This window comes from Crinia signifera, chromosome 4, assembly GCF_055691185.1.
Source record: "Crinia signifera chromosome 4, ASM5569118v1, whole genome shotgun sequence".
Lineage (NCBI taxonomy): Eukaryota > Metazoa > Chordata > Amphibia > Anura > Myobatrachidae > Crinia > Crinia signifera.
Window position 1 is genome coordinate 272651485 of NC_139220.1, and position 144179 is coordinate 272795663.

Here is a 144179-nt window from a genome sequence, read left to right on the forward strand (position 1 = left end):
TGCTGCTGAAAAAATGCCCCTGACTCCTCTGTCTGCGGCAGGTTAAACATCGTGAGAGGTTCTGCAGCTATTCCGCAGAGCATCAGAAATCATTCAGCCGTAGTCACTTCACCGTCACCTCTGACTGACTACGGTAACTGCTTAACGCTGACTGGCTACGCTGGCCCTGGGAACACTACGCTGAATCTGACAGGGACACTGACTACACGGGCCGCGGGAACACTATGCTACTTCTGACTGACTACGCTGATTCTGACTGACTATGCTAGCTAAGCTGGCCGCACAAACACTACGCTGATTCTGACAGGGACGCTACGCTAACTACGCAACGGGCGCCGTGCTATTACACAAGTACCTATCTTTTTTCTCATGCTTAACTTTCCTCTATCTTTTTCTTATCTAATTTCTGTCGTGTTACAGCTTGTAAAGCCCTTCTGCTTGGCTAGCGGGAGTCTTACATTTTTCACCCACCTTACGGGCTTAATTTGGTAGTGTGACATCATAGAATGGTTTTCAAGATGTCTACACCAGTCCTCAGGACCCCACACAGGTCTCATTTTCCAGGACTCCCAACAGGTGCACTCATTACTCACTGACATATTTTAAAAGATCCACAGGTGGAGCTAATTATTTCACTTGTGATTCTGTGAGGAGTCCTACAAAACATGCACTGTGCGGGGTCCTGAGGACCGACTTTGAGAACCGGTGCTCTACACAATAGGACTGATGCACAGTTAAATGCAATGTACTGTACCTGTAATTGCTCCCTCAAGCCATGCACATAACTATATGGGATATCTCTTTCTTACTGTGTAGTACACATCTCTGAGGCAGGGGTATTTTACCAGCTAAGGGGGCCTTGTGTGTAGCAGGCCTCCTCCTATACCAGCACAAGTTATCTCAGCGATGCTTGTTAAAGTATGTATGGCACAATCTCCCCTTACTCCAATGATTTATTTGCAATGACTGGTTCATGCAAAGAAAAATAAAAAAGACTCTGCCAAAGTTTTATTGCTATTGGATCTTGCACCTTCTTCCGAATTTAAAGACTAAAATACATGCTCTGACAATCATATGGGTGCAGGGTGTATGGGACAGGGATACTCCCGGGGCTGGTGCAAGGTTTTTCAGCACCCTAGGCAAAACTTCAGCTTACTACTCCCACTATCCCCACAAACCAATACTGATTTTCTAGAACCTCAGTTGAAAGTGTGAAGGTCGCATCTTAAAAGTTCAATACTTGAGTAGAGTTGGCCCTGCCTACACCCATCACAAATAATGCATGCCACTGCTCTGATGCCAGCATCCCTATATGGCTATATGCCTGTATGCTTGGTTTGATATCCAACACCATTATCAGTATGCACACTCACCAACACCATCCTTAATGTCTAAAATCAGGAATATTTAGACATACAGATAGAGCCATCCTCATCTAGCCCTTTATTAGGATTAATTGAGCCAGAGCTGTCGGACTTAATCCTATGCTAATCCCCTACTGAATTGTTCTATGTATTGTATTGCAGCTAAGAACAATAGACCTTGGCTCATCATTGCTCTCCAGAGAAGGCTAGTTGAAGAAGACTCCATCTGTAAGCACATTAGTGCATAGCCAGTGGCGTAACTATAGCTCCGCAGCTCCCGCGGTCGCGGGGGGGGGGGGGGGGGGCGCTGTACATGTGGGGCGCCGAGGGGCTGCGGTGCTATAGTAATGCCCCCACCCCCCATCCCCCGCAGGCTTACCTGTCTGCGCGTCCCGGCTTCCCTCCTGGCTTCAAACAATTCTATGGAGACGGACCACGATAAAATGGCCGCCCCCTAAAGCATACAGTTCTCTGAAACTGTCTGCAGTATGAGGGCGGCCATTTTATCGTGGTCCGTCTGCATAGAATTAATTGAAGCCAGGAGGGGAGCCGGGACGCGCAGACAGGTAAGCCTGCGGCGATGAGGATGAGGAGGAGGAGGAGGAGGAGGGGGGCGCGGGCGGCCGGGGCCATTAACGGCAGGGGGGGGCGCCCCAAACCAAGCTATGCCACTGTGCATAGCCCACAATTCCAATAACATGCCCTCTGTAAAGTTTGCATATTTGCAAACACCTTGTTACTGTATAGTGGGGGGAGAGGGGGTAGAGTTACCGCCTCGTGTGGGGGGCGCAAGAGATATGGGGTGCTTCGCCAAGCTGCAGTGTGGGTAGGGGGTAGTCAACCTCCTATATAATGCAAAGAAGAAAATGGGGGGTACACTGCGCTAAAATATTGGGGTGTAATAAACAATGTGTGCCAATCGAATGTAAAAATATTAGTATTTATTTTAAAAAAACATGAATAAGAACATGGGGTGTGACATAGAATAAAAATATGAACCAGATGAAATAAGTGTCCAGTTGATACGGTACCGTATTTTTGTAGCCACTGGTAGATATGTCCGTTCCTATATTGTCTCCTTGTGAATAGCTGGGTTGTATGGTAAACAAATGTCCAAAAAACACCCGCGGTAGGAGTAAGTGTGGAGTGTTAATCTCCTCTTAGAATGGATGTCCTCCGTTCGGGTCTTTCCCCTGGATGGGTCCTTTGTAGGGTTCCCAATGAGTATCCGTGATGTTATAGGATATTTGCAAACAGGAGACTGGTCCGGATCAAGGCAATTGAAAGTGGCAAGGGTCCAAAACTGGATAAGAACACCCTCTTGATTCACCAACGCGTTTCGCCAAGAATTGGCTTTATCAAGGTGACACCTTGTACCCCCCCTTTTCTACCTTGTTACTGTATACCTGTGAGCTGCAAGTGGAGATGAATATAACTCAACATTGACTAGAGATGCATACAGTAAGCTTGCCTCAAAAGCATGTTCACTGTGAATACATTATCAAAACTGGCATGCCAGCAACTCTACATCCTCAAAAGTGGGCTTAATTGATAATTAATATTGATAATATTGATATTAATTGATATTTGGATGTAAATCCCATGGTCTGCATACAAATACCATGTTTTAGGGTATGCACAATGTTAGTTGCTGATGTATTGGACCCAGGTGTCCGAATCCTATGGCCAGTCTGAGTAAGTTTCAGCTTATACAGACGGGCCAGCATCTGAAATCCTCATGAATTGCGGCAGATGGTCATCTATTAGTGATCCAAGGCTGCCTCCTTCAGGCACCCAAACACTGCAGCGACTTCTCCCCTTGGAGAAGTCGCCAGCAGTCCCCCCCTTGAGCCACCCAGGAGGCAGGATTGATTGTGTAATCATAGAAAAAAAACACCAAATTGAAGGTGAACTGCATGGGGGCATGTGTATGGTTCCTTTAGATGCATCACACAGATCTCGAAATGCTGACATGTGTCAAGCCTCATATATACACCTCCTAATGCATTGTAGCTGCGCAATTCATTTCAAACATGAATCAGACCCAATGTGTCTAGTAACAGATGATACAGTATGATTTATAATAGGCACCAGCACATCTGTAAGTATATTCATCATTTTACTATATAGAACTCTGGGAATTAGATACAAGGACCATTTATTACATTAAACAACATGGCAAAACAATAGATGCAGTTCTGTTATTGGATGATTAATGTATCTCAGCAACTGTGGTGGACCAATGAGAGGGAGTTCTGCTAGAGAGAGAGTTGGCAGAAGATGTGTGATAAATAACTACAGGATTGCCATCCCCTTCAACTAAACAACAATGGTTTCTGAGGAGCGTCTGGTAAATATATCATAGGGCAATCACTAGCATGGCCGACAATGGGTTACATTTCCTTCCTATTTTTGGCAGAGCATATATTTGTAGAGCAACAGTGCTTGGGATTTGGCTTTTTAATATATGCTGCCTTGAGGGTTGTAATAAGTGAGGGAGAGGGCGGTAGAATACCTGAACCATCAAAACAACACAAATAGTCTTGGAAAAAAACAATCATCAAATGGCCCGCAGAAGAGATGTTTAACTAGTGTTAACATCAGATTGTGTCTTTTTTCCTATCATGAAAACGCTGCCTGCAGAGAGGAAAAACAGCATCACAAACTGTCCATGATTTTATTTTAAACGGGAACCAATTTCTAAATGTCAGAATTTTCAAGATACACTAGATGTCCTTTATATAGTATATAAAGCAAATAGATGGAAATCACAGATGTTCTGGAGAGCATCCATAGCCATACAAAAGGAAATGGTTAACATTACTCAAAGTTACAACTGATCTACATAAAGGGTCTGATTCAGCAAGGCTCGCTACGCAGCGGTTGTTTGCTGCTTAGGGAGCCAATACATGCTGCCACGACCGACCGAATGAACACATCCCCTCGCATGTCGCCAATCGTTCAATGATTGCTCTCCCCTTCGGAAATCAAAGTCTGTCCAAATTACTTTTATTTCCTTTTGTGTCCGCCAATGAGGGGGCGGGTGCTGACGTCATGTGACATCAACCACCTGCCCCTGGCAGGCATCAAACCACCTGCATTCCAGGGAAACGCCCAGCATTTTTAAAGGGACCGTCTGTAAAAAGCTGGCCGTCCGTTCCCCTGCTGCTGCCACCTGCCTGCCTCCAGCCCTCGCTTCCCGCAGAAAACGGCCCGGTGACTATGTAACTCGTCTAAGCCGTTCTGTGCTGGGGTTTGGCCGTGCACAGAAATGCACATGTGCAAACTCCGACAATTGGGGCTGAGGCCGAATTCAGATCGCACCGAGCGATTTTTAATCGCCCACAAAATCTGTATGTTTTTGTTACTTTAGGACAGAGCCTAGGTGCATCCACATAAACAGTACTGTATATGGCGTTTACATCATCATCATCATGCAGTAGGTTCTAGCAAGCTGTTTATTTTAACATGTTTATTTACAGTACTGCTGAACTATGGTCCACGCCATACATGTCTACATTTCCGCAAGCTGCAGGAGACTCACAATTTTCAGGCAAAGCACGGAAGAGTGGCAGAATCTCCCACAACTCACCCACTTCCTGTCCTGAGATTCCTGTTCGTACAGAGAGGGCTTAGCTAAATTATGCAGATTCACATAGTTAAGTCCCACCCCTTTCCCACAGACTAGCAAATCAAGGCATTGTGTCACAACAGGGGTATTGCTTAGCGATGGGACAGCAGTTTCCTGCTCTACTGGAATTCATAGAACATCCGGCAGCAGCTGCACATCATGCAGCACCAATCAGGGCCGGCGCCACCACTAGGCAAATCTAGGCATTTGCCTAGGGCGCCGGCCACTGGAGGGCGGTATTTCGTCCCCCCTTGCCGCCCGTATACCTGTCCTGCGGCGTATATGTGCGGAAAAGCTGGCGGCAGCGGGGGGGGTCCATGCAGTCAATAAGAAATAACGAGCGCTATCCGCCGGGCTATGCGGAAGCGCTTCTGTTTTGGAAACACTGGCCGCACGCTGATTGGCTGAGATTCAGACAATCAGCGTGCGCCGTGCGGCCAGTGTTTCCAAAACAGAAGCGCTTCCGCATAGCCCGGCGGATAGCGCTCGTTATTTCTTATTGACTGCAGGGACCCACCGCTGCCGCCGCCAGCTTTATAGCGCCGCAGGACAGGTACCCGTGCGGCAGACACTGGGTCGCCCCCACCCCGACTTGCCTGGGGCACCAATACAATAGAGCAGTGGTCAGGGAACTCGGTCCTCATTACCCCACACAGTGCATGTTTTGCTGGTAACCCAGCAGGTGCACATGTGTACTAATTACTCACAGACACATTTTATAAGGTCTGCAGGTGGAGTTAATTATTTCACTTGTGAATCTGTGTGGAGACCTGCAAAACATGCACTGCGTGGGGTAATGAGGATGCGTTTAAACCAACTGGGACCTTTGGTACTTATGTATTACCTGGGCTCCCATGTTAAATGCACCCCATTTTTTCATAACCCTACCATCTAACTACGCATGGAGTTGACTTTATATAAAGGTGGCGAGCGCAGCGAGCCACTGTGCCCGAAGCGTGGCGAGCGCAGCGAGCCCCGCGAGGGGACGCGGTCTCATAAGAAAAACGGGAGCCCAGATATTACATAAGTACCGGACCTTTTATTTACTATATTTTATACGAAAATTCTCTATATCATTATAAATTGTGAGTAAAACATTTTAATATTTTTAGTTTATTTATTTGTCTGCCTTGCTCTTTAGCCACTTTGGATTTTTTAACCTTCTTACAGTGATTGGATTATCTGTGTAGTGCCATGTGCCACTGATTAGCTCATTAAGCAGGTATAAATTCTTAGTTTTGAGCTGCTTCACTACACCTTTGAAAAAGCTGCTAGAGGTAGTAAAACGCGTGAGGGCCCAGTTATTGCACACTCATCTCATTGGAAATTTTGGTCAACCATACTTCAGTCTGAACCAGCCCCTGACCTGTCTTTTCTGCCGAATTGGAATGTAAAGGGTCCCAGAGGCAAACTACAGACTCCCTTTTTCATTAGAGAACTACTAATGTGTATGTGCAATATCTTTGCTATTATTAGTGTTTTTATTACATTTTCATAAATCGTGTTTGTAAAGATAATCCAAACGCTTTTAATTGGTTTATAGCGCTGCTCTCCTGTTTTGTTTCATCCCTTGTACTTTACAGGATTAGCTGTCCTGTCCTGAGCAGCAGCTTGGTTACACAGCCTGCCTTAAGCGTCGCCCCATTCCTCTTTTGAGGTATTTTTCCACCCTGGTGCAAACCCAAAACAACAATCTGTAACTTTATGAACAAATCAGATACATTACAAGAACCAGGAAGAAACAGGTAACAAATTGCAGTATATAATACCAATGGACTGTCAATACTGTAGTTCTATAAACAACAGAAAATAAATTTATCTCACCAGTGCTCCTGCCTGGTTCTTACCTTCCTCTACTTCATCTTCAGTCTCCTCGACAATTTCCACACCTAATTCAGAACTGATGCTGATTTTAGTTCCACCAGCTATACCCCTATTTATGCTGTATTTTATCAACACACCCTGTACGTTACCTTGTAATTTGTTTTTTGTTTGCTATGTACGGCGCTGCGGACACTTTGTGGCACCTTATAAATAAACATACTAATACTACTACTACTTTTCTTCTTGAAAATCCCAATAAAAATATTTTGTTTTTGTTTTCTTTTAAATTGTATTGTACCATTTACAGTACCATGATTGTTCTTTATTGGTCTGGCCCTTACAGTCATTGTAGCCCTGTCAACACCAATGGATTTTTATCTTTGTCATTGGGAACAGCTCCATGACAAACTGCAGTTCCCTGGGGTGTATCGTGGTAAGCTTCTTCATTAATCTCTATTAACCACAAATGTACCACTGATGTCTTTCAACCGTCTTAACCATTATTCAACCTTCTACTGTACTCCAGAATTAGACAGTTGGGTTAACTAGAACTATATGCAGTTCTACTATATCATTGCCTTATTTAATGGAAGATGTAGGGGCTTATTTATATAATAAACTGCGAGATGCAGGCTGTTCGCAAATACTGGCGAGTATGCCCATGTTTTTAAAGTGGCAATCATTTACAAGGCAAAGCCAGGCTGATGCTATAATGTGCATCCTATAATGTGAATCCTGACTGCATCCTATAATATGTGTGCAACTGTGAAAATGCTGCATCAAACTACTGCATATTATCGTAACTCCAGAATAATAATGGAGAACAAATATTTGGAGGCTAAAATGGTGAAAGAACAAAAAACACTAAATGTAAATCGTTTAAGGGGAAACATAAGCTTGCCAATATGCCATTTACAACACGGAGTGGCAAGGAATGGCCTATGTTCATTAACTCAATGATCTAAGCCCTCCTATTCCTCCCCTGCTAGAACATTTAAGAGAGTTAAGCTGTCGTCAAAAACACAGCAAACAATTGTGCCTTCTAAAGACATGGTAGCACAAATCCCAAAGGAGAGTCCAAGGGTGTTGGTGGTTGCAATGCCTGACCTTCCCACCACTGTACAGGCTCCTTCCACCATTTGCAGCATGCCCTCTGCATATGCTGGAAGTATCACCCACAGTCCAGTTCCTGATTTGTTGAACACCAGGAGGAAATTGATGTACTGTAGCTGGCACTGAGGGGGAAGTTGACGAGGAGGAGGATGCTGCTGATGGTGATGTGGTTTGCTTAAATGAGGCACCAGGCGAGACAGTTGTTGTCTGTGGGATGCAAAAGGCCATCGCCATGCCTGGGCAGATGACCAAAAAATCCACCTCTTTGGTCTGGAATTATTTTTATCCAGATCCCGGCAACAATTGTCTTGCCATATGTAGCTTATGTAACATTGCAATAAGCACGGATAAGGCCATTGGCCACCTGGGGACATCCTCGCTTATGCATCACCTGAAGTTCATTCATTGTAAGTCACTGTTCTGTTCAGAAACTGTGGCTAGGACCATAAGCAGTCCAATGACACCTAAATCCCTTAATCCTGTTGTATCCAAGCGCCTGAAAACCACACCAGAAAGTCAATCCTCATCAATTTCCTCCTCGATCCGGATCAGAGTTAGTCCTGCAGGCCAAATCACCAACATGACGGACTCCTCTTCTATCTGGAAATCCTCTGGAGGATCTTGCAGCACTATGCCTACTGTTGCCACTGCTGCTGTTGCTGCAGGGAGTCGCTCATCATCCCAAAGGGGAAGACGGAACACCGCTACATCTTTCACTAAGCAATTGACGTCCAACAGTCGTTTTCAATAAGGATGACAGTGGTCATCCTGTGGCAAAGCGGATAACTGCGGCCTTGACAGCTATTGTACGTTGGATTTAGACGTGCGTCCGGTGTCCACCATCAGTGGAGTGGGATTTAGACGATTGATGTGTCCCCGGTATCAAATCCCATCTATTATCCACTTCACTAGACAGGTAATACGCAGGATGTGCAGAGACATCCGAAAAAGTGTCCTCAGTGTCCTAAACAATGCGGTTGTGCCAACTGTCCACTTAACCACGGATGTGTGGAAGGTGGTTAAGGGCAAACTAAGGATTAAGTGACTGTGACAGTCCACTGGGCATCATTTTCAGCAGAAACAGCAGCAGCATCTCCAAAACAGGCTACGCTGTGTATAACTGGTTCCATTAATAAGCACAACGCTGACAATCTCTTAGAGAAACTGAGGGAAATCATCACGCAGTAGCTTACCCCACTTAGTCTCTTCTGGGGATTTGTGGTGTCGGTCTATGAAAGTAATATTGTAAAACCGACTGGAGCATGCAGGAGATGCTTGCGGTGTCCTGCAAAATTGCAGAAATTTTTGCCATTCTGCCACTGCCTGCCGAAGACTGGAGCACCATCAAAAACTCCTGAACCTGCCCTGCCATCACCTCAAACAAGAGATTGTGATGCACTAAAACTCCACCCTCTATATGCTGCAGAGGACGGAAGAGCAGCAAAAGGATGCACCTGACTCAAGCGCAGTGGAAGCTGATTTCTGTGTTGTGCAAGGTTCTCCAGCTGTTTGAACTTGCCACACATGAAGTCAGTTCCGACACTGCCAGCTTGAGTCAGGTCATTCCCCTGATCAGGCTGGTGCAGAAGCAGCTGGAGAAAGTAAATGAGGAGCTAAATCTCTGTGATTCTGCAAAGCATACGCTTTGCCAGGATACGAGGGTGGTCAGTCTATTAAAATCTACATTCTGACCACCCACTCGATCCTCAGCTTAAATCATATGTTGTGTCTCTGTTTCCAGCGGACACAAGTCTACAGCGATGCATATCTACTGTCACTGCATACGATACTGCTACTATTGAAAAGATGGTGGAGTATTACTTTGGTGACAGCATCCAAGTAGACATGTCAGACAGTCCATACCTGTACTGACAGGAAAAAAAGCAGTTTTGAGGTACAAACTGGCTCTATTTTACCTGAGTTGTCTCCCCTCCAGTGTGTACTCCGAAAGAGTTTTTACTGCAGCCGGGAACCTGGTCAGAGAGCGGAGTAGGAGGTTGCATCCACAAAATGTGGAGAAGATGATGTTTATCAAAATTTATTATCAGTTCTTCAACGAACACCAGCAATTGCCTCCAGAGACTAAAGAGGGACCTGTAATGGTGGATTCTAGCAGTGACGAATTGATATTCTGTGAGGATGAGGATGCACATACTGAAGGGGATGAGGAATCGGAGGATAAGGAACACGTTTCATGAAACACTAAAAGTGGCTGGTGCACATCCCTGCTTCTCAATCACTTTTATTTTTACGATCACATGTACCCTTCTGGATTGTATAATACAGTGGTTCCCAATCTTTTTTGAATCACGGCACCCTAAGGGTATCAACATTTTTTCACGGCACCCCTAGACCGCACAAAAATGTATTAGATCGGGTTTATATGCTATTATATGCTATTCCCAGGGTCAGTTATGTGTCAAAGACAGGATTTGCTTCTGTGTGTACATATTTTATTATTGGCCATCACCAACACTGGTTTTTCACATAAATAATTAACCATAATTAATTTGAATTGATGCTGAACCACCACCCCAGGGCACCCCTGCAAGTGTTCCAAGGCACCCCAGGGAGCCACGGCACACAGTTTGGGAACCACTGGTATAATAAATAAATAATTTTTCTCTGTGTGGCTTCTCTATATGTTTTCTACCCATATCTTTATATGGCAGGCTTATCTTTCTCACCAAATGCAGTACATCTAACTTCCCTGTGCTATATGCCCTACATCAATGGTAGGCAACTGGTGGACCAGGGTCAATCTCCGGACTGCAAAGGACAGAGATGCGGACCGCCTAGAAACTCCTGAATCTAGCAGCGGCTGCAGCAGTCTCAGGGATGCATTGCAGCCAGGGCCGCCGACAGGGGGGTGCTGTGGGTACAGCTGTCCCGGGCCCCAGGCTCTGGGGGGCCCAGGCAGCTGCCCACAACAGCGCATCCCCCCCCCCCGTGCCCACACTGGCACTGACTGCTGCTGTAACGGCCGCAGCCCCTCATTTAACAGCGGCGGTTCGACAATGATGATTCAGCCATGAGCCCACTGCCCGGCACCCGCCGCAGATCCGGCTCCACAGGACGCCGCGGCCGGGACACTGTGCTCGGGAGCCCGGCCCCACTCCACAGTGAAGCCCACTGCGTGGCGTGACATGATGACATCACGCCGCCGTGCGGGCAGAAGAGGAGCTGGAGCCTGGCCTCCCCTGTCACGCAGAGGTGCTGCTGAAGCTCCAGCCTGCGGCCTGCCTGCAGATGTTCGAGAAGAGCACAGCACAGGTAATAGAATAAATAAAAAAATAGCTGTCACTATAATCATTGGAGGGAGGGGTTGCCTGAGCAAGGGGGGAGCATTATGCCTGAGCATTATGTGTGTATATGTATATATACAGTGTGTGTGCGTGCGCGAGGGCAACGCCGCAGCTGGTAGGGGGGGGGGGGGGGGCAGACTGATCAGTCCCGGGCCCCAAGATTCCTAGTGGCGGCCCTGATTGCAGCTGGTGGGTAGGTGACATCACCACACACCTGCGCGCCGCTAGTGAGGAGCTTAGTTGGCGCCATGTGGTGAGGCTGCCTCAGCACTGGTGAGAAGTCTGTGTGGCAACAGGAAGGCCCAGCGGGAGCAGCGGTGTCAGGAGAGCACAGTGACAGCAAGAGCTGTCCCCGCTGGCAGAAGGGAGCAGCGGGGATCATGACAGCCAAATCCCTGTATGATTTAAAATATGATCAGAGTATTTGTTTTTTTAAATAGCTGCTATGAAGTGGGAGGGGAATGGGGAGGGGGTTCTCTACAAAGTAGCACTGTAGTTCATCTCAGGTGAATGGGATGAAGTTCTGTGTCCCCTCAATTTATATATTACAGATATTTGATTTTGAGGACCTCGATATTATTTCAAAATATTCGGACTCCATTAAAAATTACTTGCCTACCCCTGCCCTACACTATCTCCCCTTTCAGAATTCAATTCAAGCTTCTCACACTCACTTACATCATCCATTCCTCTCCCATTACATCTCTGACGTTAACTCCCTTTACACTCCTACCCATTCTCCTTGGTCCACTAATATACGCCGCTTCTCCTGGCAAGAGGTTACTTCATCCCACTCCCACCACCCAAGACTTTCCCACGCTGCTCCAATGCTGGAATTCTTTGCCTTTCCCTATCAGACTCTGCACCTCTCTACAAAACTTTGAACAAGCTTAATTCTAGCACTTGTGTCACCCGTCTGTCTGCCCCTACCTTTAAGAATGTAAGTGCCCACAAGGAGGGTCCTCTTCCCTCATATGCCCTTCCTTTATTTTCCTAAACCATCTCAATACTCCCTTCAATGACATCAAATCCCTCGGTTTTACAACAACCTTATACTTAGTAGTATTATCTGCTGGTGCAAAAATGTGTATATACCCTGTACCTAGTCTATACTGTCTTGAACTGTAAAGGTACATACACATGGTGAGATTTTGGCTATATAGTCAAAATTGTATGAAAAGTTAGTCTTTGTCAAAAACTTAGTGTTTCCCCTGCTTGCGATACCAATGCATATCCCCATGCGGTCGGTATCTAAAGGAGAAATAAACTGTGCTGGCAAGGCAATTCTAACTATGTCGCTTGTAATGTATTTGGCCATAGGCCAACTAGCACAGAGCCAAACTCATCCATAGCCAGATTTGCACCGTGTGTATGCCCATTAAGTCACCGTTTTATTGTTTTGTTTACTTGTTTATGAACTCTGTAACTGGGTGCTGGGCATCCCTTGTGGCGCTATAAAAATAAATGATGATGATAATAATACAGATGTAGCCCCTCTCAACTATCTTCCTTAGGTCTTGGCTCACCATGGCTATCCTACTGTTCTCAGCAGCAATACAATACATAGAACAATACAGTAGGGGATTAGCAGAGTGATCCTATTACACAGTTAATCCTATTAAAGGGCTAGATGAAGAGGGCTCCACCTGTATGCATAAACAAACTAGTTTATTATTGTTGACTATCACAAAGCAAATTCTGCAGCTTTATACATTGCTTTCAAATAGCTTCAGCTGTATACATTGCATGCCGCACGCGCACACACACACACAAACACACACACACACAAAACTATAGAAATTCTCCTTTCTCTAATGGGGAGAGAATGTAGTTATCTCTTTGCTGCACTGTCCACACAGATAGTAATGAAATATATGGCCCAGGCATGAAAGTGAATCAAGTTGTATGTGTAAAATGTGTTTTGTATAGAGATATGATTGAGTTCACAATCTTATTACATGAGTTTAACAGAAAACTTGAGTCATATTTATGTTGAGCTGCAGGATCCCATGCCCTCCTCCATGTAACACTGTCTGCGACTGCTTCTCTTTATTTTATACGACTCATGAACAATACTGACACTGTCATAGACAGCCCCGTCCTCATTAATAAAGTAACTCAGTCTCCACCACGTTAAGATAGAGAGAAGGATAAGGGCTGGGTATGACAAAGTATGTTGACAGGAACTATGCCGACATTCAGCCTGTCTCAAAGTTCAATATAACTGTCTACATTTTTAAAATGTTGTCACATGACATGTCAGCATCCAATAATGTTGCATTTGCAATGTCAAAGTCGACTTTTTAGATTTTTCTATATTGGAGGTTCTTCAAAGCTGATCATTGTTGTGCAAATTCGCAAAGTCATCAAATACCAAACGACTGCGTACAGATGGTTTCACGCATGCGCATGGCCAAATAGAGACAAAATTCAGTGATTACTTTTCCGCAATGCCCTTGCAACTTGACTGACAGGAAGTCGGTTTTTGGGGGTGGTAACTGGACATTTTCTGGGAGTGTCAGAAAAAATGCAGGCGTGCTCAGGCATTTTCAGGGAGGGTGTGTGACAATTGGGTTGTGGAAGGATCAGAGTTACGCACAATTGCCCAGATTGGAAAAAAATATTCGATGGTGATGGTGTCTGAACGGCGGCCATCTAATTGCAGACCTCTAAAAATTTGCACAGCAGTGGCATACCCTCCAACATGACCCTTTCCATTAGGTACAAAATGCTCTGTTCCTTATACTTCCCTGCCAGTGGCAGTTACAGAGGTGGGACTCCAGCACAGTCCAATATTCAAGGAGGGAGGGTCACATCAACTGCCAGTGAGTCCAGGACAGTGATGTTTGAGGTGGCAGTAGGTGTGGCTCCCCTTTTTGAATATTGGACAGTGCTGCAGCCTTACCTCTGTAACTGCCACTGGCAGGGAAGTCCAGGAACAGAGCATTTTGTACCTAATGGAAAGGGTCATGTTGGAGGGTATGCAGTGGTGATCACATCTGAATCAGGCTCATTATCTGTCTGCATTTTAAACCTGTCAATATCTTGAATGTCAACTATTAGAAAAATTTTAACATATTTATGTCAACATTTTGATTGACATCTTTATAAGAATCAACATGGAGCCCAAACGTAGGGCCTAATTTAGACTAGACTGCTAATTAGAGAATGTGCAAATGGAGCGATTATCGAAAAACTGCGCATGAATACCGTATGCATAGCGCATGCGCAAGGGGAAATAGCGACTGAAAATGCCTATGGATTGTAGACGCAAAGGAGTCACAAAATAATAGGCAGGAAGCCGACGTTTGGGGGTGGAAATGTGGCATTTTCTGTGAGTGGTTGGAAAAACACAGGTGTGACCAGGCATTTTTCAAGAGGGTCTGTGACATCAGTGATTACCACTTCCACCCTGTCTTAGCTGGAGATTAGTGAAAGCCTCACAACTCCTCACATTTGCACATATGACAAAAACTGTTTGATGGTTCATGAATTGCATATGTATTTGAGAGTGGGATAAGTGATCTATTCACAAGTCTCTCACAATTTAACAAGGGGCATCTTCTCTTTCTGTCTGGGCAGCCGCTTACTGCTCGCAGTTCAATGCAAATTCTCACATTAGTTATCAAGTCTTAATTAGGCCCTTAGGAGTAGATGTATGAAGCAGTGATAAGGGAGGAGAAGTGAGCTAAAGGAGAAGTGGCCCATGGCAACCAATCAGGACTGAAGTAACATCTATAATTTGCATAATATTAAATTATACAGAGCAGCTTCGTACATCTACCTCTTAGTTATGGTTGCCTACCTGACCCTCTCCTTCAGGGAGAAAATGCCCTGTTCCTGGACTTCCCTGGTAATGTATGATTGCCCTTAGTCCTAAGTACATGTCAGATGATAAATACAGTACATGGATTTCAAAGTATGTGCAAATTACTCCATACAATACTGTATATATCGGATGACAAAAACATTTGCAATTCGAGAAATCCTACAATGCACATTTTCTTATATAGCATTAAAATCTCTTCGCCGCTCAAAAAAATCCCATATCTATTAAGTGTGCAGGAAAACTAAATAACATAGTATTTTCTAACTACCAAAACAACATAACATCCTGTCAGGGCACACTGTGCATTTTCCATCTCAGGCTCCCGTAACATTGTATTAAACTAGTGCTCCGTTTTCTTGTGTTGCAGTTCAGTAGTTCATTTCTAAACACAGGTGCAATTTAATGTAGTGGGCCAGCCATATAAACTAAGACAAGGGTGATTTCTCTCCATGTGCGGATCGTACCGGATGAAGAGGAGTGTAAATTTGTTGAGCAATAATAGCTCATGGAATGCACTGTGGGAGTACTTTAAAGCAACTGCTTCAGTCTCTGATTGCAGTTCTGAGTGCTTGGAAAATGAGACTTTATACAGGGGGAAAAAAATCCACTTCCACACAGCTGCAGCGCCTCAACATCGGAGTGCCAAATGCATACATAGTACCGGTACGCCATAGAGGTGTTAATGCGATCATGGATTAGAACGGTTTCCTAGAGATGAGCAAATTGATTCGGCCAATTTAGAAATGAAAATTTCATAGATTTGTCATTAGTAGATTCATTCATGAACCATCCCAATTTGCTCAAAATTCAGTGATTAATTAACACATACGGGAGAATGAGGCAAATTACAAGGATGGATCCTAAAGAAGGTACTTAGTAAAAGTAAACAAATACAAAGAGAACAATGACTAATGCTGCTTTCCCACTGCCAAGCCGTTTAAAGAACCGGTATTTTTAAACGGTATTTAAAACGGTATTAGCTTGCACCTTGCAGTAGATTACCGTTTTAAATACCGTTTAAGTACCATTCACATCGCAGTAAACCGTTTAATCCCCTCGTGTCCCCTGGTACCTGTCCTGCCCCCCTCCCCCCCGTACCTGCCAGCTGGTGCCCTCTCTCCCCCCCCCCTGCCCTGGTACCCTGCTCCCATCCTGCCCTGGTACCTTCGCTCCACCCCTGCCCTGGTACCCCCCTCCCCCCTGCCCTGGTACCTTGCTCCCCCCCCTCCCCTGGTACCTTGCAGCTGGTACCTTGCATCCGGGCAGCTGGGCAGCATGGTAGGCAGGGTAGGCAGCGGGCATTCAAGGGCTCCTAGTCGGCAGGTCCCAGACTGATTGCTGAAAGCATCATGCAGGAGGAGGCTGGTGCACAGACAGCAGGGGTACTGGGGATCCGGGCAGCGCGGTCCGTACTCAGGAGGAGGAAGCAGAGGAAGGTCCATTAGGAGATTGTCATTTCATCGGCGGGGGTCCCTGCCGCGAATGTGAAATAGTGGAGCCGATTATTAAATATGCGCATATTTAATTTGCGGCTCATTAGATATGCACATATGTAATTTTCGATGAAATTCGATGAAATGACAATCTCCTAATGGACCTTCCTCCGTTTCCTCCTCCTAAACACGGACTGCGCTGCCCGGATCCCCAGTGCCCCCACTGTCTGTGCACCAGCCTCCTCCTGCATGATGCTTTCAGCAATCAGTCTGGGACCTGCCGACTAGGAGCCCTTGAATGCCCCCTGCCTACCATGCTGCCCGGATGCAAGGTACCAGCTGCAAGGTACAAGGGGAGGGGGGGGGCAAGGTACCAGGGCAGGGGGGGGAGGGGGGTACCAGGGCAGGGGGGGGTACAAGTGCAGGGGGGGAAGCGAGGGTACCAGCTGGCAGGTATGGGGGGGAGGGGGGGCAGGACAGGTACCAGGGGAGGGGGAAGACTAGTGTAGGATCTTAAATACCGTTTCAGAGCCATTCTCACTGCTTAAAAAACGGCTCTGAAACGTGTAGGACTCTGCTTTGGAAACGGGTTGAAATACCGGTTAACTTTAACCGGTAAATCAACTGTGGCGCTTTCCTACTGCAGCCTTAAATGTTTAGAAAGGGGGAAAAAAAACAGCAATATACCGTTTAAGACCTGCAGTGAGAAAGCGGCATAATAGTGCACAGTAGTTAAATAATATTCACAATCTTGGGCTGAAATTTACAGACTGATTCAGACCCATTTGTAGGGCTGCAGAATGATTATCAAACAAGTCCATGTTTAGTAGTGCACATGCGCAAAGCCGTACAAACAACATGATTGACAGCCGGCCTGCATTAGGGGGCAACAACCGACCATTAAGTGGAAAAAGCTGGGAGATCCTGGCTGTTGATAGTGAGGGCCTCTGACCAGTGACGTGCGGTGAGGTCATTGCCTGGGGAGGCACTGACCTCCCTGCACTGCATCCCCCTCCCCCACCGTGGCCAGGACCAGACACCGTGCTACATCAGCAGCTGCTGCCGGGAACTAGAGCAGGTATGCAGCGTCCGGGCACAGGCATCAGGAGGTACATGCAGCATTCTCATGCACAGCTCCTCTCTCCCCAGTAATCCCCCCTCCGGCGAATTCATCTGTCCTCTCCTCGGCGGTGGCCGCGGCCAGTCCTCTCCACGGTGGTGGCAGCGGCTTTCTCCCAGCAGCGCCAGACTCCCCGCTGGCCGCGCTGCTGCATCTTCGCCAGGTGAGCCCTGCATGTGTGTGAGTGGACAGCGGATACAGCACTGGATCTGCTAGCCCAATGACATCTGGGGGCGTGCGTTCATACTGGTGCCCCTGTCATTGCGGCACCAGTATAAGTGCCGCTTCCCCATTCATTTTCATGGGCTTTTACAGACCATTACTGCACCCTGCCCCTTGCCCGCCCCTACCCACCCCCCGCTTCCCGGAGTTTTAATGTTAACAGCAGGAGGCACCTCTCCCACTGCCTCCGACCCACACATGCTGCAGCGTAAGAGGGTGGGAGGCAGCGGAAGAGGTAGAAATGATGAAAATAATAAAAGAAGATTAAAAAATATCTTCTTTTTGTTATAATCATCATTATGACAGGTGAGGCACTGCACGTCCCTGCCTCTGATGCCAGCTCTGGTTCCTAACTCCACAGGTTGATCGCAGCGCCAAGTAAGTCTATGGCTACTGAGGCTGCTACAAACTGGGATTGGGAAATCCATTTGATGGTGAGAGATGGTGAATGGATTTTCCCCTTTTTCCCCTTTTTCAAATGGCTGCATTCGCATTCACTGGATTTTACTCTGGCGGGGCAGCGGAGTGCTGATCGTTGGACTCCAAAGAATCACAGCCCAGTGATCTGGTCTAAAATGGGCCTTAAGTCAGATGATGGACTAAAGCCTCTCACATTAGTGCGCCCCTGCATCAGATCATGAGAAAGATCTGTGAAAGAACAGTGCAATTCTAGAACACAGCAAACGGAATTCACTCTGCTAGCGTTCCTACAGCGGTGTGAATGCACTGTGTACGCAACTATGATCCATAGGGAATGTATTGTCCTGCAAACAGGTTGCACCCGCGGTTAGTTACATTGCATACAAGCTGCACCATACATCTGTATTTATGTTTCTATTCTCTATTCTTTTCTGGAGTACCTGGATCTGGCTTGTGACACAAGCACTGGTGTAACTATAAGGGGTGTAAGGTGTCCGGTACACACAGGCACCTGGGTCCACAACTGCACACCCTGCACCCATTTAATCATACTCGCCACTTCATCGGTCCAGTGCTGGCAACACAAAGGCAAAAGTCACTTTGAAAATGGCTGCTGCGGCCATTTCCAGTGATTTGCAAATGCACAGTAGAGGTGTCTTTGGGAAGGCAGTGTTAACACCATGTTCCCAGAGACCTGCGCATGCACAGTAGACTCTGGCACAATGAGAGTTGGGAGGTATGCCTTTGTCTTTCCACTCTTTAACAGCTGCAGGCGTCACACATCAGCAATATCTGCGGAATAGCTACTTTCATAAAGTCACCTATTGGCCATAGTAATTTGGCCACTCAGTGTATAAAGTGTATATAGAAAGGGACATTGATCTTTATCTAATAGAAAAAGGAAAAAGACCAGTACTTTCCATAATAAAGTGCAAAAAAGATTAACATTTTGGGCCTAATTCACATTGGCTTAGAAATTCGCTACTTACAGAGAGCAGAAACGTTTTTTTCCATTGGTGTCCGACGAAGAGGGGACGGGCTCTGATGTCTTGGGATGTCAGCCTATCAGGCATCGACCCACCGGCTTTCCCAGGGGAACCCTAATAAAACGCCCCTCTGTCCCTGCAACTAATGGCCCAGTGAGTGTGTAACTCACCAAAGCCATTCGGTGGCGAATTTAGATTGCTACGAGTGATCCTGAATCGGCCCCTTAATGTATAACACAGACTCGTTTTCCATAAATGATGTTAGAAAGTGCAGATCTTTCTTCCTCCCTCTCTCTCTCAGTAATGCACATGGGGAGCATACTCTAGTCCATCTGGTCCAATCCCACAAAAGAGCTATTGTACTGTCTGTAGCACAAATTGCTGAAAGGTTTATGCTTGATAAAGTTATGATAGAAAGGTGCCAGACCACACTAGCATCACAGCATGTGTGTGTATGCGGGGCTGAAAGCATAGCCAGGCCCAATTACTTTTCAGGGGGCATTGCCTAATTTTGGGAGGCCTGGCCATACACCCGAAAGCATACCTCCCAACTTTCCCAATTCCGCGGGACAGGCACATTTTTGGGGACGTTCCCATGTCCAGCAATGTCCCGAGGCAGAGGGGGGGGGGGGGCAGTTGGGAGTCCCCTCTGTCACCAATTGTGCAGCAACAAAAATAAGCCTGTATTCCTGCAGGCAGAGGGGCTGGGGGTGTGGCTAGAAACTCACAGAGCTTCTGGTCATGCCCCAGAGCGGCAAAATGGGGGTGAAACCTCATGGAATGGCGCAATTTGCAGACCGCGCCCCCTTACAACCATGCCACGCCCCCCAAATTTTAGGCACACACATATGTCCCCCCACCAGGCTTACAAAAGTTGAGAGCTATGGTAATGAAATACAGAAATAAAAGTACTTTAAGCCCCTCTCTGGCCACACTACAGCCCAGCTTAAGTTAATGCAATGGCAGTGGCGTAACTAGGGCTCTGCAGCCCAAGCAGTTGTGTGTGGGGGGGGGGGGGACCAGCAACATGTGGGAGCAGTGTTAAAGGTGCAGCAGTACCTGTGGGAGCAATTTACCAGCTCTGCACCCTTGCTAAGATGAGGTGCGCTGTCACTGCTGGGCTTCTGGCTGTTGCAGCCTGCGCCTGTCTTTGACAGGCAGCGGGCCAGCTTCATGACGATCTCCCTCTCCTCTCCCATTGCCACACTTCACTTGATTTTTATAGACTTTGGCAGACTTTACAATCAACGTAAATCCTCACTGTAAAGCACATTGCAGTGAGGCTTTAGATTGATTATAAAGTCTGCCCCAGTCTGAGTGCTGAAAGAAGCACACAAACTTCCCTGCTGTGTCCGGACACCTGCTCCTGGACATGGAGCCTGCCTGTCACCCACCATTGACATCAGGAGGACCTGGCACTCTGACTTAAGGATGGTCATTGACCATCAATGATTTGAAATCATTGATGGTTTATGGCCGATGTCGAATACTTTTGCCATGGTGGGGGAGAACCAGATGGTTTCCCTACATTGATGGCAAAGGAGAACTGATGTTTCCATTTTTTTCAAGGTACCAGGACATGGAGCATAGCTCCACCCCCCAACACCTGGAAGTTTTGATTGGCCCACGGCCCATTCAGTCACATATAATGGATGACCATCGAAAGCTAAAACTATCAATGGTTATCCATCAAATAGTTTACTACTATCGATGACTGGGTGCAGAATCGCCATCGATGGCAACCATCAATGGCGTCTACACCGATGTCCATCCCTACTCTGAATCCTATCCTGTGTCAGGTCTGAAACTCCTCTAAGTTGTACAGTGGGGGAACAGGCACATGAGGAATAACTGTGATGGGCGCACAGGAGGGATAATTGTGATGGGGCACAGGAAGGATATGTATGAACAAATATTTATAATTAATGTATGGAAGCGGGGGCCCAATTTTTTGTTGTGGCAGGGGGGCCAAAGTTTTTAGTTACGGCACTTTGCCATGGATTAGAACACATTTTTTGTTCTGTTACAGACAGAGAGCTAGCAGCCTATTCTAGACACATAATTATAAATTACTTACACAAAGGCCTCCCTTAAGGTCATCCTGCAAGAAAAGAGATAACAAGAAGTATTTTATACCTTCTCTATATCATGTGAGATGAGTCCTCAAGGAATTTATGTGAGGCAGTGTTTACATGTGTTCAGATTTGTTCACATACTGTATTAGAATAACTCTATAAATGCAGTATAATGTATGGCGCACTATAGCACAATGTTATCAGTCCTTTTGTGTTTGTTAATAGGACTATTTATGAAGCTTAAAAACATTTTTCCCCAATACATTTGGCATATTTTAATACTTGAGTAATTTAAGAAATGCCTCAACAAGTGGCAGAACTATAAATTTAGCTCCCCCATGCCCAAAAAGTTTCTGCCACCCCCCTCCCCCTTGTAATGCCCTTACACATTACGCCACACACCATAATGCCACATACAATAAACGCCACACTGTAATGCAGCTTATACTATACGCCACACGCCGTCATTCAATTTACACTATACCCCACACAGTGTGAGTTCTTTTGTTTCTGTGCAGGGTAAATGCTGGCTGCATTATTTTTACACTGCAATTTAGATTTGTTTCAACACACCCCGCCCAAATCTAACTCTCTATGCACATGTTACATCTGCCCCACCTGCAGTGCATATGGTTTTGCCCATTTTGAGAACAAATTTGTACCGCGATCAGATCTGAATAAGGGCCCAGATGCATCAAGCTTCAAAAAGTGATCAAGTGGAGAGTGATAAACAACCAGCCAATCAGCTCATAACTGTCACGTTACAGGCTGGGTTTGAAAAATTACAGGTAGGAGCTGATTGGCTGGCTGTTTATCACTCTCCTTCACTTTATCATTTTTAAAGCTTTATACCTCTGGCCTTGTACTGTAAGGTTTTATTCGGAACCCTTTTTATAGTTATTTAGTGAAGTTAAAGTAATGAGAAATATAAGGCGATGGACCATTAGAAAAGCAAAGTTTAATGTCCTATTGATTCTGCGAATGCTTAGGTAAACAATTTACTTTTACAACAGAAACACTGCTAGATCACAGGATTGGTTAATTACAGTGCAAATAAAATGTGTAATACCCACATTAAGCAGAGATTTTTAGCTAGAGCACCATTTTAATAAATAAGCCACTAAATGTTGCTGAATATTTTCAAACATGTTGAATGTTTAACTCTTTGAGCGCCAACATCTCTGTGAGATATGTTGAAAGTATTAGCTAAAAATGCCGGCGTCGCTCACATTTGTTATATAAATTAAAAAAAAGAATTTCATATATAAGGTCAACATTACAGATCATTATGATGAATAAAAATGTTTGCTTGGCAATTTTCTCATCTGTTTTGACAAATTCACTTGGCACTTTCAATATTACATTTATACTATATTTATAGTGCCCATTGTACAGTAATAGGAGTATGATAATACAGAGAGTACCTGGATAGCACAGGAACTATCTAGAGCAGCTGCTGAGAAACCAGCTGTGACATCAAAGAAGCTACACATTCTTGTGGGATAACATGCGATTTTGCAAACCAAATGTCCGTGAGTTGCAAGGTTTATATATGTACTGGACAAAGCTGGGTTAACGTTAACAAATGGCATAGTTAAAAACATGAGATTTGTTTGACTTTTTGAGATTTTCAAAGACGCACATAAAATCAGAAAACCTCACTTAATAAATTTAAAATAATAAAAGAGTGAAATTCTCTGTAAAACTCCTCCTCTCTGACAGCCAGTTAGGAACATCTCATCACAAACTGACAGTGAACAGATTTTGTTGCTGCCAACCTCAGCCTTGTATGGCATGCATTTAGCATTCTGTCGTTGGGGATCCCAGCATTCACAGTACTGACACTGGCATCCCGACTACTACCAGGAGATCAGCCCTTGAATCCCGACATCAATGAGGAGTGTTGGGATGCCGAGCCTAAGTACAGTATGTGGGGTGTGTGAGAGGTGGGCCAGGGGGGCTAGGTTTAAACATTAAGGGGAGTACTTAGGGCTAGGCTCCAGGAGGTGTGGGTTAGGCTGCGGGGAGGGATGGCTTAGGTTAGGCTCTTAGAAAGGAGGGTTAGGCATAGGCTGCAGGGCCTGGGGGGGGGGGGGGGTAGGGTTAAATTATAGCAGCGAGAGATAAGGTTAGTAGCAGGGCTATTTTTGTGCAGGCTCCAGCAGGAACTGTGGCCCTTATTCTAGTTCACTCTTTCTGACAAAATATTTCTTAGATGGACAAAACCATGTGCACTGCAGGTGAGGCAGGTGTTACTTGTGCAGAGATAATTAGATTTGGGTGGGGTTTTACTTCTGCCTCACCTGCAGTGCACATGGTTTTGTCCATCTAAGAAATATTTTGTCAGAAAGAGTGAGCTAGAATAAGGGCCACAGTTCCTGCTAGAGCCTGCACAAAAATAGCCCTGGTTAGTAGTGTGTGGGGACATTTAGGGTTAGGCAGTGGGGCGAGAGGGTTAGGGCTAGGTGGTCAGGAGGACGGTGCTGTAAGTATACTTATTTGGCCCCTATTGGGATTCCCACCAACGGGATGCGGGTATTCTGAATGCTGACATCTCATTGTCAGTCATCAATATGTATTGTACAACTTGGTATCACAACCAGTGGTGGCTTCAGAGGGGGGGCTGCAGTAAGGTCCAAAATTTAAATAGGGGAAGCATAGCATAGCAACTGCCAGTGAGTCAGTTTGGAATGGCAGTTGGTGCAGCTCCTCCTCTGGAGCCTACCCTGACTCGCAGTGCTATTTTTCAGAAGGAAGCAGCAAGAACTTTGTTCCTGAACCTATATGACATCATCAGGAACTGGCAAAAAATAATTACTGTACAGTATGATGCAATCCTGATTGCGCTCAATACAATACAAATAAATAGGAATAATTACGTATCCTTTGCTATGTATGGCCAAAAGGTAGAGTGTATCACATCAGGTTTCTCGTGGATGATTCATACATAAAAAACAAGTAAACAAGGACATTTATGGTGTAGTATTTCTATATAAAGTTCATATTAGGGCTATCTTCCCAAAGATGATGTATGGAGTCCTCTTATATGAGATGGTGGTTCCACTCTTTATGGGTTCAGCCTTCTTGCAGGCTGAAATAAATGGTGCTTACAATAAGCTTACATTCATAGTGATGGTAATAAACATATCAAGGTATCTTTAAATGCTGACTTGTATGCTTACATTAGCCTCACGATGGATCCTCATGTAAAGGTTTCTTTTAGCGAAACAACATCCAGGCAGATGATAAAAAATAGTTGTGTTTATTTTAGGAAAAAGTATAAAAACAAGTGCTAAAAGGAGGGGCATGTATACTGTAGTTACAAGTACAGTCTTCTCCTGAATAAAAAAAACACCAACGCGTTTCAAGGTGTCATATAAGAGGACTTCATGCATCACCCTTGGGAAGATAGCCCTAATTTGAACTTTATATAGAAATACTACACCATAAATGTCCTTGTTTACTTGTTTTTTTTTTATGTATGAATCATCCACGAGAAACCTGATGTGATACACTCTACCTTTTGGCCATACACAGCAAGAGGATGACCACTTAAAGGAAATTTAGTTACCTGTTCGCAGTTATCTCTATCAAAACGTGCATGAAAATAATTCAGCTCATCTAAAAAAGAGACATCTGAGGTCACTGAGTTAGAAACCCCTGTCTTATAGTCGCTAACGACCTGGATATCCTGCCACATGCGTCGTGAGTCATATTTTAAAAAAAGCTTGGTATTTGTGTATTATTACGGCGCTGGCAAAATCGTCCCCAAATTCGGCCAATTTTCTGTGATTTTCGGCCGATTTGCATGCTATTCCATCCTTGCAGACCCAAAATATCCAAGTTAGCCCGAAGCGTGGCGAGCGGACATGGTACGCTTCCCCCCAATCTGTTCATACCCCCACTATCCACGTCAGCGAGGAGTTGATTCTATAAAGAGTGGCGAGCGCACCGAGCCCGAAGCGTGGCGAGCGGATGCGGAAAACGATCCCGAAGCGTGGCGAGAGCAGCGAGCCCTGCGAGGGGTCACAGATTACTTGACGTGTATTCCGCTGCGCTCGCCACACTTCGGGATCGTTTCCCCTGCGGGGCTCCCAGGCCTCGCCACGCTTTGGGCTCAGTGGCTCGCTGCGCTCGCCATGCTTTATAAAATCTACTCCATGCCGATGTGGATAGTGGGGGTATGAACAGGTCGGGAGGAGGCGTACCGCGTCCGTTCGCCAGGCTTCGGGAAATCGCATAAAATTGGCCGAAAATCGGGTGAAATTCGGCCACTAAATCGCATTGCGGATCGAATCGGCCGCAAATCGGCCGCTAAATCGTATGCGATATTGTATGCGATTTAGATTAAATCATAATACACAAGTATCAAAAGCTCCTCTATTTTCAGCTTACAGTATAACAATGCTTTGCATTTACAATCCCCCTCTTGCCTCACAGCACTGAGGTCATGGGTTCAATTCCCACCATGGCCCTAACTGTGAGGAGTTTGTATATTTTCCCCGTGCCTGCGTGGATTTCCTCCGGGTACTTCAGTTTCCTCCCACATTGCTAAAATATACTGGTTGGTTATTTGGCTCCTAACAAAATTAACCTTAGAATGTCTGTGTGTGCTTGGTTATGTGGTAGGGAATATAGATTGCAAGCTCCACTGGGGCAGGGACTGATGTGAATGTCCAAATATTCTCTGTACAGCGCTGCTGAATATGTGTGCGCTATATAAGAAACTGTTAATAAATAATAAAATAATACATGTAGTGTAATACTGTCCAGGAAGTGGGGAAAGGGGATTTACAGGAAACTGGAACCCCCCCCCCCACACACACACACACACACACACACTTACACACTCCCCTGCCTCTAAACACATTTATAAGGATTCTCTATAATCTACTCTTTGTAGTAACAGTATATAAACTGCCTATGTATGCTGAGTATTATGGTATGTTTGAATTACAGCTTGTGTTAAAGTAACAGTTTATATTCTATTATTTGACTGACAAGCAATGTTCTGTTACACCAGTGTTCTGCTTCTGATCTACATCTAAAGTTATAAAAATATTTGATTAGATTAAATTCCATGTTAGTTTTGCTAATTAAGGACACCTCGAGACAGTAGAGTTCTGCTTGCACGGATCAATATCAAAGCATAATTACAATTATAAACCTCAGCTGTGCAGTGTTTTTGTTGTAAAAGTAAATTGTTTACAGAAGCATTCGCAGAATCAATAGGACATTAAACTTTGTTTTTCTAACTAATGGTCCATCACCTTATATTTCTCATTAGACTTTAACATCACTAAATAATTATAAAATGGTTCCAGGGTTCAGAATAAAACCTTCCAGACTTTTAATTTACAATTATTACAGAGTAGTAGTCGTAGCACTTTGTACATAATGTTCTGGTAATGTAATGGAAGATGTGCATACAGTACTGTGTACTGTGGCTAAGTATATTTAACTCCTATGGGAGCTGTCCAGGGTTCTTAGTTGTATGAGAGCAAGAGCTTGTGCCCTTTTCATCCAAAGAGTAGTTTTAACCACTTCGGTTGTATGCCTGGAAATGTCTTGGGCTGAGCTGCGCTGCCTGTGCGGACTTGCCCGATTGATTACCAGACATGCCACTGATTGATAGGTGTGCGCTAGTGGTGCCTCAAGCTGTGCACCACTGGCGCACCACCATTAGGGGAACACCCCCTGTCCCTCCCTCCTCTCAGATTGTCACCTCTGGCTTTCGTACGCCGGTGCACAATGCTGCTGCTGCCGCTGCCATTCGCAGCAGTGAGCAGGCAGCAGGCCCCGCTCAGCGGCTCGAAGGGACTCAGAAGTTTGGGCACCTGAGTCCCCCTGAACCGCCCGAACATCCCTTAGCCCAGCGCCTGTCACTGATGTGCTGTCTGTGAATGGCGGCAGGAGAAACCCAGCAATCCAGGTTGAGGAGTCAGGACTGCACTGGTTGGAGAGCGACAGGGGAGCTGCCCCTAAGTGCTGTTGTGGGTATTTCTGGGGTAGGACCAACCTGCCCATGGTAGGTTTGTCATGCCCCAGAAAAACCCACCACTCATGGGGTGAAATACTTATTTAATACCTATTTCTGCCCATGCAGTTTGGTCTTTGTTAAAAGTCAAATCTGTATTGTCGAAAATGGGCGCTAAAGTGCCGAAATCTGTGGCCGTTATCAACAAAAAACGTGTTTTTCAACCATCAAAAAATTTCCAACCGTCAGATTGAAAAGGTTGAACGTAATAGTGCTGAATTTTTCTATTATATGTTTGTATAAAAGGTTATGATAAAACAGATCTACTACCTGTTAAGGCTAATTTATTGAATATGAGAAAATATATGCAGAAAGAACAGTAGTTTACATTAATTGGGAACACCTTCATGCAAACTTGGAATTTAACAGTTTATTTACAGGAATACGTCAAATTAGATCCTATAGTAGTGTACTGAAGCCGGCATACAAGCTTGTTGAGAGGCTCAACCATCCTTCACACCTCTTTTACCTGTGGGTACCTTCTCTCATCTTCCCATAATAGGAGTCATTAGCAGGGGGATGATGAGATAGGAGGGTAGCCTTGGTCACTAGTCTGTCCCCAATTTATACATGCTCCCCCTGTACATGTCTGACTTGGGGCACACTTTGTAAAGTTATTACAGATGGAACCTTCCTCAGCTAGCCTTCTCTGGTGAGCCATGGCTCACCAAGGCTTATTAACATCTACTGTTGTCAGCTGCCATACAATACAGTAGGGAATTAGCAGAGAATTAAGTCTGACAGCTCTGGTTAACTTAAGCCTATTAAAGGGACAGATGAAGATGGCTCCATCTGTATAAAGGTTTTGAATTGTTATAATTGTCATGGCAAATTTAAAACAATTCTGCATTTCTAGTATTTTAACATAGTATAATAGTCATTTATAGCATTATACAAGTGCTGGGTCTGAATTTCACCTGCACACCATCTGTTCCACCCTTAGTGGTACTCATTGGTTTAGGTATGGGCCTTCTTTTTAGCATGTGAATCATTATAGGAAAGCAAATACAGTCTCACTTTCATCCTATCTCCTGGCTACTACACAGCCTTAGCAGTAAATGATTCATCATGTCTGCAGAAAGAAGCAGTATTCAGTTACAGCACAATAAAAGAAAATTGCTGATAGCCCAACAAGATTTTATAAAATTTGGGACCCATCGTGATTTATACCAACGGTACACTGTCACCACCACCTGCTGGATCCTGGTACTTTCTCCTTTTTAGAGTCCAATATTCCATGTATTAAATGAAACTGTCAGATTCGAAAGCTTGTTACAACTGTGAGTTTTAAGTGAATGCTGTGTGGGCTGCTTTATATAAAGTGACTTAATTAAAGACTTAAAAAATATACCTAAAATATGTATTGATCTGTATATGTTGTCATGTTCCTTGCCCTTCCATCCTTACTTAGAAAATAGCCTTGTATACATACATTTATTATATATTACAAAGGGTGTATTAGTTAAAGTGCAGTCAATCCCTTGCAGTGGCAAACGCAGGATTTTTAGAGGGGGTTTCCAAATGTAATCCAAAATCTCCCACTATGCAGCACATTGGAGTTAGTACGGGAGTCTGGGGGAGTGGTAACAGCTAAAAATTTGTTTTATTACACATAGGATACTGTACGAAATCCAGCAATAACATTTAACAGTACCGATGGTCTATAGGATAGGCTGTTTCAAACCTTTAAATAATATAAGTGGTCAGGAAATGTTTAAACATGTCATAAATAACAACACAAACATAATAGAACCAGTACTGCACTTTCTAAGTTAACAATCTCCCACTTCATGGTAAGGCTCCTGTCTCTTTCTCCTGGCAGCTACTCTCTGGTCCTTTGAGATGTTTAAGGGCTCAGATCCACACATACGGTAAACGTGGTAGAAGAAGCTGGTACAGCTCTATTGATTACAGTATATTATATACCAGCTATTGTCATAATTTAATGCACTTGTCAAGAGGAGGGGGATTTCTGGGCAACCAGAAACTCCCCCTACGTTTGCCTATGCCTTGTAGTGTAAATAAAACAGTTGCCCAAATAAAATCTGTTTGCATGCTTTACTTCTATTTCTACTGGTTCTGATTTATAATTTCTACAGTGTCTAGATCAGGAATGGTCAAACTATTTCCCTCAAGCTGTTGTGAAACTACAAGTCCCAACATGCCTTGCCACAGTTTTGGGAATGCTAAAACTATGGCAAGGCATGCTGGGATGTGTAGTTTCACAACAGCTGGAGGGGCACAGTTTGGCCATGCCTGGTCAAAAAGTCAACATGGTAAAAAGGTAGACATGAAAAGAGTCAACATGCAATATGTCGACAATCAAAAGGTTGACGTGAGTTTTTCACATTTTTTTCTTTTAAATTTTGGGCATTTTTTTCATACTATCCAAGTGGATTACAATTGAAAACCAGGCCCAAACTTGGTGAGCAAAACAATCCAAGATAGGGTACGCCTTACACTAATTGGGGTCCATGTTGATAGGAGTCTACTTTGACACCAAAAAAAATTGAAAAAAGTTTGAAAAACTCATGTCAACCTTTTCCAAGTCAACCTTTTGACTATGAAGATCTATTGCATGCTGATTGCTTTTATGTCGACCATTTGACCATGTTGGGTTACAGTATTGACTGCCTATCTAGAGTCTGTTTATCTAATAATCCACACCCACTTGTACTGTGCTGTATATTGTATTACTTAATTGCATAATGGTGCCGTTATTTGGAATACTAATTGTTTACCAACATTAAATGGCTAACAAAATGCAAGTGGGTGTGAGAACTTCATTTACATACACATTTGCATAAATGAACCACTTGTGTGCTATGAATGAGTGGGACCGGTCCTGCACATATACTGAACCTACAAAGTGCTATAAGTCCTGTACCATTGTTAATAAGGCTACTTGGGGCTCAAATGAAGCCAAATATTATTTCTCCATTCCCCACCAATATTTTCTGTCAGTATGGTCCAGGAATAGAGGCAGTAGAATAATGAGGTAAACAGTTCAGTGCATGATGATAACACAGAAAAATAATTTTAAAGGAAGGAGATTGGGGAGCACTGAGGTCATGGGTTTCATTCCCACCATGGCCCTAACTGTGCAGAGTTTGTATATCCCTAGAATGTCTGTGTGAGTGTACATGTGGTATGGACTATAGATTGTAAGCTCCACTGGGGCAGGGACTGATGTGAATGTTCAACTATTCTCTGTACAGTGCTGTGGAATATGTGTGCGCTATATAAATCTCTCATAATAAATAATACCAAGAGGGAGTAGAGAAGACCCGCACAGCAGTAGTCACACCACTCACAACAGGCCCTACAGTATTTAACCCTTAACCCGGCCCCAGCAATGCTACTATGTGGCATTCCCAACATCTCTCCAAGTGGCTCTTACAAGGAGAGGTATATGGGTAATAATGCTCTAGAAGATGTTATCAACTGCAATTTGTTTCTCTGTATTTTCTTGCTGCTTTTATAATACCACCAGCTGCATCTCCTTAATGATCTGTCATTGTGTTACTAAGGACAAAAGACTTTTATATCTTCATGCTTTTGATATGAGCGGTAGCTTTCATTCTGCTAATAAACAATATCATATCAAATTACAGTTGTTAATAATTATAAATTAATTGCAGCTACTATGTTCTAAGGAAAGTATGTGTACAATAATAGCATCCTTTCCCAATGCATAATTCCTTATCTTTATTCGGTAGCCACCACTGAACATCATGCAAAAAGGTTAAAATTTGTGAAAACTGTAAGCAAGGGATCAAGGCCCTGATTCAGACACATTCGCAAGGCTAATACTCGCAGCCTAGCGAACAGATAAGCGTCACCCGCCGAATGCCCCCCCCCCCACCGAATCTCCTCACTAGCATGCGAGACAATGTGCACTCAAACACATCCTCTCACATGCAGCCGAAGGGGAGAGAAATCATTCGATGGTCACTGACCATCGAATGATTTTTCTCCCCTTCGGTAATAAAAGTTATTTCCACCACTGATCTCAAAATATGGGGCGGGTGTTGACCTCATGTGGCATCACAAGGGTGGTGCGGGCCGCACCCGGGTGTCACCTGCTGAGAGGTGCCTGTCAGAGTAGGAGCTGACAGTGCAGCCACAACACTACCGTGTTCTGAACCCCGGAATGCTGAATGTGGGGGTTTGGCCAATGAGGCCACTCCTATAAGGGCATGCCCATCCATGAAGCCACACCCTCACAGGAGACTCCCCTTTTCTCTCTGCACAGAGCACATACATTGTGTTGCTGGGTGTTGACTAGAGATGAGCAGTTTGGATTCCAGGGAATCCGAACCTCTCCGAACACAGGCCGTCCGCAAGCTGCGCTCACGAGATTCCAGCTTTGTTCCAAAACCTGAGCGTGGCCCAACAGTGTAGTCTCACGTCGTATTCTCGTGAGACATCAAGTCTTTAAAGGCTCAGTGTCTTGTAATTTCTGTGCCATTTGTCCCACACTTCCGAGCAGCACACAGGTCTGCTGTGGGGTTAGTGCTGGGTTTGTGCTGGGTATGTGCTGGGTTGTGTCTGTGACAGCAATCATCATTGCTAACACTAATCAGTATAGTAGGCAGGCTGTGTCAGTCAGTGTACTCAAGTTAGGCAGGCTGTATCAGTCAGTGTGTCAGTGCACAGTGGGCAGAGGCTGTCAGTCAGTGTAGTGTGTAGGTGTATGCAGGCAGGCTGTGTCAGTCAGCTTTTCTCTTCATTTTTACATTGTTTGTGGTGTCTGGTGTGCTGCACTGCACTGCACCCCAATACAACATAAATTTGCTCTTTATTGTTTGTGTTCACTGCACCCCACTGCATAGAGAGAGATACTGTCAGAAGTTCTGTGTGTGATTGTTCTGCCTCCACGCAGTGTTGAACAAGCCCTGTCCTTAACAAAAAACATAAACAAAAAAATGTATTTTGCTCTTTATTGTTTGTGTGCACTGCACCCCAATACACCACAGTAAAATACTGTCAGAAGTTCAGTGTGTGATTGTTCTGCTTCCATGGAAAAGCTGCGTCCTCAAAAAATATATATACATAGAACTTGGCCTAAATTAAATGAAGACAACATTGTGAGCTGTAAAGTGGTCAAAATTGTCTGGAAAGGACTGGAAATGAATGTTATTGAGGTTAATATTATTAGGGACAAAAGAAATGCAAAAAATTATGTGATTTGGGTGTTTTTTGACCATTTTTGAAAAAATCCAAATCCAAAGCCTTTCACCGCCGCTTGACAAATCCAAATCCCGGCGACGAATCCAAATCCAAATCTTCGGCTCCGGCGCCCATCTCTAGCAATTACTTATCAAACTCATGGAGTGTCTTATCAAACGCATGGAGAATGTTATGTCTTATGGGAGCGGTATTGGAATATAGCAGGCAGAATGCAGGAGTGATTGCATACTCAGACACTCAATTGTATACATTAAAGGACAAACTCTGATGGGAATTCTGCGCATACAGTAGCATGTGACTGGTGCATGTTCCAATGGTTGTGATTAAAAATGCACAAAGTGGGCATCCTAGTCCCTGAACAATCCGATACATACTGTAGATGTACACCATGAAAGGGCTCATACTAGTATTAGAATAAAGTTGCAAATGTAACCACGGCAAATGATGCATACACGCACGTGACTGCATCCTACTCAACAGCAGGCCCAATGTATAATGGCACAAAAATATGCAATGTTCCACATATACATAACATAACCCATAAATCCTTTTCCGAATGGCTCTAGCTGGTCTCTTGCATAGTGAGTCACATTCGGAAATTACATTTATTTTATAGTCATTTTTATCATCATAGTGTTTACTTGAAATCGGTTTGATTGGCTATTTTTTAGTAACTTTCAGGTCATATATAAAAGAACATGCGGCCACTGGACCAATGGCTTACAGTTCCCTCTTTCATCTGTCTATGCAGATCCGCTAAGAAATATATCAAAAGCAAATTGTTTTCCTATTCCTAGGGCAGGCACCTTGCTGAGCCCTTAATGATTATATCTCGGAGCAAATTAAACACTTCATGAATTGTTGACACTTGCAGCCTCCCAGAATTTTTTACTGAAACATTTAAACAGAAGCTATTTAACCTCTCAGTTGCTCACTCAGTTCACACCAAATTTAAAGAGATATTATCAGAAAATTAACATTTTCCTTATACAGCATCTTATTAAAAATGAATTGCCAGCAAAAACAAACTATTTCAAGAGTATGGCTTTGTAGTGTTTTTAAATCACTTTATAGATACCCAACAATCCATCAGTGTACTTATGATGCAGGTCGTCTAATCTTACCAAAGGATACTGATGGTAGCCACTGGCCTTGTACCTCCCAGAAACTGCGCCATCACCTCCCCATTTCCAGGAACGCTGCACCGTCATGCCCACATTCTGCCAACCAACACCACAGCATGTCATTCATGCCGCGGCTTAGGGAATCTGCCAGTGGACTTGCAGATGTAGGGCTGCACATGTGCAGTACAGATCCTGCGCATGCTCCTTCCGCCCACCATCGGAGATGAGTGCTAACACCTGTGAATCATGCGCTTAATTCATTCCTCAGTCAATTTAGGGGGGCAATCAATCCAGGATTCTGGCTATTGGAATGTTCTGGCCCGTTCTTGCCCATTTCGCCCAGCTCAACAGTATATCAACAGGCAGAATTCAATGTTCAACCTGTCCACTGTTGAAAAGGGGATTGTCGTGAACCGGCCATGAATTCGACAATCCACGGCCTGTCGGAAATTGCGGAAGGGATTGAATACCGCCCTTAATCTGGTTGTCAAGCATGAATAACCCTTAAACCTGGACTGGCAAAATGGTGTTGATTTAGTCCCAGTGGCAGAAGATGTCATGTTTGCATTTTATAAAAAAAAAATGGCAGCCCTGCTTTCTGTTGTGTAGGAGTCTGCGGCGGCGGTTGCTTGCTTGCTCGCTCATACAGTTCTTGTTTGTGGAAAGAATCATTGTCGCTAAGCCTGTAGCAGTCTGACCAAGGAGCCTTTCAAAAACAGATTTACAAAAAATAAACAAGCTAAATAAAATCCGTAGACCTAGCGTTCATCAAAACAAATAGCTAATGGCTTTGTACCTTTCATGAGTTTATGGCAGCAAGATAAAGGTTGAGCTCCCTTTATACACTTCCCAAGATTTCCCTGTAAATTTAAGACATGCTTCAGGCCGTTATTTGGTTGAATAAATGTTGTCATTTGCTTGTCATCTTCACAGCTTTTCCCGAAGATTAGTGTATGATTTTATTGCTCCGAAAGAACTTGCTGTTCTGCGCGCACGTGAACGTTATTTCTTATTCCTGTTTTTTTCTTTCTGTTCGTTCATAAGAAGCTTGTAATCGAGTGGATTAAAAACATAATTGGAAACTAGGTAAAGATAAGAATGTGATGAACTATACAGATGCCCTGCACCGCAGCACACAAAGCACAGCGTTCAAGCATAACTCCGTCCTCAGTTAATAACTGCTGAGAGGACTGGAAGGTACATCTTCAGGCGGGAATTGATTTAAAATAGAAAAATCACGCCAGTCCTGATATTAATCATGGAGCAGCAAAGTGCTTTTATCCTGTAAAATACTTGCTGATTGAAACTGACCTAAAACTTTATACGATGTTGGATTCATCAGTGTCTGCTAAGGTATATAGCCTCATATTTACCCAGAAGTCTTCTGCCATAAAAAACCTCTTTAAGTTGTGTCGGAATGTTTTTGAGATGTTGAAGGTGCAAGGATTTAAGAGAAAAATACACCATACATCTATAAATAGGGTTTATGTTTGCATTATTGTTCTTTAAATGATCACTAAGATACTTGCACAAGCAAATTATACAGTACTTTCTAACTGCGATCGGTTCTGTTCCAGGGAGGAGCTGTAGGTGGCAGTTGATAGGATTGATACCATACTATTTGCATCACTAGGCCCACAATGATTTTGCCAATTATTGCTCAATGAAGAGAAGGTGTGGCCCAAATTATTCAAATCACTTCATGCTCATCCCTGTTTGAAGTTTCCTCCTCACCCACTCATCCTTACTTGGTTGTTTGCCATTTGCTTGCTGCTACAGTTTTGTGTTTTGTGTTTTTCCTTTTATTTTGCAGTTGATTCGCTGTTGGTGGAAAAGCATTTTGTTTCACCATTGAGGGGACATAGATGCAGGGTTGTAACAGAGGGTCAGTTTGCCCTATGCAGTAGAGCTCTTCATCTTCACAGACTGCATGGTGCCTACCAAGAGCATCCATTGGATGCTCCTGGCTGCACCGTAGTAGCACTAGTGGATGCAGGCTGCCGTTCCTTGGCTCCTGGACCACATGCAGGTGATGTGAGGCAGTGCTGGTGCTGACCCCAGGACCATGTGCCCAGTGCACCTACCTTCCTGGCCATGCCTGGATGTCATATGTTCTTGAGGAGTGTCCAATCCGGTGGAGACAGTGGAAAGGTTGCTTCTTCACAGTTCAGCCAGAGTTTGAAGCCATGGTCCCTCACTGTAAGCTGATATCACACTAGTATGTGCTAATTGTCTGCAATGCTTTCTCAGCAACCCATTAGTGTGATTTATTTCTTTACTCAATAAAAATGAAAGTGAACTTTATTACAAATGTATTTATTTTAATGGAATTTTAGATGGAAATATTATTTATATCGGTTTAGCTAGGCATGATTTGAGCCCAATAACAGATAAGCAGGTTATGAAGATCAAGAACCAGGGATGGTAGGTTTTGAAGAAACGTGTTATATGAATGAGCTCTTAAGTTTGGTGATGTTGGCAGAAAGACTGACTCTGTGGGGAGTGAGTTCCAGAATTGGTAAAATGTAAAGTAAATCCAGCAGAATATGCATTCCATATGGAAAGTGAGCATCAGTAAAGTGCAATGGTGAGTCATATTAAATTGTCATATTCAAATAGTGAAAATTACTGTAGTGCTCCAATAGCAACAGTGCTGTAAAAAAAATATATCTTTGCCTATATTAAAAATGTACCTTCATACAACACATGGGTCCTTGGAGATTTAAAAAAAGGCAAAAATAGAGAGAAAAAAATAGAATCATAACATCTTGCATATATTTCTTAAAACCTTACATCTCGCTTAAAATATCCACAGAACAACAATGACATAGCATCTGTGTCGGAACCAAGTCCAAACATAATACACCCACTGCAAAGATATAGTACTTCAGGTTCAACAATAAAATATGTTAAATTTCAACCAAATTAGATAGATATCAGAATTAAGATAGTAGCAATACAATATCTCCAATTTATGGAGTCAGGAATTGTATAGAGCAGGGGTTCCCATACTTTTTGAATGACGGCACCCTGAAGCACCAGAAATTTTTCGCGGCACCCCTAGGCTAAAGGTTTATCATTAAGAAAGTCAGAAACAAATATTAAATTAAACAAATTGTGTTTTATATCTCATCCTTAGGATCAGTTATGTAGTAGTAAACAGGACTTCTGTTTGTCCACAATTTGACTATTATATTGGACATAAATGACTTGAATTGGTCCTGGACCACCAACCCAAGGCACCCCTGCAAGTCTCCCAAGGGACACCAGGGTGCCACGTCACACAGTTTGGGAACTACTGGAATAGAGTGTTTCTAAACACATCTCTTCTGTACATGAGACTTCATCAAGGGGATGAAGGATATGTCAACTAGCAGATATTACTAGGGGTCTTATATTGTATGACCCTAAAACGAAGTTCACTTCACTTCCTGTGACTTCAGCAGAGTCAAAACAAACTACAGTATATACAGTAGCTCTAAAATAGTATATATAAATAGAATTATTATTTAAAAGCAATATGATCATTAGGTGATATTGTAAGTCCAGTCCAAATGAATGCCATTTCTTTTAGCATTTGAACAAGTAAAAGTAATCATTGGACAACATCTGCACAAGCTACTTTACCGTACTGGAGACTGGTGAGAATACCACAATATTTTATAATATTAGACAATCTGATATCGTATTCGAGGTTGCTGCCATAGACGAAAGAAATGATCCAACTTTTAGTATTGGATTCATCATAAGAATGTTCAAAAGTTTTATAAAGGAAGTCCTGATTACATTTTCATTAACACTGTAAGATGGTCCCTTGTGTTAAATCATAGAGAGGTCCTGAAAATGTGATCAGGATACTAAAATAAATGTTGTCTCCCCATCGTAAGATAGTTTTTAAAATAACAAGATTGACAGGGTTCCCTTCTCTTCCCCGCTGACCCCTGGTCCTTAACTTGTCACATCGGAGTATAGGAGCCATTGGAGGTTGTGGCGGTGCCACATTTCAAATTACAGTACCTTTTTTCAGTTATTATATAGATTGCACAACATTATAATTACACGATAAAGTCATACTAAATGTAAGCATATTATCAGTACAACATTAATAAATGTAAACAATATAATATTAGTAAATAGAAGATTATTAACACATTAAGATGTGTAGAGACTCCTTGCAATTTAAAGTCCCACAAACCTAATTTCAAGTGGATCATTAGATTTTTATCTATATATTTTCCTCTTTGTTGTAATTATAAAGCTTCAAGTCATCTAGAAAAGACCTAACAGCTTCTGCTACAGTCTACCGTGTTCTCAGTTGATGTAAATTGTCAATGTTCTTGTTTTTTCTAGTGCCCCTGCTGGCCGGTTTAGAGAAGCACAATGAACCTTATAGCATGTTCAATAGTGCACCACAGGTACTGTTTAGTGGATTGGTTTTGCCCAGTGGTGTCCAATATAGAATAATGGAGCAATGAACTTTCTAGTAAGAAAGGCCCCAAGCTTCCACGAGCGGTGATGGGCAGGATTGGCGGCAGGGACCAGCGGTGCCAGTGGGTAAGGATCTGAGTGCCAGGTGTGGGTAGGGGCATCGAGTGGGGAAAAATATACAACGGTTGTGTGATCAGTGCGCTACTATCTGCAGCTGGTACTGAGACTTGTCAGGTCTCGTGGTAGGTAAAGAGAAAAAAGAAAAGTGTACCAGCGCTGGCTGAAAAATAGATATATATATATAAATGATATATAGAACGGTATCCTTTACAAAATTTATTTGTCAATAAAAAATGCTAAAATAGCTGTACCATTAATAGATTAGGTATGCTTTTGTATAAAACAGGAGGTTACAATAAAAATGGCATAATAGGACATTCAATAAGCATCACAAATAATGTATTACACTCAATGCCCGTATAATACATTATTTATGATGCTTATTGAATGTCCTATTATGCCATTTTTATTGTAACCTCCTGTTTTATACAAAAGCATACCTAATCTATTAATGGTACAGCTATTTTAGCATTTTTTATTGACAAATAAATTTTGTAAAGGATACCGTTCTATATATCATTTATATATATATCTATTTTTCAGCCAGCTGGTACACTTTTCTTTTTGCATCGAGTGGGGGGCCCTGCAGCTTCCAAATGGTGGTGCACCTGTGGCACCTGTGGTGCACCGCTGTAGACAACACTGGCACACACCTGCCCATCAGTGGCATTCTAGGAAATTTTCCGGTAGAGCCTACTCCGGCAGTGCAGCTCAGGCCAAGAAGATTTCCAGGCTTACCACTGAAGCGGTTAAGAAACTAGAGATGAGGTAAATGGTAAAGGTCTAATAAAATGTTCTTATTTCCATGATGTTGGTAACACAATAAGTTCTGTCTTTTACCATTTACCCTTTTTTTCCCCATGTGAGTCACCAGGTGTAATAGACAGTTATTTTAGGCTTTATTGAACTTCCTGGTGCTGGCTAGCATGCAGGTAAACAATATATAATAGTCCTTACAGTCAGTGTAAAACATGCTGGGCTGTATGCAGAATAACAGAGAATATCTGATCTTGGGGCCGATCTCCTGTGCTGTAGGGTGTTTGGGAAACAAACTGTATTTGTTTGAGAACATTTTATGCAACCGCGTTCCGTATAATTTCACGACATTTAAAACACGGTCAAAATATGGTCAAACTGCTGACACATAAAATGTTGACATGTGAAAAAGTCAACATGTGTTTTTTGGTGTGGCTATGTTGACTATGTGGCTGCGTCTCCACATATAACTCGATGTGCTCAGAAAGCTTTAGGCACGGTGCCTCGCTGTGCTCATCACACTATTAGAATCTAACTCTACGCTCACTTGGATCATGAAGTAAGAACAAATCAGTTTCAAAGAAAACATTCTGAAACACTTATGTTAACTTTTTAACATATCGACATTTTAAATGTCTGAATTTTGACCATGCCGGCTGTTTAACCATGTCGGCATAATGAATGACAGCATTTTGACTGTCTGCCAAAGGTTGTCAGTATTTTGAATGTCGGGGGTAAATTGACTGCATCGCGTGCAACCTGCGCCAAAACTGGCCTAGTACAGTTAATTTTGGTCAATCATATTTAATTGTCACTGCTTTGTAATTTGCCATTTCCAGGGCGAATAGGTTTACTACAACCATTGTTTTTTTGTCTGTCATTATTATTATTATTATTATTATTATTATTATCATTTTATTTGTTTTTGCTTACAATATACTACTACTACAAGTTATTATTTTCTACGTGGAGAATGAGCAGTATACTGATAGTGAATTTTCCATCTTTTTAGCTCTATGTCGTTCTAAATAAATGCAACTTGTCTTTTATCCTTATTTTGTAATCCTATACCTACAACGATACTGCTTCTTTTGCCCTTTTTTGGGGGGGATGTTATTGATGAAACTAATAAAGATCACCATAATGCTGATAGATAGCACAATACTAGCCCATTTGCCTGTCTATTCAAAATTACCTGCACCTTAAAAGTACTTCTATAAATAATGTCTGACATATATTACAAGTTGAAAAAAAAAATCAAGGTTAACACACAGGCAAATTAGACTTTTAAATTTCCGTGTGCCAATTTCGCACTACAAATCCCCTTTGTGACATCTCGCATACACTATCTTCCCCATCAACTGTTAGAATTCCAAAGGAATACGCACAGGTCTGAGGCTCATGCAACCTTGCTAAGTCAATTCATTTTCCTGCCCGTCAGCTGAAGCAAAATTAAATTAAACCTCTGGTATTCATTTTTTTTTTTCCTCTCAAAACCAAGGATTTCAAAAGCCTGCGGAGAGGCCGCACTTACGTATTTTCAAAAGCTCAGTGAACATTTGTGAGATTCTTTATATAAAAGGTTTCATGGTGACTTGTGGGATACCTGTCCTATCTTCAAAGGAACCATCTGGTTTTTGGACATACTTTGTGACTTGAGGCTGCCATTACAACTCCCAGTGGCCAACCAACGGAATTTTCAAGTAGCAAAGGATTCTGGGGAATTGGCAATGTGACTAGAATCTCGGCTTGTGCAGTGCTGAGGCATGAGAGTTTCTGGCATCCAGTTATGTTGCAATCTGTTGTGTTTAAAATACATAGCTAACACACAAAAGTGAGGCAGTCCAACTTTTAGGAGAGTGGTTTCAGGCAGGCGAATGAACAGATAATTTTTTTAAAACGGTCCGCCCATCCCAAGAGACAATGCAATCTTTTCACGGACACAAAGCTTGGCTGCAAATGTAATTATGGTAATTTCACGGAAGAGCCAAATTTAAAAAACTGGTCCAAAAAATGTTCACCTCATTCTGAATTTGGCTGCAAAATCGAACTTGTTTAGCCACTATCATTTATTTATAAGTCTCGCCAAAGCCCAGCTCACACACTACACACTCAGCAGAACAATTGACCATCGACCAACGGATATAATATGCAACAGTGTCTCCCTTCAGTTTTGCCGAGATACGTATGTGAGCAGCAGAACAGGGGGTGCCCACATATACATGTACACGCTAATGCACGTACTCGTTAATAAGTGGTCTTGCTATAAAATATTATTGACAGCAACAAATCTGTTGGAGAAAGTGTGCTATATAAATAAAACCTACTCTTACTTACCTGTGCAAAAAAATGGAAAAATGGAAATATTTACAATTTCCGTAGGAGGCATCTGAAGTTGAAGATTCCTACTAACGGCATCTCAGATCTGAGTGCTACAACAATAGATTCAAGAATTGGATCACCATTGGGACTGTAGGCCGCAGCATCGGTCATCTGAGTGAATTTAAAGCTAAGCTCTACTTCAGAGGCCAACAAATCTGCATTGCAATGCATTGGCTTCAGCATGCCCAGAAAAAAGTAAACTGTAAACAGAAATAAATCGCCCCATTTACTTTAACTGTAAGATGCCACCCTGTCCCCGAACCTGCCTCCAAATGGCAGCAGAATGTCCGCATATTTTTCACTGCAACCATTGCTGTGAAAACCAAACTACACATTCATAGTATGCAGATAAAAAAAACATAAGATGCGCATAAACATCCCGTTTACATATTCTAGAATGGGTACGTACACATAGCATACATACACACACACACACACACACACACAGCATGCACTTTTCTACAGATGCACAGCATACATACACACAGTATCTACATACACATCATATACACACATCATGTACACACACAAAGCATACATACAATACACACAGCATGTACACACGGCATACATACACACAGCATGTACACACACATATAGAAAACATATACACAGCTTGTACACACACTGCATATACACACACATACACACCAGCATAATAAGTAAAGCCCCCAGCATATAACACACCCACCTGCCTGTTGCTGCAGAGAACAGTTCTTAAATTCCGCAGCGAGCTCTCACACAGCCACATGTAGACCTGCCTGGAAGGAACTGCACACTAGCTCCCCCTAAATGTAGCTAGACCAGCACTGCATCTATTCACTGACTGAAGAAAGGGACAGGGGGCACGGCCAGCCGCTTTCACAGATCTGGCCATGCACCATGCAGAAACAATAATGGGGGCGTGGCCTCACGGGAGCACCACGAGCATAGGCCATGCCCCCTGACCGGAAGGCCATGGCCCCTTATGTCGAGCACGCACCTTCGGCATGTGCAAGCATCCCTCCTCCACTGCCACTAATGTTGGAATGAGCTGGAATGGGTTTGTAGTCCATTTGTAAAAAACTCAGAGATCGTAATACATTGGGGTGAATAAGAAATTGTACCACAGATTATCGGTCAGGTCAAATTCAATGAAACGTATTATTTTTGAGCTTCTCTTGTACTTGTCTGAATAATCCAAAGCAAGTGAGTGCGTACAGGCCAGCAAATGATATTCCACTTCATTTTTTCAAGTCACATGTGTGCAGACTGAAGAAGGAATAAATAATAGCTTCTGAGAGCACCTCCTGTCACTTCTCCTCACTGTCCACATACATGCTCAGGAGAGACTTTAGGCCTCTAATCAGACTGCTCTGTTTATTCTCATTTCTCTGCCACATTGTACAATGCCTGAACTCTGAACCTGCCGTCGATAAGGTTACAGCAAAGATATGTATTCCTCTCAGGGACAGAGTCACGGTGGCAGGATGACTTACAGCGATGTCTGTGACTGACAGAACTGCAGCGCTGCTTAGAAGGGACCATGACTCATACGTCAGCTTAGTTTATGTATGGTAGCCCTCACTTCACCCCAGTCTCTCTCTCTGACCCAGTTCAGCACCCCAGGGTAATATTAATGCAGGTGAGCAGTGTTGCTGTTTATTTCTTGAGGAGTAAAAAGATTTACCTGGTGTATAAAGTCACATATGATTTCTATGCCATTCCAAAATATATATATATATATTACATTGTGGTAAAATGTTGTAATCTCTAACAGCAGAAGCTTGTGTGCTGTATTGTTTGTTACAACCGTTATGACTGGAAGAATGCGCCAAAGGATGTTGCAAGCAGTCCTTATGCAAAGATACCAGTCATATGGTATACAATAATTGTTGAAATGGGGTATGCAATCTCTCCCACTATTCGCAGGGACATGTCAATATACAGTATGTCAAAAAAATAACTGTATAAGGAACCATAACGAGGGGTGTGCAAGTGATAGAGCTACACGGCTCTGTGTGCGGCAGCATTGCTACCACAGAGTAATAATGCCCCTTATGCATTATGCCACACAGTAGTAGCACCCCTTACACATTAAGCCTACGCAGTAGTATAATCCTTACAATTTTTTTCCACAGTAGTTATGGCCCTGGACAGAACTACTGTTCGATTATATTCCTGGGAATCCCATTGGTGGCGTTGCCGCTCCTGGTATTAAAACCCAAATTGTGTTGATATACAGAACATTTTGTAATGAATGGAAACGTTTTACATTTTTTCCTCCTTAAACAGGGTAGGTGTGATCGTCAAGAAAGATCTGTGACTACATACAATTAATTTAAAAAAAAAAAAAACTACTAAATGAATCAGTTTGTTTGTTCAGCAAAACTTCTCAAGTTGTTCCTATTATCAAAGATTAAATGAACTGGCAATTTTCTGAATTTAAATTCTTATCTTTAAAGGCACACTAATTGTAATTTCCCCCCTTTGTATTTGTTTATTGTACGTACAATATTAAGATATGACAGCTTGATAATAATCATACTGCAGAATTAGCCTAACTTTATCACAGTGTTATTATGTCTTCTTATTGTGTGTTTTGCTCCAAGAAAGAATTAGGCACGTTTCATGAAACACAATGGCAATCTACTGTAAAAGTGTGACTAATACCCCCTTTCCATTGGCGCTAAAACCAGGGTCAAGGCTCAGTAAAAATGGCTTCCTTTTAAAAAAAAGTAGAGTGACCCAGAAAACCTTCAAGGGTAACTGCCATGGTTAGTCCTGGGAAGGACCCTGATAAATGTTCAGTGTAAGGGGCAGATGTATCAAGCTTCAAAAAGTGATAAAATGGAGAGTGATAGGCCACCAGCCAATCAGCTCTTACCTGTCATGTTACAGGCCGGGTTTGAAAAATGACAAGTAGGAGCTGATTGGTTGGTTGTTTATCACTCTTGCTCAAATGGTCTGTGGGGGACCCAAGGGATAACCCATTACTAATCTGGGCAGAAGTGAACCCCTTAATCCTCAGGGGCCCCGTTGCAATGCACCTGCTTCACCAATGGTAGTTCCACCTCTGGCGGTGGCTGCAACTGATGGATTAAAACCAGCATTTGAAAAAAATAAGATTTACTTAGTATACACTCTTACTGCAGTTGTGAATATATTATGCAAATTACAAGTTATGTCTTAAATTATCCACGAGCCTGATTCAGAGATGTCCACTAATGCCTCAGCCAGCAGCTGTGAATATGTATGCAGTGTGGGGTTTATTTACCAAGATGGGATTTCTATTGAACATGAGATGTTGTTATGGGCAACCAATCAGATTCTATCTATTATATCTGTAGTTGCTAAATTAATAAGAAGTAGATTCTGATTGGTTTCTATCTTAGTAAATCAGGTCAGCTTGATTTGTAGTGAGCAGGCCAGTGGGGGCATCACTAAACTACCACTTGGCGATTGTGTATGCAGGGGGCTTATTCGTTGCCTCTACGCCTGTGTTGGAATCACAGTGTGCATATACGCTAATGGTCTCGCAATGATGTAGTGAGGAGTTATTTTTAAAAGTGATTGACAATCAGGCACCGATAATGTGGGGACTACTACAACTAAGGTGAACCGCAAATGTTTTGGGAGCATGAAACTACAATTGGAAACCTGTATACAGCCAAAATAGCTCCAGCATTCAAAGATCTATTGGCCAGTCTGTGCGGCCATAGGTTTACTCTTAAGGCCGATGTTTGAATAATGTGCGACTGATGGTGCGTCTTTGTACGCAAGCAGTGATTCTCACACAACGACAGTGGGTATTTTAGTACATACAGTACAGTATATCTGTGACTGCAAGGGCATGATATACTATAAGCTTCAAATAGTGATAAAGTGAAGAGTGTTAATCAACCAGCAAATCAGCGCCTCACTGTCATTTTAAATCAAATCTGTAACATGGCAGTTGGGGGCGGATTGGCTGGTTGTTTATCTTTCTCCACTTTATCGCTTTTTGAAGCTTGGTGCATTTGGCCAAGAGAGGGAAATTTCCTAAGATGTGCATTCTACGTCACATGTGATGATGCTATGGGTAACCAATCAGATCCTGTCAACTATCTTCTAGAGGGTGCTAAATAAACAAGAAGTAGATTCTGATTGGTTGCCCATAGCAACATCACATGTGAAGTAGTACAATACACATCTTAGTAAATTTCCCCCAGAGTCTTTAAGATCTAATGGGGTAATTAGGTAAAACGTTGTGAAATATTATGGCACTACAGTATATAAATAATAATACTACTGAGCTGTATAGATAGTGATACACTTTGAGCATGTAACAACAGGTATGGCTCAGCACATTAATCGTTTCCAGGTATGTTTTATCCTGACAAGGTATTCCTAAGCATATTATAACTGACACAAGATTGTATATAACAAACCTATTTATTGAGACCTGGTGATATTGTAAGTGCCTCTGGAGCCTGTTCTGCTATCTGGTTATTGAACCAGAGCTAAACCTGAAAGCTGCTGTACAGGGTCTGCATACAGTTATAATTCAGTGAGCATATAACAAGCATACAGTTTTGTGATTTCAGGACGGGGAGCATTAAAGATATCATGAAAATATTAGATAATAGAAAAAAACAAGGTGCGACTAGGGGTTAATTTACTTAAGCTTCTAAAATGAAAAGAAGTGATGTTTCCCGTAGCAACCAATCTGATTCTGGGCGGGATGCTCTATTGCAAAAATGCGGTAAAAGCCCTGTTATCAGGGTTTTCACCACATTTTGATATACAGTAAAACCAGAAAGCTGGCGATACACCATAGAAGCCTATGGGCTTCTTAACTTGACCCAGCACCGCCCTGCACAGACCCCCGCTGCCCAGCACTGACCCCCCCGGACCCCCGCTGACCCCCCCTCACCTGTGTCCGGGCAGCACAGTGTTGTGCTGCCCGGACAAGTGACCTCCTCCCTGCACTGTACATGCTCTTCCGGGTGCAGGAAGGAGGAGGCGGAGCTCCACCGGCTGCTTTGCAACAGGCAGCTGTTATCGCAAGAGCATATGCAATTAGTATTATTGCGGTAGGCGGCGGAGGGGGCGGTAACTGGTCGCAGAGGATAGTGCATCTGATTGGTTTCTATGTCCAACATCATCTCTTTTCATTTTTGGAAGTTTTAGTAAATTTACCCCCTAGTAGTCCCCCTACCAGAGCTAGTTTCTAAACTTGAATATAATACAAATATAAAAAATAATAGTAACAACTATCTATATTATATGCACTTGACTAAAACGATCACAACCACCAGTATTCAAAGTTAGTAGGATTAATATAAACAAATTAGACAGATTTTATTTAATGTATAGAAGAATACCCCCCCCCCCCCAAAAAAAAAAAAATATATATATATATTTTTTTAATATTTACCCCATGTAATTTTGTTTGTCTCTCTGTCTTTTATATCTTGGCTGCTTTCCTTTCTCTCTTGCAAGCGTTTTGCTGTTACATGGATTCATAATATCTCTTGTCAGTGCGATAGAAAGATAGCGCCAGCTTGATGTGTTACTTCTAAATAGAAGCCAGCAACTAATACTCCATATGTCACAGTGTCAAACTAGTGCAAGTAAACTTTTTCTCTCGCTTCCTGCTAGACAAGACCAAATTGAACACAGAGCTATGTGCGCATTCCTGGATATTTGTCAAGCATTGCAAAGCTGGCAGACTCATTGATCCTTGGCTGAGTGGGTGGCTGGGATAGGGGAAACTGCTGACACAAACCTGTAGTCCATTCTAGCTGCAATCTGTCCTATTCCCCCCTAGGACTCAGCTAAGGGGCTTGGATCAGCATCAAATGTATATTTGCTAAATGCCACTGGTAGTTCTTGAGACTCCTACAGCTTCATAACTTGGTTACATTTCTATAAGCAGCGCTATCCGGTCACAGACATATTACACACAGGTAGAATATATATTATGTTTAATCTTCACTCTAATGATTCAACCAGGAGACTCCTGAAAACTGTGTGGCCCTAACAACCGACCCAGAAAGGTGGGCAAGTCTCTCACATGCACTGTACACCCCCTCCCACATCACCCTAGTCCGGGTGATGTGGGAGCAATGGCAGCTCTCCAGCAATGGCAGCTCTCCAACAAGGGAACGGGACTAAAATGACGCAAATTGCAGAATTTCATGTCAACTACTGTACTGTATTTATTATTTATTAACAGTTTCTTGTATAGAGCAGCAAAATCTGTTGCGCTTTACAATTGGACACACAGATAAAACTGGGTGATAACAAATAGTAATAGTGGTAGAAAGGCCCTTTGCCCTGCTCGCAAGCTCACAATCCATAAGGAAATAGACATTGACATATAAGGATAGGTGCTATCTATTGCATAATTGGTTAAGTGAGCAGATCGGGAATGTAAATGTGGCTGTCTGAAGAAGTGAGTTTTCAGGGAACACTTGAAGGTTTCGAGACTAGAGTAGAATCTTATTTTGTGTGGTGGGGCATTCCACACAGTAGGGGCAGCCCAAAGGAAGACCTGCAATCCTGCATGGGATTGAGTAATGTAGATGAGAGATGTACTGTAGACCTTGAGAAGAGCGGAGAGGTTGGGTTGGGAGATATTTTGAAATTAGTGTAGATATGTACATTGGTGTAGTTTGGTTTATGGCCTTATTTGTGAGTAAAAAGTATTTTATATTGAATATGGTAGAATACAGGTAACCAGTGGCGTAACTATAGTCCCGCAGCCCCCGCGGTGGCGGGGAGGCGCTAAGAAGGTGTGGGTGCGGGGGTCTGCGGGACTATAGTTACCTGCTGCTGTCCGCCCGCCGGCGCTTCTGGGTGCGGGGAGCCGGGCGGCTGGCTACTCCTGTGCCGGGTTTCCCGGCTAGCTGTCAGTGACAGTGTGGCCGGGCCGCTCCCCTTGCTGCTGCCGGACGCCGGGTAGGTGAGACGCGGCTCCTACTTCTAAAAATGCTCCCAACATTGGCTGCCCGGCTGCCAGCGACGCGCACCCCGCCCACTGGTACCTCCTGCCGCTGGCGCTTCTGTCTGGTCCCGGGCCGGCTCCGGCTGCTAACAGAAAGTGACACACAGAAAATGGCTGCCCCCATACCTCAAAAGCTGTCTGCATTATGGGGGCAGCCATTTTCTGAGTGTCACTTTTTATTAGCCGGAGCCGGGAGAGCCGGGGACCCGTCAGAAGCGCCAGCGCTAGGAGGTTCCGTACCGGCCTGCGGGGGGTGGGGGTAGAGCTTGTTAACTCTCTTTGGGGGGGGGGGGGCGTTGCCTAAATATTTGGCAGGGGGGCAAAAAATTAGTAGTTATGCCACTGCAGGTAACCAATGGCGGGACTGACAGAGTGGATCTGCAGCCGATAAATGTTTAGCAATGAAGATTAGCCTTGCAGGTGTATTCAGATTGGATTGCACTGGTGAGAGTCTCTTCTTGGTAAGACCAGTTAGATGACTATCGAATTAGTCAATGTGGAAGATAATAAACATGGATTAGAGTTTTTGCTATATCTTGGGTAAGGTATGGTCGCATTTTGAATATGTTTTTTAGAAGCATGTAACATGATTTTAAGGTAGATTTAATGTGAGGAGAAAAGGACAGTTCTGAGTTGAGTATAACATTTAGACAGCGAGATTAGTGGGTAGGAGTTGAATTCCCAACAGTGATAGAGCTATCAGGTTGATAACTTCTATTGGCCGGTGGAAATATAATTAACTCTGTACTGTATTCATCGTATAAAAATAATTTGATCTATGCATGTGCAAAATCTCTGAAGCGCAGCCAGCAGGGGAGGGACTGGGGCGGGATCAGATGCAAACATTGGAATAACATTGAATGTTTAACTTTCAGTGGTGGCAAACATCAGAATGCTGCAATTGAAGGGTAAAAACTAACATCAAATAAAAAACAGTTATGGTTTCAAACTAGATTATATCAGACAGTATGTGACCCATAAAAGTGTACCATTTATACCTAGTGATGGGCTCAATTTAGGAAACATACTATTTTGGTTTGACAGAAATTGCAGGTAGACCAGGGGAAATCATGACAGAGACGAGCAAGATTTTCACTGGTGACTTTCCACTCTTTTGTCCCCCTGGAGAGCCGTGTCGGGTAGGTCAATGTTTTGGTGGGGGTTTATTTGGTACTTGTGTAATATCTGGGCACCCGATTTTTTCATTGCATGCCACTACATAAGGAGACACATTGGGACCCGATTTTCTGGCTTTTTAGACGTTCCTTGTACAATGTAAAAATCGGTCGCATCGCATGCCATTACAATGGCATGCGATGCGATGCAACCGACTCGATTTTTACATTGTACCCAATGTTAAATGGCCCCCCAGACCCGATTTTTAATTGTATACCCACCATCATGGTTAATTATTAGGTAAAATGCCCCCCATTGTTAATGCAACATCACGATAAACGCAAACCCGAAGCGTGGCAAGCGCAGCGAGCCCGCGAGGGGCTGCGGTATGCGTTCTCCGACCTTTTCATACCCCCACTATCCACGTCGGCGTGGAGTTGATTTTATATAGTTTGGCGAGTGCAGTGAGCCACCGAGCCCAAAGCGCAGCGCGCCCCGCGAGGGGACACGGAATACATGTGAAGTAATGCGCGTTCGCTCGCCACGCTTCGGGCTCGGTGGCTCGCTGCGCTCGCCACACTATATATAATCTACTCCACGCTGACGTGGATAGTGGCGGTATGAAAAGGTCGGAGGATGCGTACCACCGCCCCTCGCTGCCTCGCTGCGCTCGCCACGCTTCGGGTTGGCGTTGATCGTGAGGTTGCGTTAACAATGGGGGGGCATTTGACATAGTCATTACCCATCAGGGTGGGTGTACAATCAAAAATCGGGTCGGGGGGGGGGGGGGGCATTTAACATAGGAATCAGGCATCTGGGTGCCTGTACAATTAAAAACCAGGACCAATCGCTTTGCGTTGTACAATGACATAAGATTAAAAATTTGGGTGCCCAGGTAATACACAAGTACCGTTTATTTTGCCTTTTGAATTATTTTAAAACCTTGTAAATTTGTATCACATCCGAGAAGGGACTCTGTGCTGGGGCTGGAGTGAAATGGAAGCTGGGTTCTATTACCATAATTTTGGAACACATAATAGGAAACTTCTAGGTTAACTGATGAAGGCGGCCTCCCAAAGGCATGGCTGCAAGGAATACATGAACTTGTGGAAAATCACCGGAGGACTGGAACATGGATAACAGGTAAGTAGACTGAAGAATATAACACTGAAGCAGGAGAATACAATGTTGAAAATAGGAATCGGTCCTGACCTATGTTTACCATCGATGGTGGAGCATACACCGAAGAACACTGCAGGTGAGTATATGGTACAGGCAGATACCAATACACAGACACAGGTAAGGTCCACTGATGATGACTGCAACTGATGTTTAGCACAGAATATAATGAACAATGGTATAATAATGATAATCAAGAAACTGGTGAAGACACAATATAGGCTTGGTTAGGACCAAGGATATTCCAGATTGGATACCGGAGTAAGTCAGGCTGCAGCAGAATGGAATGCTGCATGTGCTGTAGAAAGCAGGAATCACTCAGGAGCAACTGGGAACACTGTTACTATAAGGACATCACTGCACTGACTGTTTGTCTAGCTAAGCTCCAGCATATTTATAGGGAGTGGCTGCATCGGATTGGTAGTTGCAGGATGATGTCAGAATAGCTTGTCTTGGATTGGATGAGAGACTTCCTGTAGATATAACCAATATGGCTGCACCCATGCTGAGAATGGAGGGAAGTTTGGCGTGCATGTGGACCAGGCCTGAGGCCTGTAACCAGAGTGGGAACATAGCACTGGAGAATGCTGTTATGAAGGCCACAGACTTCATTAGCAGCACCAGCTGGGATAACATCCGGCGCCGGCCAGCCACCGGTACACCACAGCATGACTGGATAGTCTGGTTCTTAGGCATTGGATCGTGATGATGTGTTTCTAGGATGACATACAGCTTTTTAACAATCTAGAATACTGGATATGGCACATTTCAGAAATAGGACTAATCACATAACTTTAATGATTAAAATACAAAAATAACAAACTAATTATAAATGTCAGTAGGCTGACAGATAGAAATCTATCTGATGATAGATGTACAGTTCAAAACCCGTGAAGTAAAAAAATGGCAATTATTAGTCTGGCAATATAATTTTTGTTCTTTTTTTGTTTGTTGTAGAGACAAATTAAATCACACCATAAACACAGAATGTATCTGTCATTGAATATAATTAGGTTGGACATACTGTTACTAATTTGTTTTACTTTGTCCTTGTGTTTACATTATATGGAACATAGAATTTTGGATTATGCATTTTTTCTTTTTTAATGATTATGCTTAAAATGAGGTCTTTGGGGCCAGAATACACAGAAACGCCTGTGGATTCATTTACTTTGACACATTTGTTTGCATGTCTTTTATAGAATAACATCATTTGGATTTTTTATTTGAAAAGAAATCAATTTGTGTATAAAATATATATATTTTTTAAAGCAAATAGAACTTTTTGAAATGATTCTGTTAGAAGGTGAAATATAAAGAAAATAGGTGGAAAGACCTACACATTCTCTGAAGGAACACAGACACATTCTTATATAATCTATATACAGTATATGTCTAGTGTCTGTGAGCCTTCAAAACACTGCCATCTGCTGGCATGGAGTGAAACTACATCTCTTTCTCACACATGCATAAACAAAGAAGTTAGCAGATTAGCTTTCAGAGTTTTGCCTCGAGGCAGCTTACTATTGACTCAATATTTAAACATATATGTAGTGTCGGACTGGGGCACCACGAGCATACCAATGAAGCAGAGAAGGATATACTTCCAGGGTAAAAGTTTATTTTGATTCTTCATTGAATAGTCACAGATGTTGCAGTAGTAAGGAAACGAACTAACGCGTTTTGTCTAGACAGACTTCATCAGGGAAACAGTTAAAATCTTATAGCACATCTTAGATATCGTGATGTTCTAGGTAAGTATAAGAGAAATCCTTGTCTTTGATGGAGACAGAGGTTTTCCTATCCCCAAATGTCAATCAGAGATTAATTAAACATTCTGATAAAAGTTTATCAGTAAAAAAATATATATTAAAAAATATATATAAAAAAAAAAAACCACAAAGGTTTATAGCAAGTCTCCTTAAGCTATTCTGTATTTTATGTATTTTTATATATTTTTATCTTATGTACTGTAGACCAATTTTAAAGGTGACAATCAATACGTCCTGGATTGGTAACAGCGATTAAGGTCTCTTTATGGGACCTCTGACTCCTACTCCTGAGTCAGAGATCCCATAGAGAGAAAACAGAAAAAAATGTGGGTGGCAACCGAAAAGTATAAGCTTTAAGGAGATCATTTAATATGAGAAATAATGGGTTAAAATGCAATAAACAACAGGCAAGTGGTGAAGGAGAAGAACAAAGGAAGAAGAAATGGGAGCAAATTCAAAGAGATTAAGGGGTAAATTTACTAACATGGGAGTTCTATTGAAGATGGGATTTAACTTCTTATATATTTAGCACCTTCTAAAAGATAATCAAATATAATGGAAACTGATTGGTTGATTCTGCTGTGGGCAACATCCCATCTTCAATAGTACTCCATCTAAGGGGGGTATTCAATCTGAGGGTCACGGCAATCGAGCTTGCTCGACCGTCGTGACCCAGTCCCGTTCTCGATCAGCTCAACCGAGAACATGCAGGCGGGATTCAATTTCCCGCCTGCAACGGGACGAGAAGGGGGCGTGGTCGCGAGTTGCGTCCGGGAAGAGGCGTGCTGCAGCTGGCCGCTCATCACTTCCCGACCGTCAATGCTGTCGGGGAAGACAGGAGATGCTCGCCGGCGATTGAATACCCCCCCAAGTATACATACCCCTGGCATTAAGCCTGTAATTTTTAGTTAAGTCATAGTTGTGATGAGACCTTTTTTTGTTATGAAAGATATATGTATATACTGTAGTAGTACAACAAGTGTGTGTAGAGCACCCAATGTGTAATTGTAATCTGTCCACACATTATTAAAACAATAGTAATCTGTGCCCCCTTTAATCAAATAATATTATTATTAATAATATAAAACTTTTGAACATTCACATCAGTCCACAGAACCTGCCCTGTGAATGGCCCGCCCCCCCATCGAACGCTGTGTACATTCGCACGGCCTGCAAATCTATGGGGAAACTCCCACATCTTTCGATGGTCGCCTACCATCGAAATATGTGGTGCGTGCATGCATTTGACATTCGGCGCCCATGTCACCTGCCGATTACCATAGGAATGCTTAGCATTTTCATGGGAATGCCCACGAAAAGGTGGGCATTCCCAAGGGTGAGTTCCTTGGCCCGCAGAACCATGCCCCCGGCCCACCGCTTGCAATGTTGGGTGCATGCACCCAGCGAACAATCTTTTTCGCTGTGGCTGCACACACCTGGCATATGAACAAGTGCAGAAATGCAAATGCGCATGCACATACGCCATACCCTCCAACATGACCCATTCCATCCTGGACTTCCCTGCCAGTGGCAGTTACAGATGTGAGCCTGCAGCACAGTCCAATAGTCAAAAAGGGGAGCCACACCTACTGCCACCCCAAAAACTACTGATTAAAAATCAAACTATTTCCATTCTAAAAACTCAACCAGACCATGATTTATTACCATGGGCCTGATTCTGGTTCACTCGCAAATTCTCTCTCTAATGGACCATGTACACTGCAGGTGGGGCAGACGTAACATGTGCAGAGAGAATTAGATTTGGGTGGGGTTTGTACTTCAAACTGAGATCTAAATTGCATTGTAAAAATAAAGCAGACAGTATTTACTCAGCACAGAAAGAAATAACACCCAAATCTAACTCTCTCTGCCCCTCCTGCAATGCACATGGTTTTATCCATTAGAGAGAGAATTTGCTTTTGCGAGTGAACCAGAATCAGGCCCCATGTGTAAATCATCAACCTGCTTTAACTATGTGATCTGTTAGGCATTAGTTTTATTTGTTTATTAACTTCTTTGGAATTAACTGTATGAACTAATGTGAAAATGGTTTCAGTCACGGATGTGAAGTGTGGCGGTACTGAACCATAGACGGTGTTTGCTATAAAGTTCTCCCGGGGATCAATTTGGCAGTGGCGGAACTGCAGTGAACTTTAGAGAGTGTTTAAAAGACAACTTTTAATTTAAACACACGGATCTTGTATCAGTGCAGACGACAGCAACTCGGAAGCATGTGGCCATAATTACAGACTGCTGATTTAAGGCTTGTTTTGTTTGGAAGCAAAGGCATTCCTTCTGCATGGAAGCTAATGTGTCTCAGCACAATTTGCCTGAACACTATGCATTGGAGATTTACAGTCTTGCACTGATTTGATTTATAGCTTATTGCCAATGAGAACAATTTCCCTGTTCCATCCATCTGGAAAGTAAAGATGACTTAGTTGCCCCCATGCTAGCCAGTCGCACAGGACACACAATGGGAGAGGACAGGCCAGCATGATGCATGGCAGCACCGCTCAATCACAATACGGCAAGTAGATTGAAGAGGGCACAACACAGTCAGTTATTTGCCTCCCTGCAGATGTAAATCATATAAAGCTCACTTTTTATTTTGAGACGTATTATCTTCTGACAAGACAATTTCAGGGAAAATGTATCTGTCCTTCCTAGGAAATCCACAAGGACATTAATATCCACAGCATTAAGGGGCCAGGGAAATAGGCAAAGGGACACGTAGTGGGTAGAGCAGCTGTCTCTGCTCCTAGGAGAGTTGCTGGCAGGTGTTATATGCATACGGTTCTAATGTCTTCTTCAGGGATTTCATCACTCACCTATAGTACTCCTCCCGGGGACAGATCAGTATACTGTAAGATCTCTCCCTCAGAATGATTTAGCATCAGAAGGCAGCCATTAGCTGTAAATATATATATATATATATATATATATATATATATATATATATATATATATATTGAGTCTTTTAATACAGACTGTTTTTCACCTGATAACCGCCTCTTGAGTGCTGCCTCTTTGGATCTGTATCTACTACTTCGTCCGGGCACCGGGGCCATTACCTTTGAGTACTTCACTGAGTGCCGGCTGATTTGGACTACTATATATATATATATATATATATATATATATATATATATATATATATATATAGCAAACAGCAGGGATCCGGCTCTCCGTTTAGGTTGCTCTGCGCCGGGCAGTGGTGTGCGGTGGGGTGAGGCAGGTGAGGCACAGCCTACCTGTCATACTAACGTATATGCTGGAGTTTTGTATTCATCAAGTATGTCAAAAATACAAAGAACATATAAGAAAAAATATTGTTTTTATTATTCTAATCATTTTTATAGTCAAACCTTTGGAGTAAAAAGTTTATGGCAGGTGAGGCAGTGCCTCACCTGGCTACCTTTTCTGCACATCTCTTATCAAAACTCATCGAATCTCCAGCAGTATATACTGCTGCACATGTGAACAATGCCGGAATGTACCCCAGGGCTCATATATTGTGTGCAAATCTGGCTCTGGTACTTGTCAGGGACTCCTTCGGTATTTACCTCACTGCACATCCCTGGCGCCGGGTGCCCATACAAAGTAGTGTAGATAGCAGCGTTGGATGGTATAGCACTTACGGGCATTGAAACGTTGTAATAACCCACGTTTGTGGCCTGAATTATTACTTTGAAAACCAGACGCCAGGAGTGCTATACCATCCAACGGTGCTATATATATATCCTGATGAAGAACCGCCATTAAAAGGTTCGAAACGTTGAAAAAACACTGCCTGTGTTTGATTATTTTGGGTGAGTGCCGCCGTATGGACGTCTATATATATATATATATATATATATATATATATATATATATATATATATATATATATACACATCTTTGCTCCCAGACTGGTTACACTGACCACTCTAATCTACCTTTGGGTACAAACTAGAAATTGTCTGGAGAATATCCCCCAGCCGAGAAATTCATTATTCTGGCGTAAGGAGCAATTATTTTTTACTGTGGTAACATAGGCCACACCCTACTTTTATGAGCACCACCCGCTATCGCTGATTGCGAGAAAATATTGTCTCCTTCATTAAGATTCATATAGGAACAATTCCTTCTACTTCTGAGGTTACATATGCCACACCCTAGAGCACCACCCACCATCTCTGATATATTAAGAATATTGTCTTCTTCATTAATATCCATATAGATTCCTTCTACCCCTGATGAAGTCCATGTTTGGACGAAACACGTAGGGTTTCTCTTATAAAATTTAGTCACATGGGTGTGGGTTCAAAATTCTGTGAAACGTTTATATTTGCTGAAAAATGTAATAAATTATTATTTTATATATATATATATATATATATATATATAAAATATATATAAAATATATATAAAATATATATTAGAGGATAAAATCCAAACAGCTTATTTATTCTTAAGCTTGTTAATAGCAGCAATATTTTCAAAATTGTTCCATTGACATATATGACGTACAAAGGCATTAAGTCAGTGATGACTGGAAAATCCAGAATGCTGTAACACGTAATGTACATTTTGAAGGCAGATGTGTTAAACTCTAAATAATGTCCTTTGTATTTCCATGTTGCACCTTGATGGAGAAATGTATCTGCAGGTGCACCCTCTCACTATAATAAGGATTAGAAGAACAGTGTGAACCACCCGTGCCACTATGCTACCCAGATCATTTTGAAATCTTCCATAAAATCATTTCATTGACACATAAGGGATTTTCCGTGTTAATAATTCATTAATTTAATAGTACATTTTAGTGTTCTTTAAAAACATTATTTCTCATAAAATAGGTAATTAAATAGTGTGCTCTCTCTTAATTGTTTTTTTGGTGTCTGAATTCCAGTTATCTGGGAACTGCAAGGATTTACAGGGAAAATTCCACTAAAATATATTGATATTGATAATTTTTATATTGTATATTAATTTTTAATTGATTAAGTTGCTCCTGATTTATTTGAGATTTTTTGAGCCTGTGTAACTGCCTATTGGACCTACTCCCCCAATATGCTTGCATTTTAGGTCAACACTCCCCCATTACTAACTATGGACCTTATTCAGGTCTGTTCGCTCTATGTTTTCTAAATGCGCATGTTGTGCAGATGGTTCACCCATCTTTGTGGCTGGTGGGCACGCGGGGGGAGCACGGGGCGGCAGGCTGGGAGGCTCGCCCATTGGAATGCCCAGCATTTCATGGGCGTTCCCATGGAAATGCTGGGTGTTCCCATGGCAATCCCCCGGTGACGCTCTTAGCAACCTTAGATATGCATGTGCCTTCCACATCATTCCATGGTCGGCGACAGCATCAACGCTGTACACACCTAAGCATTTATCTGGCCAATCTGTCTGGTGGCAACAAAAATCTAGTAATGTTTGGGAGAAAAAGACATTCAACCTATTGTTCACAAATCCTAGAAAGCAAGCAATCCAGTTTTTCAACGTTTTCAACTTATGGGAGCACATGGTTGACTGTCATTTTTTCCCATACATTACCAGATTTTTGTACACAGAAGAACTGTGTATTACTGCCCAGATTAAGCCTTTGGGCGGCTACTTCAGATAGGGTCCCCCTCCCACTTGTCATTACTGGCCGAAAAAATGCATGGGAGAATATTACACTGTCAAAACACAAAGTAATGGCAGTATAAACTTGGTCAATGCGTAACTGTGTGTGGGGGGATTAATGTATATACACCAGATGAAAAGCCTGTGTTTTTCCCTGTCTCCTTACTCTGTAGGAGACCTCACAGGCTCAGCTCTGCCTCAGATTAAAAACCCTCTCATGACGAGGCCGCTGCTGCTGCTGTCCTCCATGGGCCTGAAATGCATGTGATGAGCTCCACCAATCAGAGGTCAGCACAAGCTTCTCAGCCTTTGACCTCTTGTGCAGTCTCATGGGACTTTGTCAACTCCCAGTAATACAATGCACACTAGTGCAGTCAGTGTGCCTTAGCTCCCGATGCTCAATACCATTAATCATAGTCACATTGGCAGATATGTGAAGCTGCAGTACTTTTTTTAAATTCATGATGATCACAGCCCTAGATAGAGGGGGGCCTAGGAGTACTGACCCCCCCTGAGCCCCCCGTAATCAGTTCCTGATATTGCTGCACTGTATTTGTGTGTTAATACCCTCTTGTTTATCTGTATATCGCTGCACTGTATCTGTGTTATTGTTCTGCGTGTTTAGCTGTGTATGTGTGTGTGTGTTATTGTTCTACATGATTATCAGTGTATCACTGCACTGTGTTTGTGCGCTATGGTTCTGGGTGTTTATCTATGTATCACTGCACTGTATCTGTGTGATATGGTTCTGCGTGTTTATCTGTGTATTGCTGCACTGTATCAGTGTGTTACTGCCCTGTGTTTTTATCTGTGTATTGCTGCACTGTATCTGTGTTACTGCCCTGTGTGTAATCTGTGTATCACTGCATTGTGTTACTGTCTTTGAATTGTTGCACTGTATCTGTGTATTACAGCCCTATGTGTTATCTGTGTATTGCTGCACTGTGTTACTGTCTTTGTATTATTGCACTGTATCTGTGTGTTACTGCCCTGTGTGCTATCTGTGCATCTCTGCACTGTATTTTTTTTTATTTTTTATTTTTATTTCATATAAAAAATTACAAAAATTATACACAAATATAATCCCTTACATCACATTGACATAACATACATACATACATACATACATACTGTATACCTTAGACATACTCACATTACCAAGTCACAATATAGTACCAGTGTTTTAATCACAGTTATCAGATCGCAAACTCTCTCTGCACTGTGTTACTGTCTTTGTATTATTGCACTGTATCTGTGTATTACTGCCCTGTGTGCTATCTGTGCATCTCTGCACTGTATTTTTTTTTATTTTTTATTTTTATTTCATATAAAAAATTACAAAAATTATACACAAATATAATCCCTTACATCACATTGACATAACATACATACATACATACTGTATACCTTAGACATACTCACATTACCAAGTCACAATATAGTACCAGTGTTTTAATCACAGTTATCAGATCGCAAACTCTCTCTGCACTGTGTTACTGTCTTTGTATTATTGCACTGTATCTGTGTGTTACTGCCCTGTGTGCTATCTGTGTATCTCTGCACTGTGTTACTGTCTTTGTATTATTGCACTGTATCTGTGTGTTACTGCCCTGTGTGCTATCTGTTTATCTCTGCACTGTGTTACTGTCTTTGTATTATTGCACTGTATCTGTGTGTCACTGCCCTGTGTGCTATCTGTGTATCGCTGCACTGTGTTACTGTCTTTGTATTATTGCACTGTAACTGTGTGTTACTGCCCTGTGTGCTATCTGTGTATTGCTGCACTGTATCTGTGTGTTACTGCCCTGTGTGCCATCTGTGTATCTCTGCACTGTGTTACTGTCTTTGTATTATTGCACTGTATCTGTGTGTTACTGCCCTGTGTGCTATCTGTGTATTGCTGCACTGTGTTACTGCCTTTGTATTGTTGCACTATATGTGTAAGTTATCTCACTGTATCTCTGTGTTAGAGCATTTGAGTTCATGTATCTGCAGTGTGCGTCATAGGGGGAAATCAGTTACTCACGTTGTCTGGTTGAATGAATAGTCTGGTAACTATGCAGTTGTATGATTGTAACATTTCCTATATAGGCTTGTCCCCTGCTCTAGATCTTCCGTAGATTCCTTTTATTTAAAGATCAGCAGTACCATATAGCTACATTTCAGATATATTATCATAAAAGCAATGTCTGTACTATCAACAGCTGAAAACATGACATATATTGGATATTGCATTATAAAAATGAATAGGCAAAAATAATACATTAGGGTTTTTAATACAATGAAAACGTCGACAAACTTGTTTTCCCGACTCCTTTGTTTCCTGTTGCAGCAATAACTGAATTTATTATTAGAATGGTTATTTTAAATATTATTTCCATTATTATTACGAACAATGATTTTATACTGTATGTGGGCTCATCAGGGTACGATGCATTAAAAGCACTTGCTAGGAACACTGAGAATATGTCTACATATGGGACCTACAGACTGGACGTCATGCTGCTAATGTTTTCTAGGTTATACTAATCTAATGACTCTGCGCTCTTGTTATGAAGTCCGCACGACGGTTAGCAGCTTCTGTCAAGCTTGGTTATATCAGCATAATGCATATTATTCCTAATACCAAGAACAATACTTGCAGAGAAAGCTTTTAGCTTGAATCATATTATAATAAATTGTACTGTACGCTGTGTCTCCATTAATTGTCTTCAATCCTAAGGTAACATTGTTTCCGATTAATGCAACATGAGCTCTTGTTTGCACTTAAAGCATTTCAAAGATGTATCTGCCTCATTGTTTGGAGGATTAAACGTGCCGTCCTAATGCAGTATCTGTCAGAATAGGCAATTGTTCTGGTACTATAGTCTTCTGCTCATTAATACAATTGCACTAAGCTGAGATGATCACTAACCTTTTTAAAGGAGCTATTTCTCAAATTAAATTAAAAAAAGAAATACGTAACAAACTTACTTGCCAGTAATTAGAGAAAGTATGGCTAAAATAAGCAGCTCTTTTACAAGTACAGAAATATATCTATTATTATAAGAAGTATGCAAGTTGGGCAATACAGATGGTGTAATGGTTAGCATTACTGCCTCTCAGCACTGAGGTCATGGGTTAGATTCCAACCATGCCCCTAACTGCGCAGAGTTTGTATATTCTCCCCGTACTTGCGTAGGTTTCCTCCAGGTACCCCAGTTTCCTCCCACATTCCAAAAATATACAGGTAGGTTATTGGCTCCTAACAAAAATTAACCCTAGAATGTATGTGTGTGCGTGTACATGTGGTAGGGAATATAGATTGTAAGCTCCACTGGGGCAGGGACTGATGTGAATGTTAAAATATTCTCTGTAAAGCGCTGCGGAATCTGTGTACGCTATATAAGAAACTGTTAATAAATAATAAATAAACAGCCAGTTAGGTACAGTTAAACAGTGACAGATATGCAAACACATACAGGTATACTGTATGTGTTTACATAGTGGAAGTGCCCTTCCACTTCTACTAGCATATAAAGCTATTAACTATACAGCCCCAGCATATATTCATACCTCCCAACTTTTAACATGAAGAAATAGGGACACTCGCGCGGCGAAGCTTGCAGCAGGGCCCTCTAACCTCCAAGTCTGTCTGTTGTTACCCAGTTTGTTTTATCACTGTCTACTATTGTAAAGCGCAACAGAATCTGCTGCGCTATATAAGAAACTGTAAATAAATAATAATAATAAATAAATAATAAATAGATGTATCCTGAGGGATATAGACACAGGGAACACATATCTGCTGAGCTGCACAGCGCCTAGGCAGCCATCAGCAGCGCCACTGGTCATTGCAGCAGCCAGGTAGGTAACAATATAAGCAGGAACAGTATATCTCTCCACTTTATCATCAATCATGTGCCCTTTGGGTGGAAATAAAGTGGAGACATTGCCTAAAGCAACTAATCAGCTTCAATTATTTACAGATGGAACCCCTCTCATTCAGGCAGGGGCTGGCGGAAGATTCGCCAGCCGCCAGCCTCCACCAGCCACCGGAAGGGGATGCACACACACGAGACGCATGCGCATCCCCTTGAAATGAAGCTCCCCCCAGGTCCCCGCCGCCTCATCGCCGCCCCACACCTCCCCACTCCCCCCATAACCCTGCCCATCTCCCTGAAGCAGAGACGGGCAGGGTTCCCATCCCCCGCCGATGGGAAACTTATATGCGCGTCCCAGTCATATGCAGTGTATGCTCGCCAGTGGGGGTGGTCTGGCGAGCCCCAGCACTGGATGAGCGGTGCTATATCTGTATCTAACATTAGCTATGTGCAACCAACCAATCAATCTGTGACATGGAAGTTAGGAGCTGATTGGTTGGTTGTTTATTACTCTCCATTTTATCACTTTTGAAGCTTAGTGCATCTGGCCCTGGATGTGCCCTAGTAATTAGGTGAGTGGGGTTGGACAAGCAATTGTGTATGGGGGAGACCATGGCCTCTGTGACACTGTAGACATATTCGTACACAGCCATTCACACAGCGGGACCATTGATTCACAAGGCGGAATTTCACTCTAGCAAGATGGCATCTTAATTGCATGCTATGTAAGGTAGCATAATCATACAGTGTTAGGGGTGTGGTTTGCCTAAATGACAAGCTTAGAGCAGGTTGAGTGGTATACCTGGGCCAGTTACTCTGCCCTCCAGACTCAAACACACATCCCTGCCTTTTCCTGATGGTAGATGCTTGGAGATCGAGGGAATAAACTATATTTATCTTTCACTTTGACTTTAGATTGTCTGAAGGCGTCCATGAACAGATTTGGCAATTCTAGGTGTCTGAACACATATACAATTGGCTAAAAGTTTACGGAACACTCATTAGTCTAGAACTTTTAGGTATTCTGACAACAGAACAAACCCCCTCCACTGGTCTAGTTCTCCATTATTATCACTGCTCAATACAGGACTCCCCTGTTCTTTGTTCTGGGCCATTATTCATCTTGCTCCAAATTGTATGCTAAAAGGATATTGCAGGATTTTTAGATGTTTATTTGCACATTTGGGGGTTTATTTACTAAGATGAGAGTTTTATTTCGGATGGGGATGTTGCCATGGGCAACCAATAAGAATCTATCATCTTCTAGAAGGTGCTAAATAAATAAGATTTTGATTGGTTGCCCGTAGCAACATCCCATGTCAAATAGAACTCACATCTTAATAAATAAACCCTTTGGTGATAGAACATTGTTCATCAACATTGCCAATTATCATGCCACCTCTATGGGGTGTGAGAAAAAGTTATGAATGATTGTAATAGGAAAGTGACACCACTCCGACCATTCTAATGGCAAATCGGCGTCATTGACAATAGCCGAGTCTCCCCATATTTCATTTTTTTTTTATTATGGTTTTCTATGTCCACCATCATTTAATGGTTTTCCGAATAACATTATTGATCTAAAATGCCTGCATTGCTAATTTATCAATTTCTAATGCAAATTAGCCAAAGACATTCTTCCTTTTAATTGTATTACGAATGTTCCAGATCACTATTGTTTTCTAAATGGCTTACCCACCAATGCTCACCGATGACATAATAGATTTTCCACGTACTAAAGCTTCACTTTCATTCCTTCTATGCTATATTGAATTCACCCTGACGGATAATACCGCTTTCCCTATGATAACATATTCAGGACTTGGCACATTTTCCTCCATGCTGTGTGCCAGCTAATTAATACAGTTCCTGTTTGGCTGATAAAGTAGATACTTTTTTTTTCTCTTCTTATAACCTTTATAGCATATGACAGTTTGTTTTATCCCCAAAAGATCAATTCTTGAGTAGTGTTCTTTTATTTTTAATATATTTCCTTTTTTTTTTAAAAGAAAAGCGAGACAAAACATTAAGTGATTAAGTTATTTTATTTTCTAGGTTGCACACATTTTGTTTCTAGCCTTTGTACATATGCAGTCATTTGCTTTTCTCTACATATTCTTCATGTGCATTTATCCGTAGCTTCTGGATAGATCTCACAGAGAAATTGCTGTTCCCTCTGCTCTAATGATGACAAGTGGAGCATACCTGAATTTCAGTCCCTAAATCACAGTTAGACCTGTAATTAAATTTGGAAAAAAATGGCCGTGAAGCAGAACCTTGTTGTATTTGTAGTTAGTATGTAATATATATATATATATATATATATATATATATATATATATATATATATATATATATATATATATATATATAGATACAGTGGCATATTTATAATGTGTGCAGTGTGTGCCGTGCACATGGGCCCCTGAATCCCAGGGGGCACACACTGCACCCATTTGTATAATACTTTACCCCCCCCCCCCCCGACCCCCCCCCCCCCCCTGGAGTCCCACAATGGAAAAAATAGCCACATCACCACCATTACTGGCCCACAAACTGCACAGGAGAATATTAAACTGTCAAAGCACAGAGTAAATGCAGTATAAACTTGGTCAATGGATATCTACAAGGGAATGTATGTATATATATATATATATATATATATATATATATCTGTATCTATCTATCTATCTATCTATCTATCTATATCATATGAAAAACTTGTGTTTGTCCCACTGTAATTTATTCTGTAGGATACCTCACAGACTCAGCGCTGCCTCTGATTAAAAACCCTCCCATGATGAGGCTGCTGCTGATGTCTTCAATGGGCCTGAGAAGTATGTGATGAGCTCCAGCAATCAGAGCTCAGCACAAGCCTCTCAGCCTCTTGTGCAAAGTCTCATGGAACTTAGTCAACTCCCAGTAATGCACTGCACACTTGAGCAGTCAGTGTGCCTCGACTCCTGATGCTCAGCATTAATCATTGTCACACTGGCAGATAGGTAAAGCTGCAGCACTACCCCACTCCCATGCACAAAACCTTTAGCTAAAAAAACAAAAACAAATTTAAAATACATGCGGACCACAGGGGGCCCTAGATAGGGGTACTTACCCCCTGAGAACCCCATCCCCTTAATCCAGCCCTGTTCTGCACTCACTACTACCGGCAGATTGGAGGGGTCTGGATGGAGGAGGGTGCACATGGGCCTTCTTTCATAAAACTAAATAGATCAGCATATGGATAGACACCTCTCCCTCAAATGAATGGCCTGGCAAACAAACAGCAAAAATGTTTAAACATAAACAGAAAATAAGTATTCGCTCAAAAGAGACTTGATGAATGTTTTAAAGAATCCAACTCCTTTCCTAAGCTAATATATATATATATACACTGCTCAAAAAAATAAATGGAACACTTAAAAAACACAATTTAACTCAAGTCAATCACACTTCTGTGAAATCAAACTGTCCACTGAGGAAGCAAAACTGACTGACAATCAGTTTTGCATGCTGTTGTGCAAATGGAATAGACAACAGGTGGAAATGATAAGCAATTAGCAAGACACCCCCAATAAAGGAGTTGTTCTGCAGGTGGTGACCACAGACCACTTCTCAGATTCTATGCTTTATGGCTGATGTTTTGGTCACTTTTGAAAGCTGGCGGTGCTTTCACTCTAGTGGTAGCATGAGACTGAGTCTACAACCCACACAAGTGGCTCATGTAGTGTAGCTCATCCAGGATGGCACATCAATGCGTGCTGTGGCAATACGGTTTGCTGTGTCTGTCAGCGTAGTGTCCAGAAAATGGAGGTGCTACCAGGAGACAGGCCAGTACATCAGGAGACGTGGAGGAGGCCAAAAGAGGGCAAAAACCCAGCAGAAGGACCAATACCTCCACCTTTGTGAAAGGAGGAACAGGAGGAGCACTGCCAGAGCACTGCAAAATGACCTCCAGCAGGCCACAAATGTGCATGTGTCTACTCAAATGTCAGAAACAGAAACAGACTCCATGAGGATGGTATGACGGCCCTATGTCCACAGGTGGGGGTTGTGCTTACAGCCCAACACCATGCAGGACGTTTGGCATTTGCCAGAGAACACCAAGATTGGCAATTTCGCCACACACTGAGCACATGTGACAGATGTGACAGAGTCTTGAGACTCCAAGGAGAACATTCTGCTGCCTGCAACATCCTCCAGCATGACCAGTTTGGCAGTGGATCAGTAATGGCGTGGGGTGGCATTTCTTTGGGGGACCTCCATGTGCTCACCAGTGGTGGCCTGACTGCCATTAGGTACCGAGATGAGATCCTCAGACCCCTTGTGAGACCATATGCTGGTGCAGTTGGCCCTTGGTTCCTCCTAATGCAAAACAATGCTAGACCTCATGTGGCTGGAGTGTGTCAGCAGTTCCTGCAAGACGAATGCATTGATGCTATGGACTGGCCCGCCCGTTCCCCAGACCTGAATCCAATTGGCACATCTGGGACATCATGTGTCGCTCCATCTAGCCACGCCACGTTGCACCACAGAGTGTCCAGGAGTTGGCGGATGCTTTAGTCCAGGTCTGGGAGGAGATCATCACTCATCACGCATTATAGGGAGGTCATACAGGCACGTGGAGGCCACAGACACTACTGAGCCTCATTTTGACTTGTTTTAAGTACATTACATCAAAGTTGGATCAGCCTGTAGTGTGTATTTCCGCTTTAGTTTTGAGGGTGACTCCAAATCCAGACCTGCATGGGTTAATAAATTTGATTTCCTTTGATAATTTTTGTGTGATTTTGTTGTCAGCACATTCAACTATGTAAAGAGCAAAGTATTTAATAAGAATATTTCATTCACTCAGATCTAGGATGTGTTATGTTAGTGTTCCCTTTATTTATTTTTTTGAGCAGTTTATATTTCATTCCAGTATAGATGCAGTGTGTGCCCCCATATTTAATGAATTACCTATCCAGAGTCTCACATCAGAGCTATTTTCCTGGTGATTCACACATGTGTAGTAAAGATTTGTCTCTGGCAACATGTCAGGCACCCTTTTTTGGGGACCCACGCATACACATTAGAGATTAGTCATGGGGAACATTGGTTTCAGGAACCTGAGCATGAACAGAGTCTTCTGAGCCACAGAGAAGAAGGGGCCCATAGAGAATAGTCTGGGCATGGGTTATCTCCTATTTTTATCATGTATTGTATAAAGCGCCACAAGGAATCTTCGCCACCCAGTTACACAGTTCAAAAACAAGTAAACAAAACAAGAAAATGGTAAACTTACTGGTATATAAACATTTCTGCATAAGCAAACAATACAAGAAGAAAAGGTATTAGATGCCATCGAAAGAAGTATGGAAAATGGTATAGGTAAAAGAAGGAAGGGCACATAAGGGAAGATGGTCCTGCTCGTGAACTCTAAGTACCGGTTGTTCTTTGGGAAGGAAGTGCCTGGCTAAATACAGTACGTGCCCACTTTATTGTCCCAATGAAAAGGCAGTTGGGTCCCAAAGTATAATCTCATTTGATCGTGTTAAAGAGCAGTTTAATTCTGCTCTAGTTGCATTCAGTTTAGTCATGAGGGGGAAAACTTGTGTCTTTTTTCTAGAGTTTTAAGTTGTTGAAAACGAAAAAGTTCCTGACCTTCCTTCTCCTGTTTCAGACTTAGGGAAAATTGGTGCCACCATAATGCAAGATTCAAGGGACATTGCAGTACGGTGGGCTGGGCAGGGGGACAGAACTTCTTGGTTAGCAGGAAAATGCTACCTGGCAGCAATCTTTATCTGCCTCCAAGCCTTCAGCCAAACAGTGAATAGCTGTCCACCACCCCCATAGAGGGAGAACAGAACGGTGGGGAGCAAAGCAAGCCACCAAGCCTGCAGCATAGTGATCACAGTGAGAGCGCACGCGGCATCTTTGTGCTTGCCTCCCTGTCGGAGCACCGACATTCGGGATTCCGATGTTGGGATACTGACCGTCGGTATCTTGATTGTCAGACCACCATACCACACTAATTTGCCCTACAATTTTGTTAAGAGGGCCCTTTGGTAATTGCAGTTCTTTAATACAGGGGATCCCAAACGCACCCATTTTTCAAGCCAAAATAATTTGGATTTAATAAAAAAAAACAAAAAGTTGCACTAAATCTTGCTGATAAATTGCCCGTTGTCTAACTTCCTGCTCACTGTTTAAATATTTGTCAACATCCAGTAGTATTTTGTTACTATGGTCATCCTTCCTTCTCCTTTTTATTTTTAGTCTTGCAATACATTCTCCTAGTTCATGACTTCAGCTTGTACATATACATATAAATGCCTTACACTAAAACTGGAAAGTGTAGTAGCTGGGTCGTTGTTTAAGTCTCTAGCCTATGTCAGTGTTATTTTAATTGGCTGTAATAAGGCCGGTGTAGTAAACTCTAAGAAGGGGTTAGATATGATAGCCCACAGCAGGAATGTAATTAAAGGGATCTTATATTAATCCAAGAAGGCTAACAGAAAGGACGTTGATTTATGAGCAATATCGCTGACATTTCCAGGAGTCATAAAGCCATTAAAATGAAGATCTTAAAACTATTAAGTTAGGAAGGCAGCTATAATTGGACTGAAATTCTCTGAGTCTGTGGGGCATTTGGTGCTATGGTGTTAGATTAACCCCATCTATTCTGGAGTATAATATATGTAACCAGTGATTTGTTTTTCTATGAAAAAGAGTGCTGGTAAACTACCCGGTTTGTAGAAGTTGCAGGGCCAGATGCACTAAGCTTCAAAAAGTGATAAAATGGAGAGTGATAAACAACCAACCAATCAGCTCATGCCTGACATTTCCATAGTCTGTAACATGGAGGGTAGGAGCTGATTGGCTGGCTGTTTATCACTCTTCAAACGACTGATTAGAGAAACAGTGGGAGTCTCTGTACACATTTTCTTAAAGGGGCGATCATTGAAAATAAATGGTTTTACCTTGTAAATGATTACTCCTTTAATACAAATTAGAGTTCAGCCAGCAGTCCGCATGGAACATAGATTTCATTACATCTGGCGGTACTTGTGTATTATCACGGCGCCCATCGCTTCGCATACCATAAGGCATACGATGGTATGCGATGCGATGCGATATCGCGCAATGTTGTACAATGTCAAACAATTTTAAAATTGTATGACATTGTATATGGCATACAATGCCATACAATGCGATGGGATGCGATTAAAAATTGTATAAGCACCCTAATGGGTGCTTAAAATGTTAAATGCACACTAATGGGTGATTACAATGTTAAATGCACCCCCACGCCACCCCCCACTATAAACGTGAACCCTAAGCGTGGCGAGCGCAGCGAGCCGACGAGGGGCGCGGAACGCATCCTACGACCTTTTTATACCCCCACTATCCACGTTGGCGTGGAGTTGATTTTATAAAGTGTGGCAAGCCCGAATTGTGGCGAGCGCAGCGAGCCCTGCGAGGGGACGCGCATAACTTCACAGGTATACGCGTCCGCTCCCCACGCTTCGGGCTCAGCGGCTCTCTCGCCACACTATATAAAATCAACTCCACGCCGATGTGGATAGTGGTGGTATGAAAAGGTCATAGGACGCGTACCGCCGCTCCTCGCGGGCTCGCTGCGCTCGTCACGCTTCGGGTTCACGTTTATAGTGGGGGGTGGCGTGGGGGTGCATTTAACATTGTAAGCACCCATTAGGGTGCTTATACAATTTTACATCGTATATGGGGCAAAATCGCATCGCATCACATGCCATCGGGTGTATGGCATGCGATGCGATCAAAAATCAGGCGACTAATTATCGTGGGCGCCGTGCTAGTACACAAGTACCCATCTGGCCTATTAAAACATGATGTTAGGTTACGTATATTGTACTTTAATGTTATTAGTGGTCTGTCTGGGGCTGTCACACAGGAATGTTGACCAGAAAGTTGCTACATTATAGAAAAGAGAAATCGTGTAAGTTTAGCATAAGTAGGTGCTTCATGGCTTTGGAAAGCACCTAATGAGCTCAGTTTTCAGGGAAAGCATGTACAGTAGGATTTGAGGCTTGAGGAATAACTTGATGTGTGAAGGAAAGGGAATCCTAGCATTGGGAGTAGGTTATGAGTGAGGATAAGATAAGTAGATCTTGGCAGTGGCTGTTTTTACCTATGGGCTGTAGGTAGGGTTGCCACCTTGCTCATCATCGATTCCTGGAGATTCCCCTCTAGTAAGTATTGCCCGCGCCGAAGGTCACACGGCTGCTGGTTGCAGTACTGACACCTGAATACTGTGAGCCTGCCGGCAACAGCTCGGGCTATTGGCTGTCATTAGCACTCACCCTGTTTCTTCCATGGCTTCATGTTCAGGTGTAGCGGGTGAGATGGGCGTGCAGGAACCGGAGGTGTCACAAACAGCAATGACATGTGTGTACGGGCGCGGGGGGGCTCATACTGCGCCGGGAGTGAAGCGGGAGGTAACCGCAGCCAGCGGGGGACACGCCTCATGGGGTTACATGAGCACTTAATCCTGAATGCGCTGCAGCAGCACAAAGGCATGGGCAGCAGCGGCACGGGCAGCAGCGGCACGGGCAGCAGCAGCACTGCCGCTGCCGCACTGGGGAGAGAGATAGTGAATGGAGGCTTTTTCAAACACCCGAATTATGGGAGAATCCCGGAATCTGGGAAACTGAAAAAACCTCCTTGAGGGTTGCCGCGAGATCCGGGAGATTCCCGGAAATCTGGGAGAGGTGGCAACCCTAGCTGTAGGGCTGCAGCCCCTGCAGGTAAAATCTGCCACTGTTCCCTGCCTAAGTGAACCCAGATGCCGTCTGTGAGACCGCACTGGCTTCACTATGACTGGCAGTGACTTCCTATTGGAAGCCCGACCTGCCTGTCCCACAAGGCAGTCCCATTGGGAGGCGTTCCCTTTTTTCAGGATGCCTCTATATGGGTTGCTGTTTGGCAGCCCATAAAAACCGAGTTCAGCACATGCACAGTACGAGGACGATACTGGGCATGCGCCAGATCTGTAATATGCCGCTGGGGGCTGCTGCAAAAGCAGCCCATAGAGTCTGGGGCTGGCGCATGTGCAGCACCGAAGAAGCTACCGCACATGCGTCGGCCCCGAAGCGGGGACTGGGTTTGATTATTGGGACAGGGACCCTGGGCCCGTGATCCGCGGCAGCAGTGGCAGGGATGAGCACAGCGGTGGTGGCAGCAGAGATGGGGCCCAAATCACGGGAGACCCCTTCCACCGCAGAGGTAAGAGCCGTCGCTGGATCATGGGGTTTTATTTGGACATATTTTGGGAAAAGGGCAGGTTTATCCTGATTTAATCATATGAGACAAAAAAAGAAAAAGTCACAGACAATTAAAGCCATAAGTGACTGTGAGCAGAGTAGACGGGGGCATTCTCTTACAGTACCACAGCTATTATAATTTGCAGCAAAAGTAAATAAACCATGAACATAAATCCTATCTTTTCCAGCTCTGTCTAGACAAAAAGCTTACCGTACACCAGAGATGCCGCCTGGCCAAATACATGTGCCCCCCGCTGCTGCTGATTCCCCTTGGTACCATGCAAAGGGATTTGTAACAAAAGCCCATCCTCTCACATGTCTCTGATGCAGGGGAAATCTTTTGATGGCGATCAACCATCGGATGATTCTCCTGGCTTCACAAATAAAAGTCAGTCTGAACTTACTTTTATTTGTGTTGCCTGCTGGAAGACGGGGAGGGCAGCTGAGGTCTTGTGATGCCAGTCGCCCGCTCCCGGCAGGCATCAGCCCATCTGTGTAGCCAAGGGAACGTCCAGCATTCTCATGGGGATACCCATAAAACACTGGGCGTTTCCATGGGCAACCTTGGGCCCCCCGCCATCCGTCCCCAGCCTGACTTGATGTATGCAAATGGTTCGGGGACTGTGCTATTCCCGAAGCCATTTGCAAAGGAGGCCTGCACATGCGCATAATAGACCATGCGCATGCACAGAGCCACAAACATTGGAACCGGCCCGAATTCACCCTGTTCCGAGGCAATCAGAATGAGGGCCAAAGTTTCCATCAAGTATGAGAAGGACCTACTGTCCAAATCACCAAACAAGTCAGTCTAGATCTCACATCAAGCAGTAATGGTGTATCTATCAGCAAAGCAAGCCAGTACTTTGCACCTCAGGCAGTAGAACACTTCCTGTTAAGGCTGAGAGGCTTTTGACACATCCATGCAGGTGTAAGCACAGATTAGCTTTCTCTGTCGCTAAGGCCCTAAAGACCTAGGGCCTTATTCAGGTTTAATCGCTCGGATGCCAATTTGCATGGGGACCGATGTTTTGCGTATGCGCAGCAGCAATTCTGTGCATGTGTATATGCTTGTTGCTTGCAAACTCGGGAAAAGTCTTTTTGGCAAGTGCACGCTCCCAGCCTTGCTGAGGGGCGTGGGGTGCCAGCCTGGGCCATTAGCATGTGTGAATGCCCAGCGTTTCATGGGCGTTCCCATAAAAAAGCTTGACGTACACATGCAGTTGACATCCGGTTATGTCAGCTGACCACCCCCCGCATGTGCGTCACAAATGCTAATGCATTTGTGACGCACATGCGGGGGGTGGTCAGCTGACATAACCGGATGTCAACTGCCCGCCCACTTCCCTGGAAAAGATGGGGGAGGTTCCCACTGGCATGCAAAAGGATGTTTATATAATACATCCGTTTGCAACCTTTGCGATCGAATCCCGCTTGCGAATGGGTGGCGCCGGCTAATCATTCGCAAGGCGGGGTTAGGGTGACTCACAAGGATGCGAATTTGCATCCAAGGGAGTCAACCAGAATAAGGCCCCTACACTGGGGCTCATGGATAAAGTCCTCCCCCACTCTACATCTATTACTCCTGGAATCTTTACCCGGCTTTTGCAGAAGCTTAAATACACAGGGGCAAATTTAGGATTCAGGCCGCCCTTAGGCACAACATTTTTGGCTGCTCTGGAGGCTTCTCAATTACCAAAGAAACATTTCCCTCACCCACCCACCACCACAATTTACTGACGTATTCCACCTACACTCTTATCAGTTAAAATAAAATAAAAAACTAGTAATGGCTTAAACAAACAAACAAACAAAAAAAAACGAATCACCTGACCTCCTCTGACAACCGGCCTAGCAAGGCTCTCATGCAAGTGAGCATACTGTGCCGTAGGCCACTTCTGTGTACAGCACAATATCATTTGGTTTCATAGAATCTCACATTGATATTTTGTACAGAATCAAATGCATATAGACAAACATAACTAAGCTTGAGCTCATGTAATCCTGTAATAAAAGCACTGTGCATTGACGGAAATATCTAACAATAAACAAATTAGAAGAGCGTGGCAGATGGTGGGACAACTTTTTTTTTCCAATTGCAATACACAGGACACACAGGTTACATGATGTTTCTAATAAGAAACAAGATGTTATAATTTCAGCTCTAAAAACTTTCAGCTTGGCTTGATAGAAGCAGAGTAAGATCATGTACCGTTAAACATCTCGTTTTGACAGGTTAATGCCAAGGTTTGCTGCCAGGCATACTAACAGATCCACATTGCTTTCCCGGATACTTCATGTAGGAATGCATGAATGCTCAGGAGATTTAAACTCATATTTGTAGGCAAGAAGAAAATAAATCAGGTTGTCTGCTGCAGTTAAAGTCATGATTTTGCCCAATAGCCCAGGTATAAACAAACCACGATTTTCATGCAGGTACAAAATTGGAGCCTGGATCTGCAGGCAATTAATGTGCGGCACAACCTCTGCTATTTTCTTACCTGCTTTCAGTGGGGGCTCGTACCTTCTTAGGGGAGAGGGGCTGCCTCTGGTTGCGGCCACCACGGGGGTACCGCAATGCAGGCACCCCCCACCCCTGTCGCCGTCGCCTCTCCTCCCGGTCAATGAAGCCGGTGCTATGATAACAGGCGCCAGGACTGGCGCATACGCAGTACAAACATCTGTACTGTGCATGTTGCCAGCTTCTATGGGCTGCTTAGGCAACAGCCCATAGAAGGGAATCATGGTCCCAGAGCCTGTATAATACAGATGACAGGCACCGGGAACGGCGCGTGCGCTGTACCGATGTAGGTAATGCGCATGCGCAATAAAGGAATTTGCTCGGCAGCCTGCAGAAATTTGTCCCGGAGGGAGGAAACACCTCCCAATGGGACTGCCTTTGTGACTGGCAGGTCGTACATCCAATAGGAAGTCACTACCAGTCATAATGAAGCCAGTGCAGTCTCACAGACTGCAACTGGCTTCCCTACAGTGGCATATTTTACCTGGATGAGCTGCAGCCCATAGGTAAAAACCGCCACTGCCTGCTTTTCAACCAATGTCATTTTCTGTTCATTAACTTAATTTAACAGTTGTTCTGAACTGAAAATGATGAGAGTTCTTTTAAACTGCAATACATGGCATGTGACTGTATGTGCGAAACAAACAGAGAACCAGAAGGCAGCAATGTTCGTCAGGACCAGCCCATGCAGCGATCAGCTGTTCAGGCATTTGCCAAGTGCCATATAGGCAGTCCAGCCATGAATCCAATCCTACTGTACCATTCAAGCATTCTATAGATGTCTATGGTCTCCATGTGTTTGTGTAATTTTTCACTGAGTGTTACAGACTATGAAGGCAGGACCATAACTTGGAGTCTGAAGGCATTGCTGTTGAATTGGGTGCTGCTGCCTGTGGGCTCCATAGTAATTTCCACACGGCACCTACATGTGGATTGTCGGGTGCCTGGAATGGAGCTGCTGCAGAGCCACCAGACAGGACTGTGGAGCTGCATAGAGCTCCTGCAGGATGCCTCATGCAATGCACTTGCACTGCTTCCCAAAACCGTTGGTCATGCCACCTATGTGTGACATCATGACATCACAGGTTTTGGGATTTGTACCCTATAGTAGTGGCGTATGATGGTGCAATGTACAGTACATACAGCATTATGACAGATAAATACTTTACTGTAGTCCTCTCTTTCAAAGTGCATGGTAACACAAAGTAAATGGCTGCTGCAGCAGTGCATGTACAGTAGATGGTCACTCTCAAGATATGCAGCCACAAATTACACCTACTGGGGCAGATGTATTAAGCCTTGAGAAGAGATAATCTAGAGATGAAGTGGAGATAAGGTGGATATTAAGCACCAGCCAATGAAATGTGTTTGAAAATGACTGGTGCTTTCTGCAGGGCTGGCGCTTTCACTAGGCAGCTGTAGGCATTTGCCTAGGGCGCCGGCCGCTGGAGGACGGCAGATTGGAGCAGGTCCCCCCCCTGGATGGAGGTGAGTGGCGCCGGCAGGAGTGTCCCCCCACCCACCAGAGCGTCTAGGCGGCCGCAGCCGCATCACCCATTCCCCCTCCCCGCTCCTGGAGTTACTTAGTGGCACTGGCCGCATCACTGGCACCTACAGCCCCTGGCAACCCCCCGTCCCCTGGAACAACACGGCTGCCTGCCGCCGCAATAGCCGTTCCCCTGCCCCCCGTCCCCCCTCGTGCATTGCCCGAACTGCAGTGCCCCCCGGGGGAGCACCAGAGCGCCCCCCCCCCCCCCTTCTGCCTGGGGTGCTGCGGTGCCTTGCACCTGCCCTGGCTTTATCTCCTTTTGCCTTATCTCCAATTTAACTACAGTTTATCTTTTCTCCAGGCTTAATACATCTGCCCACAGTATGTAAGCGGAGCGGTGTAAAAAAGGGTGCATTGAACAAAACTGCGGCCTTCATGGTCTAACCGGTACTTGTGTAATAGCCCATTATGTAGTTAGTGTAGTGGCCCTGTCAGAATCAGCGTAGTGTTCCTGCGGCCAGCGTAGTTAGCGTCCCTGTCAGAAGTAGCGTAGTGTTCCTGCGGCCAGCGTAGTCAGCGTCCCTGTCAGATATGTGTTCCTGAAACACCCCCACTATCCACCCCAGCACAAAGTGTGGTGAACACAGCGAGCCCCGCATGGGGATGCGTTCTGAGTTCCCCCGACCTGTATAGTAATCTGCGGGCGCTCGCCACACTACAGGCTCGGTGGCTCGCTGCGATCGCCACACTTTATAGCATGAGATCCACACCAACGTGAATAGTGGCGGTATGAACAGGTCGAGGGGACACGTTATGCGTCCCCTTGCGGGGTTCGCAGTGCCCACCACGCTTCGGGCTGGCGTTGATACTGGTTATTGGAGGCGGCTGGGACCCGGTGCTGCCCATGAATGAACGACAGCAGGGGATCCATGCTGCAGCCACAACATGGCTGTCTCATTAACAAGGACGTCCCTCATCTGTACATGTTAAGGCAAGGGAGGGGGCCATTAACTATGCACAGGAGCGCGCATCATTGCCTCTTGCTTTCACGAATCACAAAGCAGGGTCAAATTTGAGTCTGTGTTTCATGTATTTCTCTTCCTTATATTCATATTTTGATATCCTTTTCTATATACTTTTATATTCTTTGTTAGCACACATATAGGGTAATTCAGATTTGCTTGGTAAACTGCGTTTATTCGGAGCCTAGCATTCAGGTTAACACCACCCCGGTAAACGCACGCCCCCCTGCTGCCCAACTCCCCTAGATATGCTACGAGCGGATGTGTCCGCTTACACATATGCTCACAAGCACCTGCACAAAGGAAAAATTGGTACTTGTGTACTAGCACGGCGCCCACGATATTTGGTCGCACAACAAATAATCGCATCGCATGGCATACACCTGATGAGATGCAATGCGATTTAAAATTGTATAAGCCCACTATACAATGTTTAATTGTATAAGCACCCTAATGGGGGCTTAAAATGTTAAATGCACCCCCACGCCACCCCAACTATGAACATGAACCCACAGCGTGGCGAACGCAGCGAGCCCGCGAGGGGCGGCGGTATGCGTCCTACGACCTTTTCATACCCCCACTATCCACGTCAGCGCGGAGTTGATTTTTTATAGTGTGGCGAGCGCAGCGAGCCACCGAGCCCGAAGCGTGGCGAGTGCAGCGAGCCCCGCGAGGGGACGGAAATTACTTTACATGTATTCCGCGTCCGCTCGCCACACTTCAGGCTCGGTGGCTCGCTGTGCTCGCCACACTATATAAAGTCAAATTGGCGCCTACGTGGATAGTGGGGGTATGAAAAATTTGTAGCACTCGCCACGCTTCGGGTTCATGTTCATACTGGGGGTGGCGTGGGGATGCATTTAACATTGTAAGCCCCCATTAGGGTGCTTATACAATTTTAAATCGCATACCATTGTATATGCGATATAATGGCATACAATGCCATACAATTCGATGGTAAACAATTTAAAAGTGTATAACATCACATCGCATCGCATACCATCACATGCCTTATGGTCTGCGATGCGATGGGCGCTGTGCTATTACACAAGTACCTAAACATCCTTTGCTGGTTGCATCGACAGAGGGGCCAAATTCACCCCTCTACGAGCAGGTCTGAATCTGCCCATAATGTACTGTAGCACAAACATTACTTGTCAATATTCAGCCCACAAAAGAGGTTTACAAATGTATCACAATGTTCTTTTTATATATAAAATGATGTATTTTGTTCTAGTGAAAGTACTGTACAAATGTAATAAACTGTCAATTCAACTAATGTACATTACATTGCAGCACAATCAAGTACTATATATTTAATATCAAGGGTGAGATTTAATAGGATGAGAGATTCAGAAAGTGAGAGATTTGGTAAGAAATCTCCAGTTTTTTTTAAAGCGGCAATCATTTACACTGCAAAACCAGTTTTATTTTGCAGTGTAAATGATTGTCGCTTTAAAAAAACTGGAGATTTCTCACCAAATCTCTCACTTTCTGAATCTCTCATCCGATTAAATCTCACCCCAAGTATCTATTTAATGCTGTTATAATATGTGTATACGTATTACATGGAAAACGTGTGGAAATTTATGACAGAAGTGGAAAAAATCTTAGATATAATAAGAATAAGGCAATGGAGTCATCTGCCGCCGGGCTCCTGCTCCCAAGGGGGCACCTCTCCTGCCCTGCGAGTTTGAATCAGTTAATTGAACGCTTTCAATTTTACTTGTGTGGCTGACTTCCCCGCCTAACATCATTTTTACAATTCTCGCCCTGTATTAGAAGAACCCCTGACCTGTGTTACTGGAAACACCTTAATGATTGAGCTATTGGAGGGGCACCAATATTTATCTTGCCTCCGGGCAACTTGGACGAACTTACGCCACTGTTTAGATCCATAGGGTTTGATCCTATTAGGTGCGGATGATTCGCACTCACGAATCATCACGGCCCTGGGCGCACTTTACGGTGGACTGAATTCGCTTAAAAGTGCTCACACTTCCTTAGGGGTGCGAGCAAATTTAAGCGAATTTGACCCATCAAAGCGTGTGAGATTGGCTTAAATCGGGTGCTGTTTTTAGACTTTAAAAGGCACCTGAAGGACACCTCGCACCCTTCTGCGCTAATAAGATCTACCCAGTAGTTTACAGCACTTTGCATTGCTTTGCACACATATAATTAAGAACTTTATATGTTTCCAGAAAAAAACAGAGGCAGACCCCCCTCCCCCCCCTTCTTCAAGGTGAAATATTCAAATTTAGTTTTCATTTTGCTATTAAGTTCTGCAAAGTCCATATGATTCATAAATGCTTTTAAATATGCTCTATATTCACACTAAGTAGTTTATTTTATTATGTTCTCCTCACAGCGAAATCCTGTTTTATTGATTCTGCTGCTTAGTCTAATAAATAATTGTAATTGCCCTACTATCCATAAAACGCACCCCCTTATGCCCAGATGCTCCCATCACCCTTTGCAACAAATTAGACATTTGCAAAATAATTCATTTTGCAAAAGGCCAAATCAATGCTGCTTAATCAGTGGGCTGAAACATTGCAACATTTGTTCCAAAACTTTTTGCAGGGGCACAATTGGGTCTATGCAGAGTTGGACCCCTATTTCTATTAAAAAAAAGCAGGAAACCTTCTGTATTGGTGGAGGAGGCTATCCCGTGTGATATATTGAAATTACATAGACAGGAGTCATGGTATGAGTTGAAAGACAAAATCCATACTGTATGAACAGGACTGCCTTTAATAAGTGCAGTACAGGCGACAGGTCCACTATAAACTGACACAACATTCATAATATGCAATAGTTTTAAATACAAATAAAGATCTAGGGGCGAGATGTACTAAGCCTTGAAAAGTGATAAAATGAAGAGTGATAAACAACCAGCCAATCAGCTCCTACCTGTCATTTTTCAAATCCAGCCTGTGACATGGCTGGCAGGAGCTCATTGGTTGGTGGTTTATCACTCTCCATTTTATCACTTTTCAAGCTTAGTACATCTGGCTGTAAAACTTCAAATCAAACAAGATTTTATGCGCCCACACTGTAGCTCCTGGTTCAGAGATGTACAGAAATGCCTTTGCATCTGCAAATGTGTACCAGGCAACTGTGAAGAAATATGCAAAATGCCGCAGCCCCCTGGATTTGCTTTGAATGCCCACTGGGGGTTAGTCATGTCCCAGTGGCTTCATACGAATATGCGGCGATGGTCAAAGATCTGTCTATGATAGTACAATAGACAGTTAGACAAATCTTACCTGTTGTATTATCATATTATAATATAGTCAATGGCTGCTTCATTTCACCCTGTGATATTGATTTGTCACCCATAGCATTCTATTCAATCCCGATTCGATCCTGATTCTATTCTAATCTAATCGAGATCGAATCGCAAGAAAAATCGCACCATGTGTAGCCACTATTAGATTTCTGTCTATTAGATATACTGTAGCTGTTTGTTCATACTACAGGTTGAGTATCCCTTATCCGAAATGCTCGGGACCACGAGCATTCCGGATAAGGGAAAATTCTGGTTTTTGGAATATTTTATTTTTTTGCCATATTTACCTGCCCCTGGTGGGTCCCCGATGGTCCCTCGGCATCCATGGAGTCCTCCGGCGTCCACGGCAGGCCACCAGCACCGTCTCCGGCGTCTCCAGCGGTCCCAGGAGTGCTTTGCGCAAGTTCCCAGACGCGCCGGTGACGTCACCGGCGCTCGCACACTCGCGCAAAGCACTCCTAGGACCGCTGGAGACGCCGGAGAGGATGCTGAAGGCCTGCCCTGGACGCCGGAGGACTTGGTAAGTATAAAAAGAGGGTTAGGGGGGGGGGGGAAATAAAAAAAAAATTGAATTATTCCAAAAAACCACGGTTTTTGGAATAATTCGGATACGGGATGCCCGGATACGGGATACCCGACCTGTATTTATAAATGTAGAGATGAACTCCTGTACATTTAAGTAAAATTAGACACAAGTCAGATCCTGGCGTGGAACAGACATACTGTACTGTATTTTGCAGGTGTGCAAAGTTCCAGTAATATAATCTTCGAGTTCCACTTTTTATTTTTGTACCTTCTGCATAGTCAATGTATTCGGCTCTGCGGTAGAATTTGAATTACAAACATTTAAGTAGTGGATAAAGCCAAGTCACATACTGTACTGTAAGAGAAATGTGAATGCTACAGTGAAATGTAAAAAGTTTCCCTAAATTCTACATATAATTTTTTCCTTTTATTGTTTCTATCAGCATGTGACCATACGGTATACTGTAGGTCTCTCTTTTTGGCGGCCAATCTACTTTCTAATTTCTTATTTTTAAGTGTGATCGTCAACTTAGAACAAAACAAAAATTCCATCCCTCTAAAATTGTGACACCTTGATATTAAGGGGCTTCCACACTGTTGAGTTCTGCAACAAACCTACAGTATTGTAGGCCAGCTGCTGATAATATAATATGGCTACTTAATATTTATGATAATTAACCTTAAACTAAACTGGGAACACAGCACTTATCACCTTTTTTTTGTAGCCTGGCTAAAGAGGAAATTGCACAGCAGCATGAAAGAAGAAAAAGCCAATGATTTTTTATGGAAAAATGCCAGTAGAGGGATTGCTATCAGCTAAACAGACTACATGGCTGTTAGCAATGCACTAAAGAGGACTGGACAGCGGCAGAAGACAGGAAATCAAACAGACCAATCATAAAGCAGCACATTCCAAGCTGAGCGCTGACCAGAGTGCTGAAACACAATCACAGTTCCTATGATGTTCTCCATATACCCTGAAGCACAGTGAGTTTTAAAGTAATCAGTACTTTGCAGGGTACAGTATAAATGGTCGACAATCGCTAGGTCAACCTCTAATGATGACATTGATTAGGTCGAAGCCTTGAAATGGTCTACAAACGCAAGATTGACATTGACAAAAGGTTCACTCAAGCTTATGGTCGATATGGACATGGTTGACAGGAATAAGGTTGGCATGAATTTTTCACTTTTTTGGTGTCTATCTCAACTTGGCCCCTTTATATATGTCGACATGGCCCCTGTATAATTGTACAGTGTCCCCTCGTGCAGCTCACTGTGCTCGCCATGTTTCGAGAGCACTGTTATCTTCCCACTCTATGCTTACTTATATAGTAAAGTATGAAAAAACACAGTTTTTTGGGGGGGAAAAACACGAAAATCTCCTGACTAATTACCACCCATAAATAGCTGAATGGGCTATGGATAAATAGACTTTCATCTGCATTGTTTCCTAATGCACTTCCGTGCTCAGTGCAGTGGCATAACTACAGAGCATGCAGGGGGTGTAGACAGGGTCAGTGCTAGGGTGTCTGGCGCCTCTCTGCAAACTATCATTTTGCACCCTCCCTTTCATAATTCATAAAGGGACAGTGTGCACTACAAAAAAGGGTTTCCCAGTCTGTTTTTTTGTTGTTGTTTTTACAATACACATAAGTTGTTTTTAGTTACAGTGCCCCCACCCCTCTCCTTTATTTGTAGTGTCTGTCTGATTATTTTTCTTATTTACTTTTCTCCTCCCCTGCCTGCATGTTTTGGCTACAGTGCCCTCCCTGTGCCCTGTCCCCTCAACCCTAGGTGCTCCTTTATCCTCCATATCCAGGATTCACAGGGAATAATGCATGTAAAGAAGCATAAAGAATTCATAGCACATAACATTTTCAATGTGATATATATATATATATATATATATATATATATATATATATATATATATATATATATGGTCCCAACTTGGGATCTCTAGACATCACATAAAAATATATACAGGCGCATGAACGTAATAAAGTGGCGAGTGCAAAAGGAAGGGCTCTGCGGGGATTTACCAGATGGTATTGAACTGTAAAAATGACAGTTCAAAATAAGCGTGAAGGATGCGAGTGTTAGACTGGGTCACACACTGGATTCAGCACTGCTCGGCAATAAGTCCTCAGGGCTGTCTCTATACCAGCCTCCATCTCTCTCCTGCCCACCGTGTTAAGGTCACCTCTTTCGAGCAGGTCAAAAAAGGTGACCTTAACGCGGTGGGCAGGAGAGAGATTTGCTCTATTATATCTACTTTCGTCCTTGTCGGTGGAGGCCGGTACAGAGACGGCTCTGAGGACTTATTGCCAAGCAGCGCTGAATCCTGTGTGAGACCCGGTCTAACACTCGCATCCTTTACCCTTATTTTGAACTGTCATCTTTACAGTTCAATACCATCTGGTAAATCTCCCCAGAGCCCTTCCTTTTGTACTCGCCACTTTCTTACTTTCATGTGCCTGTATATGTTTTTATGTGATGTCTAGAGATCCCAAGTTGGGACCAAATAGATTTTATTCATGTGCTTTTTATGTATATCCCATAAAAAAATGTTCTGCGCTATGAATTCTATATGCTCCTTTACATGCATTATTCCCTGTGAATCCTGAAAATGAAAAATAAAGGAGCATCTAGTGCATTATCATTCATTTGAGAACAAACATACTGGTAATTGTAAGGGGAGTATCATTCCTTTATTGTTTAAGCGCTGGTTAAAGATATCTCCTTCTTGTTGTTTTGTGTCTTTTACTGCGGTTTGCTGGATCAAGGTTGCCTTTTAGACAGCAATTTCCCACCAGGGCAGTGGCAATCTGACACTGGAGACTTGTGTGTGAGACATGTGGATTAGACTATGTTGTCGGAGGACCAGCTAAGACCCTGTAGGTAAGCAACTGGTGCTCCTGTCATTGGATGGATCAAATTAAGGTTGACATACATTGGGTGGGCACTGAAGGGCAACAGACCTTAAGTTGACACAGACAAAAGGTGGACATGCCTAAGGTCGACAGGGTCAACACAAGCATTAGGTCGACATTGGGAAGGGTTGACTGTCAAAAGTTCGACATAGCTTTTTCATGTTTTTTGTCCTGAGTGTCGACATAGTCGACATGGAAAACAATTGTGTAGTGTCAAATGACACTAATCCTTTTGGCATTTTTGTCCATAGTCGAAATGGATACTGTATCGTTGCACTGCGTCCCCTCGCATCCCTCGTTGAGCTCGCCATTCTTCGGGCTTGGTGCCTCGCTACACTCGGCGCACTATTATATTAGCCCGCCACGCATTTTGGCACATGTTGGCTCCAAAAAAGTAAAAAATTCCATGTCAAATCTTTGACTGTCGACCTTCCCAATGCTTGCATCAACCTTTTGACCCTGTCGACCTTTGGAATGTCGACCTTTTGTCTGGTTCAACATAAGGCCTGTCGACCTTCAGTGGTCGACCCAATATATGTCGACCTTATGGTCAATGGTCAATGGCCTTATGGCATATGGTCAACCTAGTGACCATATGCCATTTTGAGGTGATTATAGATAGGGATGCAGTCAGCATCCCGGCGGTCGGGAATGTATGCATCCAGTATACTGACGCTGGCATCCCGATTGACTGGAACACGCATAACCCTCTGAGGCACTTATGTATTACAGTATATAGCTTCCCTTCTGGACTTGTAACTTGGTGGGACTGCTATGCTATTACTGGTGCCTGTCCTTGTGTTTCCCTCCTATATCCCTATAGATTGTAAGCTTGCAGCAGGGCCCTCCTACCTCCAAGTCTGCCTGTTGTTACCCAGTTTGTTTTAGCAGTGTCGACTATTGTAAAGCGCAACAGAATCTGCTGCGCTATATAAGAAACTGTAAATAAATAAATACATAAATAAATAAACATCAAATAATCAGGATGCCAAAATGTTGACAGTCGGCATTCCAATCACCGAGTATGCTGGCCATGTTAGGGTTAGGCTGGGGATGGGGTGTGTGTGTGGGGGGGTGGTTTGGCCTTTGTTGGAGGTAATTATGGTTAGGCTGCGGGGAGGGGGGTTAGAGTTAGGTGGTGGGGGAAGGGTTAGGAACTATTGGGAGGGTTAGGGTTAAGCTGTGGGGGAGGGGGGGAGGGTTAGAGTTGGACTGCTGCAAGGGAGGGTTGGTGGAGGCAGTAGGAGGGTAAGTATACTTTCCTGACCATGTTGGAATTCCCTTTGTTATTCTGACCATGCCTGGAACCAGGGCCGGATTCGCCACTAGGCCCGTGAGGCACGGGCCTAGGGGCGGCACCTATTAAGGGCGGCTAAAATATGGTTAACAGGCCCACACTGGTAGTCTGGCAGGCCGCAGCTGGTTGTTCATGTCACTGTCCACCCGCCCGCCCCGGCAGCGGCGCTGCTGACTGAGCGAGTCACAGCGGCATGGAGAAATGGACACGCAGCGCACTGTGTGTGTGCGCGCAGTACCTGGAGCCGGCCAGGGACGGGTGCACTGTGCGTGTGCGGTGCGCCGTGTAACGCAAACTGCATCCATAGCAGGCACAGCCCTGGCCGGCTCTTTCTGATGACAGTACAGGGGAGCACTGCTGCTGAACCCGGAAGTACAGTGCGTGTCCCAGTGTACTGGAGTACCGCTACACCACCAGCGAGTACACATGGAAAACAGTAAGCTAGTGCACAGCGGGATGCCGCGTAGCACACTTACCTAGTGTAGGGGGAGGGGGGGGGCGCGACCAAAAATTTGTGCCTAGGGGCGGCCTGACCCAGAAATCCGCCCCTGCCTGGAACCCTGACCGCCAGTTGTTTGTATGATATACAGTATACCTACACACATTATATTTTATGTGTAAATCCACCCCCACATTATATAAATAAATATAGACAGACAGAGGTAGATAGAAATAAAGAGATAGATAGATAGATAGATAGATAGATAGATAGATAGATAGATAGATAGATAGATAGATAGATAGATATGCAGAAAGATGGATAGATAAATAGGCAGATACTGTATATGGCAGTGGCGCACTCAGAGGCGGTTTCTGATGCACAGAAACCCCCTGACAGGCCAAATTGTTTTTCTTTAGTGGGCTGCCCGACCTCTTGGCGCTGCTGCTTCTGAGTGTCCAGCGGCTCCTTAGTGCTGAAAATCTCTCTGTAGAGCCATTTGGAAGCAGCAGCAATGTGACATAGGTGGCAGCAGCAGCAGGCAAGGGGGGGCAACAAGCTGGGAGCCGATGCCATGGGGGTCGCAGGGACGTGGTGCAGCCAGTGGCCTGCTGTGGCAGGGGCTGCAGGAGCCAGAGGCAAGAGGAATGCCGGGGACAGTGGCTGCTCCCTGGCTACAGATCTGGATGATAGGTTGCTCTGTGGACCAGAGGGAGGCGGACGGTGGCATGCTGCCTGTGTACAAATATAGAATATATTACATATACTATGCAGGAGAACTCTGTAAACAATCGATCATTACTTACCTTTAATATTCTTTATTAATCAATACAGTACCATATAAATAATCTATATTATTTCAATAACAGGCCAGTCACCTATACTGTGTGTGGCTACGGATTGAGTCACTGTATTCCTGATATGTGAACTGCTTATGCACACTATCTTAGGAACCTTTTTGCGTGTCTCATGTGCTCTGTAACGATCTACGGAAAATAACTTCCAAATGCTTTAGTTAGCAGCCCCGGCTGATCTAATCCTTACTCACTGAGTTTCTTGAAATGAATTGACTCGTTTCCAAACACTGACCTTTTTTTTTTTTTGCATTGCTATAAACTGGCAACTATCTTCCCACTGAGGGTTTCAGAGCCTATCTCAGGTTTTTAGAAGTTCTCTAAAAATAAATTACATTTGCCACAGCGTTTTGCCTTACAGCTGCTGCCTCTGGCACTGAGATGAACCTTGTGCTTATACAACCTAAGCTCAGCCATCATTATGGCTCTTTATCCAGCTCGATGATCTCTCGCCAGCAAACACTATGAGCTTTCTCATTTCCCCTATTTATTAGGATTATTCTTCTTAATTTGTGAAAACTGGCAGCTGATAACGTGGAAGGACAGAATTTTACCAGGACATTCTGAGGGAAATGAACAGAAGTTTTTATCAATTCATTGGGTCTGACAATGCATATTTTCATGGTAGTCAAATATATATATACATTATTCTTTTATTTTGTTTTATTCTTTTAAAGTGTAAGATTCAAGACTTATGGCACAATTCAGATCTGCTCACTCGAGCGCAGTGTTTTAGCTACGTTTTGGGCGCCCCCCCCGCCGTTAGGGTGGGGGGTGGCGCCCCCCGTCGCCACCCCGCCAAGCACCCCTACCCCGCCGCCCATGCAAACCCCCCCTCAATCCCCCACAGCCTTACCTATCGCGCTGGTCCCGGCAGCTCCGTTCTTCTGCTGAGGACTACCAGAAAATGGCCACCCCCATACAGCAGACAGTTTCAGAGAACTGTGTGCTATATGGGGGCGGCCATTTTGTGGTGGTCCTCAGCAGAAGAACGGAGCTGCCGGGACCAGCGCGATAGGTAAGTCTGCGGGGGATTGAGGGGGGGTTTTAACTATAGCACCGCAGCCCCCGGCGCCCCCTCATGCACAGCGCCCCCCCCTGCGGTGGCGGGGGCTGCGGTGCTATAGTTACGCCGCTGCTCGAGCGCATATTTGCACGTGTCGGTACACTGCCACCACACGCTCGCATCCGCACACCCACTTCTTAAAGGTTACAAAGAGATGATCACATTGCAGACAAGGGGATTGCCCTCACAACCATCGCCCTCCCAGAAATCATGTATCTATATGTATGTGCATCGTGACATAGAAACATAGAATTTGACGGCAGATAAGAACCACTTGGCCCATCTAGTCTGCCCCTTTATTAAACATGTTACCTCAAACCATATTTGATCCTTATTTCTTTGTAAGGATATCAATATGCCTATCCCAAGCATGTTTAAATTGCTCTACTGTATTCGCCTCTACCACCTCTGATGGGAGGCTATTCCACTTATCCACTACTCTTTCTGTGAAGTAATTCTTCCTCAGATTTACCCTGAATCTTCCTCCCTCTAGTGTCAGTGCATGTCCTCGTGTTCTGTTGCTCCTCTTCCTGTGAAGAATGTCTCCCACCTGTACCTTGTTAAAACCCTTGATGGTACTTGTGTATTATCACGGCGCCCACTAAGCTATTTGCTTAGTGGGCTATTCTGCATAGGGAAATCGCATCGCATGGGCCATTGTAAGTGCCGTGCAATGTGATTTTCCTATGTAATGTATTCAGTGCTCTTTTATTTATATAGGGTGTACAATGCCATTAGGTATACAATAATGACATACAGTAGGAGCAAGTTTCATCTTTGCTCCTTTGTCCATGGCTAGCCATGGCTATTCTATTGTTCTCAGCTGCAATACAATACGTATTGCAGCTGAGAACAATAGAATAGCCATGGCTAGCCATGGCCAAAGGAGCAAAGATGAAACTTGCTCCTACTGTACAATGAGGTTTTAGGCACCCCCACTCTACTATCCACGCCACCCCGAAGCGTGGCGAGTGCAGCGAGCCCCGCAAGGAGTTGATTTATTATAGTGTGGCGAGCGCAGTGAGCCCGAAGTGTGGCGAGCGCAGCGAGCCCTGTGAGAGGACGCAGAATACATGTAAATAATAGTGGGGGGTGCCTAAAACCTCATCGTATGTCATACAATGCAGACAATTATATAATTGTATAGGTAATGTAATGCCATTGTACACCCTATATACGCGGGAGGTGCGATGCGGTGCGATGCAGTGCGATGCGGTGCGATGCGAACCCCCGGGGCTAAGAGAGCAGTGAATTATTATTTTTATTATTATAATTTTATTTATAAGGCGCCACAAGTGTTTCGCAGCGCCGTACAAAGGAACAATACAGGGAGACAAAGCTTGGCATAACATAAATTACATAGGAAAATCGGATCGCATCGCACGGCCGTTACAATGGCACATGCAATGCAATGCGATGCGATTTTCCTACGGTGCCGTACGTAGGAAACTTGGGAGCCGTGATAATACACAAGTACCCCCTTGATATATCTGGAAGTTTCTATCATGTCCCCCCTTTCCCTTCTCTGCTCTAAAGTATACATATTAAGATCTTTTTGTCTTTCCTGGTAAGTTTTGTGATGTAGGCCATGCACCATTTTAGTTGCCCTTCTTTGTACAGTCTCTAATGTGTTTATATCATTCGGCAAATATGGCCTCCAGAACTGAACACAGTACTCTAGATGAGGTCGTAAAATGGCGTTATTACTTCTTTCTTTCTACTGCTGATTCCTCTCCCTATGCAACCAAGCATCTGACTTGCCTTCTTCATTGCTTTGTTACATTGCCTACCTGCCTCTGAGTCACCTGAAATAGTGACACCTGAACCCCCCTCCTCCTCAGTAATTTCAATTATAGTGCCATTTATACTATATTTAGTCTTCAATCATTTGTTTTACCCCTCCTGATGTGTCTATCCTGTTGTATACCTTTGTGTCATCTGCAAAAAAGGCACATATTACCCTCAATTCCATTTGCAATATCACCATTAAAGATATTAAAAAGCACTGGTCCAAGTACAGATCCTTGGGGTACTCCACTGGTAACCTTTCCCTCCTGTGACTGCACTCCATTTACTATAACTCTATGTTTTCTCTCCTGCAACCATGATTGTATCCATTCAACCATCTTTGAATCCAATATCAAGCTTTCAAGTTTATTTAACAGTATGTGATGTCAAAAGTCTGTTAACAGTCTGCAATGTCAAAAGCCTTACTAAAGTCTAGATAAGCTACATCTATAGCCCCCCCCTTGATAAATTACTTTAGTCACCCAGTCAAAGAAGTCCATAAGACTTGTTTGACATGATTTCCCCCCAGTAAACCCATGCTGTTTAGGATCCTGTAAATTGTTGGTTTTGACATATTCTACAACTCTTTGTTTTAAGAGTGTTTCCATCAATTTCCCTCACTGTTCAGTAGTTGCTTACCTCTTCCTTGCTTCCGCTTTTGTGCAGTGAGACTACATTTGCTATTTTCCAGTCCTCTGGGATTACTCCAGTAGCTAGTGATTGTTGAATAATTCTGTTAATGGTTTTACCAGCTCCCCTTTAAGCTCTTTTAGTATCTTTGAATGTATCCCATCTGGCCCCATTGATTTATCCACTTTCAGTTTTGAGAGTTCTGTTAGGACTTCCGGTACTCTTTACTTAGAAGGGCGCCCACGATTTTGATCGTGGGCATCGTTAGTAAAAAATCTCGGGCATCTCGGGCATTGAATGCACTAAAAAATCTGGTGCGATCAACCGACGAGATGCCCGAGATTTCCCATAGGGAACAATGTTAAATGTCTCAATTGACCCAATTTACCTGTTCAATGCCTCAATTGACCCGATTTTTCCATAGGAAACAATGTTAAATGGGCCACAGAGGCCAAATAGGCACCCTGAAGTGTATAATGGCCACCCGAATTGTTAACGCCACCCCACGATCAACGTCAACCCGATGCGTGGCGAGCGCAGCGAGCCCGCGAGTGGCGGCGGTACGCGTCCTACGACCTTTTCATACCCCCACTATCCACGTTGGCGTGGAGTTGAGAATAGAAAGTGTGGCGAGCACAGCGAGCCACCGAGCCCGAAGCGTGGCGAGCGTACGCGGACAGCTGTGAAGCCCGCGAGGGGACGCGGATACCTGTGAAGGTATCCGCGTTCGCTCGCCACGCTTCGGGCTCGGTGGCTCGCTGCGCTCGCCACACTTTCTATTCTCAACTCCACGCCGACGTGGATAGTGGGGGTATGAAAAGGTCGTAGGACGCGTACCGCCGCCCCTCGCGGGCTCGCTGCACTCACCACGCTTCGGGTTGACGTTGATCGTGGGGTGGCGTTAACAATTCGGGTGGCCATTATTCACTTCAGGGTGCCTATTTGGCCTCTGTGGCCCATTTAACATTGTTTCCTATGGAAAAATTGGGTCAATTGAGGCATTGAACAGGAAAATCGGGTCAATTGAGACATTTAACATTGTTCCCTATGGGAAATCTCGGGCATCTCGTCTGTCGCATCGCACCTGATTTTTTAGTGCATTCAATGCCCGAGATGGCCGAGATGGGTGCCCTTCTAAGTAAAGAGTACCGGACTTCCTCCTCTGTAAATGTACTTGTTTCCCCCTCATTTTTCTGAATATACTTGCAACTTAACTGTGGCCCCTTTCCCTCTCTTTCAGCAGTGAATACTGAGCAGAAATAATTAATATGATCTGCTATTACATTGTCTCCCTCAAGAAGACTTCCACTCTCTGTCTTTAGTCTTATTACTTCACTTTTTGTTTTTCTCATTTCACTTATATACCTAAAAAAAAGTGTTCCCCTTTACTCATTGACTAGGCCAATTTATCCTCAGCCTGTGCTTTTGCACATCTGATTACCTTCTTAGCCACATTCTGTCTAACAAGATACACCTCTTTGTCTTCATTATTCTTCGTCAGCTTACAGTATATTACCTAAAGGCCAACTTTTTTGTTTTCACAATACTTGCTACTTCTTTAGCAAACCACACTGGCTTCCTTTTCCTTGTGTTTTTGCCAACTCTTTTGACACAAAGTTTTGTTTTTGGTATTGCACTTTTTAATTTTTCCCACTTGCACTCCTTCCAATTTCCTCTAATCTGCCAAAGAATCGCTTACAGAGTTTCCCATCTCTACAAAATCAGCCTTCCTAAAATCTAACATTTTTGTTTTTGTGTGCTATGAGTCGGTCTCTGTCTTTGGCCCTTATTCTGATCTAAGCGGTAACGGCCGCTTGCGGCCGTTCCGCCGATGTTTTCGCTCTGCGCATGTGCAGAGGGCACTCTGCGCATGTGCAGGCGAAATCGCCGCACATTTTATTTTACCGCCGCAAAGGGGGTGGATAGGGGCGTGAGGGGCTACCTAGCCTCATTTCCCTATGCATACGCCCCGCGTTTCATGGGCGTTCCCATGCAAACGCGGGGCGTACGCATGGAAATGAGGCTGTGACGCATGTGTTGGGGTCGGGCATCTGACATCGCCGGATGTCAGCTGCCCGCCCCCATACATGCTTTCACACGGACAAGTGTCCGTGAGGTCTATGGGTGCGGGAGCTGGTGGAGCGTGCGGCCCTGCCTTCGATGGTCGGCGACCATCGAATGCAGGGGGCTGCTCCAAGATGGTGGAGGCGTATCCCCCGCCATTTTCATGCGGACCGCCACATGTCCGCGTACGGACGGCCGTGGCGATCCATATGGAAGGCGGGGATTCGCCTGCACGGTCGGAGCCGCATATGCGGCTCCGGCCGCACCAACCAGAATAAGGGCCTTTATTCTGAACCATACTGCTTGATGGTCACTGGATCCCAGGTTTTCACGCATACTTATGTCAGATATTCTGTCACCATTTTTAAGTATTAAGTCTAATATTGCGTCCTTATGAGTGGGCTCCCTCACCAATTGCTGGAGGGATGCTCCTTGCAAGGAATTCAGAATGTCCCTACTTCTGGTGGAACTTGCAACAGACACATCACAGTTTACATCTGGTAGATTAAAGTCCCCCATGATTATTACCTCTCCTTTTAAAGCCATTTTATTGATGTCCTGCAATAGGCTCTTGTCAAGTTCCTCTTCCTGACCTGGTGGCCGGTAAATCACCCCTATACAAAGAATTGCCTTCTCCCCTGTTTCTAAGGTCACCCAAAGGGCCTTCAATACTTTGTATTAAGGTAGTCTTTATGCTTTTTTTCACATACATTGCAACTCCTCCTCCGATTCTTCCCATTCTGTCTTAGAGAAAGATTTGGCTGTTGTGATCCATGCCTTCAACCTGTCTTACTAGCATTATATCATCATGTCTTTCTGCAGTCCTACAGTTTGTGTACAGTTGCACTTCAACTGTCAATCACACTGATTTTATAGTACTGTTCTTTATAATATAAGTGTTATCATACTGAAAAATAATTGTACAGTATAAAATAAAATAAATTCCACCACATTAAACTAAATGTCAAAAATATATATAATTGATGGTAGAGTTGATATTTAATCAGCTATTATAGATTAAAAGTTTGAAACTAAAGAAAGTTTGAAAGCATTTCTACTGTAGTTCTCAGGTAAATTCAGTGGCTTGTTTTAAGTTCAGTTTGTAAATGTAATAGGGTCTGAGTTGCTGGAAGAGCGGTACTTTGGGGGGTGGGGATAACTGTACTTTGGGGGGTGGGGATAAGCGGTACTTTGGGGGGTGGGGATAACTGTACTTTGGGGGGGTGGGGATAAGCGTTACTTTGGGGGGTGGGGATAACTGTACTTTGGGGGTGGGGATAAGCAGTACTTTGGGGGGTGGGGATAACTGTACTTTGGGGGTGGGGATAAGCAGTTCTTTGGGGGGTGGGGATAACTGTACTTTGGGGGGTGGGGATAACTGTATTTTTTTAAGCGACAATCATTCACATGGCAAAACCAGGTTCATTGTGCTGTATTATCATTTTGGAAAGTCTGCACATCGGGCCTGATACTGATTTGATCGATGTTTGCACTCTCTGCTTGCGTATATTCTAATATACGCATGTGCAGGGCTGCTGTGAGGACACCTATGGCGACTTGCACTGTCGCCGAGGTGGTCCTACAGGGGACATTTGCATTGGGACCCCGGCATTTCCTGGGCCTACCCACAAAAACCGGTGGGTGCGCCGAGGAAAACGCTGGCCATCCCCATGCGAACGCAGGCATTCTCGGATGCCGCAAATATAGGTCAGTCAAGACTGACTTATATTTTGAACGGGAAAAATCATTCGGTGGTCACTGACCATCGAATGATATTGCCCCCGTACACTCCCCTGCAAATGGATGTTTTTTCAAAACATCAATTCGCAATGTGGCAGGGATGTTCACACCACCAGGCGGTGTTAGATGGCAGCGAATTTACACTGCTTAGCGAGTGAACCAGAATCAGGCCCATAGTGAATAGATTCTAAAGAACAACATGGAGGCTTCTGAAGACACCTCTGTCCAAGTTGAAAACACTAATTTCATTAGATATCTTATGTTTAGAGGCAAAAGAAGTACACAGTGAACGTCTTGAACAGTAGAGGCACATTCAATGGTCAAAATAAACACATATTTACTGCACTTGCTGTCATAGCAGGCGAATCACAGTAGAGCTACTGAATACTTTTATTATTTTTCTCCCATGCGTTTTTTTTTTTCAATAAAGGTTATTGGCACCTTGCTCCCCTGGTGCAATCACAGTGACAGCAGCATAGGGAGAGCTTTAGCAATTAACTAGTGACAGGGCGGTCAGGAAACTTGGTGAGCAATGGGTCCACCCAACATTTTAGCAACAGTTTCAGAACTGAATGCCGAACATTTTCATAAGGGGATCAAAGGTTGTGTGGAATAACCATGAGAATGCTCATTAGAGTGCATTAAACATAGGCTTGCATGGAACTTTACAGCGTTATGATACTCTGAGCCAAAAATCCATATTTAGAGACATCTGTGTTCTTGTGGCCTCAGTTGTTACTGGGCAGCTGCTTCATCCTGGACAGAGCATGATAAGTGCATTGTGCTGTGTAGCTAGTAACTAATAACATTTATCTACAGTAGCAGATAGAGAAATAAAAAAACAACACAAATAACAGCTGCCTTTATAACTAGGCGTGCGTACTAGTATACTATACCTGTGAGGGCACTTCCAAATAGGCTTGGCCATAGTGTATGCGTGGAATACCAATGTAAGCATGCATCCTGACTGTCACCACATCTGCCTATTCCCATAGTAATGTCTCCTAACACACTCAGTATACAGACAGACTGATATATGCACTTACGGTTGTGCTCATAAGTTTACATACCCTAGCAGAATGTGTGATTTTTCTGGCCATTTGTCAGAGAATATAAATGATAACTCACAAACTTTTCTTTCACTCATGGTTAGTGGTTGGATGAAGCCATTTATTGTAAAAAAAAACTGTGTTTACTCTTTTTAAATCATAATGACAACAGAAACTACCCAAATGACCCTGATCAAACGTTTACATACCCTCGAGATTTTGGCCTGATAACATGCACACAAGTTGACACAAATGGGTTTGAGTGGCTACTAAAGGTAATTATCTTCACCTGTGATCTGTTTGCTTGTAATCAGTGTGTGTGTGTGTGTGTGTGTGTGTGTGTGTGTGTATAAAAGGTCAGTGAGTTTCTGGTCTCCTGAAAGACCCTTGTATCTTTCATCCAATGCTCCACTGACATGCCTGGTTTTTGAGTCATGGAAAAGCAAAAGAATTGTCAAAGGATCTGTGGGAAAAGGTAATTGAACTGTATAAAACAGGAAAGGGATATAAAAAGATATCCAAGCAATTGAGAATGCCAATCAGCAGTGTACAAACTCTAATTAAGAAGTAGAAAATGAAGGATTCTGTGGAAACCAAATCACATTCAGGTAGTCCAACATTTTCAGCCACAACTTCCAGTAAAATTGTTCGGGATGCAAAGAAAAATCCACAAATAACTTCAGCTGAAATACAGGACTCTCTGAAAAAAAGTGGTGTGGTTGCTTTAAGATGAACTATAAGGAGGCATTTAAGGAAAAAATGGGCTGCATGGTTGAGTTGCCAGAAGAAAGCCATTACTACGCAAATGCCACAAAGCATCCCGCTTACAATACTCCAAACAGCACAGAGACAATGATTTACAGACTGCACCACTGTATGGAATACCCTCATATAACCTCTGTAAGCCTCCTATATACCCACTCTATACAGTCCACACATAACTTTACATATTTTATGTTTGTTGACTTCCACACACTGCTGACCCCAGGCCATTGCTGTGTGATTGGATCATACAGCCCCTCAAAAACATCTGCAATCTTGCTTAACCAATATGCAAAATGAAGCATTAATTTTTGTGTATCATTTCCCTATAGATGATAAGCTTCCTAACAGGGCCCTCTTACCTCTGTCAGTCTGTAATTACCTATTATTGTTCTATTACTATTCACATTACACCACACAGTAGTGCCACTTGTACACACTGAGCCAGGTAGTGCCTCTTAGATACATACACCAGGTAGAGCCCTTTAGATACACTACACCAGATAGAGAACCTAAGACACTGAGCACCCCACACCCAGGGCTGTGGGGGCAGGCCCTGCAGGTGGTGCTGCCAGATGGTGTACCCAGAATACAGATGCGCTGTGGGCAAGGCACCACTGGCACACACCTAGTTACGGCGCTGGAGCCAGCCATCGATGATATTAGTAATGCAGAGCCATGTGTGGTCTGGGTTGCACAAGGCTGTCGATGCACCCTACACTCACACTCAGTACTGTTGTATAGATTGCTCACATTGGGCCATATGTACTAAGCTTGAAAAGTGATAAAATAGAGAGTGATAAACAACCAGCCAATCAGCTCCCACCTGCCATGTCACAGACTGTGTTTATAAAATGTCAGACAGGAGCTGATTGGTTGGTTGTTTATCACTCTCCATTTTATCACTTTTGAAGCTTAGTACATCTGGCCCCTAATGCAATATTATTTTATTTGGGATATCATACCATTGTAAAGAAATGCTTGGGTACCTAATCCCCCAAATATGGCTACAGCTTGTTCATTTTATTTTGATGACACTTAGAAAAAACTTTTTTCAGCTGTGTATCAATGTGGCATTTATTATTAATACTCTTATGATATGGGTTTATTGAAGCTATATGAATTTTAAATTATATTAGTCATTCATTAATCATTATTGCTTTTATTATTCTATATTTTCTGCATATATATACATATATATACACACACACACACACACACACACACACACACACACACACATTGCATGTATTTATTATGTTTGGGTTGTATTTTCCATATCTAAATAAACAAAACATTTCAATAGGTGGTTGTACAAAATGACTCTCTTAAAAAAATTATTAAAAAAATTCTGACATGAACTAACAGTGATAAGCTTATTCTTTCTCCATAAAACAGTGATAGCCACATAGTAGCAGAAGGGGTAAAATTGTAAGCTTTAGTATACTATGGTGCAACATTTGGGCCCAACATTTATTATTTTGTGAGTAGTGTTTCAGGATGTAAGCAGTTCCAGCATATCTGGCACTGTGGATCAGTAGCAATTAGCATGGTCTCTCTGAGGTAAGTGGAAGACTTCTGCTTCCCTCTGTCGCACTCTAACACAGTGACAAGATGGTGCCATGAATACACAGAAGTAAGGTCAGTGACAATCTTTTTTAAGGAGTCACCCTGAAGGAGCCATAGGCGTGAACACTCAGGGGAGCGATGTTTAGCGTTTGTGCATCCCGGCCCATTCTCACCTAGCAGTGTGGGTGTAGGGCGGCGGCGACAGGCTGCACCCTGCATTCCCATGAAAACGCTGGACCTTCCCATGGTAACTCGGCAATGATACGGTTGCCGGGGGACGCAGCTGACATCATTGGACAACACCATCAAATGATTTCCTCCCTGCACGCAAGCTGCAAATAGATATTAATGCTAAACACCCATTCGCAGCTTGCATGCAGGGAAGAACTTCCATTCTCAAGCATGCGGGGGGAACGCGGCGGGCGGCTGTTAAGGCACATGCAAAGCTGTGAATTTTGCAGCTTTGCGTGTGAACCAGAATGAGGGCCATAATGCAGTAAAGGAAGTGGAGATTAACAGGACACCTGCATTTATGTAAATATTACTTGCAATAAGTATCTCAGACCCCCCCCCCCCCCCCAAAAAAAAAAAAAAATTCAGAAAAGGACTGTACAAAAATCATATAATTAAGGATTCTAACCAATAATAGGGGTTTTCAGCAAAGCACATTCATGTTTACAAAAGGCCTGACTGTTATAAAATAATGGGCACCTATGTTAAGAGGTTACAGTTTGTTGGTGATCAGGATAGAATGTGGCCATTGTTAGAGCAGGCACAATAGAAGCTGCAATCACTTCTACTTGCAGAGTATATTTACACCCAGCAGCCCCTGGAGGATTAACTGTGACACAAAGGCCTCTAATAGCATATTTTCCTTGCAAGAGATGTGGTGCCAATGATTGCCTCTATGGATTCCAATACTGTGTGTCAACATTAGTAATTCATAGTGATTTGTGTAATTTAAAATGCAGAATCACTGGGAATTAAAGATTGCATTCTAATAATATTGCAAGTGTGGATGTCCCAGAACACAGACACTAGTAAATCTCTTATCCATGCAATCATTATATCCCGCATTGGTTATTGCAATATTCTCCTAACTGGTCTTCCCAAGACTCTTACCACTGCAATCCATTCTAAATGCTGCTGCTAGGCTGATCTTCCTAGCAAGGTGCTCATCGTCTGCTGATCTGCTCTGCCAGTCCCTCCATTGGTTACCTGTGTTTTACCATATTCAATAGAAAACCTTTCTGTTAGCATATAAAGCTATTAACCATACTGCACCAGCTTATATCTCTCTACTTATCTCAAAATATCTCCCATCTTGACCGCTCTGCTCTGCACAAGATCTGCGTCTCTCTTCTGTACGGATCAACGGATCACCAGCTCCCATTCCCTATTACAGGACTTTCATCGGGCTGCTCCCACCCTATGGAATGCCCTTCCACGCACAATAAGACTCTCCACAAGCCTCCAAACTTTCAAGTGTTCCCTGAAAACTCACCTCTTCAGGCAAGCCTATCATATTTAAGTCCATATGCATAACCCTCTGAGTCACTTATGTATTAAATAGCTTCCCTTCTGGACCTACACCTACAAGCTATGCTATTACTGGTGCCTGTCCTTGTGTTTCCCTCCTTGAGCAGGGCCCTCTTACCTCCAAGTCTGTCTGTTGTTACCCAGTCTGTTTTAGCTCTGTTTACAATTGTAAAGCGCAACGGAATTTGCTGCAATATATAAGAAACTATAAATAAATAAATAAGTTATGATCTGGGAGAAAATTAGGAGTGACTTTACTGCAAGCAGCTAAATACTGTAGCTTTGCTGAAAACTGTGGTTTTGTAAGGAATACTAACCCCACCCAACTCTCACAGAAAGACACCTTTGGTCGAAGATTTTAAGAACTTTGACATGAAAAGCCCCAGACACACTAAGCAATATGTTAAATGGTATTGTTTACTTTGGGTCATTTGAGCAAAATCGTTTGTATTATTGCTTAGCTTGTATGCTAAATATCATTAAAGATGCGTTGTTCTGGGGGTCCTTAACATTGTCCTCAGTCGTTTTTACATGTAGCTCAATTTAACACAATCATAAATCAACAGGGAAAATAAGGAGCAGAGAAATTTGTACCTGATAGAAGTAGAGGAGGTAATGCTGGAGGCTCTGTTAAACTACTGTAATTGCCCCTGTCCAATCAGTGTTAATTGAAGTGGTTGGCCTTATGACATCACATTTTAGCATGTCTTAGTCCACCCTGTTGCATTTTAAACCTTTGATGAAAAAAGTGTCTGCTTCCTTAGGAGTCTGGGTATCGCTATTTTATATGGGCATCTCCTGGCCTTTTCAGGACAGAAGGAAACTGAGTTAGCGATGCCCAGCCCTCCAAAGATGGTTACCTGCTTTAGAGGAATGAAGAAAAACATGGCAGACAAAATAAGCATGAACACTGCAATAACTTGTTCTATATTAGTCACCTCAGTAGCCTTCGAGATACTGTATAGTAAAAGGAAATAATTGTCATACTTGCTCTGTAAGGCCTTATATTTAACGGTAGACTCTTAATTCTAGAAATCTTTTTAAATCATTGCAAAAAAAAAAAAAGATGAGTATTATTAGTCCCGGCAGAAATATTGCAGCCGGAAAAAACTGAAGCAAAAAATGTTTACTGACAAAAAATGTTTTATTTTCCAAAGTGGGCATTATTTGGAAACCGCTAGAGGTAATTTGGGGTGTCAAAAAGATGAAAAAGGCCCATTGTTTTGGTTGTATGTTGAACTTCTATTTACCTCAGGTTAGCAAATTATGAACTATCATGTCCCTTTTTTATTACAGTGGCTTGTCCCAGACAAAATGTCTAGGTTTCAATAAAATAAAAAAGCCTGTGTTTACGAGGCCTCTGGGCTGGTGTTTTATGCTGCAGTAAAAGTATAGTGTTAGATGGTACATTTTTCTTTATGAACACAGTGGAAGCACTTATATCTTTGAAGTTTGATAGGGCATACACAGTGGGGATCTGTCCTTTTTGTCAGGTAATGTTTCCTTGCTCTTGATAAAACCTCTTTGGATTAACACTGACTTGCGCTCTTTGTTATATGGGGAACAACTTTGTTCAGAGAGCGCAAGATTAAAATGACTACTTCAAAGGCAAGCTGCAGATCTGTTCGGAGAAACAGGAACCTGCACGGTTGGGTTCTGCCAAGATTAAGACCCCGGAAATCTGTGCCTTAGGTGTCTGGCAGATCAGAGCAGTCTCTCCAGCTGTTCCATTGGTCCACCTTAATCAATTAGAAGTTGAACCACTTAAAAGGCAATGGAACTGAATGGGATGCAGCCTGACAAACAAACACAAAACATACAGCTATACACCTTGCCGGCCATCTGGTACATTTGTGTGTGTTTTTTTTCTTCCTGAAAGCATACAGTATAAAATGCCAGGAACATATAACACTGACATAAACATTTTATTTGTCCTCGTTCTGAGCGCAAGGTGTCAGTGAGGTATTCGTTTACGGAATGTAAAGATAACCATAAATGGATTAAGGTCATATATAAAGAAGGGATATGAAAGTCATAAATAGCCATACAGAAGATATTGCACAGTACATTGTGTCAGCCAACGTTCTTAAAGGGCTATTTTTATTAAGAACTACTGTATGGAAACTAGACTTTTTTTTTTTAATCTCTGGTTCCACTAGAATTAATCAATACCTTCCTGCCTGATACATAGGGTAGTTAGTTACCAATATTCTGCAGTGCCCTCTTTCTTGTTACTAGTATAATGCTGCATTGAAATACTGTACGTGTAATACAGTCATACATACATACACATTTCTGTTTAACCTGGACTCCTGTAGTAACTGAAGTTGGGCTACCTGATTAATAGATTTACTGTAAACAATAAATGCACACAGTAGGATAAATTGTAAGCAATAGGATTTGTCTATAACAGTGGTCCTCAAACTGTGTACCGTGGCACCCTGGTTTGGTGGTGCAGGACCACATCAGATTATTGATGGTTAGTGCTTGTGGCTTCCAGTCCTAACATATGTGAACAAATGAAAGCAAATCACCACAAAAGTGACCTTAAGGATGAGTTATAAAAACAATTTACCCAATTCATTATTTTTTTCTGAATATGGAAAGAATTCTGATACTCTGTGATGTCGTGATTCAAAACATTTGGGAACCACCGGGCCATATAAATGAATCATTCTACGGCTTCCGAACGTCTCCAACAGTTGTCCACAGACGTACAAGTATGTGTATTAGTTCAGCTACATTGAGCAATTTGTGGGAGTATTAGTATACTGCTCTGCTGTAGATACAGTACTTTCAACATTTGCATACTGAATGTGGCAATAACAAGGGCGAATAGGAAGACATAAAGACAAATCAAACACAAAGTTTTTAGGTAGACACCCGAAGATGGCGCACTACTGCAGCCCTGGTCAGTGCCAGATTAAGGTCTAAATGGGCGTGGAGCTGAAGATTATCAACGGCCTATTATGGGCAATAATAGGGGTTGTGGCCAGCACCTAATAATGTGTGTGTGTGGGGGGGGGGGGGGGGGATGACCAGTGCTTCTGGTTGGGTGGTCTGCTCATGGGTGTGGCTCTACTTGTGTAAATACTTTAAACTATTTATATATGCCTGGAAAATGCAGGGGGCTGGCATAGGAAAAATGCAAAGGGTTTAGTATAGGGTAGAAAATGGCAAAGAGGCAGACTTGATAAAGGGTTCAATTAACCGAAACATTGACCCAGCACTTGCTTGTGCGTGCTACAGTATCTTTATTTGCTGCTGCAATCTTTGAAAATGTCATGAGTGTCCCAACTACAAACATTTATATATCTTCCTGCAAGGGATTGGGTGTTACGGACTTGGGGGTTACCCACCGTGGAAATCCGGAGACAGTACGTGAGGATGCAGGAGGCAGGGAGCTGGAGATCAGGCGTGAGCCCGTAGCCGGGACCGCTGGTTAGAACGGCCACAGCGAAACCCTACACTGACTCTGTTGAGTCCCCCGGGCAGATGGAATACCCCTGCGGTAGTGCTAGGCTTCGCCTGTAGCCGCCGCGTTCGAAGGAGCCGGTTAAGCCTGCTCCGACCCCGATGCAGCCAGGTGTTATGTGGTGACAAGGGGTGGGCGATCGCCAGGGGGTATCTCAAAAGGCAGATCTAACTAACGGGCCTACCTGAAAAAACCCCTGACTAACCGGCACCAGGCCAAGGACGGGACAGCGCGACCGAGTCGCAAACACCAGAACAAAGCAACAATAGGGTGCCACCAAACCAAACACACGCCAACATAAAAATAGTACTCTTAAAGTGACGGTACCCCAAAACAGACGTAAACCCACAGTTGTGGGCCTCTCCGAACCACGGAGAGCAGAACCAGGATAATACTGATTATAACTAAGGAGGAAGGGCCGCTTGCCCGTAGGAATAAAGAATATGGAACCAGGCTCCACTGGAGCACTTACGTGACCGGCCCAAGACTGGACACTGACCGCAGCAATCGGGCGGCTGGATAACGGCTGGACTACGGCTGCACAGTGACCGCAGTAAGACGGCAGCTGGACAATGGCTGCACCACGGCTGGAGGTCCCTGGACTAGGACAGCAAGGGGACAATGATATTTGATCCAGACTGCAGCAGGATAGGACACTTGACTGGACCCAGACGACACAGGACAAGACTGTAAACAGGACCCAGACTGAAGTGAGAAGGACTCCGACAGAATCCAGACTGAATGGAACAGGAGCAGGACCTAGGACCAGAGAGCAGTATATCTGCAGCTACCAGCACAGAGAAACAACAAGCTATCACTGGCAGAGATCCCCAGGAGAGCATGGCTTATAAAGGCCTCAGGTGATTGAAACAGCTGGTGAATCTCCAGGCTGCTCCTGATTAACGAGCTATTACCTCACAGCCTGTGAATCATAGCTCAAAGAACACAGGGCTGTAATGGCAACAGACCTACCACTGGAGGTCACCAGTGAGTCAAAAGCCAAACAGAAACAAAACAGATTGAACCATAAAACCTGGCTCCTGACAGTACCCCCCCCTTGAGGAGGGGTCAACAGACCCCAAAATCCAGACCTCCAAAAAATAATGAGCATCTGGACCCTGGAAAACGGGGCAAAGGCAACAGAAAGGTGAACACAAGCTAAAACCACGGCTTGTCTCAGTGCCCCCCCTAGAGGGTGACCACAGGGCACAACCAAAAAGACAAACAAGATGATCCAGGAATGCGGAAAAAGATTAATGCTTCTTCTTTTTCTTTTTCCTAGATTTAGATGGAATCAGCAGTTTAAGGCCCCACACATTATCAGATCTGATGGTACCTTCTATCAAATCACAGCTATGGGTTACCAAATCAGAAACAGAGTTGAAGTCTCGATCTGAGGAGATCATGAGAGTCTTTTTAACAGATGGAATCTCAGAAAGGGAAGAATGTCTTAATTGGCCATAGGCAGAACTCTTATTGGATTCCCTAGACCCAGAATTACAGGTACCAGATGTGTCCAAAAATTTTTTGTCAGGAGTCAGTGAGACAAAACCAATAGCTAAACTCCTGGATTCCGGACCAAGCGATGAGGCAGAAGAATGAACAAACAGAGACTGTAAATCTCCAGAAGCCAGGTCCTTAAGCCCCTGGCTTATGCTGGGCACCACATTTCCAGGAGCTGGTGGAACCCCATCCTTCTTTTTGGGACTGAACTTCTTAATAACAGCATCACAAAAAGAGGAGAGATCCTGAAGGCAAGGGTCACAACACCTGATCAGCTTGTAAGCCCATGTCTGAGGTCTACCCCTAAAGGCAGAAATGAGGAGGTATATAATATTAGTCCAAGTGACCCCTGAAGCTGGTCCTGATTCAAAAAGGGAAGTATAGTGTTTAACCAGGGCAATAAAATGGGCAAGATCTCCATCAAAAATGATGGACGTAGGGACATCCACCTCTGGGACCTCAGAACTGGAATTCTCTATGGGAACAACAACAATTGGGTCTAAGATTTCTGAAGCCTCCCGAGAAGCTGGCAAGACAGAAATGCTCACTGGGTTTGCGGCCCTCAAGAGCCTCGCTGAGGCTGTGGTCTCTGGGACCTCAGACAAGGATATGGCCACCCCTTCCAGGGACACAGCTTCTATGATACCACTTGAGGCTAGATGGACTGAGCCCCCCTCAGGGCCCGGACTGACAGAGTCCCCTTCCGGGACCGGACTGGCAGAGTCCCCCTCAGGGACCGGACTGGCAGAGTCCCCCTCAGGGACCGGACTGGCAGAGTACCCCTCAGGGACCGGACTGGCAGAGTCCCCTTCTGGGGCGAAACAGACTTGCCCCCCTTCTGGGGCGAAACAGACTTGCCCCCCTTCTGGGGCGAAACAGACTTGCCCCCCTTCTGGGGCGAAACAGACTTGCCCCCCTTCTGGGGCGAAACAGACTTGCCCCCCTTCTGGGGCGAAACAGACTTGCCCCCCTTCTGGGGCGAAACAGACTTGCCCCCCTTCTGGGGCGAAACAGACTTGCCCCCCTTCTGGGGCGAAACAGACTTGCCCCCCTTCTGGGGCGAAACAGACTTGCCCCCCTTCTGGGGCGAAACAGACTTGCCCACCTTCTGGGGCGAAACAGACTTGCCCACCTTCTGGGGCGAAACAGACTTGCCCACCTTCTGGGGCGAAACAGACTTGCCCACCTTCCGGGGCGAAACAGACCTTTGGGCCCCCACTCGGGGCTACGGCCTTTGGGCCCCCACTCGGGGCTACGGCCTTTGGGCCCCCACTCGGGGCTACGGCCTTTGGGCCCCCACTCGGGGCTACGGCCTTTGGGCCCCCACTCGGGGCTACGGCCTTTGGGCCCCCACTCGGGGCTACGGCCTTTGGGCCCCCACTCGGGGCTACGGCCTTTGGGCCCCCACTCGGGGCTACGGCCTTTGGGCTGAACACTTTCCGCACGGTTTTTAGGAAACCCGGAAGATCCCTTAGGATGGGATTGTCAGCCTCTATGAGAGGTTTAACCCACTCCAAAGCTCTTCCTCTAAAGCATGATAAGAGATAACGGACAGCAGAAGAAGGAGTTATCTTCATATTATGTGAGAAGTCCATTTTAGCGAGGAATTGCTGAGCAATTGGTCGGAGCTGGGCCAAATCTCCATCGAAGTATGGAGTGTTAGGAGTATCATCAGACACGCCCGGCGGGCCTTGGGCATCAAATTGGCTCGACTGACCTCGAGCACCACAAACGTTCAATGAGCCCCAAGCGCCCTTGCCACTAGATGAGCCCCCGGCATCGGACTCGCCTAAGGAGACCGGGACTCCTGGATCCACAACCTCAGAGGCAACACCGAGAACCCCAAGATCGTGGAAGATGTCACTAGAAATCCCGGCTGAGACTGATGTCAGGGATTCTTTTTTCGGAGTTATGCCTCCCAAGGCCTCATCAGGAGCAATGACCTCCATAACTCCATGTGGGGTTAAGTTCCCCAAGACCCTCTTAGGGGCGACTGTTTCAAGGACCCCCTCTGGGATTATGCCACTTGAAGCCCCTTTTGAGGGAAAAACCTGAGACTCCTCTACAGGACTTAGCAACTCCAACATTGAAAGAACGTTGAGCTCCCTGACTGGAAGACTAGCATCCAACGTCTTTCTGTCTGGAATCTTTGTGGATGAATTCCACATTCCTGTCTGATTCCGTACCACAACATGGGGCGCTCTAGTCCTAGGACCCCAGTTGTAAGTCGGAGCGCTACGTATGTGGGGGGTGTGGTCAGGTTCCTCCTGCTTAGAGGAGACAGGTATAGATGTAACCTCCTGATACCACTTGGATTGGGGAAAATCCTTCCCGGTACCACCACCAGGTCTGCGTAATTCGCAATACTGGAGAAAGTGGCCTGATTCCCCACAATACAGACATAGGTTAAAGTTTTTACGCCGTCGCCGCTCTTCTGGTGTGAGCCTTGGCCTTAAAAAACTTCTATGTCCCTTCTGAATCTCCTGATCTGAAGTTTGACTGACTACCCCCTTAGCCAGGGTCTCCCTAGGAGCTGGTTGAGCCCCAAAAACCTCAGACAGATCCAGGAAAATTTGGGTTAACAGACCTTGCAATTGCAGAAATGACTGCTGCAGACCCTTAACCCGCTCAGGTTTTAATTCTGTAAAGGCCGTATTTAAGGCCATCAAGGAAGCTTGCAAGGCCTGCATGATAAGTACAGCAATGAAACAAACAGACAAGACCAACTGGGCAAGCTAAATAAAGCAAAACCCTGTAACGGGCAAAATGCGGGAAGAAAAAAAAAATCTTAATATGGACTAATCTATAAGTCCTGCAACCAATCAAAAACACCCAAATCACCTTGAAACAAAATTTTATATATGCATGTATACCTATGACTACTGTGAACACATGCATATATCGGTATGGCCAGTGATAATGTTACGGACTTGGGGGTTACCCACCGTGGAAATCCGGAGACAGTACGTGAGGATGCAGGAGGCAGGGAGCTGGAGATCAGGCGTGAGCCCGTAGCCGGGACCGCTGGTTAGAACGGCCACAGCGAAACCCTACACTGACTCTGTTGAGTCCCCCGGGCAGATGGAATACCCCTGCGGTAGTGCTAGGCTTCGCCTGTAGCCGCCGCGTTCGAAGGAGCCGGTTAAGCCTGCTCCGACCCCGATGCAGCCAGGTGTTATGTGGTGACAAGGGGTGGGCGATCGCCAGGGGGTATCTCAAAAGGCAGATCTAACTAACGGGCCTACCTGAAAAAACCCCTGACTAACCGGCACCAGGCCAAGGACGGGACAGCGCGACCGAGTCGCAAACACCAGAACAAAGCAACAATAGGGTGCCACCAAACCAAACACACGCCAACATAAAAATAGTACTCTTAAAGTGACGGTACCCCAAAACAGACGTAAACCCACAGTTGTGGGCCTCTCCGAACCACGGAGAGCAGAACCAGGATAATACTGATTATAACTAAGGAGGAAGGGCCGCTTGCCCGTAGGAATAAAGAATATGGAACCAGGCTCCACTGGAGCACTTACGTGACCGGCCCAAGACTGGACACTGACCGCAGCAATCGGGCGGCTGGATAACGGCTGGACTACGGCTGCACAGTGACCGCAGTAAGACGGCAGCTGGACAATGGCTGCACCACGGCTGGAGGTCCCTGGACTAGGACAGCAAGGGGACAATGATATTTGATCCAGACTGCAGCAGGATAGGACACTTGACTGGACCCAGACGACACAGGACAAGACTGTAAACAGGACCCAGACTGAAGTGAGAAGGACTCCGACAGAATCCAGACTGAATGGAACAGGAGCAGGACCTAGGACCAGAGAGCAGTATATCTGCAGCTACCAGCACAGAGAAACAACAAGCTATCACTGGCAGAGATCCCCAGGAGAGCATGGCTTATAAAGGCCTCAGGTGATTGAAACAGCTGGTGAATCTCCAGGCTGCTCCTGATTAACGAGCTATTACCTCACAGCCTGTGAATCATAGCTCAAAGAACACAGGGCTGTAATGGCAACAGACCTACCACTGGAGGTCACCAGTGAGTCAAAAGCCAAACAGAAACAAAACAGATTGAACCATAAAACCTGGCTCCTGACATTGGGAGCACCGGGCCCATTGTTCACTAGAGGAGAATGCCAGGCATTGCTCTCTCTCTCTCTCTCTCTCTCTCTCTCTGACACTCACAGGATGCAGGGAAATATATTCTCCAAAGGTGCACCCGCATTACGCCGATGTCCTAAGACACTTGCAGGGTGAGGCGGCACTCCAGTCATAAAAAAAATACTGAAAGCCAAAACTTGGTAGACAACATTTCAGCACCTTTTATGTGGTCACCTAAGATTACCACACCATATACCCCTTATACAAATCATGAAACACAATAATAATCCCCTTATACTGTACTTGCCTCTTACACATTATGCCACATGGAATAAGCTAAAATTCACACTGACTAAGCCAAAATACATACTATGGCACATGGATTGAGTCAAAATTCACGTTATGCCACATGACTTGAGCCAAAATACACATTATACCAAACTGATTAAGCAAAAATTCACAAGATGCTTCATTAGCAGTTGGAGTGCAATAAAAATATTCACCATAATGCTCATTACATGTTAAGCACACACCATAATGTCCATCACGTATTATGCCAAACACCATATTGCCTTTTAAAAATTATGCTACATAAGTGCTGCTTACCTACATGCTCATTGCCAGGGGTTCCATGCTCATTGCCATGTGGGATTACATGCTCATTGCTAAGGGGGAATACATGCTCGCGATAACTGGGGGACAGCCGCTGTCAGGCAGAAGTGACAGTCACTGACAGCCAGGCAGAGAGCAGGTGGCTGCCTTACTGTATTCAGAGCACTGCAGGTCCTGGCTATTTAAAATAATACCCCTTTCACACCAGAAAATGCAGACACATTTTACACCAGCCTAGTCCCTACATTTTCTGGTGTGAGGGGGAGAATAAAAACACCCCCATCCCCCCCCCCCCCCCCCCTTTAACCAACCGGCTATATCTTTAGAACCAACTGGCCCATTTACATGAGACCAGTATCATATTTAAGAACTTTTGAGTGGGCTTTAAAGGATTTTGGTCACGTGAAGAGAAGAAGAGGAATAATACTTTATTTGTCATTAACAATACAGCAGTGTGCTGTCAAAGAAAGTTACATACAAGCACTTGTACAATAAAAAACAACAAAAACATTTTCCCATTTCAGTGTTGATCATTTAGCTTATGAACAGCAGTAGGAAAAAAAACTGTTTAGCATGTGCTTTGTGCGTGCATGGACACTTCTAAACCTTTTTCGACGGCAATATGTCAAAAAACGCATAGTTTGGATGACTTGAATCCGCTAAAATACAGTTGGCTTTCTTTAACACTCGATTTTTATACAATTTGTGGGTGCATGGTAGAGACACCCCAATGATTTTACTAGCAGTTTTTACCACCCGATCTAAAGCGGCCTGCTCAGCCGCAGTATAGTTCCCAAACCACACTACAATCCCGTACATCAAAACACTCTCCACTATTCCTCGATAAAACCTAGTTAGCGTATTTGTACTTGAACAAACAGCCCTGAATCTTCTTCAGAAGAAGAGGCTTTGTTGAGCTTTCTTAATCATAGAGGTGCAATACAAAGACCAGGTTAAATCATCAGAAATATACAGACCTAAAAAATTAAAAATAAAAAACACCTCCTCAATTGGCATGCCCTAAATAAATATGGGAAGTAGTGGCGTGCCATAACCTCGCCTTAAATCTATTAACATCTCCTTAGTTTTATTGGTATTTAATAGCAAACAATTTTGTTTGCTCCATTCAAGTAATCTAAAAACCTCAAACCTGTACGCTTCCTAATCATTATCAGTTATCAGGCCGACCACAGCTGTGTCGTCCGCAAACTTTACCACATTTATAGATTTTGAGATCAACAAGCAGTCATACGTAAATAAGGAGTATAGCAGCGGGCTCAACACACCCCTGTGGCACGCCTGTACTAACCATAACCTCACTAGACATGAGTTTACCAAGTTTTACTACTTGTGGTCTATCGATCAGAAAATTTAAAATCAAATTGCACAAGTACCCATTTAGAAGTAGATTTAAAAGTTAGGAAACCAATGAATCCGGTATAATGGTGTTAAACGTAGAACTAAAATCCACAAATAAAAATCTAACATAACAACCCTTTTGGGCCATTTGGTTCCAGAGAAATCTGCCCTCAAACAACATGAATAGCGATGAAATTACATTTCAGAAATAAAAAAATCGGTTTACCTACAATATCTCTGGAACCAATGAACCCAGCCTGGTATCAGATTGAAGGCCCAGTGATTTGGGTTCGACTGAGACCAAGCTTCTTTGATGCCAGAGGGGGAACTTGCAGCCATTTGAACCAGGTGGGGGGCGAAATGAGCGGGTCCCATATTATCCTATGGGGAAAAAGTTCCAGCTTTGCTTGGCAGTATCTCTGGTTCCTGGGGGGCTATCGACGTGGGGCCAGGCTTGTTGAAAAGCCCTCAGCCCATTTGGAGAGTGGGCCTGGAGCTCCATCAGGCCCATTGTTAATCCGCCCCTGGCCCTGGGAAACCTCTCTCTCCGAATGGGTATCACCTACATCCAAGAGGAAGCAAAGACAAAGAAAAAATGAATGGAGAAAGGAGTACCTAAATGAAACGTGTTTCTAAACAATAACTGTAAGTTACAATTCCCTTTATGTGGAGAAGATGGGACATGTTCTTGTTATACTTGTCCTTGAGAATGAAGAGGACCAATGCAGATATGGATATCCTGATAGTTGTCCTCACAGTTCATTTATGTGACCATAGAAAACAAAATGATACCAAAAACAAACAATGTGTAGTACGTTCTTTAGACAATTTTGTATATTCTAGTTGTGACAAATCTTCTGGATTAATGAGGTGTACTCACTCACATAGATGGCGAGGAGAGTAAACCCATAATGGTATCTTTTATGTACAGTAAAGCGTACCGAATTCACACTGGCACAAATAAATATACACATATAAAGGTATCTTATCAATGGATCTTTAAGTGTGAATATGTGTACCCCACCCTCTCACAATCAAGGTGATGTAAACACACAAAAAGGTATTGTTTTGTACATCACTAAAGCATATACTCCTATTAGGGTATCTTAATTTTCATGTATTCAGTTCCCGAATAATGAGGATACATGAAGTGAAAAATAAAAACACTGACATTTATAAAACCAGCTTCCCTATAACAAAATGGTAATGCTGGAGGCAAAAAATCAACAACAGTCCAAAGAATAATGTGAAAAATTAAATAACCCCAAAATAAAAAAAATAAAAAAAAAACATCTAAAAGGTACATCAAAATTCACTCAAGTTCAGCTTTTCCCCATTCTTCTTTTTCCTTTTTTATTTTTTTGTTTTTGCTATATTTTCTGTTCTGTTCTTATATAATGTTTCTAAAAATAGAGAGTTGTAAAACGTCTGTTTACTGATGTTATTGTACTCACCTGTACTGCTCTCTCTTTCTACATAAATAAAGAGTTTAAAAAAAAAAATTGGTACTTGTGTATTTTGGCGGCGCCCATCGCATCGCATACCATAACGCATGCGATGGTATGCGATGCGACGCGATTTCGTTGGTTAGTGTACGATGGCATACAATTTTCAAATTGTATGCCATTGTACATGGCATACAATGCCATACGATGCGATGTGATTAAACATTGTATAAGCACCCTAATGGGTGCTTATACAATGTTAAGCACCCTAATGGGTGCTTACGATGTTAAATGCACCCCCACTCCACCCCCCCACTATAAACGTGAACCCGAAGCGTGGCGAGCGCAGCGAGCCCGCGAGGGGCGGCGGTACGCGTCCTACGACCTTTTCATACCCCCACTATCCACATCGGCTTGGAGCTGAGAATAGATTAGTGTGGCGAGCCCGAAGCAAGGTGAGCGCAGCGAGCCCCGCGAGGGGACGTGGGTACCTGTGAAGCCCGCGAAGGGACGCGTTTACCTGTGAAGGTATCCGCGTCCCCTCGCGGGGCACGCTGCGCTCGCCACAGATTGGGCTCGGTGGCTCGCTGCGCTCGCCACACTAATCTATACTCAACTCCACGCCGACGTGGATAGTGGGGGTAGGAAAAGGTCGTAGGACGCGTACCGCCGCCCCTCGCAGGCTCGCTGCGCTCGCCACGCTTCGGGTTCACGTTTATAGTGGGGGGGGGGTGGCGTGGGGGTGCATTCAACATTGTAAGCACCCATTAGGGTGCTTATACGATTTTTCATCGTATAGGGGGTCAAAATCGTGTCGCATCGCATGCCATCGGGTACATGGCATGCGATGCGATGTGTTCATCGTACGATGCTGAAATCGGGCGCCGCCAAAATACACAAGTACCAAAAATTCACTCAAGTTGGAATTCTTGCATCTCACTCTCACTCTTCGCATTGATGCATTTCAGAAACTAGTACTACATGTTGAGAAAGCTCCTAGTGACCAAAGTAGAGTGGCATGCAAGATTATAGAATAATCAACATTGTTTAAAAAATGTAGGCTAGATCAATGTTGTGTGCTGTTGGAGGAACCTGCTCTTTATATTAACAGATCTCCAGTCTGTGTGCTTCCAAATTGTATCCATTGCTGTCTTCATGCCATGTCATATGCATCTCTGTCCCCACATATGTTACATATGTAAAGTTCTCTGCCTCTCACCAAAATCTCTTGAAATGCTATGTGTTGCTTTGACAATTCTAATTATCTTATTGGCTATAGGCTGTTCTATCCCAACCCAATTCCAAAACATAGCTGACACAGATATTGCAGAAATATTGACCACTGGCGAATCTAGAAATATGGTAATGGGTTGTCTACTACTTCTGTAGTAGTGAAAAGGGTGCTTGACCCTTTTCATATGCCACAAAGTAATGCCCCTCAAATATGCCACACAGTAATGCACCATACATTTACCACACAGTAATGGATGTGGTGTGGCGTTCCAACAATTGTCATCCCGATGGTCAGTATCCCAACATTGGAATCCTGACTGCCAGTGCTCTGACAGGGGGCAAGCGCAAAGAAACCCCTTGAGGGCTCGTGGCTAGCTTTGCTCACCACAGGTTCTATGCTCCCTCTATGGGGATCGTGGACCTCCACTAGGGAGAATAGCCCCTGTCAGACGGGCATTTAAACAGTTTGGATTCCGATGTCGGAGTACTGACCGTCAAAATACCGACTGTTGGGCAGTCATCCGGCACCCCACAGTAATACCATTTTATACACACAGAAATGCCTGTTTCATATGCCATACAGTAATTTCACTTTATACACACAGTAATGCCCCGTTCTACATAGTAATGGCCATTTCCACATAAGTGATGCCTGTGTCTCCTACTCACTGTCCTATGTCCCTCCAGCAGCAGGGCTCAGTGGCTGGCTGACCCAGGCTGCAGCGCATGAGTGTGGGCTGCTACTTCTCCGTGTGCTTCCTCTCCTGTCCTCTCCTATAGTACCATGCGCGATGACGTCCCCAGCATTCTGGGACTCCTAGAGACTTCACCGCTGTGCTCACAGTGAGCACCACGTGATAGAGCAGACAGGCGCTGTTAAGTGCCCTGCAAACTGAGGCTACCCGCTGTCAACCTGACCAATACCGATTCAGCAGTATGTTTAATGGGTGGTCCTTAGATTCACCTATGACACTGACTGATGATAATAAGGCCTCCTGGGCCTTAATAAAAAATATAATTTCATATGTTTTTGTAACACAGGGTACAAACAGGCAGGTGAAATTAAAACCAAGTTAAAAATAAGTGGCGTTATACAGGATCTTTACGTTCTCTTACACTGCAGGGGGACAAAGGTAATAGCTTCCTTATTCACTACCTTAATTATAGAGAAGATTGAAGTCAACAAGGCTAATCTGATTTATAGGAATAATTGAGGTCAACGTGTAGGGGACAGAGAGAGTGAGAATTACTTCGTATTAAACACAAATGAAATTATAATCTTCTCTCCAGGAATGATAGCCACTGTGCAAACATAAGGAACAACCTAACTGATTTACATTTTTTTTTTAACTAAACAATAATAGACATGAGAAGCAAAAGCAGCATATACAAAACCCTTTAACATTTCTCTGTAAAATGAGCAAAGGGATTCAGTGCAGAACAAAGCCCTCCGCCCTGAGCTCTCGCTAAACCTTGTTAATATGAATTTCTTAAGGAATTAATGTCTTGCCTGAATAAGTCATGAAAAGGGAATTATTCTAGTCTTTGATATTTATACTGGTATTGTGGACTGCATATTATGATAATTTCTCATACAGCACTTCAGCTTTTCAGGTTATTGTTAAATGTGCAGGGTTGCATGTAAGTGAAGATGGCATTTTAAGATATTGGGATCCAGGAGAAGGTAATCTGTTCTCGTGTTTGTTATTAGACAGGAAGTGCTTCAACCGAGAACTACTGTTCTCTATGTACATTGTGATAGCTGTGTAAGATGTATGGGTGACCCACCTCATAAACAGCTGCACTGTCAGGCGCATCTAGAGAGGAGGAGGCCCATATGCAGTCTTCATCTGGGTCATACTTGCCTACTTTTGAAAACTAGTTTCAGCGAGATTAGTTGGTAGTAGAATTTTGCACAGCGGCCCATTGAGGGGGCGTGTCATGCTCTACTCAAAGAGCGTGTCAAGTTCCATATATGGAGAGATTGTGAAAATAGATTGTGAACGTGGCACCTAGAAGCGTGGGTGTGTACTGCTACATCTGGGAGGAATCTTGTAAAATGACTTAGATCCAAATGTAGATGATCCCCAAAGCAGTTAGTAAGAGCTACTATACTTGGTAAAGTGCTGGGAAATGGTGCTAAAGATTCAATGAAAATGTATCTGTCTCTCGTTCCTTTTTTCCCAAAAATTGAACAGTGTAATGTGGGCTAGGTGAAATGAGGGAGATTGCTAGACTAATGAGGGAGAGAGGGAGATTGCTGCTATTTCAGGGAGACTCCTGCAGAATGCAGGAGGGTAGGCAACTATGATCTGGGTCCCCTCTTCTCTAGCCAACAGAGCATTAGACTAAAGGTACTGTGGTCACTAGAAGATCCTAGCACTGTCCCACTGGCTAGAGCATAGTCACAAGTCTCCGGCAAAATGGATGCTGCACCATTTTCCCTGTGATTTTCCAACTGCGCATTCACAAAATGCAGGCATTTTTAGAGTGGTTCCTGCAGCACTGCTACTACCAACACAAGACTCAAGAGAGTAATTTTTTGGAAAAGGGGTTTCAGAGTGTTTGGTGGGAGCCTCCATCGACCATGGTGGCTGCGTGCACCACACACACTGCACCCATTATAAAACATATGCCAGTGTATGCATCCAAAACTTAGCTACATCACCAGAACATTGCAGTGTACAGTACTGTATGTGTAAGTAGTCCTCCATTTTTTTTATTTTAGTGAAGAATCAATAGTATAATGTAAACCCCATTGTTTGTTTGTTTTTATTGTAAAGCATCATTTTGTTATGTTATTGGCAAAATCACTGTTAAGTGTTGTACAGATTCTGACTTCCTCTGAAATCGGTAAAAATCGCTAAACATTCATAAAAACAGCTAGAATCTTGTACTTTGTATCTGTTTATATGGAAGTTCAGTTTTTAAATCAAGTTCCAAACTGACAACAGACCCAAGCCGGGATTCAGTTCCACTTGAAAATCCCGAATTGATTACAAAATATGGCTTGAATCAACTCGGAACCACAACGTTCAGGTTTGTTCATTTTTCAAGAAAACCGCACGGAACAGCTGTAGTATACAGATGACTAGCTGGTAAAATCTCATAACAGGACAAGCATGCTGTGACATGGATCCAAAATAGCTGCGGCACCACAGGGCACCAAGCTCACAAATAATGCTATGGTGGGGGCATTCATGAAAAATTAAAAGTGGCTTTAACCATTACAAATGGACAAAGGGTTCTTGGGGATGGCACCAAGCCATGCGAGGGGGCGCAGTACATTTATATGGTGTTAATATGATCGGCATTATGATCATGTCTGTAAATTGCGTGTCGGCATTTCAAACGTCGGCGTTATGTACCTGTCGGGATATTGAATTTACACCCTGTCGGTATAACAGTGTTGGCCAAGTGATTGATGATATTTCAATTGTCATTAAACCATACTGAACCCAGAAGCAGTAAGGGCCTGATTCAATAATGACCGGACGGGGCGGAAATAGGCCCTGTTTCGATGGTGAGGGGTCTGCGGATGCACGTATTTGCCCATATGCGGACCCCCGAAGCGAACGGGGAGGAAGGGCCAGGGGCATGTAGGGGGGTGGCAGCAGAAGAACGCACAGAGTTTTATGGGCGTCCCCATAAAAAGGCTGGATGTTGCCCTGGGAACACCAGCTGGCCAATGCCTTCTTGGGGCTGGTGGCCGATGTCAGATTACGTCAGCGCTCAACCCGTCTCTTTGGCGGAATCCAACGGAAATAAAAGTCACTTTTATTTCCAATAGGGTAAAAAAAAATCATTGGATGGCCAGCAACCATCAAATGATCTCTCTCTCTTTTGGCCGGTACCGAGGGGATTCTGCATTGGGAGGGGGTGGGGGGATGGGCAGAGAGAGTTTATGGTCTCAGTAAGCAGCAAACTTTGCTGCTTACTGAACCAACCTGAATAACCCCCTAAGTGATAATGCACCAGAGAAATTGACTGGTTGTTTCATTGTGCTAGATCCGAAAACACGTGACTGGAAAAGTCCCGGCCTCTAAATTCTTTTATTCTGTTTTCGGTAAACACCTTTTGCAATGTTTTCATGTGGAAGTAATGTGCTTGTGTCTTTTACGTGCTGAACTATGAGTGTTCCGCCCAAGACGGTGAGGTTATGGGAGAGGACGCTTAGGCCTATGTTATTTGTATGTTATTTGTACTGAACTTTGTTTAGGCTGGCAGCAATTCAGAATTGAGATAAATAAACTCTGTGGGATTTTTTTAATTAGGCCTGCAGGAAAGATTTGATAGAAGCCAGAAAGAAAAAGCCATAATTGCTGGAACCTAGGAAACCCCCGTTAGAAAATATAAAAATAAGGTTTTGTACCTGGCATCCCACCGCTCTTGCTATTGTCAATTAAACATAAAATTAATATTTCCAAGCATGTCGGGATGGAAAACTAGCAAACATCAGAGAATTCAGAAATTTCCACTATTAGCAGTGTAACTGTTGCGACCAGGAGGGTGTTTGTATTTGCAATTATGTCTGTATACCACAACCTAAAATATTATTTTTAACCAAAGTTCACTAGCAGACTCAACTAGCAGAGATTAATCCACAATTTTCAAATGATATATCATATAGATCCAGGGGCACCGACAGAGGGGGTCCTGGTCACGCCCCCATTAGAAAGAAAATAAGCGCAGTTTCTGCGCGATTGTCATTGCACACAGAGGGAGAGGGAGAAGAGGTTGCCACTGCAGCTGTCTCTTTCCCCGACTCAGTATACAGCACTGAGCAGCATGTGCTGAGCTGGGGAGAGTGGCTGTGCTGCGGCAGCAGCCTGTCATCCCTCTCCTCACTGCCCTATTCCCTGGAACGTGGGTGGGGGGAACGGGAACCCAGGCCCCTCCAGCGGATCCAGGTCTGGGTAAAAAGTACCTGCATCCCCCCCTCCCAATGCCACTGTATGGGTCATATAAGTGCTGCTAGATATTATTATTATTTTGTTTTTAAATATTACTATGTAGTGAATCAATTGTGGCCATGGATTACCTGCATTAGGAACAATTTACATGCAACTTACTTGAGAATGGAGTGTGTCACTGCACAAACTCCCTGTTGGCTGTTGCAAGGAGAGTTCATGCCCAATGAAAGAAGGTCCCTGACCTAATAATTATTGTGCACCACCATCTTGTCACTGTGTATAAGCAGCAGAGCTGTACATGGCTGTGTACCACTTAGCTCCATTGACACCCACAATATACCTGCTCCGAAGCATTTCCAGGCAGATCCTGCAATGCTAACCACATCAGGTATACACTTTAAGCTGCTGAGCTGTATGGTGGCACACTCTGCTCAAACTCCGCTCCATCCTAACAGTGTGTCTGAGTGAGTTCTGCTGTGCCCATCAGTACTTAAATAAACCACGGCAATGGTTATGCAACTTGGCTATTCGTGATTTTATGGCATCTACTGGTGCGTACAGTTACTCTGCTCCATCCATAGTCACCTCCTAGCAATGCTGTCACTTCGCAGCCCCATTTTCTCATACAGGGCAAGATGTACTAAACCTTGAAAAGTGATCAAATGGAGAGTGATAAGCCACCAGCCAATCACCCAGGGTTGCCGACTTTTAAAAGTCCCTCTCTGGGAGAAGCCCGGAGAGGAGACTTTCAGCATGAGTTTGGGGGGCGGGGCTTAAATGTGACGTCATTAAGCCCCGTCCCCATGAAGGAACGTTAGACAATTTGCCTATCTTGGTGGAGGGGCGGGCTAAATGACGCGATTATGACGCTTTAGCCCCGCCCCCGAGATCAGTGCAGATAAGGTCATGTATGCCGCGGTCAGGGGGGGGGGGGAGCGGGAGGCCACAGAATCCGGGAGGGTTGCCCACCTTTCCGGGGGGCCGGGAGGGTAACCCGCTTTTCGGGACCCTCCCGGCCATTCCGGGAGGGTTGGCAACCCTGCAATCACCTCCTACCTGCTATTTTTCAAACACAACCTGCGACATGACAGATAGGAGCTGATTAGCTGGTGGTTTATCCCTCTCCATTTTATCACTTCTCAAGCTTAGTGCATCTGGCCCATAGGGTGGGATGTACCAACCCTCTGCAATACATCCTCCCACTTACAGCTCCACTAATAATTACATTACAGAGATTCTGAACTGGATCTCTTGTGTACTGTTGCATTTTTGTCACGCTGTTTACACCCATTAACCCCTCTTAGGGGTCACAGAGAAAGATAACTCCGAATCACTGTACATTCATAAAGATGTGTAAGTAGAACGCAAAACATACAAAGAATCAGCACCGTGTATTAAAGTAGGCACGAGGCATTAAAGTTATCAATGATAATATAAACTACAAACTGTATTAAGACTACAAAAAAAGATATATTGTACATGAAGTGGTAATTATCCCATAATCATGACATACACTGTATGAAGAGAATTCCTTTAGCTCAACAGTCGGTACAACAGAGCCCAGTGTTTACAATGTCTCCTACACATAACGCAGAGTAAAAACCAATCCAGTAGCTGCTGCTTACGTACACAAGACACATTTAGTGCAGCAATAGAAACAGAATTATGGCACAGACAATCCGTGAAGGGAATCTCATCTCTTCAGGAATTACAGCAGCCATATAAACCTCAAAGTAAACTTAATTTGTAGTGCTAGCCGAAAAAAAAAAAAAAAAAAATACATTAATAAGATATACAACTGGCATAACAAATTGCCGGTTAATGATTGCTGGGGAACATTGAACTATTAATCAATAAATAGTAAGGAGTTTTGAGGCTATTTATTTGTTTATGAGCAATTGTAATTACCGTCGGGTTAGTATTCAACACCTGAAATGTAACATGTTGTGAATATGACAAGTTACGTTAAAAAAAGATATGTACGGTATTACTGTATGACCGGACGGGCAGGATCATGTTAATTAATTGTTGCTAAAATGAGAAATGAGGACTTATGTACTACTGTATATACTGTGCTCTGCTGCCTGAGATTGTGGTGGTAGTCGGGGCATATTAAATAAACTGGGAAAGTGAAACGTGCACCACATCTCGCTCCTGCTAACAACCGTTTGGGATTGTGACACTGGGCTGTTATCAATCTAATAATAATATTAATAATAATAATAATAATAATAATAATCAACAGTGCCATACATTGGTATTGAAAATAATTCATAAAACAGTATTAACCTCTTCAGTGGCAATCCCGAGAATTTTCCGGGCTGTGCCTCAGTGCCCAGTCTGGCAAGCCCGGAAAATTCTCGGGATTGCCACTGTTTGGAGCCGGGCAGGGCTGCTGAGTTCACTCTGATCTCAGGCAGCGTTGCGCTGCCCGGCTCCCTCCCCTCTGCGGCGTCGCCTCCTCCTCCCTCCTCCTCCCCCCTCCCCTCCGGGTGTTCAATAGAAGTCCCCGGCGCCGGCTTATGACAAGCCGGCTGCCAGGGACAGCGATGCGGCGCGTGGGGCGCAGGTCCGGGCAGCCGCTGATTGACAGTTCAGCGGCGCTGCCCGGACCCAGGGGGGTAGTGGTGGGTTATATTTAAAGGGAGCGCTCCCCATAAAAAACTCGCCCAGTGGGGAGCGCTCCCCAAAAAAAAAAACACCACTGAAGGGGTTAAACAATGCACTAACAGCATAATTACAAATTTATAAAATGACCAATTAACAACAAATGTAAAATTAACAGAAATTGAATTGCAGATCCAGCTACAGGCAACAATGGGCCTAATTCAGTCTTCACCAGAGTGAAATCCCGTCCCATGCAAGCCTGCAAGATGCTCCCAAAATATCACAAGCATACGAATAGCTGCAAATGAATTCGCAAGCTGCTCATCGAATGATTTTTCCTGTGTGTGCAGCCTGTGCATAGCCCAGGACTTACTCGGTGGCTGCAATAGAAACAGGCAAATCAGGGCCGGAGCTGATGTCACATGCCTTTCCTTTACACTCCTATGCCCGCCTGCATTTTCCCTGACACTCACAGAACACGGACGGTTATCACCCTCAAATGCCTGCTTCCTGTCAGTCAACTTATGCATGGCTAGCGACTAAAGTAAGTAGTAGGATTGTATTGCAGCATGGGCTCACACATGAGTACTATGAGTTTATAGATAATTGCCTGGCCTGCTAATTTCCAGTTGTCCGATCAGATCTGAATTAGGCCTATAGTGAAGATCAGGGTAAAGTAGCCGCATCTGATGTATTGTAGTGTAGACCAGAACATGGGTTCAAGAAACATTGAGAAAAGGAGCAGCCAGGCAGGAAAGCACAAAGCTCTTTGTCCTACAGTATATGTTAGTCAGAAGAAGTACTAATTAATGAAGCCTACTTATGAATAAGTGTATGACAGTATACATTAGGGAAGAGTGGGTTTGGATTTTGGGAATCTGAATACACCCGAACACCAATCCGAGTACAGACTCGAACACTGTTTGGGGATTCCCTACAGACTTGAAGCTCAGGCCGCACAGAAACTTCATCATCCCACCGTCGGACCGTGCAAAATCTGGACTCTACATAAATCCCACACTGGTGCCGCCATCTTCACTTCGGCATTGGAGAGGGTAGTGGGTGAACGTGCTCTGGGGCTGTAGTAGTCTGTGGTGATCTGTGGTGGTCTGCAGGGGTGGCTCAGTGGTACTGCCATTAAAGTACAGTGATACTGTCTTTAAAATACAGTGGTACTGCCGATTAAGTCCAGTTCAGTGATACTGCTGCATACAGTAAGTTCAGTCCAGTGATACTGCTGCATAAGTTCAGTCCAGTGGTACTGCAATTAAAGTCCAGTCCAGTGATACTGCTGCATAAGTCCAGTCCAGTGGTACTGCCGTTAAAGTCCACTATATATATTTCCATTTGTTGCCTTCTCAGAATTGTTTTTTCTCTGAGCAAGTTGGCAACGACAGGCTTCCATATTTCAATATTTCAATAGCAAAAAATCGAAGACATCCTGTGCATCCTCCAGCATGCATCGCCTGAACCTTAAATCCTTTGTCCCCTTACCATCAGCAAAATTCCATTTGGCTTGTTCCTGATTCTACAAGAAAATCTCTTGAGACCCAACATTCTTATATACCATTAGATAATAAGCTCCTGGAATCTTTTCTTTTCCACTGTACAGTACCACTCAGACAAGGATATAAAAGTGCTTAGCAATCTGGGGTTACCATTGAAAAGAGTAACTAACTAGTAAAACGCATTGATTGATTAAATGAATAAAAATTACCTAAAAATTATTCTGCCGTTAGGTGGATCTAGGAGTTTATTTTTAGCTAATAAAATGGGTGCTTCAATGCTCAAAGACATTCTGTGTGTGTGCGTGTGTGTGTGCGTGTGTGTGTTTTATTTCGCTAGATGTCTCTGAGCTTTGCTGCTCAGAGTCTCTGTGCTCCAGGGCCCCTTTGATATATAATGTGTTTGTATTTTAGTAGGACCTTTTGCTTTTCTTTATTGCGTTACTTTTGAGCTTGCCTTTATGCCTTCAAGCTTTCTGTTTAAATAGTCTGGCCTTGCAGCCGCTGGATGGTATCACTATATCTAATGAAGGATTTATTTACTTACTACCCTGTTGGAATGTGCACACAAAATCGCAGTCCTTATTTTTTCTCATTTCCAGTAAGTTACGTGTTAAGCAGTTGACATTTAATATTTGAAAAGACTTTTCTTTCAAATAAGGTATGTTTATTTATAGCGTATAAAGGCTACAATGTAAATGACAGATGTATCCTCTAGCAGAGCTGGCGTTTTCCTGAATGAGCAGTAATATAGTACAGGGAGCCATAATGTAGTTTGGAGAAGGAGGTAGTCAAGGTTACAAATCATAAACAGCGAGTCCTTGATAGACATTTTGATTTCAATCTACTGTATTTGTCAACTCGTTGTGATTGCAACCTTGGAGAGGTTATATTGTGTTACTGGAGGCTCCATAATTAGATCTTTAGCTAAACTGTGATATTTTATTTCTATATGCTATACATTTACTGTACACTTTATATAAAGGTTTGTTTTGTACATACTTTATACTAATTTTTGACTCATTGATGAACATATTTGTACGACATTACTGCAAATTCATTAAAAGATAATTGCATAACAAAGGATCTTTAAAGGTATTATCCGAGTGAAGGCTCCAAATTATTATTCATTAACAGTTTCTTATATAATGCACACATATTCCGCAGCACTTTACAGAGAATATTTGAACATTCACATCAGTCCCTGCCCCAGCGGAGCTTACAATCTATATTCCCTACCACGTATAAACGTACACTCATTCATTGTTGGGTTAATTTTGTTGGGAGTCAATTAGCCTACCAGTATATATTTGGATTGTGGGAGGAAACCCATGCAAGTACAGGGAGAATATACAGATGTAGCTGGCCTCATCTTTGCAGGGGTTGGCGATAATTAACGCCAGCCCCCGCCAGGGGGATGCTCCCCCGCCAGTCCCCAACGCCGCCCTGACTCCCCCTAATCCTGCCCATTTCCGTGAAGCAGAGACGGGCAGGGACCCGCTGCCCAGCCGTTGATAGACTGGGATGCAAGTGCGCGTGAGACTCACGCACGTCCCAGTTTAATGGAGTCCCTGTTGGCCGGCACTCGCCAGAGGGGGCATTCTGGCAAGCACCGAGCAAAGATGACAGGGGCTCCATCTGTATAAACTCCGCACAGTCAGGGCTGTGAGGCAGTAATGCTGTGAGGCAGTAATGCTGTGAGGCTGTAATGCTAACCATTACACCATCCGTACTGGCTACTTTACCAGAAGGCACTGCTTATTTACTCTTTTGGAAGGATATGTTTTACTAGGGACAGAACTTTAATACGTTTTGGTCATCTTAGTCTGTGTGACTTAATTGTGGTAGAGGTCCTAAAGCTACAATTGGCTATACATACAGATAGTGGTAGATGCTCAATTAGTTCAGTAACATTACCCAGGTGCATGAGGGAGGGGTTAAGTACTGGGTAAGTAAAACAAGACATTTTTTCCCTCTGCACACTGAGCAATGCTAGTAACCAATCTAGAACACTACATGATAATAGAATTCAGAGATATTGGTTACATATACCTGCGCAGGTGTATGCTATGCCCCCAAGCCGCGTCAAGCCTTGACGCGGCTTGGGGGCATATGTGACATCCTCTGACCTTGTAAATTATTAATGTAATATGTTGGACTTCATCACCAAATATTGGTTACTGTATATTTATTCCATTGGAAGAGCCTGCATATGTTAACTTCCCTCACAGAGGGAATACAGAAATGGGTTAACATAACCTACAATAAATATGTGTTCAGGACACTTTTCATAGAAAAAAAAGGATCTATAAGTAATAGTTTCTACAGGGAAGTTTGTATATGGAACACCCCTCCAAGCAGGGGAAGTGGACTGTGCGGAACAGTCTGCGCTACGGCAGAGACTGATGGATGGTGCTATTTTCCCTGCTCCGGAGGGGGACCCTTTTGTAACAAATCGCTGACACTGGGGTGTCGTGGAACAAATAAAGCTGGGGGTCCTCGCGCTCAGCGCGAGCCCCGTTTCTTCCCGCTCAACAAGAATTGATAAAAGGAGGTGGGAGTGAGAGAGCGCAGTGCGCGGTGGAAGCTTGAGGTGAGAGAGGACGTCAGGGAGCGGAGACACGCTGAGGCGCCTGACAGGGTGAACGGAATCGCTGGCTGCGGCTTACCTGCTGGGAGCAGTGAAGGAGAAGGCTGGGCAGCGACGCGACAGCTGGGGGACAGACCCGGACGCCATTGGAGTGAAACAGCGTCATACTGTGAGGCGGGGGTTCCAGCGCGTCACAGCGGCCATGACTGACAGGGCTGAAGCAGGGAATCCTCTCGGAGGAGGAGTCCAGCCGTGCTGAGGTAGAGACCAGAGCGAAGGGGTGGTGAGTAGTAAATCCAGCCCCAAAACAGAGTCTGGTGCAGCCTGCAAGCCCGTTCACACATAATTAGTCCAGTCACCGTGTTAATACATAGGGAGACTCAGGGCAACCCACTTGGTGAAGTGATACCACCTCAGTAGTGAGGTTTGCAGCCTTCATTCGCAGTTGAGTTTATACTGAGGAACATTTATTGAAGTAATTGGAGACTGTGCTACAGGGATCAGATAGCCATATCTGCGAGGGACAGAGAGGAAGTTATTCACTGACATATTACTGTCCCAGCTCAGTCAGAACAGTATCAGACTAGTTAAAAGGCGAAACCCGGTTCACAGAACCAGGGGAGGGCCAAGAATTAACTAGGAAATAATCGCCAGCTAAATCTGAGAAACCAGTGTTAATACTCCGAAAGTCACCTAACAGGGAAAGATTGAGAGCACAGTGCAGTTTTCAGGCACTCATTACCATTCTGCAACTAAGTATCCTTGCCACTACAGTAAAGCTGAGAACAAGACTTTGTATCCAGTACAGTGTTGCAGGCTGTATAACTCATTAAATAAGAAACATTTAACCTTTAGACCTACTTTAAGGGAAAGTGGCTTCAGGAATACAGTGATTATAGCCTAAAAATATGTTACAGTGGAAAAAGAGACTAAGTGCTATACATTCTGCCAGTGCAGTGCAGCCAGATAAGTGGTGAAGCGTCTGTCCGTGCAAACCAGTCCAAACAGTTAGAGAGTCACCAGCATAAGAACTGAGCTTAGAAAGGAGAAATTATCTCAGTGGACACAATAATTACAGCTGTACAAGTTATTTTGTTAGCACCAAGTAAACCTTGGATTACAAATACTAAATTACACTGCTGTCGTGCAAAGAATTAAGAGCATACTTGGCATATTCAGGAGAGACTTTCAGCTTCTAAGGTTTTTTTTTGTAGGCAAATACTGATTAATCTGCAACCGCTTGAAGCAAGGATAGGAAGCGCTTAAGTACCCTTTGCCGATAGGACAGAGACTAGTGCACTTATTGTAACTGGGTATTCGTATTATTGCGCAATAATAACCACAATAGTAATAGATTAGTTACTGTTTGAAGAATTCATTGTATATCTGAATGTAATTGTATTGAACAGTTATTAACTCATTTATTGGTTTTTAGAGAAGTAAAGGTAGGATTGGCTAATGTTTTAGTCTTTAGGGCCATTCTGGAGAAAATCCTGCGGATACGGGACACCAACGTTTGTTCCAGATTAATAAAATATAATTGTTGTTGTGAAGGTGATTTAATCCTTGATGCATGTTATCTATGTGCTGTTTACCTGTTATACTTACTAATCCTGAAATAAATTGTTCAAAATCTTAAGTGTAACTGGAGACCCGGGTGTTGTATACTATTCCGACTTCATAGAAGCAAACCTATAACGAAGAAACTACTTACCTGTATCAGCATATCTGCTCCGACCAAACTTTCATAGACAGACATTACAAAAGTTGGCGTCACACGAACAGGATACAATGTCATCTGAGGAACAAGATAATGTGTTGGAGGAACAGGCTAATGGCGTGTCATCAAGTGCACAGACTGAACCCTTTGGGACAAATCCGATTACACTCCCCTACTACTTTGGAGCCCCCTGGCTCCCCACTTACTCGGGAGAAGGAAAAGATAGAGAGGGCTCTGTTTTCAAGGAATTCAAGAAAACAATCAGATCTACCTTCAAACTGTACCGACCAGGAAACCAGCAACAGATAGAACTTTTAAAGGGGCAATTAAAGGGAGCAGCGGCAAGGGAAGTAGCGCAATGGCCAGCCAGTCAGAAAGGGACTGCTGAACAAATTCTTACGAAATTAACTGCCATCTTTGATACGAGAACGCTATCTGAAAGAAAAGCCAGATTCTATAATCGGAGACAGAGACCTGGAGAATCACTAAGAGACTTCGCACTGAGCTTACAAGAAGCGCTGCATGATATTAAAGGAACTATGGGAGAAGATGAAACAGAAGATGAAACGCTCATCACTCAACTGATAGAAGGAGTTAACAACAAAGGCATAAAATTACAACTGAAAATGTTGAGATTACAGAATAATTTGCCAACTTTTGCCGAGTTCAAAGAAACGGCCATCAAATTGATAGAGACGGTGCAACAGACAGAAGTACAGTTTCCTGACTTACCAGGGTATCAGGAGGAAGATGATGGGTCTGATGATGCCGCTGAAAGTAGAGTGGAAAAGAAGAAGAAGTCTGTTCTTCAAAGAAATGTTCAAGTTCCAGCGGAGGATATAACCCTTACTTTAAAGAGCCAAGTAGAGGAGTTAACGGTTGGAATGGATGAGATCAAGAGAGAGTTGCGAAGAATAGCTCAAAGAAGTGGTGCGGATGCCCCTGACAACAGTTGGCGCTCCAGAAATCGGTCAGGATGGAATGAATGGCGAGGAAATACCGCAGGAAGGGGAAGAAGAGCCACTGATCGTTTTGACCCACAAGGGCGTCCAATTTGTCGAAAGTGCGGGCAATGCGGACATGTAGAAAGGGCGTGTCGCAGTGAAGCAGCTTTAAACCCACCAACCCCGGGGATGGAGGCCGATCCTCGGGGCCAGTAACCGACACAGGCCCCTCTCCTGAAGAATGGTGTCCTCGCTACATCGGACACTGCCCTGTTATACCCGTGAAACTTGAAGGAATCGAAGTCCCAGCTTTGTTGGATACGGGATCACAAGTAACCACCATCCAATGGGGTCTATTCCAAAAGCATTGGGGATCCCGAGAATTGATACCACCGATCCCTGTGTGGTTAAGACTGTTAGCAAGTAATGGCCAAGACATTCAATGCCTTGGTTATTGTGAAATAGACTTACAAATCGGGCAAGCCACTCTGCCAGGACAAGGTTGCATTGTCACTAATGTAAGTGATCCTTCAGTACCGGCCCTGATAGTGGGAATGAACGTTTTACGGAATTGCCCCGAAGAATTAATTGCGGCGCTGAAGGTGGAGATGTCCCATGTTCCGCCAGTGGTACAAAGGGTTTTATACAAAACCATTAGAATCATTCAAAATCAACAGCAGCTTGCACGTTGGCATGGAGGAGTGAGTAAAGTGAAAGTGACTGATAGGAAACCCATCACGTTGCAGCCTAACTCTGAAACGGTAATCTGGGGAAAAGCAAGGTGTGGGTTTCAAGGAAGACCGTATGATGCCGTCGTCGAACCCTACCATACCATGCTTAACGACGATATTGTCATAGCTCGAACATTAGTGACTGTTAATGAAGGAAGAGTACCGATCAGAGTGATGAATCCTCATGATTATGCTGTTAACCTATATCGGAACCGAGCTATTGCAACGTTGGTGTGGATCACTCCTCTGGATGTGATAGATATCCCGGTTGGTGCCAGTCAAAGTTCCACGACTTCTGTTGAACCTTCTACCTGTGATCAGGAACTGGAATGGTGGCAAGATATTCAAATTGGAGATGATACGACTCCCGAAGAATTGAAAGACGGGGTGCTGAGAGTAGTATGGAAGAATGCAGCCACCTTCAGTCAAGGACCCACTGACTTGGGCAAGGTTCATCAAATTCAACATCAGATACCCACTGGAAATGCGCGTCCGATCAAACAGAGATATCGACCAATTGCCCCAAATCTGTACCAGCCTGTTCGGAATATGCTAAAAGAAATGGAGACAGGGGGTGTTATACGGAAGAGTTACAGTCCATGGGCCTCCCCCATCGTATTGGTCAAAAAGAAGGACGGAACGCTCCGATTTTGTGTAGATTACAGAAAACTGAACCAGTTAACACACAAAGATGCATATCCTCTTCCTAGAATTGAGGAATCCCTCACGGCTCTGAAGAGGGCAACTTACTTCTCCACGTTGGATCTAACCAGCGGTTATTGGCAGGTACAAGTCAGCCCGGAAGACCAAGAGAAGACTGCCTTCACTACCCCAATGGGGCTATATGAGTGGGATAGGATGCCGTTTGGATTGACAAATGCACCGGCAACATTTCAGAGAGTCATGGAGCATTGTCTCGGAGACAAGAATTTTGACATTGTGCTCTTATATCTAGATGATATAATAGTGTTTTCACCAACATACCATGAACATTTGGAGCATTTAAATGAAGTGTTTGTCCGTCTGGCTGAATACGGTCTTAAAGTAAAACCGTCAAAATGCTACCTTCTAAAGAACCAAGTTAAGTACTTAGGTCATGTCGTAGGAACGGAGGGGGTATTGCCTGACCCCGAGAAAACAATTGCCATTCGGGAATGGCCAGTGCCAAAAACTCTGACTGACATCCGGAGATTTCTTGGTTTTGTCGGCTACTATCGACGCTTTGTAAAGAACTTTGCGGCCATTGCTACTCCCTTGCATGAGACATTACGAGGAATAACGAGAAGTAATATGTCTAAAAATGCGCCCATTGCCTGGACCGAGAGACAACAGGAAGCATTCGATAAATTGAAGCAACTCATCATTCAAGCACCCTTATTGGCCTACCCTGATTATCAACAACCGTTCTCCCTATACACGGATGCCAGTAATCAGGGTCTAGGAGCCGTTTTATCACAGAACCAAAATGGGGTTGAGAAAGTTATAGCCTACGCTAGCAGAAGTTTGAAGAAAACCGAGCGTAATGATGCCAATTACAGCGCCTTTAAATTAGAATTCCTCTCGCTGGTATGGGCTGTTACAGAAAGATTTAAAAATTACCTGATGGGTCACTCTTTCATTGCCTACACGGACAATAACCCTTTAGCACATTTGTCAACTGCTCAATTAGGTGCTATAGAACAGAGATGGGCTTCAAGATTGGCGAACTTTGACTTCACTATTAAATATCGGTGTGGGAAAACAAATGTGAACGCCGATGCTTTGTCCAGAATACCTTGCCCTTTGGAGTCCGAATGTGAAAAAGATGAGTGGGAAGAGGTGGAGATGCCTCTGTTCCATTCCGCTTTTACCAGAAAAACTGTCGCCGTTAAATTACAGCAGCAAGTTGATTCCAACGATTCCCCATCGGATCCCCAAGAATCTCCCAGTAAGTGGATACAAATCCAAAAGAACAGTCCTTTGCTATCAAGACTAAAAGAGTTTCTGTGGAAAGAAAAGAATCTCAATAAGGAAGAACGAGATCAGGAAGATCCGGAACTTATTAAACTGTTGAGGCAACGGCAGAAGTTGAGAATTCAACACGGACTCTTGATAAGACGGGGAATAAATCCCCGAAACCATTGTCCCATGACCCAAATTGTTATTCCTCGGGGAAGTCAAGAAGAGCTCTTACATCTGTACCATGATTGCTCAGGACATTTTGGGGTTCAAAGAACCGAAGTATTGATCCGCCGATATTTCTACTGGATCGGCATGAAGGCTGATATTGAGCGTTGGTGTGCCCATTGCCCAAATTGTGCTGTGAAGAACCAACCCAACAGTCAACAAAGAGCTCCTCTCCATCCCATTGTGACTAACCGACCATTAGAATTGTTAACCATCGACCATGTCAAGTTAGAGGCTAGTAGTTCCGGCTATCACTATGCTATTACGATGGTCGATCATTTTTCTAAGTTTGTGGTGGCCCTTCCTGTGAAAGATGTCTCCGCCAAAGTGACTGCTGAAATAGTATGGCGAGCGTTCATTCGACCCTATGGACTGCCAGACAAGATCCTCACAGATCAAGGGTCGGCCTTTGAGTCAAAGCTTTTCCAAGAACTTTGCGCCTTATACGGATGTAAAAAAATGCACACAACAGCTTATTATCCCCAGTGTAATGGCCTATGCGAAAGATCAAATCAGACGTTAATCAGGATGCTGAGAGCTATTCCTCTGCCAGAAAGAAATGAATGGCCAACATTGTTACCTGAAATTACATTCCTTTATAACCATACTGAACATAGCTCGACAGGGTATACCCCTTTTTACTTATTGTTCGGAAGAAAAGGAAAACTCCCAGCCGACTTGCAACTGGGAGTCCCATCGGACCTAATGGAAGAAGAACCTTTCCAAAGCACATGGGTTCAGGAACATAGAAAGAGACTGGACACAGCTTATCAGCTAGTACGTGAGAACCAGGGACATGCTCAACGAAAACAGTCGAAGTATTACAATGAATCCTCTAAAGCTGATCCGTTAGCAGTTGGAGACATTGTGTGGCGAAAAAGAAACCGTCGTTCTAGCAAACTAGACTCCTTCTGGGAACTTACACCATACCAAATTGTTGATCTACCAAACCCTAACGGCAACACCTTCAAAATCATCAAAGTGGGTGAGAGAACGAGAGAGTCCTGGATTGTTAATAGAAGTCAATTAAAGAAATGTATGGCTCCCCCTAAAGACTGTTATGCTTCGGAGGAAGTAATATCGGAACGGTCGTCTGACATGAATTCCAAAGATATCCGCAAGCAGTGGGACTCATTTGAAAATATCATGACATGGTTCTGGCCTGTGACAAAGAGTACGACCAGCTATTATGATACCTTCTTGGACGAGGTGTCTCAGGAAATTCACAATCCTTGTCTTAATGAAGTTGCTGGAGAGGAGATCGCTGAAGAGAATGTTAATCTCGCCCATGCGGCCCCTGTACTTAGAAGGTCAGAGAGATGCACTAAGGGAATTCTGCCTTCTAGGTACAGAGATTGACAATTGTAACCATAAATACTTATGTAGTAGTACTTGCTTGTGTATATAATATGATAATAGGGAAATGTTTTAACATGTGTGAGGACACACAAATGTTCAGAGGGGGTATGTGTGACATCCTCTGACCTTGTAAATTATTAATGTAATATGTTGGACTTCATCACCAAATATTGGTTACTGTATATTTATTCCATTGGAAGAGCCTGCATATGTTAACTTCCCTCACAGAGGGAATACAGAAATGGGTTAACATAACCTACAATAAATATGTGTTCAGGACACTTTTCATAGAAAAAAAAGGATCTATAAGTAATAGTTTCTACAGGGAAGTTTGTATATGGAACACCCCTCCAAGCAGGGGAAGTGGACTGTGCGGAACAGTCTGCGCTACGGCAGAGACTGATGGATGGTGCTATTTTCCCTGCTCCGGAGGGGGACCCTTTTGTAACAAATCGCTGACACTGGGGTGTCGTGGAACAAATAAAGCTGGGGGTCCTCGCGCTCAGCGCGAGCCCCGTTTCTTCCCGCTCAACAAGAATTGATAAAAGGAGGTGGGAGTGAGAGAGCGCAGTGCGCGGTGGAAGCTTGAGGTGAGAGAGGACGTCAGGGAGCGGAGACACGCTGAGGCGCCTGACAGGGTGAACGGAATCGCTGGCTGCGGCTTACCTGCTGGGAGCAGTGAAGGAGAAGGCTGGGCAGCGACGCGACAGCTGGGGGACAGACCCGGACGCCATTGGAGTGAAACAGCGTCATACTGTGAGGCGGGGGTTCCAGCGCGTCACAGCGGCCATGACTGACAGGGCTGAAGCAGGGAATCCTCTCGGAGGAGGAGTCCAGCCGTGCTGAGGTAGAGACCAGAGCGAAGGGGTGGTGAGTAGTAAATCCAGCCCCAAAACAGAGTCTGGTGCAGCCTGCAAGCCCGTTCACACATAATTAGTCCAGTCACCGTGTTAATACATAGGGAGACTCAGGGCAACCCACTTGGTGAAGTGATACCACCTCAGTAGTGAGGTTTGCAGCCTTCATTCGCAGTTGAGTTTATACTGAGGAACATTTATTGAAGTAATTGGAGACTGTGCTACAGGGATCAGATAGCCATATCTGCGAGGGACAGAGAGGAAGTTATTCACTGACATATTACTGTCCCAGCTCAGTCAGAACAGTATCAGACTAGTTAAAAGGCGAAACCCGGTTCACAGAACCAGGGGAGGGCCAAGAATTAACTAGGAAATAATCGCCAGCTAAATCTGAGAAACCAGTGTTAATACTCCGAAAGTCACCTAACAGGGAAAGATTGAGAGCACAGTGCAGTTTTCAGGCACTCATTACCATTCTGCAACTAAGTATCCTTGCCACTACAGTAAAGCTGAGAACAAGACTTTGTATCCAGTACAGTGTTGCAGGCTGTATAACTCATTAAATAAGAAACATTTAACCTTTAGACCTACTTTAAGGGAAAGTGGCTTCAGGAATACAGTGATTATAGCCTAAAAATATGTTACAGTGGAAAAAGAGACTAAGTGCTATACATTCTGCCAGTGCAGTGCAGCCAGATAAGTGGTGAAGCGTCTGTCCGTGCAAACCAGTCCAAACAGTTAGAGAGTCACCAGCATAAGAACTGAGCTTAGAAAGGAGAAATTATCTCAGTGGACACAATAATTACAGCTGTACAAGTTATTTTGTTAGCACCAAGTAAACCTTGGATTACAAATACTAAATTACACTGCTGTCGTGCAAAGAATTAAGAGCATACTTGGCATATTCAGGAGAGACTTTCAGCTTCTAAGGTTTTTTTTTGTAGGCAAATACTGATTAATCTGCAACCGCTTGAAGCAAGGATAGGAAGCGCTTAAGTACCCTTTGCCGATAGGACAGAGACTAGTGCACTTATTGTAACTGGGTATTCGTATTATTGCGCAATAATAACCACAATAGTAATAGATTAGTTACTGTTTGAAGAATTCATTGTATATCTGAATGTAATTGTATTGAACAGTTATTAACTCATTTATTGGTTTTTAGAGAAGTAAAGGTAGGATTGGCTAATGTTTTAGTCTTTAGGGCCATTCTGGAGAAAATCCTGCGGATACGGGACACCAACGTTTGTTCCAGATTAATAAAATATAATTGTTGTTGTGAAGGTGATTTAATCCTTGATGCATGTTATCTATGTGCTGTTTACCTGTTATACTTACTAATCCTGAAATAAATTGTTCAAAATCTTAAGTGTAACTGGAGACCCGGGTGTTGTATACTATTCCGACTTCATAGAAGCAAACCTATAACGAAGAAACTACTTACCTGTATCAGCATATCTGCTCCGACCAAACTTTCATAGACAGACATTACACATAGCATACACCTGCGCAGGTATATGTAACCAATATCTCTGAATTCTATTATCATGTAGTGTTCTAGATTGGTTACTAGCATTGCTCAGTGTGCTGAGGGAAAAAATGTCTTGTTTTACTTACCCTACAATTGGCTATTGCTTTTTACCATTATCTATGCTGATTGCGAGAATAATTGAAAGACATTGACTCCTGGAAAGCTGGCTCCCAATTTAGCTAAATGTGTATGCGCTATCATCATGTAGCCTTGCAGTACACAATTTTATAGCCCAATTTTATGGGTACTGTTATGCAGTATAGGGATCTCCGGTTATAGAGATGCCGTGAAGCAACCTTGGAGATTACTATAGTTTTGCAAATATACGTAACTAAGCTTACCTACTACCATGCGTTTTTTTTCTTAACTTATTGCAAATAGGCCCAATTCAGATCTGTTTGCACAGCTGCGAATTCGCACATCAGATGATTATCAATACACTGTGCATGCAAACAGGTCACAGTAAACATGTGCAAGGCCATACTGCTAATTTTTCTATTCGAATGCCGATTGCAAAGTGATTGAAATGAAGTAGACGTCTGGGGGTAGAAACAGTCATTTAGTGGGAGTGCTAAGAAAAAATCAGGCGTGCTTAGGAAAATACTGAAGCCTCCTTGAAAATGCTAGGCGTGCCTGAGCATTCTAGGGGAGGTTGTTTCACATCAGCTTTAGGTCCTTACTCTGGTCCGTTTGCAGCCAATGTTCGTTTGCACAGGAACCGATGTTTGGCGTATGCGCATGTGCAGCCTCATTTCTGTGCATGTGCATACGCCGGGGGGGGCATGGCCCATGGGAATGCCCAGCGTTTCATGGGAATATGGGAATGGCTGTGAATGAATGTGTAGTCATACGCATCCAGTCGCACAGCAAGCATATTTAATTTTCAATGCAGAATTTCTATCCAGCGGGGCGGCATCTTAACTGAATGTTGGCCGCTGCGAATTCACAGCTTGTGATCAGTTCTGAATAGGGCCCAATGGCCCTTGGTATGCTGGGTAAACACGTTTGCTGTTTCTTTCTTATCTAGCACAACCTCCAGCCTTTCAGCACATGTGCGGCAGTAGTAATTTCACAGTAATTTCAAGTTTGTTTTATAATTTGGAGATGAAGATGGAGCGCCTCTCATTATTGCACCGGGATCGCCAGAATCTGTCCGCTGGCGATCGCCGGCGGAGAGGCGCCCCATCTGACGCACGCGTCTCAGTTTCCCGTCAACGGGGGGACGGGAACCCTGCCCATCATCGCTTCAGGGAGATGGACAGTTTTAGCGGGGGTGAGTAGGTGACCTGGGGTGACCGTCGGTGAGGAGGCGGGACCCAGGGGGCCCTGTTGTAAAGGGACATGCGTGCAGCACAGCAGCAGCCCAAAGAGCCCTGCGCCCCAAACACAGTCCCACAGACTAACACTCAGCATATATATATATATATATATATATATATATATAGTAGGACTTACCCTCATAGTGCCAAGCTGAAATGTGCAGTCTTGAATGTTGGACTCCAACCTAGTTAAAAACAATCTGGGACAGGTGGGTGGGGTGCTAGTTAAGGAGGAAGGCGTCTCTAGTTCCTTCCAGCGTGTATGAATACAAAATATATAGACTATATGAGCATAGGCGAATCTAGAATTATGGTAATGGGTGGTCCCAGATCTAGAAATAATAGCAGGGAGACCTTTGCGCGGCGTAGCCGCGCGGCAAAAAGGGGTGTGGCCTCATGGGAAGGAGGCGTGGCATAACAAAAAGGGGTGGGGTATTACACTTTAGACCATACACAGTAATGCCCATTACACATTTTAGAAAACTCCGTAATACCCATTACACATAAAGCCACACGCCGTAATACCAATTATACATAAGGCCACTCACCATAATGCCCATTACACATTGTGCCACACATCATGATGCCCATTACATACTATATAACAAACCGTAATTTACATTACATATTTGCCTCATAAGTGCTGCTTACCTACATGCTCATTGCTAAGGGGTTCTTGCTTGACGGCACCATAGTACCCATTACACATGATGCCGCACACCATAGTACCCATTACACATTGTGCCGCACACCATAGTACCCATTACACATGATGCCGCACACCATAGTACCCATTACACATGATGCCGCACACCATAGTACCCATTACACATGATGCCGCACACCATAGTACCCATTACACATTGTGCCACACATCATGATGCCCATTACATACTATATAACAAACCGTAATGCCCATTACATATTTGCCACTAAGTGCTGCTTACCTACGTGCTCATTGCTAGGGGGTTCTTGCTTGATGGCATCATAGTACCCATTACACATGATGCCGCACACCATAGTACCCATTACACATGATGCCGCACACCATAGTACCCATTACACATGATGCCGCACACCATAGTACCCATTACACATGATGCCGCACACCATAGTACCCATTACACATGATGCTGCACACCATAGTACCCATTACACATGATGCTGCACACCATAGTACCCATTACATATGATGCTGCACACATAATGTCCCTTACACATGATGCTGCACACATAATGCCACTTACACATGATGCTGCACACCGCAATGCCCCTTACACATTAAGCCACACATTATGCGTAATGCCCCCACATACCGCCACTTGTAGCGTCCCTTAAGCAATGCCCCCAAAAGTGCCACTTACTGTAAATTATTATATGAGCCTTCGCTGCTGCTGCAGGGAGAGATGGAGAGCGGTGAAGCTGCTTCTATGGGGAGAGGAGCAGAGCGCAGCGCAGAGCACGCTCCCACTCCCCTCCTGGTGTCCCCTCTAGCCGAGTGGACATTTGAAATATTGTGCGCGCTGTTGTTGTGCGTGACGTCGGGGGAGCACATTGGGCGCCAGCACCACATGATTAAAGGGGGGCGGGCTGAGGTGAAAGCAGGGAGAAGAATTGGAGTGGAAGCTGCAGGGGTGACAGTCATTGACAGCTGGGCAGAGAGCAGGGGGCTGTCCGGCTGTATTCAGAGCACTGCAGGTCACAGCTGTTTGAAATAATACCCCTTTCACAACAGAAAATTTAGGGATTTACCTGGGAATATGGTCCCAGGATCATGCAGGGACATTCCCAGGCTGACCCCTTATACACCAGCCTAGTCCCTGCATTTTCTGGTGTGAGGGGGAGAGACAACCACTCCCCTCTCCCTACCCCCCTTTAACCAACAGGCTATATCTTCGGAACCAACTGACCCATTTACATGAGACCAGTATCATATTGAAGAACTTTTGAGTTGGCTTTGAATGATTTTGGTCCCGTGAAACTAGGCTTTTTGGGTCCAGAGAAATCTGCCCTCAAAGAACATAAACATTCATGAAATTACATTTAAGAAATGAAAAAAAAAAAAAACGGTTTAACCTCAATATCCCTTGAACCAATTAATCCATATGGATCCAGCCTGGTATCAGATTGAAGGCCCAGCGATTTGGGTTTTGACTGAGATCAACCTCGAGCTTCAGTGATGCCGGAGGGGGAACTGGCAACCGTTGAACTGGGTGGGGGTTGGAATTAGCGGGTCCCATGTTATCCTATAGGGAAAACGTTCCAGCTTTGCCTGGCAGTATCTCTGGTTCACAGGGGGCTAGAGACACGGGGCTGGGCTCGTTGGAAAGCCCCATCCCTCAGCTATAAAATGGGCTAATGGGTGGTCCTGTGCACCCCCGGACCACCCCCTAGATTCGCCTATGAATATGAGCACTATGAGGGTAAGTCCTACTATATATATATGCTGAGTGTTAGTCTGTGGGACTGTGTTTGGGGCGCAGGGCTCTTTGGGCTGCTGTTGCTGGGCTGCTCCATGGCATCATATCGTACACTTTCCATCACCCCTTTAGTTTGTTTAGTATATATGTAGCACCCTCCACATTTATTATTACCTCTTACCTAGGTAAATCTTATCACATATAATTTCCCCTATCCCTCTTACTATCACTTCAATTTCACACTAATGTGATGCCATGGGGTGGTTCTGCGGGGCTGGCCTGGGGGGCCCTGTGCCCTGGACCTGTCTCAAAGTAGTGTTAGGCACTTGTCCTATTGAGGTAACCTAGACGCGGTGGACAAGCCCATAATAATGGCCATCATTATGCTATTAACCTCCAATGCAATATAGCAAAGATATTAAAAGGTCTAGCATTTATATTTAGTGTGCACCTGCAAACTCCTCCTCCTGCTCCTTCTGGTGTGTACCAGGCATAAGGCAAAATACGGCGTAAGATGATCCAAAACATGTAATTACACGCTTCACCGCTGGGTGGCGATAACTCCATGAATGATAACTACAGTAAAGTGCTAAATAGCCACAGATGTACAGTATATGTCACTACACAATATAAAGTACACATACAGGTAATATACTGTATGTGCTGTACCAAGGCCTGACAATTGGCCCAGTGCACATTACTACCGTTTCTTAATACAATAAATTTGCGTACATTGGGAAATTTGACAAACCCTGAGCGTAGCCCCAAGCGCCATTTACCGCCTACCTTACAAAAGAATTCCAGGTTCTGGTATCGCTGTACTACATTAGATGTGAATGAGATGACAGGCCTCGTTACGGTTGCCATTGTGGCGTAGCTGGTAAGGCTACAGCACGTGATCTGCCGCGTCTGAGGTATGGATCTTGCTCAGGAGTGATTCAGTTTTCGTATTTCCACAGTCTGTTTGTTTTTTCTATTGTATGACTTGTACTGGATTCTTCTGCCTCTTCCCTGAGTTCCATGCTCAACGAATCAGCGGTCTCACATAGTTGAATGTTGCAAGCATCTACAAAAGAAAACATTCAGCTCAGGGATGTTGGCCCTTTTGCCGCATCTAACGTGATAGCTGGCCCTGTACGTCTAAAGTGCACTGCAGAGTCCATAGATTGTTAAGAGTTAATGGTGACCTTTCCATTGGCATGTCACACATATGAGACCCCCCCCTCGAGAAATCTTGCAATAGCAACTTGAAACATGTCCGTCTGTCAGCAATATTCCATTATTGTTGGTAATATACAGTAGCAAAGTGCGTCCCCCTCCCATTTCATCTTAAAAATCTTATCTCTCGTATAAGCAATTATGCTGCTATAAAGATATTTCCCACCTCTCTCACTTTGCTGAAACCATTAGTTTGGAAGTTTCTGTCTGTGTGACTGCAGATAACTGGCATACGCCGCTGGTCTCTGTCGGAAGGTGAGCCGTATGACAGGTTTAGCATTTCACAGAATTTTGTTTTCAGCCAATTAAAATGAATCTAGTATGTGAGACGTGTTTAATAAGAGCATCTAGTAGTAAGACATGGGAGATTGACGATCGGCATTTAAATGCAGTATAAAACATATACTGTAAAAAACGTATACTATATCGCTGAATCAATTCATCAAAAGGAGCGAAAACCCATTGCATTTTATACACACAGTACATTAAGCTGGAAATGTTCATTTTTGCCATTTTCAAACATTTTCATTCCCATTCACGGGATGCGGTCAGCTTCCCAGTGGTCGGAATCCCAGCGTTCAAAATCCAGATGGCGAAATCCCGACACTTTCTCCCTCCGTGGGGTCCACGGCATCCATAGAGGGAGAATAAATTAATGCGCTGAGCATAGCAAGGCACTGGGCCCGCAAGCGGAGGGGGGGCATCCACGTCCCCCCCTTGTCGGGATTTCGGCGGTCGGGACCGCCAAGATTCCGACCGCCGGGATTCCATACCGAATCCCCATTCACACCAAATGTTTTCAGTGTACTGTACATATGTATTACAGGGGCGATTCAGACCGTCTGACAGGTTAAATACGCTACTCCGTCCAATATTTGGGGTTTGCACATGTGTGAATATGTGTATGTGCAAACCCCCGAAGTGATCACCTTTGCCGAGTTTCGCTCCAGGATGAGCAGGCAGGGGTGGATGCAGGGAACCACACAGCATTTAATGGAAGTGCCAACAAAACCTGTGGGTACAACCAAAGAAATGCTGGGCATACCCTTGTGAATGCAGGCGTGTAAATGTCTGCCTTGGGCAGGAGGCTGACGGCATCTGACAGCAGCACCCGCCTCAAATTCGGCCATCTGCGGCAAGAATAAAAGTAAGTCTAGACTGACTGTTATAAGCAGGGGAAAAAATAATTAGAAAATGAGCGACCATTGAATTATTTTTTCTGCCGTGTGCAAGCCGATGTGTATGCGAACGCATCCGCACGCATGCTAGTGAGTGGATTCGGGCAGCGGGGGGGCTCATTCAGCGGGATTTGCGTTTACATGTTCGCTAGTCTGCGAATATATGAAGCCAAGCGAGAAGGTCTGAATCATGCCCTAAGTGTCTTGTATCCTTGACCTCTACTTGCAGAGACACCCTGGGTGAGAGAGGGTCTGGTAGCCAATTGAAGTACAATGCTTTCATAACTGATACACAGGTAAAGGTAGTGGTAGACTGAAATCTTATTGTAGCACTCAACAACAATAAAAAGGGATCCCTAGAAAGGAAGCAGCCCTGTGTGGAAATGCATCAGAGGAACTCATTCTGTATTTCAAAGGAACAATGCCCTAAAGATACTGTAACTACTGTAAAGATCATGGGGTTTATGTACTAAGATGGGAGTTCAATTGAAGTTCGGGTGTTGCCCATATTAACTAATCAGATTCTACTTCTTATTTATAGAGCACCTTCTAGAAGATAATAGATATAAGCTAATTGGTTGCTAATGGAAAAACACATCTTCAACAGAACTCTCATCTTTTTTTTATATTTATTTTTATTATACATTTCCATTTTCAAACATACAATAAATTAAACATTGAATTGATTTTAAAAAAATGACAAAAACATATCTCCTTACATTTAAAAAAAATATTTGTAAAAAAACTATCTAATGTGGATTTTTGTGAAAAAGAAAAATCAGTAAATTAAAAGATAAACAACAAGGTGCAAAATATATTGCATATACATATTATTATACATTTCTTCTAACAATGGTTATAGATCCATGGAGATAAGCAATGGAAGACAACGACGAACCTTTCAATCATAATGATAATCTCCTTTAATAATGGGATTACTTTGTGAATCTGTGCTAAAAAAAAATTATAAAATAATCCAGTGTATATATTTAAAAAAAAAAACTATCTAATGTGGCTATAGATACTTTTAACGATCTACTGTAACCCATTTGGATATGTCAAGGACAGTCATATGGCCTACTGTATATTGCAGCATCGATCCTTGTTCAAAGGTAGTTATACAGTATGTTGGGCAAATTCATCTTCTTGTACATTCTATAACATTCTTGTGTTACACTCCTGTGGTTGTCTAGTGCAAATACATACAGTAAATGCAATTATTCTTCTAATACAGTATTATTTTATCATGCATTTGTGCATTTTTATTCTTAAAAGAAAGGATAAGAGAAAGAAAGACAGAAAGAGAGAAAGAAAGAAAGAAGGTAATTATGTATTATAGCGGCGCCCATTGCATCGCATACCAAAAGGCATGCGATGGTATGCGATGTGATATCGCGTGATATTGTACAATGTCATACAATTTTAAAATTGTATGACATTGTATATGGCATACAATACCATACAATGCGATGCGATGCGATTAAAAATTGTATAAGCACCCTAATGGGTGCTTACAATGTTAAATGCACCCCCACGCCACCCAACCACTATAAACGTAAACCCGAAGCGTGGCGAGCAGCGTCGGTACGCATCCTCCGACCTTTTCATACCCCCACTATCCACGTCAGCGTGGAGTTGAGAATAGAAAGTGTGGCGAGCCCGAAGCGTGGCAAGCGCTGCGAGCCCCGCGAGGGGACACAGATACCGGTGAAGCCCGCGAAGGGACGCGGATACCTGTGAAGGTATCCGCGTCCCCTCGCGGGGCTCGCTGCGCTCACCACGCTTTGGGCTCGGGTTCTGTTCTCAACTCCACGCCGACGTGGATAGTGGGGGTATGAAAAGGTCGGAGGACGCGTACCGCTGCGCTCGCCACGCTTCGGGTTCACGTTTATAGTGGGGGCTGGCGTGGGGGTGCATTTAACATTGTAAGCACCCTTTAGGGTGCTTATACAATGTTTCATCACATAGGGGGCAAAAATCGCATCGCATGCCATCGGGTGCATGGCATGCGATGCGATAAAAACATTGCACGATGAACATCGGGGGCGCCGCTATAATACACAAGTGAAAGAAAGAAAGAAAGAAAACTCTCATCTTAGTAAATGTACTTCTACATTTAAGTGGCCCTGTGTCATTAATGTGTTCCTCAAATCTTGCAGGTTTGACCGTTTGGCCATTAGATTTAGCAAGGCTCCTGTATATTCAGAGCGATGGCTCATCAGATCTGTTAGAAAACAACATTTGGGGGGAAATTTACTAAAGGAAATTTGTAAAAAATAGGTGTATTTGTATCCAGAAATACACTTATTTTTGACATTTACTATCCCGAAAATACGGCAATTCGTATTGATAGCACATCAATTCGAATACGAATTGCCGTATTTTCGGGATAGTAAATGTAAAAAATAAGTGTATTTCTGGATACAAATACACCTATTTTTTACAAATTTCCTTTAGTAAATTTCCCCCAAAGTGTCATAATTGGCCAATATGTGAACCAACCAGTGGTGGCTCCAGAGGTTGGTGGGGCTCCCCTATTTGGATGTGTGTCTGTGCTGCAGCCCCACCTCTTGAGCCACCACTGGAACCAACTAAGAGGTATTTACCAGAGATGCTGCAGGAGTGAAATTAACCTCAATGAGTAGAACCTACAGGTCAGAGTTCCCAGTCTGTACTTTCTCTGTGGTGGTTACTGTAGTTGCATGCTATATGTGAATGGTAAACATAGCATCATTGCCATTCTCTTGTTATAAAGGAAGTGTTTGTTATACAGGAAGTGCGTCTGCAGCCATTTTCAGCATGGAAGTGAGCTCTAAAAAGACCTTCCACCTGGTCAGTTCAAAGCAGATCTCAGACCCACTTCTTTACTCACAGCCAGAGGTTCAGAGGGGTCTGAGGTTCAGAGGCAGCACAAAATGGAGCAGCGGCACCTACATTTTGTTTACTTGCTGGTCAGACCATCTGTTGGTCCATCCATGCAACTAGTATTAAAAATGTATACAAGGAAATGGCCTAGAGTAACCAGTCCCACCCCCCCCACCCCCAGCAATTGTTCCCCCACCCTGGATGCCCATCCACTGGTCTGGTGCTTGATGCTCATGTGCCATAGGAAAATATGACTGCCCCGTCATTATGCGTAATGCTGCACCAACTCTTCTGTGTCTCTCCCTGCTTACCTGTTGTCATGGCCAATGAATTCAAAGCAAGGGCAAGCTTGTGGCATGATCTGGCTGCAAGCCAGCTGCAGAACCAGCACTGATTCCCTGATCTGCTAACTGCAGACGTATTCAACCTGTCAGCCGGGCTGAATCGCCCCCGTGTCAGTTAATTCACTTTATTTTTGGCATCCCAGGGTGCCAGACACAGGTTTGCGGACTTGGGGGTTATTCAGAGCTGATTGGTATTGTGCTAATTCGTAAGCCAATCGGTTATCAAACAACGGCACACAGCAGCAAAATTCAGCAACTTTTTTATTTGCAGTCCTCCTGCAGTTTGAAGGACAGGAAGTGGCTGGTTGGGGGTGTAGCCAGTCGTTTTCTGGAAGTCACAGGAATAAAGGAAGGCATGCCCAGAGAGGGAGGGCATGTGAGCTCAGCTCCGGCCTTGATCAGCCTGTCTCTGCCGCTGACGTGTGGAAGGGTCAAAATTATGCACAAATCATTCGATGGTCAGTTAGTTATGGATTTGCAGATGGCCGGCGATCAGGGATATTTTTGCAAGCCGTTTGCAGACATACCCAGGGCAGGATTTCCCTCTGTCTGGGTGGCAATAATTTGATCAAAAGCCTCTGCAAATTTGCACAGCAGCGATCAGGTCTGTATTAGACCATTGGTTTGTCCCTAAGAGCAATCCCAAACAGCCGGAGGTAGCATGATACAAGCGCTAACAAACACCAGCTGCATGGGTACAATCAGTGGTTGCTTTTACCTATGGGCTGCAGGACTGCAGCCCCTCCAGGTAAAAGCTGCTACTGTTCTCTTCCTAAGTGAAGCCAGATGTCTTCACTGTGACTGGCAGTGACTTCCTATTGGAAATCTGACATGCCAGTCACCCAAGGTAGTCCCATTGGGAGGTGTCCTCCCTCTGGAAAGCCTCTATTGGCTGTAGCCCATAGAATCCAGGGTCTGCGCATGTGCAGTACGAAGACCGATACTGCGCATGTGCCGGTCCCTGTGTCTGTCACCTGCAGTGTAATGGCACTGTGAATGTATTTTAACTTATATGTGCTGTTGCCTATTTAAGCTGGGTACCAGCACATGCGTATTACTAATGAAGATACTGCGCATGCGTTGGTCCGGTTGGACTGGCAGGGAGAAACATGGGTGGAAGAAGCCACATCAGGGGTGGCCTGGACCAGCAGTGACAGCAGTGGAGAGTGGGACAGCAGCAGTACTCCTCCGACACGAGGTAAGAGCTGCCACTGGCTATAACATACACACAGGGAGGAGGGTTTGTGATTGTAGGGCAAAGGGAAGTGTGGTGACGGTGGTGGGGATGTGGGAAAAGGGCCGCATAGAAATCAGGGTGCAGGGCCCCAGATTTCTGTTACCGATCCTGCCCATCGGACTCAAAAGTTTAAAGGATTAGTCACAGATAGTTCCTTTCACCAGAGTTAATTCTGCAGCAAGTAGTGCATCATAGAACCCAAGGGCGTAACTACAAGGGGTTAGGTGCAAGGGGTGCAGATGCTATGGGGCCCAGAGCTGAAGGGGGCCCATCTTTACTGTCTAAGTAATATGTTTTACATACATTTGTCATCATCAGTTGCTAAATAGGGGGCCCTTACAAACCTTTGCTATGGGGCCTACGAATATCTAGTTATGCCACTGATAGAACCCTTTATGCCCACATACAAAACAGAACTTGCTTCTATGCTAACCTGCCACATCACACTGAACTTATCAATCACAAAGGAGCCATGCTTGACTACATTTGTAACAGCACCGCAAATAGGTTCTATAAAAGAACAGGTAAACTTCCAGTTCAATTGTTACATAATGAACAGTGTGTTTTGCTGCATGTGCAATTTTATGTTATATGCTATTTCTGTATATAATGTATATAATTCTGTTAATGCCTGCTTAGACCATTTAAGACCTGCAGTTATATAATGGCTCACTGGTTGAAATGTTCATGTCACATATTTTTAACTTTGATTAAATCTATAATTACTTAATTATACTATAGTTTCTTATATAGCGCACACATTTTCCCCAGCGCTTTACAGAGAATATTCGTCACATCAGTCCCTGCCCCAGTGGAGCTTACAATCTATATTCTATACCACATGTACATGCACACACAGACATTCTAGGGTTAATTTATTGTTGGGAGCCAATAACCTACCAGTATGTTTTTGGATTGTGGGAGGAAACCGGAGCAACCAGAGGACACCCATGCAAATACTGGGAGAATATACAAACTCCACACAGTTAGGGCCATGGTGGAATTGAACCCATGACCTCAGTGCTGTGAGGCAATAATGCTAACCATTGGGGATTTGGGATGCCAATCCCAGGGCATTTTTTCAACCCCGGGAATCGGGATTGAAAAATGCTCAATCCTGGGAATACCGGGATCCCGGGATTGGCATCTGTAGGGCTATGAAGAGGAGGAAGTCGGCAGCTGTGACAGGCGCCGGAATGGTCA